At 33.7% G+C, this 144,179-nt stretch overlaps 10 protein-coding genes across 21 annotated transcripts in view; 7 read left to right on the top strand and 3 right to left on the bottom strand.

The window, feature by feature from the left end:
- Positions 1-21,699: 21,699 nt before the first annotated feature.
- On the bottom strand, positions 21,700-23,479 carry LOC120089210 (CEN-like protein 2). The gene is made up of 4 exons (XM_039046621.1): positions 23,083-23,479; positions 22,933-22,994; positions 22,259-22,299; positions 21,700-22,156 (listed from the first exon to the last, which is right to left on the bottom strand). Exons 1-4 carry the CDS (start codon positions 23,392-23,394, stop codon positions 21,930-21,932), a joined length of 642 nt encoding a protein of 213 aa, XP_038902549.1. The 5' UTR covers positions 23,395-23,479; the 3' UTR covers positions 21,700-21,929.
- Positions 23,480-51,336: 27,857 nt separating this feature from the next.
- LOC120088442 lies at positions 51,337-53,341 on the top strand. Its single transcript, XM_039045746.1, has 4 exons — positions 51,337-51,944; positions 52,049-52,260; positions 52,368-52,629; positions 52,723-53,341. The coding sequence occupies exons 1-4, from the start codon at positions 51,684-51,686 to the stop codon at positions 53,065-53,067; spliced, it is 1,080 nt and encodes a 359-aa protein (XP_038901674.1). The 5' UTR covers positions 51,337-51,683; the 3' UTR covers positions 53,068-53,341.
- Positions 53,342-69,995: 16,654 nt separating this feature from the next.
- On the top strand, positions 69,996-72,223 carry LOC120089257 (ABSCISIC ACID-INSENSITIVE 5-like protein 1). 2 transcript variants are annotated; one of them, XM_039046679.1, is made up of 6 exons: positions 69,996-70,221; positions 70,333-70,412; positions 70,546-71,491; positions 71,656-71,727; positions 71,811-71,840; positions 71,942-72,223. In XM_039046679.1, exons 3-6 carry the CDS (start codon positions 70,643-70,645, stop codon positions 72,026-72,028), a joined length of 1,038 nt encoding a protein of 345 aa, XP_038902607.1. In that variant the 5' UTR covers positions 69,996-70,221; positions 70,333-70,412; positions 70,546-70,642; the 3' UTR covers positions 72,029-72,223. The 2 variants fall into 2 exon arrangements, with proteins under 2 accessions (XP_038902607.1, XP_038902608.1); XM_039046680.1 differs by lacking the exon at positions 70,333-70,412 and having other exon boundaries at positions 69,996-70,280.
- Positions 72,224-73,576: 1,353 nt separating this feature from the next.
- On the bottom strand, positions 73,577-80,965 carry LOC120087824 (beta-1,6-galactosyltransferase GALT29A). Of its 3 annotated transcripts, none has more exons than XR_005484703.1 (3): positions 79,150-80,965; positions 74,224-74,334; positions 73,577-74,062 (listed from the first exon to the last, which is right to left on the bottom strand). XR_005484703.1 is itself a non-coding variant. In XM_039044743.1 (3 exons), exons 1-2 carry the CDS (start codon positions 80,287-80,289, stop codon positions 74,273-74,275), a joined length of 1,185 nt encoding a protein of 394 aa, XP_038900671.1. In that variant the 5' UTR covers positions 80,290-80,965; the 3' UTR covers positions 73,577-74,062; positions 74,224-74,272. The 3 variants fall into 3 exon arrangements, 2 of the variants coding, with proteins under 2 accessions (XP_038900671.1, XP_038900670.1); XM_039044743.1 differs by having other exon boundaries at positions 74,224-74,317; XM_039044742.1 differs by lacking the exons at positions 73,577-74,062; positions 74,224-74,334 and adding an exon at positions 76,832-77,086.
- On the top strand, positions 73,955-78,914 carry LOC120087823 (protein ADP-ribosyltransferase PARP3). Of its 3 annotated transcripts, XM_039044741.1 has the most exons (19): positions 73,955-74,095; positions 74,176-74,277; positions 74,483-74,778; positions 74,869-75,064; positions 75,160-75,273; positions 75,358-75,415; positions 75,507-75,576; positions 75,885-76,059; positions 76,138-76,271; positions 76,355-76,592; positions 76,698-76,825; positions 76,923-76,999; positions 77,073-77,233; positions 77,303-77,512; positions 77,600-77,702; positions 77,785-77,867; positions 77,937-78,080; positions 78,163-78,345; positions 78,521-78,914. In XM_039044741.1, the coding sequence occupies exons 2-19, from the start codon at positions 74,263-74,265 to the stop codon at positions 78,587-78,589; spliced, it is 2,454 nt and encodes an 817-aa protein (XP_038900669.1). In that variant the 5' UTR covers positions 73,955-74,095; positions 74,176-74,262; the 3' UTR covers positions 78,590-78,914. The 3 variants fall into 3 exon arrangements, with proteins under 3 accessions (XP_038900669.1, XP_038900667.1, XP_038900668.1); XM_039044739.1 differs by having other exon boundaries at positions 74,483-75,064; XM_039044740.1 differs by lacking the exon at positions 74,176-74,277 and having other exon boundaries at positions 73,958-74,095; positions 74,483-75,064.
- Positions 80,966-84,493: 3,528 nt separating the features above from the next.
- On the bottom strand, positions 84,494-85,678 carry LOC120087627 (zinc finger A20 and AN1 domain-containing stress-associated protein 3). Its single transcript, XM_039044466.1, has 2 exons — positions 85,309-85,678; positions 84,494-85,209 (listed from the first exon to the last, which is right to left on the bottom strand). The coding sequence occupies exon 2, from the start codon at positions 85,185-85,187 to the stop codon at positions 84,693-84,695; it is 495 nt and encodes a 164-aa protein (XP_038900394.1). The 5' UTR covers positions 85,188-85,209; positions 85,309-85,678; the 3' UTR covers positions 84,494-84,692.
- Positions 85,679-106,233: 20,555 nt separating this feature from the next.
- LOC120088190 lies at positions 106,234-107,940 on the top strand. The gene is made up of 4 exons (XM_039045306.1): positions 106,234-106,263; positions 106,798-106,899; positions 107,260-107,640; positions 107,824-107,940. The coding sequence occupies exons 1-4, from the start codon at positions 106,234-106,236 to the stop codon at positions 107,938-107,940; spliced, it is 630 nt and encodes a 209-aa protein (XP_038901234.1).
- A 5,901-nt stretch (positions 107,941-113,841) lies between these two features.
- On the top strand, positions 113,842-120,739 carry LOC120088631 (protein SUPPRESSOR OF K(+) TRANSPORT GROWTH DEFECT 1-like). Of its 2 annotated transcripts, none has more exons than XM_039046049.1 (9): positions 113,842-114,298; positions 115,912-116,414; positions 116,825-116,930; positions 118,070-118,268; positions 119,056-119,124; positions 119,209-119,283; positions 119,393-119,491; positions 119,604-119,759; positions 120,342-120,739. In XM_039046049.1, exons 2-9 carry the CDS (start codon positions 115,943-115,945, stop codon positions 120,465-120,467), a joined length of 1,302 nt encoding a protein of 433 aa, XP_038901977.1. In that variant the 5' UTR covers positions 113,842-114,298; positions 115,912-115,942; the 3' UTR covers positions 120,468-120,739. The 2 variants fall into 2 exon arrangements, with proteins under 2 accessions (XP_038901977.1, XP_038901976.1); XM_039046048.1 differs by having other exon boundaries at positions 113,843-114,298; positions 115,930-116,414.
- A 723-nt stretch (positions 120,740-121,462) lies between these two features.
- On the top strand, positions 121,463-137,507 carry LOC120087609 (protein SUPPRESSOR OF K(+) TRANSPORT GROWTH DEFECT 1-like). 6 transcript variants are annotated; one of them, XM_039044431.1, is made up of 9 exons: positions 121,550-121,907; positions 134,230-134,638; positions 134,913-135,018; positions 135,761-135,959; positions 136,149-136,217; positions 136,304-136,378; positions 136,489-136,587; positions 136,703-136,858; positions 137,077-137,507. In XM_039044431.1, the coding sequence occupies exons 1-9, from the start codon at positions 121,830-121,832 to the stop codon at positions 137,200-137,202; spliced, it is 1,317 nt and encodes a 438-aa protein (XP_038900359.1). In that variant the 5' UTR covers positions 121,550-121,829; the 3' UTR covers positions 137,203-137,507. The 6 variants fall into 6 exon arrangements, 4 of the variants coding, with proteins under 4 accessions (XP_038900363.1, XP_038900361.1, XP_038900359.1 ...); XM_039044432.1 differs by having other exon boundaries at positions 121,552-121,907; positions 134,210-134,638; XR_005484630.1 differs by lacking the exons at positions 136,149-136,217; positions 136,304-136,378; positions 136,489-136,587; positions 136,703-136,858; positions 137,077-137,507 and adding an exon at positions 135,125-135,174 and having other exon boundaries at positions 121,463-121,907; positions 134,891-135,018; positions 135,761-135,847.
- Positions 137,508-142,432: 4,925 nt separating this feature from the next.
- Positions 142,433-144,179, top strand: part of LOC120087781 (protein SUPPRESSOR OF K(+) TRANSPORT GROWTH DEFECT 1) — a 5,818-nt gene continuing 4,071 nt past the window's right edge. Inside the window, exons 1-3 of the mRNA XM_039044677.1 lie at positions 142,433-142,594; positions 142,699-143,391; positions 143,646-143,751. Coding sequence (XP_038900605.1) covers positions 142,920-143,391; positions 143,646-143,751 — 578 coding nt within the window. The 5' untranslated portion in view covers positions 142,433-142,594; positions 142,699-142,919. The remainder of the gene's footprint in view (positions 142,595-142,698; positions 143,392-143,645; positions 143,752-144,179) is intronic.

Below are 144,179 nucleotides of genomic sequence, written 5' to 3'. Positions count from 1 at the left end.
TTGATAAGTCTGTATAGAATTAGGACTATTTACGGTGAAGATCGAGACCATTTTTTTGTCAAAATGGATGAATAGATCATAGAATTGCCAGAATTTGCTTGTTGCATTTTCGTGAGGGTTAGGGTTTGCGAAGCACACACTACAAGAATTTTGGCCTTTAATGTCGGTTGAAAAAAGTGAAATCGGATGTATAATGTCGGTTTTATATTTTTTAAAAGTGGATCTTTAATGACGGTTTTAAACCGACATTGTAGGGGTATCTTTAATGTCAATTTTCAACCAACATTAAACCCGCTTAATTTTTTCCTCTTCACTCTCCCACTATCTTCTATTTTCCCCCAATTTTTTTCATTTTTCCCTCCTCACTCTCCCTCTATTTTCTTTTTCCTCTCATTTTCACACTTCCCTCTTCAGACCTTCTTCTTTCTCACTTCTCTCTTCCAAACCCTTACCAATGGGTAGCGTAACCCACGCCGGCGAGCAACCCATGCAGGTCTGTCGTGGTGTAGATCTGACTTCCATGCAGGTCTATTCGTCGAACCTGCACCACCGCACCAAGTCGTCCGAATCTAAAGTCCAGATCTGAAGTTGTCCGAATCCGTGTGCCGCCATTCGTCGTTCGATTTGAAGTTCGTCGTTCGTCGTTCATCCAGATCAATTTGCTCTTCTTCTCTTTCCTCTCTTAAACTCACATCAATTTTTGTTCTTATGTTATGCCTCTCAACTGTTTGTGTAAATGTCTCAATGTTATGCCTCTCAAATTTCCTCTCAGCGTTAGACGATCGTGTAGATATGCACGGGCGCTGGACAATCGTATAGGCAGGCGCTAGACGATCGTATTGCAGATGCACGGGCACTAGACAACCGTATAGAAGATGCGCGGGCGCTAGACGATCGTATAGCAGATGTGGGGACGCTGAACGATTGTGTAGACGGGCGCTGGATGATCGTATAGTAGATGCGCGGGCGCTAAGTGATAGACTACACGATGGCGCTACGCGATGGGCATGAGCGCTAGACGATAGTCATGTTGCACTAAACGATGAGCAGACGCGATATTCTGTGTGCCGCCATTCGTCGTTTGATTTGAAGTTCGTCGTTCGTCGTTCGTCCAGATCAATATGCTCTTCTTCTCTTTCCTCTCTTCAACTCAAAGCAATTTTTGTAAATGTCCCTCAACTATTTGTGTAAATGTCCCAATGAAAGCTAGCTGCGGTTTTACTTCAATATGTCTCTCTGCTCTTAGATTTGGGAAAACTTTTTATGTGTCTATGGCCTTTGAAATTCGATTTGATTAATGGTTTTGTTGTATATGATATATTTGTTGAAGTATTGGCAAGAGGCGTTACCAAGAGTGGCTCCTGCATTGGGTATGTGTGAGCAAGAGCAGTGAAAGTGAAATGTTGAGCGCAAGGCGCTGAGTAGACGATCGTGTAGCAAATGGGTAGCGCTACACGATGAGGTAAACGATCATGTAGGTGGATGCTGAACGATTGTGTAGTAATGTATGGAGCTAAACGATGAGGTAGACGATCGTATAGCAGATGCGCAGAGCTAAGCGATGCGCTAGACGATCTAGTAGATATGCGCGGGCATTGGACGATCGTGTAGGCGGGTGCTAAACGATCGTATAGCAGATGTGCAGGTGCTGGACGATTATGTAGGCAGGCACTGGACGATCGTATAGCAGATGTGCAGGCACCAAGCGATAGACTACACGATGGCGCTACACGATGGGCATGAGCGCTAGACGATAGCCGTGCTACGCTAGACAATGAGCGGATGCGCTACACGATAGGCGAAATGCTAAGCGATAGGCGATGATGTTAAGCGATAAGCGAATGCTTTAGACGATAAGGCGTCAGCGCTAAACGATGGACGCGGTAGCTAAACGATAGCCTATGCGCGAGATCGTTTACTCAACGATTGAGCTACACGATGGACCGCTGAAGCTAAGCGATAGATGTAGAAACTAAACAATTGATTTGCCTGAGAACATGTGCATTATGCTAATTAAATATACTAAAAGAATGTTTGACTCACAGTTTTAATATGTTTTAGTTTATGACTCACGATTTTAAAAAGAAGATTCTCTCATTTATTCAACTATTGAGTTTTCTTGTTTTGCAGGTGCAACAAAGGAGTAAAGATTTGGTATCGTAACCTCTTTATGTTTTTTCTTGCGGAACTCTAGTAAAGAATTTTGCCTTGAATGTACCATTTATACACATTCCCAATAAACACGGTTAGTTAAATATGAATTCTAATCACATTTTCACTTTCAATCCTTTATCTTAAACCTTTTTTTGTTTGTGATCGTTTGAACAATAGTGGTCAAACAAAGATGCCTATAACCAGATACTACTGAAGATGGGGGGTCTATTCAAGAAGAATTATAAAGGGATCCATACTTACCAATTGAAGAGGGACAGTAAACTCATAATGTTTGTAAAATCATAATGTTTGTATTACTTGTAATTTGTATTTTCAATGGCTGAATTATTGTACAGCCTTTTAAATTATAATTTTATAGCAAAATTTGTGGATTAAATGTAATAGATATTCAATCCATACATAAATAATATGTCATAGCCACAGCGTTCGATGATGATGTGTCATGTTATACTTTTTTACAAAAAAAAATGGATTCGGCAATGGAATTTTAATAAAAAAAAATCGGATAGATTCGGGCTTCAATGTCGGTTAAGAATTTTTAAAAAAAACACAGGCTTTAATGTCAGTTACAATCGTCATTAAAGACCTTTAATTTCGGTTGAAAATTTCACTGAAGACCTTTAATGTCGGTTGCAACCGACATTGAAGGCTGTGTTATTGAAGTCCTTTAATATCGGTTTAAAACCGACATTAAAGCAACCGACATTAAAGGCTTTAATAACACTATCTTTAATGTCGGTTGTCAACCGACATTAAAGCCCTTTAATGTTGGTTTAGTTCCGACTCGGCTGGGTTCAAGTTGGTTGGGTCGGTTCGTGCTGGCTTGGCCTTGTTTGGGTTGGTCTGGTCCGGTTCTAGAGTAGCAAAAGATGTTTAGGATAATTTTTGCAAAATTAATGTAGTTTATTGTTTTATTTTATCCTAGGACCAAATTACCTATTCATTTGCTATTTAAATGCTTTATGGATGTCATTTAGATAAATCCCACCACGGGTTAAGCATGTTTATGCATTTTAATATATTATAAAAGTTATAATGTATGGCACTAATGCATGATATAATTTCATGGGATATTTAATATATTTTATTATGTTAAATATATGAAATTGGAAAAGCATGATGCATGACATTACTTATGTAAATATAAAGAGTTATATTTATTAATGTCTTCTATATGCTTGTTTGATTTTCATGAATTAATTGATACAAGTGTTATATTAATAAAGTTGAAAATCAATTTGTATTGAGCATGACATATCCGTAGTATAATATAATTGTTATATTAAAGTCATGAAATGCATATAATATGATATTCTAATTAATTAGAATTTGATTGTTAATTAATCAAACCATAGAAAGCATGATAACAGGAATAATAATTAATTTTTTAATAGTTATAAAATTAATATTTAGTAACCAACAACCTATAATAAATAGTTACATGCAAACTTAGGATCTTAGGGAATTGGAACTAATTTTAAAATGTTTAAAATTAATTTAGACATTAGATCACATTAATTCTAATAATATTAGAATTAAGTCCTTTTTTAAAAAAAATAGATTTAAAATATGACTAAGTAGGACAAACAAGACTTTAGGCTATAAGGGAACTCTACCGATGAAAATCTATCTAGGCTTAGGGTATTTAAGATGACGGTTTACGAAACACCTTCTACCTATGAACTGACCCGAAACTTAAGTTGAGTTACCTTAGTCCTGCTAGTATGCAATATCACTAGGTTAATTAAATGTTTAATTAATCTAGAACATAAGAGTAAAGACCTTTTTATAAGAGTTATAATAGATATAGACATAGATAGAGTCATTAGCTGGAATTTTAACTAAATGTAATAAAATCCTAAACCGGTATAACACTTTAGTGGAAGAAAATGGTATAAGTGATATATCAATTTTTAACTCTCACGTCCCTAAGAGTTTACACTGTGGGATCTATGCTCAGCTTCGTGTTGCCCAAGGAGCAACCTCCTTTCGGAAAGTATTTGAATGGGTCAATACCAAAGTGAATACGGAAAGTGTTCATAGTAAGTGGGAGAAGAACATATGTCAACGTATCCTATGGTCTCCTTCATTAGGTTGCACCATATGATTCCTATGATTCGCCAGCGTGTCATGCTGAAGCGACTTCCCCTGCGGAGGTTCTGATCATAGGATTCGAAACAACGCAAACTCTAGTAATGGATAAGGTTTCTTAGGCTAAACTTCAATAGTTGTCTTTCCTTACGATAGCTTGTTGAAGCGTACCTCTGGGATCCAAAAATGATAGGGTCAAACTTATAAGATGAATTAAGTTAGTTAATGAATCCTTGATTAAAAATAACGGGAACTAAAAGCCATAGGAATAAGATTTATTCTAGTATTAATAATTAATTGAGATTATCTTCATTCAGGGGAGGGGTATTTCATCACCCTTCGGTGGGTTTTGTTCTAAACCTCTGAAGTATCATTGCAAAAACTAAATAAATAGTTTAATTAGGATTTTTTTATTGCTTGTTTTTGCTGAAATGTTTAGATGCTTATATGTTGTGTAATGGGTTAAGGCAAAGATAACTAATACAGTCAATTGTTTGTTATTCTTTTCAGCATGTCTTCCTCAATTATTGCTTTGCTAAAGAATGAAAAATTTGTAGGGACGAAAGCTCTATCGCAGCGGAAAGCATAGAACAAAAACTCATTATTAATTTGGGATTTCTGAAATACCCATACACTGGAAATTTCATGAATAATACAGAAACCAAAGAAAAACAAAGATTAGTCTACTATAAAATTAGAACCTATGTTAAACATACATAAAATTCATAGAAAAAGGATAGAAAATCTTTACCTTTGTAAAACCAAGTGAGAATCCAATTATCTAATTGGGATTTTAGAACACCACCAAAAAGCAACCTTCCTATCCTCAAAGAAACCTTTGGTAATTTTTGGTTTCTGGGAACCAATTGAATTGACAAAAAGAGAGAGAATGGGGAATTTTCTTTGAGAGAAGTAAGAAGGCAAAACTGTTCTGTGCAGCATTTTTCTCTTTCTTTTCTCTATGATCAAAACCAATCTTTTTTATCAATCCAGATAAAGAGGGAGAGAAACCTGGAACCATCCACCCTTTTAGATAAACTCTTCTACGTGAGAGTTATCTAATTAATTAAATTAATTATTAATTATTAATTAATTAATTAATCATTAATTAAATCTAATTTAATTAATGACATCATTTAAATCATATTAAATGAAACATCTCTCACATAATCTATAGTTTTAATTCAATTAATTAAATTTAATCAGATTAAATTAAATTAAATAATTATTTAATTCTTCAACTAAATTATCTTCAAATTAAATATCAAATATTTAATTTGGCTTACATTTGAATTATATTCTATTGTATTTCTCTTATAATATATAGTTTTAATGTGCATCAAATACACATTAGTTTTAACCTATAGTTTCAATATGAATCCAATTCATTAATATTTGAACTCATTCAAATATTTAGTTCTTTCATAAATTAATTTTAAATCATATCCAAAAAATAAATTTATATTATAAAGTTTAATTAAAATATAAACTTTATATATAATGTATCATTATATATTATATTAATGATCAGTCAAATGTTACATTTACTATCTTCGAGTTTTAGAGCATAAAACCCAACAAAATTGACCAGTGAAAACTACGCAATGTGGAAATTTAACTTGAATATAATTTTAGTTATTGATGATTTCCGGTTTGTCTTAACATAGAAGCGTTATCTAATCCCTACTCGAAATGCATCCCAAGCAACAAGGAATGCACATGACCGTTAGATAAAGGCCAATGACAAGGCCCGAGTCTATATCTAAGCAAGTCTATCAGATGTTCTTAACAAGAAACACGAAGCTATGATCACTGCACGTCAGATTATTGAGTTTTTCCAAGAAATGTTTGAACAATTACCCTCTCATATCAGCATGAGGCCCTTAAGTACATTTATAATGTGCGAATGGAGGAAGGCTAGTCAGTGAAAGAACATGTTCTTGACCTAATGATCCACTTCAATGTCACCAAAATGAATGGCGTGGTGATTGATGAGCAAAGTTAAGTGTCTTTTATTCTAGAATCTCTTCCGAAGAGTTTCCTTCAATTTCACAGTAATGCGATTATGAATAAAATAGAGTACACCATAACAACCCTCCTAAATGAGTTACAGGCTTATCAGTCTCTTATGAAAAATAAGGGACTGATAGAATGAGAGGCAAATGTTGCCCATTTCAAGAAGTTCCATAAGAGTTCATCCTCTAGAACTAAGTTTGTTCCCTCATCATCTGGTTTTAAGAAGATCTAGAAAAAGAAAGGAGGAAAGATGAAGGCTCCCGTTGCTAGGGAAAGTAAGGGAAAGGCCAAGGTGGCTGACAAGGACAAGTGCTTCCACTGCAATGTGGATGGTCACTGGAAACGAAATTGCCCCGAGTACCATGCTGAGAAGAAGAAAGAAAAAGAAGGTAAAATGTGACTTACTAGTTCTAGAAACTTGTTTAGTGGAAAATGACCATAATGTCTAGATACTTCATTCGGGAACCACTGATCATGTTCATTCTTCTTTACAGGAAATTAGTTCCTTTCAATAACTCAAGATAGATGAAATGACACTTAAGGTTTGATTAAGAGACGCCATTTTAGTTCATGCAGTGAGAGCTACAACGTTGTTTTTTTTGGAAATAGATGTTTGTTTTTAGACAACTTATATATAGTTCATAAAATTAAAAGGAACCTTGTATCTATTTCTTGCTTAATTGCAAATGTATTCAATTTCTATTTCTTTTAATGAAGCATTCAATATGAAAAATGGTGTAACTATTTGTTAAGCTAAATTAGAAAACAACTGGTATGTGTTAAGACCAACTAAAGCAAAGCACTTTTAAATCATGAGATGTTTAAAACTACTAATACTCAAACAAAAAGGCAAATAATTTCTCTACGTAACAATAATACATATCTTTGACATTTGAGATCGGTCACATAAATCTCGATGGGATCGAGAGGTTGGTAAAGAATGGACTCCTAGAAGAATTAGAAGATGATTCATTACCTCTATGTGAATCCTGTCTTGAAGGAAAAATGACTAAAATACCTTTTAGTGGAAAAGATTATAGAGCCAAAGAGCCCTTAGAGCTCATACATTTAGATCTATGTGGTCCAATTAATATAAAAGCTTGAGGAGGGTACGAATAATTCATCTCTTTCATAGATGATTGTTCGAGATATGGTTACTTATACCTAATGGAATATAAGTCTGAAACCCTTGAAAAGTTCAAGGAGTATAAGGTTGAAGTTGAAAACCTATTAGATAAAGTGATTAAAACACTTCAATGTGATCGGGGGTAGAGAGTACATGGATTTAACATTCCAAGAGTATATGATAGAACATGGAATCCAATCCCAACATTCAACACCTGGTGCACCTCAGTAGAACGGTGTATTAGAAAGGAGAAATAGAACCTTGTTATATATGGTTCTTCTATGATGAGCTATTCTCAATTGCATAGCTCGTTTTGAGGGTATGCAGTAGAAACTATAGCTCAAATCTTGAATAATGTTCCCTCGAAGAGTGTTTCTGAAATACCTTTCGAGTTATAGAAGGGGCGTAAACCTAGTTTACGCTACTTTAGAACCTTGTTTAAGGTTATGACAATTTGTTAGTTACTCTAATGAAATGTGGTCTTTTTTATGACCATCAAGAAAAAAAGGTGTTTGTATCGACAAACGCTACATTCTTGAAGGAAGACCACATGAAAGATCATAAATCACGGAGCAAATTAGTATTAAATGAAGCTATTGAAGAGTGAACAAGAGTTGTTGATGAACTTGGTCCTTCATCAAAAGTTAATGAAGAAGCTAGCACTTCAGGTCAGTCTCATCCTTCTGAATCATTGAAAGTGCCTCAACGCAGTGGGGGGATTGTATCACAACCTAATCGTTACTTAGGTTTAACAGAAACTCAAATTGTCATACCAAATGATCGTGTTGAGGATCAATTGTCCTATAAGTAGGCAATGAATGAAGTAGACAAAAAACAATGGGTCAAAGCCATGAGCCTTGAAATGGAGTCTATATACTTCAATTCAGTATGATTCAGTATGAGATCTAATAGATCTACCTGAAGGGGTTAAACCCATAGGGTGTAAATGGATTCATAGAAAGAGAAATATAACTGGAAAGGTACAGACCTTTAAAGCTAAACTTGTAGCAAAGGGTTATAACCAGAGGGAAGGAGTTAACTATGAGGATATTTTTTCCCCTGTTGCTATGCTTAAGTTTATCATAATTCTCTTGTCCATAGCCACATATTACGACTATGAGATATGACAAATGGATGTCAAAAATATTTTTCTCAATGGAAATCATGAAGAGAGTATATTTATGCCTCATCCTGAGGAGTTCATAACTTAAAGTCAGAAGCAAAAGGTTTGCAAGCTAAATTGATCCATTTATATGTTAAAGTAGGCATCCAGATATTAGAACATTATATTTGATACTGTGATCAAATCTTTTGGTTCAACATTGATGAACCTTGTGTCTACAAGAAACTCATCAACAATAAAGTAGCTTTTTTGGTACTTTATGTGGATGATGTTATACTCATTAGGAATGATGTAGGGTACCTTATGTTGAGGTTGATGCCCTAAATCTCGTAGGGTCTTATATTTTGTAAATGTATTGAACAAACTAATTGTCTATTTAATAAAATATATGATATTTTATTCCATATTTTTGTTGCATTAACCATAAACCAATAAACTAATATCCAAGGTTATCTTGTAACTTAAACATGTATGTAGAGACATATAGGTGAATCATGTTTAAGTGATAACCTAAATGGTTTGTAGTAGATGGATAAGGCTGAGTACTTTATCCTGGTGATACTACGAGTATGGCTCGCTTTGTAAGTGTTACAATTGTTGAAAGTGCTACAAATGATCTAATCCTGATCTTTCATGTATAGACATATGAGTGGGAATACTCCATACGAAGGAGTTTGTATAGGACCGGACTACGAAATGTTTAGTCTCATTATATAACACCGTTCATAATAGAGACTTATATTTCACCAGGATGACCATAGGTAATATGACCTTAATCCTGAGTGAGTTGTGAACTCCTGCCTATGAGGGTGGTCTGATTTGTATGGGTGAGAGTGGCTAGATTGCCGACTCAACAAGTTTATCTCTATGTGAATCCTAGTTGGTAAAGAATGGACTCCTAAGACAATTAAAAGGAGACCTATTTCTTAGAAGGAAAGATATAATATGAGTGGGAAGAAGTCTCATCACTTGAGACGAGTTCAAGCCTTGTAAAGAGGGAGTCTCGATATTAGGGGGAGCCTAAGATTTGCTTCATTGATAATGCTGATGGAACTCTTACCAAAGAGAACCTATGAGCGGAAGCAAGATCTTTCCACGCCCATTGTGAAAGAATTAAAGGGATTCACAAATATACAGAGTAGTTATGCATATCAGAACAAATTATAGCATGTTTTCATAATTAAATACAAAAGGAGTGAAAGACTTACCTTTGAAGAACGTTTCTTCTGAAGATCTATTGCTCTCGTGAAGAATGGGATAGCAACCTCTTGCAACCATCTATTGATCACGAACAGTCTTCTCCACGAACAAACACCCTTAGACACCACCACTCAGCAACCTTGGTATTCTCGGAGTAAGAATCCAAGAGATGTATGCTCTGTTGGATTTGGTAGAGGGATGGAGAAAGGCAACGATCGAACTATACGATCAAGCAAGTGGGAGAAGATTGTGTCTATTGCATAGACTGAGACGCTTGATCATTTAGTAAAACTCGGTAGGTACACGATCGTTTAGTAAAACACTCTTGATCACACGGTCGTTTAGTAAAAGGCGCTTAACACGCGATCGTCTAGTAAATCGCTTTGTGAGATCGTTTAGTAAATCGCTAGTACATAATTGCTTAGAAACTCGCTTGAAGGCTATTGCGTAGTCTCTCGTGAGCTAAACGATTAGTAATGCACACAGTGAAGTGATCTCTTGACATAATGAACTCTTTTCATTTTATCTTTCAGTTATGAAACTTGACCATAACATCCCACTTTTACGCACGGTTAGAAGAGAAACCACCCAATATTATCATATAATTGTTTTAATTATAAATAAATATAATAACTAACTTATCATATTATATTTATAACCTATAGTTTAATATCACATCACATGTTGAAGGAAATCAGACATGAGGATTTTCATGAGCAGCGGAATGATTGTTCCAAATTCCATTCGATATTGAACATACATAATTACAGTACAAGAAACAGAAACTAACAGGTCATGCACAATACGAAATTACAGCATGCTTACAAGATAATCAAGGGAAATATTATACATACCTGTGAAAACTCATTATTTAAACTCCCTCGATCACGAACACTTGAACACAATGATCGGTACAACAACATATTCCATAGCAAACACCAAACAAACAACATGAACCCAACAAACGGCCTCCAAAAGCTCGATATCAATCGAGTTGAGTGAGGACACCACCACAATGGTTATCTTGGTATTCTCGATTTGAGAAGCAAGGAGTTGTGGGCTCTGTATGATCTTGGTTAGAGGAAGAGACTGGAGGAACAACAATCGTGTAGACAATTGAGCAAGTCAGAGATGAGAAGTGTCTATCGTATAGACGAAATGCTCAATCATGTAGAAGATGGCAACCTATTGTATAGACAATGCCCTGCGATCGTTTAGCTACGACCAGCTGAGTGAACTATCGTATAGTGTATAAAAACCCGACCCCCTAGGACTTAAGTTAGACCGTTACTAAATACATGCATGCATGGAGCTCAAAACAACACTCGATTATGGCGAAATAAATGCTAATTAAATAAGGTAAGTTCAAAATACTTTCATTAAATTCAAATACTAAAATAATATAGAGTACCCATAAATCATAAAGGATAATAAATAAGTCTGAAAAATGATTCTTAAAAGTAACTCTTAAACATCAAAACTAAAAGTTAAGAGAAACATGAAAAGAAATCTAAATCTCATGATGCAGAAGTGTAAAAACTAGTCCCAGTGGCTCGATCATGAATTCCGCTTGTCCATCGTCGGTTCATCTCTGCATTACCTGAAACAACAACATAAGAAAGAATGAGTATAAAATACTCAGTAAGTAACCCCACTATTGGGGTCAAGTTGGGCATCTATGTCCTCTAGATACCCACCTCTGGTGAAACATATAAACTGCTCTAGTTCTCATGGGACACAAATGCACAGAAAACAAGAAGGAGACTGAGTCCAATCCTACTGTAGTTAAGTATGCCCACTACCTCTGGTGAATCCCGAAGGAGACACAAACTGGTGAATTTCGAAGGAGACACAAACTGGTGAATCCCGAAGGAGACACAAACTGGTGAATCCCGAAGGAGACACAAACTGGTGAATCCGGAAGGAAACACAAACTGGTGAATCCCGAAGGAAACACAAACTGGTGAATTCCAAAGGAAACACCACCTGATGAATCCCGAAGGAAACACAAAATCTAATGGCCATCTAACTAATCAGTAAGGATATTTGCACAGTTTCAACATCATAATCATCACTGTACGAATTTATGACATACATATAAACCTCAGGTTCATGGTTCTACAACATACATATATCCCTCAACATCATCAGATCAAATACAACCATACAGAAGCACATACCATCTCATACTAGCATTCAAGTGTCTATGTGCGTAAATAATTAATTCATATCTCATATTATACTATTAGTCTATCATGCTAACATTCAGCCATAACATATATTTATCATGCTAGCATACATCTAATGTCTGGCCCGTGGGTAGTTCCAGTAATAAGATTATTTACCTCAAAGTTAAATCCAAAATTAACCCAAGCCATTAATCTCCAACAAAGTAACTCTCGAATCAATTCCCCTAGCACAAAACAAAAACACTAGAATTCAATCTTTGGAGCCAAAATCAAAACATACCACATTTAATCCAATGAACCCCAATTTAACTTACCAAAGTTGTGGCTAGGTCCAAGATCAAATCCACAACCAAAAGTTTGATTGACCAACCCGAAACAACTTTTACAATGTCGCACGATCCGCTTTTGACCTTGAAACTCATCCAACACTCAAATCTATGGCCCAAACATGATGGTCATTCACAACTTTAGCCAAAATCAACCGGGTAATCTAAAATCCTCAAAGAAAATTCTAAAAACTTTTATCTTACCCAAATACTCTGAGATTCTGGCACAAGCAATAGTGGCGGCGATAGAAGAAATTCGACAGCTCGGCTAGACAGTTCCGGCGTGACGTAGCAGATCTGATGGTGAGGTGACGCGAACCTAGGCTAGACAGTTCGGGCTGGATGACTGGACAGGCGACTCGATGGTCAGCGACGAACAGCGAGCGGCGGAATGGCTAGCTAGGAGACCGGAATCAAATCTGGGCGGCATAAACGCAGACAGATGAACGGCGAGCGGCGGAACTTCTTTCGATTTAGTGCGGTGCAGCCACCGAAACCGAGGTGTGAGGCGGCTTGGGCGAACAGCTTCGTGGTTGACGGCGGTGGAGCAACGCAGTATAGGTGTGTGACTGGAAGTAAGGCTCGGTGAAGGAAGAAGAAATTGAAGGGACGGCTGCCGGCGATGCGTGAGAAGAAAGGGAAATGTGGGTTTTTTAAAATAATAATAATAATAATAAACTTAAAAAATGAAATAAGTATAATTATATTTAATTCCTTTTCTTATTCCTATTATACTATTAAATTCCTTCCGTTTCAAAAGAAAATTAATTCCTGCCATTAGTTTTCCAAATTGAATAATTTCATGCCAACAATTAAATTATCCCGCACTTACATTTGAAGTCCAAAATTCTAAAAATGCCCTCCAACTAATAACAATTACTGAAATTCCAAATATAATAAAGTTACTAAAATTACATTATTACTAAAAAATATGTGTGGGATAAACATAGTGGACACTTCACAATCGTTTAGTCTCTCTAATGATATCGCTTAGTGAAACACTTTCATTGATAGCCTTGTCCGTGAGTTTCTTTCCGAATCAAGTAACTTTTAATTTTAAGGAAAAAAATTCCTTTTATCTCACGATTACCATAAAACCACCAATAACCTCCCACTCAATTGGTTATTAGAGAAAAAGAGATAATTATCAAATAATTAATATTATTATAAATAAATATGAAAATCAACTTACCATATTATATTTTTAACCTATAGTTTTAATATTTCATCTCATGAAATATAGAAACCATAGTTCTTTTTCTTTCTTATGGTACTTAATGTAAATCATATTTATATTAATCCTCCACTTGATGTATCTCATACATCACACCAATTATATCATATATAATTGAATTTCCTCTTGTCAATTTGAACATTTCAAATCAAACCCAAGAAGTGATTCTCAATTTGAATCCATTGAGCTATCAGGGGAACCTTATGAATCTATAGCTTGAAGCTCTAACGGTATGTGAATAACTGACTAAACTCTTTAGTCATAGGATCCACCATCTGTTAACTGTCGGGCACTCCACTAAAGATCGACAGTTGCACTCTTCCCACTACATATATATTTTGTGTCCATATCAACCAACCAACAGTGCGATAGCTCTTCACAGATTGCTCGTAAGTACAGCTGGGCTAATTTACTGTTTTGCCCCTGTAGTTACATCTAACTCCTTAAGTACCACTGATCTCTCTAATGAACATAAGTCATAGTCTTACTATGACTGAGTCCTCTCTTCCAAAAAGAGGTTGTAGCCACTATGTTCAAGACCTAGAATCAGTCCTTAAGGGAGGAATCTATCTACTTACCCCTGCTTCGAGGAATGAGTGAATTCCATCTTGTGTAACTAAGTTCCCAACTCCCCAATCAGACAAATCCCCAAAAAGGTAGGCTTGTTGAGTTAACAATCTCACCACTCTCATCCATACTAATCAAAGAACCACCCTCAAAGGCAAGAGTTCCCAAAACACTCAGGATTAAAGTCATGTCACCTATGGTCGTTTAGGTGAGATGTAAGTCTCACGTATCAACGGTGTTATATAAAGAGATTAGTCATCTCGTGGTCTGGCCTTATACAAACTTTTTGTATATGACACCCCCGCTCGCATATCTCCACATGAATAGTCAGGATCAACCATCTGTAATAGTTCACAACACTTGTAAACCACTACAAAGTGGGTCGTATCCGTAGTGTCACAAGGATCAGGTATCCCTCCTTAATCTTTATACAACAGACCTTTTTAGGTTATCACTTAAGGCATGATTCACTTGTATAGCTCATATACATACTTAAGTTTACATACAATAACCATGGAGATTTGTTTATTGGATATGAGTAAATGAAAAATAAAATAACTCTTATTTTATTCATAACAATGTGTACAATTTATAAACTACGAGACTCTGGGAGAATTAGGACATCAATCCCAACATATGTAACATTTAAACCATAGTTCTTTTCTCCTTTATTTAATATAAATCACATTTATATCAAAATCCTTCAATTAATATATCTCATACATCATATCAATTATATCACATATAATTGAACCAATTTAATTATATCATATATAATCAAACTCTCTCTTGTTAATTTGAACACTTCAAACTAACCCAAAAAGTTATTCTCAACTTGAATCCATTGAGCTACCAAGGGGACCTTATGGACTTGTAGTTTGAAGCTCCAATGCTATGTGAATAACTGACTAAATTCTTTAATCACGAGATCCACCATCCATTAATTGTCGGACACAACACTAAAGACCGCAGCTGCACTCTTCTCACTACAGATATATTTCTGTGTCCATTAGATATAACCAATCAATAGTACAATAACTCTTCACAGATCGCTTGTAAGTACAGCTGGGCCAATTTACTGTTTTGCCCCTGTAGTTACATCTAACTTCTTAAGTACCACTAATTCCTCTAATGAACAATACATCATAGTCCTACTATGAGTGAACACCTCTCGGGCCATGAGAAAGTATTGGCGCCACATCGTTTATGCCCCGGAATCAGCCCTTAAGGGAGAAATCTATCTACTTACCCCTGTTCGGGGAAGGAGTGAATTTCATCTTATGTAGCTGAGTTCCTAGCTCCCCATTTCAGACGAATCTCCAAAAGTGGTAGGTTTGAGTCGGCAATCTGGCCACTCGCACTCATGCAAATCAAAGGACCGCCCCCATAGGAAGGAGTTCCCAACTCCTCAAAATTAAGATCATGTTACCTATGGTCATCCTAGTGAAATGAAAGTCTCTATCATGAACGATATTATATAACGAGACTAAACATTTCGTGGTCAGGTCTTATACAAACTCGTTTGTATAGGACACCCCCTCTCGCATGTCTCTACATGAATGATCAGGATCAAACCATCTGTAACACTTTACAACACTTGTAACATCTACAAAGCGGGCCGTATCTGTAGTGTCACTAGGATAAGGTTTCCCTCCTATATCCATATACTACAGACCATTTAGGTTATCACTTAAGACATGATCTACTTGTATGTTTCCACATACATGCTTAAGTTACAACAACAACTAGGGATCTTAGTTTATTGGTTTGTGGTAAATGCAACTAAAATATCTTATATTTCATAGATAACAGTAAAGAAAATATATCATATTATTATATCACAAGCATTTGTTTATACAGGTGTTTACAAACTACAGGAACCTACGAGATTTTGGGCATCAATCCCAACAAATGCAACTTAAGGGGGACTTAAAACATCGTGAGAAGGAGTCTCACACCGAGGAGGAACCTAAGTTATTAGTTGAATGACAAAGTTGTATGAGAGTCACTATAATCGTGCATCTATTACAGATAAATATTGTGTTGTAATTGTTTATCATTTATATTAGTGAAGTTATTTTTTATGGGCACGTTGCTCCCTAGATATAGGTTATTTACACCGATTTGGGTTACCAATCTCTTGTGTTATTTTATCTATTCTACATATTTGATAATTGTCTTGTGGAATGCTATAACATTGGTCATAACATCGTTAACTTACCATAGATACCTCCTTATCATTTTTTCATAATCGAGTTTTAAACTTTCCATTTTATGCTTAATGGATCAATCAACTTGAAAAACTTGAAAAATCTAGAAACTAAATTTGTGATAATTTTAAAAGTGGAACCATCGAATAGATACAAACTCTGAAAAGTATATTGGCTAATTTGTTAGATTTTGTATTTTATTAAATTTTTATTTTCAAATTATTGACCTAAAATTTATAGAAAATTGCACATGAATAGATTTGGTTAATAATGGAGAATCCCCTTTTGTTCATTAAATAAATTATTATGTTGTCAAAAAAGTAGGTAAGTCCACATGGGCTGATAAAACCCATGGGGCAATCACATTCTATACATATCTCTGCCCTAACTCAATTTCCTTTTACACTTTCAAATTATAATAATACCAACATATAAATATAGATTCTTCCATTTTTCTTTTAGAATAATATTAGCAGTTTTTGTTCTAGAGTGGACTATTATTTGGCATATTTAAATTCTATTCTAGTCTATAAAGTTTGTGGATGTTTATTTGAATCTCTAAATTTTAAAAGTAAATATTTTGGTTCTTAAAACTTCTAGATTATCAATTTTTAACTAATAACATTTACCTTTTCTAGCTTTGTTGTCATATAAGAGAAAAAAAATTGTGATTTTTTTCGAATATTAACCAATATACATTGCTCAATTAATTATGATGTTTATTTTAGATAAATTTATTAAATTTCTAGTGATACGAAAAAAACTATGAGTATTCAATCGACCTAACTATCCAGATTATCCAACTCAAACCATAAGAGTTGAGTTGGATTAGTTTTATTTTTTATTTGGGTTATGTTAATTTTTTTCTATTTTTGTTGGAATGGATTGAGTATCGGATTGAACAAAGTTTTAAATAATAATAATAATAATAATAATATTATTATTATTATTATTATTATTATTATATGTTTTAATTTGTAGTGTCCTGAATTATATATATATATATAAAAGAATAAGAAAATAAATAACTCAACAACCCAAGGGTTTTGTTGGAGACCGTGTTTGGATATTTGGGGTAACCAATCGATTTTCAAGTTGGTCCAAAAAAATTCCAATCCAACCGATGTACATCCTTAAAAGAAAGCAAAGTGAAAATTTTAGGCTTCGACAATTTGATAATCATTTCGTTTTTTATTTTTTGTTTTTGAAAATCAATCATATATTCTCTCATTTTCTTACCATGATTTATATCTTTCTTAAGTACAAAAGTTGAATTAGTAGCCAAAATCTAAAAACAAAAACAAGATTTTAAAAACTATTATTTTTAGTTTTCAAAATTCGGCTCGGTTTTTAAAAAGATGGATAGAAAGGAGTTAACAAAACCAAAAATCTATTGGTGGAAGAGGTGTTCATAGACTTAATTTTCAAAATCTAAAAATAAAAAATCATTTTAAAAAAAATCAAGATTAAATACTAATTCATACGTATAAAGAGAAAGGAATCTGTAGGGGTAGCTAGGTTTGAAAATTAGGGTTCGTGACATTATAAGCTTCTTGAATAGTAATGATGAAATGATTGAGCTTTTGCTAAAAGAATCTCTCCCTCGTTTGTTTGATTGCTATAATCATTCTTTCCCCTTTGTGGGGTTATGAGTTAGAGAATCTAATGCACTCTTTATTCTTTCTACATCTTAATTATGTATTTATGAGCATCGATCGAAGAATCATAGGCTTCAATAAATTAAATATCTATCATTTTATTTTAGGAAAAAAACCACACTTGTAGTTTATAAATTTTCAATCATTCACGGTTTGATCATTTTACTCCTAAAATTTTTAAGAATAAGTTATCAACGAGTAGCTTTTAATTACTGTTTAAAATATTGATGTGACATTTTAATTTTAAATATTAATCAATGACCTAAATCTATTCTAAAATATTTTGAACCTAAAATGGTACATTTTAAAATTTTAAGTATCTAGACAATATGGTAGTTATTTAACTGCAATATGTAGGGTGGAGATCGAGTAAACCTCAAATCTTGAAGTGAATTGTACAAATTTATGTCAGTTAAGCTATACTCATGTTGCCTACGTGATGATAGTTGTCCTCCTTAATTAATGTAAATTTATAAAAATATCAATAACTTTTGATGACTTTGATCCAATTAGCAGGTTGAAGTAAAGAGAAGAAAATGTAAGGTACTTGGATTAAAAGGAAAAAACCATGTGAAAAAATTTAGATTGTAAACCTACCTCTTCATATCTAGTTTATTCTTGTATATTATAAAAATCAAAATGCAAAATTTATTAACATATGAGACACAACCATGTGACTGTCGACTTAAATTTGACATCTGGAACCTAAGATTATTGAGTGTACACACAACATAGCCTCATATATAGTACTAAATCAGGTTCTTTTTTTTTCTTTTTTTCCTTTAAGTACTTTCTTGTTAAGATGCTTTAACCCTAATGCCAGTTTGTCACTGCTCCCTTTTTCCCCCAAGAGAAAAAAAAGGGTTAAAAAGAGACTCAAATGGTCATTTTAGAAAGAAAAACTCAAAGAAGAAGGCAATTTCCAAAATGCCCAATTCTGAAATTTGCAGAATGATTCAAAGGGGGGGGCAAATTTGAAACAACCATATTTGCTTAATTTACCAATCCCACATCTTCTTCAATAATAACCCTTATCTTATCCATCACTTTCCTTTTTTTTTTTTTTTTTTCTCTCCACTATTTTTTTCATGAATTTAATAATCATGGATTTTAATCATTCCCACTCGTGCGTTTAAATAATTATTTCAATGGGGGTTATAATGTTTGATTAATTAAAATTAAAATTAGATTAATTATTGTTATTAGCTCTCTCATAATTATAAAGAATCCACACTTTTTTCCTCTTTTCTTGGGCCAATAGTTGGTTCAAGCAACTCCCTCCCTTTGAACATGATTATTAGAAAAGAGAGAAAATTATCACTTTGGAGGGAATTTATGCCAATAGGGATGAATTATTGGTATATAGCCTTTTTCATCTAAGCATTGAAGTCCCTTGTTTTCCCCCTCTTCTTTAATTACTTGAGAGCTATCAAAATATACTTATATAGTTCTTACAATCATTTGATTTGTGATATATAATATATATACACTGAGTGCATATATATGCCTAATACATATACCTACAATATTGTAGAGTAAACTCACATTCTCTCTCCTTTTATTCTTAGCGAGTGAGATTTGGACCTCTTATTTTTTTTTTTTTTTTTTTTCGAAAACATGCTTTAATAACCAATAAAACTAGGTTAGTCATATATATACATACATACATACATATATACATAATGAACCTATGATTTGGATGCAAAAAGCTCTAAAGTTCATTAATATTGTTGAGCTCGTCAAGATTGTTGCTTTCTTGGAGGGAGTTGTTACAAGTGAGGAAGCAGAGATTTATCCTTTTTGAAATAGATTTGATAGTTATGTATAACTTACTTGAAGGTCGAGACTTTTTCAATAACGAAGTCCAAGCCTTTATTGATTGAACTTTTCATCGACAAAACGTTGTTTTAGGCTTCTCTTTTTGTTCATGAAACTGTAATTCCTATATTGCTCACATCCAAGCATATAATGCACGAAGAAGAAGAACCAACATCTCTGATGTCTGCCTTGAAAATCATTCATCCTATAGATCGATGATGTTGTATTTAGTGATTTAATATTTGTTTGGTTTTTTAATTATATTTTTATGATACCTTGATGTGATAGGAATGACAATATTTGAGTAAAAAGTAAGAGCAATGATTAGGTTGCACCATATACTCTTACTTCTTTATCACACAAAAAAAAATGAAAATTTTAATTTTTTTTAAAATAGAATTACCACGGGACAGTATTTTATTGGACCATAGTTAGGATGCATTTAAGAGAATGTCTAATTTTTTTTTAATAAGCAGCTAATGTAGGTGGACACAAAATCAAACCAATCCTCTTGAGACATGAAAAAAAAAAGCAGCCAAAGATATGATACAATCTACACCAAAATCAATTCCCAACATCTTTTTGGTTGGCGCAGACAGCTTGGTTTTTTTTCCCCCACAAATTTAATTTTTACAGGCGGCGATAATTTTTTTTTTTTTTTTTTTTGGAAAAAGGAAACTTTATTATTGTGTCTGTAATTTCAATGTCCCGTTAGTAAGTTCTGAAAGTGCACGTGCCCATTTTTGTTTGGATAATTTTTTCTTTTGTCTGATGCTGTGTGATTCAGACATGGACTCATGTTTTTACTCTACCTAGTCCCCGTAAAACATAGGTTTCAATCCAACGTAAGTTGGTAGTCTACAATTGCAGTTAAAAAGCTGCCATTTTTATCTGTTTTCCTTACCTGCTTTTTCCCTCAATATGCCTTGGGAGTGAATTTGATTTTTTTTTTCTTTTAAAAAAAATATCATTTGACAGTACCGTGTCATGTCGGTGTCTTATCGTGTCGTTAGCTTTATTTAGCTAGGGCTATAGCCTTAAGAAATGAAACACATAATCTTTCCTTCCAAATATAATTAATGATAATATCAACTTAGGATATATTGGTTATCCGTTGTTGTAATGTAGAAGACATGTTGTTCTCGAGATTTTCATCTCTCAATCTTCGTCGTCAAATGTTCTAGTATTGTTGTAAAAAAAGCTGCTAGTTAGAAATAATTTTTCTTTTCGAAATAAAAAAATACTTAAGTGTATCTCTACACCTATTCAAAATCTTTATTATAAAGTTTTTTAGGTTAAATCAAAATCAAAGCCATCGTATGTACTAATTAGTTTTTTTTCTATCTTTTGTTGGAATATGTATATCTAATGTCTTTGATGATGATCCTTTAATCCCATTTTTCTTTATTTGACTTCCATTATTTTTTTTTATTTATGATATCGAGTTAAAATATCATTTTGATTCACATGTACATTTACCATATTTATCCTATTTTCATTGTCTATTTTTAATAGATGATCAAGTTTAGTCCCATACATATTTTTATTGAATTGAAAAAAGAGTCCTACTGTTAGCTTTTTTTTTTAAGCTTATAAAAATTCTCAATGTCTAAATTTTTTTTAAGCTTATAAAAATTCTCAATGTCTAAATTTAGTTTCTCGATATGATATTGTCCATTTAATTTTAAACCAGTATAAAATTATACTCTAATATTAATTAAGATATCATTTTTTACTTCCACAAATGTTCCTATTCTAACTAATGTAACATATTGTTCTTATTCTCAACTACCGACCTACCCTAACTAGTTGCATAAAAAAGATTTTAAAAAAAAGCCAATTTAGTTCGAGTTTTTTTTTTTCACTTAATTGAGTATATATGATTTGTTCACCAAATTTCACAACCCATTCAAAAAAAAAAAAGAAAAGAAAAGAAAAGAGAAAAAAAGGGTTAGAGACATAAGTATAAAAATGAGAGTGGGATTTGGAAGCAAGGAGAAAGTACAAGAAGTTTAGAACATTAACAAAGCGAACATAAATAAGGACAGCCTCACTGTCTCTCTCTACACATGCAAATTCATTACCCACAATTTTATTCCAATATATCTCAAATGATATATATTTTTTTTCGATATAATATTTTATTTTGAGTTTTGGGTTTTTTTTTTTCTTAATAAAAATATATATAATTATTTATTATCTTCTTCTGGCGGCTGTAGCCCTTTGAGCATTGAAATAGACAGCAGCAACAGGAAGGGAAAGATCATTGTCTAATGCAAATTTTCTTGTATTAAAACCATCTCTTGAAGTTGAAGGATGAGGTGGCTTCACTGTTTGTCTTCGTTTTTGCTTGTACAAAAGGAACACGAATCTGTGAATCCCTATATTTGGACTTGGAACTTCATATTTCACTATTTCTTTTCCTATTTTTGACAATATTATTTTTTTTCATTAAAAATCCAATCAAATAAACCCAAAATTAGGAGACAACAAAAAAATAAAAATCAACAAAATTGAGGGTTTACCAAAAGTGGCATCTGTTGTCCCTGGGATGTCTGTAACCATCCTGAAATCAAAGTTATATCCAAATTTTATTGGTTATACATATATCATAATGACATTATATAATAATAATAATAATAATAATAATTGTTATGATACCGATAAATAAAGAAAGAAAAAGAAAAAAAGAAAAACTAAAGATCGAAACAAATATTCACTAATGGTGTTAGCTACATCCACGTCAAAGGGAGTGCATATCAAATAATATAAGTAGTAGATGTGCATCTAGAATTAGAAGGTTTATACATATCGCACCCTTCTAAATTCGAGACCTTATGTTTAGTCATTTGAAGTGTTCAAGGCATTCTAACAAAAAGATAATATGTTTTGACTAGTTCGATCAACAAAAGTGAGTGTGATGAAGATTCTAAAGACGTATCAAGCTAGTTAGTTGAGATATCTTTGTGCATCTATTGATCTCATCCTCTAGTATCTTGTTTTTTTAAAAAAAATAGTAATTAACATGTACTACTTCACTTAAAATGTTAGAGGTTCCAATCTCCTAAATCATTTTTTTTTACTAACTTTTAACGAATAATACAACATTAATTCATTCACAGTATTGTTTTTTCTTCAAAATTAAGATTCATTTTTACCCCTTCCAAGTGGGAGTTTGATGAAAGAAGATGATACATACCAGTGGAGGTGCTCTCTTAAGTAAGGATCACTTGGACCAGGAACATCTGGATCAGTCATGACCTGAAAAATTAGTTAGAAATTTATATAAGTGATTAATAATATATATAAAAGAAAATGAGAAGATAGGTGTAATTGAAAATGATCAGACCAGTGTGAAGAAGGATCTAAGGTCACCTCCGAGAACCTCAACCTTAGGTTTTAGGGTTACAAAATTTGGAAGCAACTCATGGCCATTGCACACCTTCTTGTTTGAATGGTAAGTGACCATCATCTTTACCGTCGGGGAGAAGGCATCGACGACATCTCCGATCACTCCTCCGACAACAAGAGGATCCGACGACATCTTCGCCACCGCCATAGTAGAAGAAGAAGAAGAAGAAGAAGGTAGAGATTTTAGAGGAGGGGTGGTTGGGGTTTGATAAGAGTTAGTTAATTTGTGTATGGTTCTTTGGTTAGCCATGTGAAGTGAGGGAGTATTTATAGTAATGTTGAGAAGAGGGATTATTGGCAAAAAGAAAAGTTGTATGTTGATATTTCTTAGAACAATTCATGCAATAATGACAATTGGCAAAAAATGATGTGACATGAAATCTTATTTGTTGAAGTGTCTTGCTCTCAAAACCCCATTTTGATTTAAACCCATTATTCAAATCCAAAGTGGTTATGCAAAGGGTTTCTGGAAGATAAAAAGGAGAGAGAGAGATTGGTGAAGTTGGGGTTAGGATATATATATATATATATATATATATATATATAAGTATCTTTTCTAATGAAGGGAATTTAAGGATTTTTAGGGAAAGAAAAGCTTCACCTTGAAGGTTAAAATCACAAATTAATCAATATATTAAGAAAACTAATAAGTGGTTAATGGAAATAATGGTGGATATGGAGGCTAAGATTATTCTTTTTCATTTCCAAAGTTGGTCATTTTGGAGAGTGGAATTTGCCATATTTGGTAGAATTAAGCACAGCCACATTCAGTGTCTAAATGTTCTCTCTCTCTTTCTTTTTTTTTTTTTTCCAATTAAGAAAACATTTTGGTTATTATAAACTTAATTTTGATTTCATAATTTTTACTTTCAAATATCTAAATTTTGCTATTGTACTTTCAATAAATTTTAAATTTAATGTATCGAAATTTATTCTTATTGAAATTGATTAAATAATAATGATAATGTTTATACTTGAAATGACATTAGACAAATATGTTTTGAAAATTGATAGAAAAAAAGCTTTAACAAATAATCTTTTTTCCAAAAAATAAAAATAAAAATACATCAACTAACAATATAGACTATTGTGAAGTTGAAAGTTTTAGTAATTATATAAATAAAGGTTTGTTTGATAAATAATTCAGATTCTATTTTATATTTTCAGATCCATCAAATATTTGTTAGACTGACAACTCGGATTCTATTTTTAAAACTAGCTTTGGATTTTGTGATCTAGATAGTGGAAATTCTGAAAACTACATTTTTATATTTTCGTTGATCCAGATAGAATTATATTAGATAAAGACAAAAGCATTTAGAGATATAATATGTCATGTTAGAAACTCAATTCATATCTTAAAAGATATCATATGTAATGTGAAGTGTATTATAAATATATAATATTACAAAATAATAATTATATACTTTTTAAAAATATAAATCATATTCATAAATAAATTAATATTTATTGTCAACTAAATATCGATGGATAAATACAACTAGTTTTATAATTTATAAATATATAATATCAAATATATTTTAAATAATTATTTAAATTAGAATCCAACTTCTCAATCTACTACCCATCACACATATGAAAATGTAAAATACATTTATATTTTTATTCAACAAATTCTCTGCCAAATTGGCAACTAACATTGAACAAATTTTTAAGTGCTAGACCAAGATGATATTTAATACAAGTGGATATTCCAATATGTAGGCGTACACGTATATTTAGGTTGATGAGATATATTTGTTTATTCTTGGAATCCCTTCAACATTTTCAATTTCTAAGCATCCTTTTCTTTCTTTTTCTATCTTGTTTTTTATTTCATTCCACACAACAGAGACGCCCACAAAGACACTTGTTTATTTATCTATATATTTTGCATATCATTCTTATCTCTCCAATGAGAGTTGTCGTGGACAAATTTCAAAGTCCAAAGACGAGTTATAGTTGATCCAATAAAGATTGGAATGCAGCATAGAGAAACATATATCCCAAAAGAGTCTACCGACCGAGTCGATTATATATATATATACATCAATCGAGAAATAACCGAACTGCGATCGGTCTGGAAAGACATTATAAATAGTCTCATTCTTCGAGCCCAAATGAAAAAATAAGTAATCTTTAAATAGGGATCTTAACATTAGTTTTGTGTTTAGCTGAACTATACACTCCTTGTAATAACTAGGTATCGGAATGTAGTAGGCTCGACACCGTATTGGTGTAAAGATCTTTCACGTAAGTCGACTTGAAAGGTGTGACTTGACTAAGAGAAGTAAGATGGAGGCCAAGCCCACAAGAGATCCACGACAAACACGTGGTAGATCCAAGCTCCAAACTAAAGGAGTTCTCTACCCCACACCCTGATCTCTAAGCTGTCACCCTATCAGAAAGAGAAAAATTAAACACAATAATCCAAATTTTTTACATAAAAAAGTAAAAAGTTACCTAAAATGACACCTATCAAAGAAAACTCAAAATTCAACACGTGCATCCTTTCAACGATATTAAGGGCATCGGACTCTACCGACACTGAACGACAGCCAAATTTGTCAGCGAGCTTCAACTTCTTCAACAGCGTCATACCTCAGCTTCCTCTGCCGAAAATTTCCCCCGGAGAGAAGATGCGTGAGCTATAATATAATTATTTGTTGCTTTGCAACTGATCCAGGCAAAATACGTAATTCGTTTGCAAAAAGAAAATGTTTAAAAGTTTTTCAAAATTTTCATTTGGGCCTTCGACATCCATCTCGGCTTGGCCCATTATAATGGATATAGACGGTAGACGAAACTCCATAAGGCCGGTTGGGGCCCAAAATTATAAAGATGCCAACCCAAGGCAAAAACAATTAAAATACACGTTTCGCTACTAAACTTTTGAAGATGTAACAATTTAGTTCTTTATAGCAATTTAGTTCTTTTACTTTTAAATTTGTAAAAATTTAGTCTTTGAACTTTAATAAGTATCAATTTAATCCCTATACTTTAAATTGTTTAATAATTTAGTTCCTATCATGAAAAATCTCATCAAAATTAAATGTGTAAAGTTTTATTACCTAACGTTTTAGTCTTTATCATTTATAAATAGATCTTATTTTCGATCATTTTATTGATCTACATGTGCAAAAATTTTCATTAAATCTTCATAATATATTTTATGATAGAGATTAAATAGTTACAAATTGAAATGTACATGAATAAATTGTTGCCATTTAAAGTTTATTGACTAAATTATCCTAAAAAAAGTTTATTGACTAAATTGTTACTTTCATAAAAGTTTGGTCAAGAAAATTATGTGATTAAAAATATATTATATCATAATTCATAGACAAACAATTTCCAATTTCTTGTACCATTTAAACTTTTATAAACTTGATTAATTTTTTAGTTGTAATTAAAGCAAAATTGATTCCTTTTATCTAAGTAGTTTATGCTTGATATTTGAATAATATTTTTTTAATACAATATGTGAGATGGGGGATCAAAGCTTCAACCTGAGGAAGGTTATGTGAATTACCATTAAACCAAATTTACTTTGACAACATTGAATAATATTACCACTTTGTTACTGGTCCAATTAATAATATATATATAGAAAGAAAAGATGGGTAATAACAATAATAAAAGAGTTTAACATGAATAAAGCATGTTTGTTATTATTATTTTATTAAAATAATTTGAATTAAACTAAATCACCTTAATTTCTTTCAAAAATAAATTTATATTATCGATTGAAATCGAATTTTACTTTTTTGAGTTAATGAGAAGTCCAATCTCATCTTGGAGGGAGGTTTGAATATCTTAAGGTAAAGCATACTTTTGATCGTTATGTGATAATTGTTTATTATTATTATTAAAAGCACAATGATGGTAGAAAAATACCAGTTCAATTTTTTTAGGAAAAAAATATGTTTGTCACGTGATAAATTTTAACTAGACAATTAAGTAGATGCATAAAGGTAGTTGTAGGATGCACCTAAATATTTTTCTTTCCAAAATATAATCAAAGAAAAAAAGTATACTTTTTGGTAACATAGCTTTCTTATCTTTAGGTTTTAGATTTAGTTTCCATTTAATTCTTAGGTTTCCAAATATTATACATTTAGTCCTTAAATTTAATTTCGATTTAGTCTATAAGTTTCAATTTTACTTTTGATATTTTAAGTTTGGTTTCAATTTCGTCCTTAGAATTTAAGATTTTACACTTTTTAAATTTATACTTCATTAAATACTCACTTTTAATTATTGACGTTAATGTCTATTAATGAATTTAAAATAATTATGAAGTGAAATTTTTAATTTTTTAAATGAAAAATAAGGAAATTTGATGTATTATAATTATTTTAAATTAATTAACAGACATTAACACAAAAATGAATAATGAATATTCAGTTAGAAAAATCGAAATTAAAAGTATGCCTTGAAATCTAAAAACCAAATTGAAACAAGACTAAAATCTCAAGAATAAAATTGTGATATTTGAAATATATAGACTAATTTGAAATCAAACTCAAAACTTAAATCTAGGAATACACTGAAATTAGATCCAAAAGGTAGAAACTAAAAAGGAAAAAAGTACTTTTTTTTTTTTTCCTTTTTTTCCTTTTTGATGCTAAAAATATAGCATAATCCAACCGTTCCCAAAAAAAAAAAAAAAAGATAATCCAACAGAGTATAGAATATTCTTAATAAGGCAAAGCCATAGAAGTAACCATGACGTCATGAAAACAATTATTCTTGCAAATAAAAACATCTCTGCTTTTCTTCTAAGGGTTTAAAAGGCTTTATATTTATTTATTATTATTTTTTAAAATGATGCGACTGTTTTATTTCAAGAAAGTTAAAACAAAATGATCACCTTGAAGTAAATAATTTAGTAAACACTCAAGGTAAGGCTATAGAAACTAAATATAGAAACCTTCAAACTCCACTCATAAAGATAAAATTATAAACTTAAAACTATAAAAACTAAATTAAAAATTAGTAAAGACAATTTAAAGAGTGAGAAAAGATCGACCATTCTATGCGATTACACCCACCAAGCCAAGTGTTTAGTTGAACATCCTTATTATGACCCAATCCAAAGCTTGGTTGTTAAGAGGCAAATTTATCAAGTCAGGCCGAGTCCAAATAGTGGAACGAGCCTAGAGTCAAGCCTCTCAAGAGAAGCAATGCCTAGTCTAGCATCCCAAGAGAAGGAGAGTCTCGCCTAGCTTAGAGATGGACCTACATACAAGCTATAGGGGAGAGCCCATAGGTCGAACTAAGAAAGGACATTGACCTGAAAAAGAAGGTCGAGTTGAGAAAGGAGCTCGCGGCAAGACAGAAAATCGAGATAAAAGAGGAGCTTGAGCTAAGAGTTATATGTAACCGAGCTATTAATTAAGCAGCAATTATAAGGAGTGATAATTAAATAATTGGTTTGGTGGCTCATTAATCAATTGTTAACTAGATGTCAGACGTCTACCCAAGAGTCGAGTATATTGAAGGCAGAAATATAACGAATCAAGCAATGATGGCTTGAATGAGTAACAATTAAAGTGAAATCTAGTAGTGACTTGGAAGTTGAAAGGTCGTGGAAGTTTCAATTACTAATGAGTCGACCTATATAATCTTCGAGTTGTGATAAAATAGAGGTATGTGAAAAATTCAAACTTATTTTCTATCATTTGAACTATTTTTCAAACCTGATTCTAACTTGAGCGTCATAGTGGATTTGGCTCAATACCGCACTGGTGTTTAAATTTGTTCATTTTTTTCAGGATATTGGGCTATTCTTCCTCAAGAAATACAAATTCATCGTTGGTACAATTTTTGGCATCAACAGTTTGCACTATCTGTGGGGAAAAAATAACAAAAATTTCTAGTCCCACCACTACATTTATATTTGAACCATGAACAACAACAAGAATAGAGAGAATCTCCCAACTGATTGGGATAATTTGGATCGTGAATGTCACTCGAGACCACAACTTACACGTGTTCCAAAAACTCAAGTAGATGAGACCCACTAGCTTGTGAATGAGCCAGTTGATGAGTCTGCAACTCTAGCCGCATAAGTTGATGATAGAATAAGCATACATGCAACGGAAGAAATTAGAATCAATAAACATTCTAATTACACTTAATTTAAGTTTAAAAAACATGTAAGAAAACATTTTCATAGAAGAGGGTTTCAGAATGTTATATCTTTGATGAATCTCTGCAATTCCAACTCCTCTCGACGAATTGGATCTCCAAATCACCAGTAGACCACCATAATGGTCTTCTCTACTACCCTCTAACTTGGATTGAGAATTGGAATCTCAGATTGAAGTCAATTAGGTGAAAGGAGTGAGGAGGGTTTGAGAGAGATTTCAGAATTTCAGTTTGCATAAACTTTTAAATTGTTGAAATTGAAGTATTTAAACAACTAATTCATGCAAGCACTTTGTTAATCAACTTAGTGATACTTCATAAACCACTAACAAAGTGGACTTAGCCGTTAATTCGTGGACAATTCCACTCAAAATCAATTTTTTTTTGGGAAAACGCACTTTAAAATTAAATCATTATTTTTCATTTTTAGATTTTTATTTAATCTAATTTTACATTAAAAACAAATTAAATAATACTGAAATTCAATTCTAAAATTGAACTAAAAAAATTATTTAATTAATTAATCGATTAAATATTATTTAATTATTTTCAAAATTAATATGATATCAAATATTAAATTAATAAAATACATAATTTAAACATGAATCTTATTCATGTTAATTAATATTTAGATCAATATTAAAAATAATTAATCAATTTAAAAATTAATTTAATATCAAATATTAAATTAATAAACACCTAATTCAAACATGAATCTTATTCATATTAATTAATATTTAAATCAATATTTAAATATTCTAATCTCTCTAATTGCGTTTAATTTCGAAAAATTTAAACTTTTTAATTATATCAAATATAATTAATCAAACCCTCAATTGAATTTGAACACTTCAAATTCAAAACCGTAATTTCGATATTGAACATTTCAAATCCGCTCAATTCACTAATCCAGTGAGTAATTTTACGAGCTAATAGAGGGACCTTATGGACTTACAGATCATAAGCTCTAACGATTTGAAATTAATTGCTAAACTCTTTAGACCAAATTAATCAATATTCATTAACTACCGAGACACACCACTATAGCTTGATAGTTGCACTCTCCTCACTGTAGATATATTTCTGTCTACTTCAACCATAATCAGTAAGTTGACCCTTCACAGGTTGTTCGTATTTATAGCTAGATCAAAATTACTGTTTTACCCCTATAAATACATCTTGCTCCTTAAGCTCCCACTTATCCTCTATTGAACAATTGATTTATAGTTCAATTAATAAACCATATCCCTCTCAACCATGAGAGGGCGAGGCCCCTTTGTTCAAGACTGGAGTCAGTACTTAAAGAAACAACCTATCTGCTAACCCTAAATTAGGTAAAAGTAAATTCCATCTTGCAAGACTACATCCCCAACTATATATCCAGTCTTATCCCCAAAATGGGAGGCTTATTGAGCAGTGCTATTGAACAACTCTCACCTATGCAGATCAAAGGATGATCTCGAATAAACAGGAGGTCATAGTTAGCTCAAGATTAAGATCGAGTTACCCTAGATCATCGAATTTGAAATAGTCAGTTTTAACAATAAATGATCGTTATAAAGAAAAGTGACTATTTCATGGTTCGGTCTTATGCAAACATCCTTTGTATAGGATGCATCCATTCACATGTCTCCACATGAATGATTCTCGAATCACATTATCTGTATCAGTAAACAAAGTGGGTCACATCCAATAGTGTCACCAGGACATGTCATCCATATACTTATAGACCATTTTGGCTATATACTAGAACTTGATCCACTTTTATGTCTTCACATAAAAAAATTAAAGTATTCATATTATAGCCATGGATTCGTTTATTGGATTTCTATAACAGAATGCAATATCAATAACATTTTATTGAATGAACAACTCAATAATACTTTTATTGATAAATAGAATATATTTCCAATATTTACGAACTGTGAGTTTTAGGACATTCCCAACTGATGGCTTAAATCAAAGCCTGAACCAGATCATAGATATGCTAAGAGGTCCAAACCCTATTATCGAGGCCATCAGGCAAAATGCGGTGGATCCACCTAAGGAAAATAAGCATGATGGAAATCCGAAGCACAACCTGTTGGAACAAAGTACCACCCAAATTATTCGAGACCCAGCCAAGGGTAAGGGTCTAGCAATTGAAGAGGTAGGGGAGTTTGAGGTTCTTGGACCAAAGGCATCGAAAAAACTGATATTGGGAGGGAAGGACAGGCGAACGAACAATCTATACCCAAGGAAGCATCTACTTGTCGATCACCAATCTTAAACTTCTATTGTTTGAAACTATGATCTAGCCAAGAGTCAGCCCAGAATAGCTTACACACATCAACGACATTCAGTAGTACGGAGGGGTGAATGGACAAAGGTTCAAAGGATGGAACAGATAGAGGCATAAATGATGGAACTCATAGAAAAATCTGACATGGGTACAGATTTACGGGATCTTATCAACCAAAGACTAAAGAAGTAGGCCGAGGATGACAAAGAAGTGGAGATTCCACTGTGGATAGTTGAGTTACAGTGAATCCAAAACCAGTTAGGGGATATCAAGAAGGCACAAGAACATAAGGGGTTAGACCTTAATAATTTGTTAGACCAGGTAGACCCACCCTTCATGGATAAAATCATGCAAGCCAGTACCCCCTAAATTCAAGTTACCAACTATGAAATCCTACGATGGATCGAAAGACCTAGTAGAACATTTGGATATGTTCTGATTGTGGATGGAACTCCATGGAGTTCGAGATGCTATCAAATGTCGAGCCTTTTCATTTACTTTTACAGATCAAGCCCGAAAGTGGTTTATAAAATTGAAAAGAAGGTCGATAACCTCATTCTAAGAGCTGGTAAGGGCATTTATTACCTTTCATAGGAGGTCGAGATCAAAGAAAACCTCTCACTCATCTACTCACCATAAAGTAAGAAATGAAACATTAAGGGATGTTGCAAGGTTCAACAGTGAAGCCTTGCAGATTGAAGGTTATACTGATGGTGTTGCTGTCATAGCCATCATAGTTAGGCTCAAGGATAAGAAGTTCCTCTGATCCTTAGGCAAGAAAGTAGCAATGACCTATGTCAAGCTCCTCTTCATGGCACAGAAGTACATAAGCATAGGTGAGCTCCTTCACTTGAGAGGTGTTCAAGAAGAGAAAGCCACCCGTCCAAACTATTATAGGTCAAGAGAACGAGAAGATGAACAGAAGAACGACCAGTGGCACGAGAGAAAATGACCTGCAAAGGTTTGCCACCTAGAAAATTTGAACATTACACACCCATGGTGGTCTCTATGGAGCAAGACTTGATGAAAATCTAGGATAAAGAAATGTTGAAGTAGCCAACTAAGCTAAAGGCTGGTTCACATTAAAGAACACAGAGACAAGTATTATCTTTTTCATAGGGACCACGGTCATACTACCGTGGAATGTTTTGACCTCAAGGAAGCTATAGAAACTTTAATTCAACGAGGTCAGCTGAAGAAGTACGTGGGAGAAAGTGACGACCAAAATGGTAGCCAAAATAGAACAATTCAAAGCAGGAAAGATTGCATGTCGACACCGCCTAAAGAGATTAAGACAATCTTTGATGGTCCGACTGGAGGCAACTCTAGAAGAAAGCGAAAAATCAAAGCACGTGAGGCAAAAATCTCTCTAAAGGTTTGAGAGGTATGCTCTGTTGATTTACAGAAACTGTTGGGTTTTATGTCTTAAAACTCGTGGTATGTAAACAATAGAACTTATTTTGAAAATTCAATAAGGTGTTATTGAATAGATGTTTTGCTTATTAGAAATCCAATAAACCTAAAAGTCCCTTGACTATTACATGAGTACTTGAACTTTATGTGAAGACATAAAAGTGGATCAGTTTCGAGTAAATAGTCAAAATGATCTATAGTATATGAATAAAGTTGGGTACCTTATTCTGGTAACACTATTGGATGCGGCATGCTCTGTAGTTGTTACAAATAGTTGTAAAGTGTTACAAATGAAGTGATCTTAATTCGTTCATGTGGAGACATGAGAAGTGGGGGTGTCCTTGTGCAAAAGGGTTTGTACAAGATCAGACCACAAAATTAGTCACTCTTACTTTATAACGTTGTTTACTGTTTAAGACTGACTATTTCAAAGCGATGACCTAGGTAACTTGACCTTAATCCTGAGCTAACTATGAACTCCTGTTTATTTGAGATTATCCTTAGATTTGCATAAGTGAGGGTTGACTCAACAGCGCCGGCACAATAACCTTCCATTTCAGGGGTAAGACCAGATAGATAGTTAGAGACATAGGTTGCAAGATGGAATTCACTCCTACCTACTATTAGGGATAGTAGAGAGGTTGTTTTCTTTAGTGCTGATTCTGGGTCTTGAACAAGGGGCCCCATCCTCTCACTTGCCCGAGAGAGACTCTGTTTTGTTTATTGGATTACAAAACAATTGTTCATTAGAAGATCAATGGGACTTAAGGAACAAGAGGTAATTTCGAGGGTAAACCAGAGATTCGACCCAGCCGTTGTTACAAACAACCTGTGAATGATTAACTTACCAATCATAGTTATATCGAGTGGACATAATATATCTACAGTGAAGGGAGTTCGACTATGGGCTTTAGTGGAGTGACCCATTAGTTAACGAATGGGGGTTAGTTCGGTCTAATGAGTTTAACCGATTAAACTTGGATCGTTGGAGCCCATGATCTGTAAGTCCACGAGGTCCCCTTACTAGCTCGAAAATGGATTAGCTCTAGAGTAGCGTGATAAGTTAATTTTGAAACATTCAAATTAGAATTAAACGGAATTAGAGAATTTATATTTAAATATGATTTAAATATATGAAGATGGATTTGTGTAAAATTAATTTAATATTGGATATTAAATTAATTAGAATTATTTAAATTGTTTAAATAATTATTTATTAATTTTATTAGAAAATTAATTTATGAAATTAATTTGTAAAATTAATAAATTTTGATTTTTGAATCAAATATGATTTTTAAATCAAGTTTAGTTTTTGGAAATAGAAAAATACACAAATGAAAAATTGAGATTTTCCATCTTCATCTTCAAGTAGCTCACACTAAACCCACCATCTTTAGCTTCAATTACTCCAAGCATGAGCTACATCTCATGCAGCCACTCTCATTGCATGATGGTCTGCAATACATTGAAGAGATTGAAGTGAATTTAAAAAAAATGCAATCATAAGAATTTTTCTGAAAAATTCAGTTGAAGAAGGAGTTCTTCATCGGGTTGTTTCTGTGAGTATTTCTCCAAGTTCCCTTGATTCCAGCTTATTTTGAGTCCCACAACTCAATCTAGAGCACCAAGAGAATAGTAGGGAAGATTTTGTGGTGATCTACACAAAGATTTGGAGAGTTTTTGCACTGGAAATCGAGATTTCAAGAGTTCTTCAAAGGTATGACATGAAACTCATTTATTTCTGCTATAGCATGCTTTATTTTCAGCCAAAATTATTGAGTTAGAGTGCTTATTGATCCTCGTCATTTTTGCTACATGATTATACAATCCAACAAAAACATGCAGCGGAAGAAAATATGATCATTAAGCATTCTAATTCTTCAATTTTGACATCAAAATAAGCATGTTCATAGGGTATTAAAGAAGGTTTCAACACATACATTTGAAGATCCTCAAACACGAATTTGAGTTGCAATCTTCTCCAATTGAAGTCATGGACCACCAAGAGATATTCTCTACTATTCTCAGCCTTGAATTTGAGAGGTAGAACTCACAATTGGGCTGAATGTGTGAAGGTTTTGATGTGGGTTTAAAGAGAGGGAAAAACGGTTTCTGCATGAACTAGTTTTCAACAGTCTCCTCTCCCTTTCAATCTCAAAATTGAAGAGTTTTATCATTCCCTTTCATATAGGCACTCAATAGACTAGCTAATGTCACTTCAAATGCACATAATTAATGGGCAATGTGTGTGAATTGGAAAAATCCACCTCCTACTAAGAGAAGTTCGGATGTTTCCACTAACAACTTAATTTCCAATTTTAATTTCTTATTTTAATTAATTCTAAAACTAACTAAAATCTAATTTAATTAATTAAACATATTTAATTAATTAGTTAATAATTTAATATCAAATATTAAATTAATCACACACCTGATTTTAAACATGAATCCTATTCATGTAATTAATATTTAAATCAACATTTAAATATTATAAAGTCTCCAATTTTGTGTAATTTCGATAAATTAAACGTTAATTAATTATATCGAATATAATTATACAAACCCTAATTTAAATTTGAACTATTCAAATTCAAACCGTAAATTCAATTTGAACATTTCAAATTGAAATTCAATTTAAATATTTCAAATTGATATCGTTCCAAATTCACTCAATTTACTAATTCAAGATGTTCTTGTTTTATGAACTAGTAGAGGGACCTTATGGACCTACAGATCAGTAGCTCCAACAATTTGAAATTAAACGGCTAAAACTCGATAATTGCACTCTCCTCACTATAGATATATTTGTATCCACTTGATTTAACAATAATCAGTAAGTCGACACTTCACAGGTTGTTCGTAATAACAACTGGGTCAAATGTTGTTTTACCCCCGAAATTATGTGTTGCTCCTTAAGTTCCACTGATCCTCTAATGAACAATTGGTTTGTGATCCAATCACTGAACCGGATTCCTCTCAGACCAATGAGAGGGTGGGGCCCCTTGTTCAAAACATGGATTCAGCACTTAAGAGAACAACCTTCCTCCTATCCCTAAATCGGATAGGCGTAAATTCCATCTTGCACCTTATGTCCCTAGCTATCTACCCGATCTTACCCCTGAAATGAGAGGCTTATTGAGTCGGCGTTGTGGAGCCAATCCTCACCTATGCAAATCTAAGGATAATCCCGAATAAATAAGAGTTCATAGCTAGCTCAGGATTAAGATCGAGTTACCTAGGTCATCTAAGCGAAATAGTCAATCTTAAACAGTAAACAGCACATAAAGTAAGAGTGACTTATTTCTTGGTTCGATCTTACGCAAACTCATTTCATAAGACATTCCCACTCCTCATATCAATACATGAACGAATTAGGATCACTCCATTTGTAGCACCCTACAACAAATTGTAACAACTACAGAGTGGGCCGCATCTGATAGTGTTACCAGAATAAAACCATCCCTTCATCAAATGAGAGTAGTTCTGTCTACTTATCATCAACGTTTGAAGTTCCCTACTTCAAGTCAGGTCGGTATTGTGAGAGGAGAGCAGTTGATGTCTTAAGAATGCTATCAGACTGCCATGAGAAATCTAAAAGGTAAAGTGGAGGTGGTGTAAGCCATTAATGATTATGCTAGAAATGAAGATGAGATGGTCCTTCGAGTCACAAGAGAGCTCGAGGTTAAGGCATATACCTCAACACCTATAGTGGGTGATACGTTAATTGAAGAAACCGACTTGGATGATCTTACCAATTCTAAACAAGCTGCTAAGCTCTGACCTCGGGCAAGCCAATCGAGCCATTAGAGTTTATCTCATTGTTATCTGACACCCAAAGAGTTAGCATTGGGACAAGGTTGGGAGTTAACGAGAGAGAAGCTATTATAGCTTTTCTGAGAAGTAACACAAACGTATTTTCCTGGTCTGTAAATGACAAACTGAGAGTGAACCCACAAATGATGATGCATCGACTTAGCATCGACCCAAGCTATTATATTTTCTTAATGAACACTTTGTATTTTTCAGCTTTGCTTCAAGTTTGTAAAAAGAATGTTGTGGTTTCTTTCCATTTAAGTAATGAGAATTATCTTTTTTAGTCTTCTATTTTACTCCAGCAAAAAGACTTTTCTTGTTATCAAAATCCATCTTGCCTGAGAGGGGCAGAGAATGTTATAACTTTGTTGAAGCAAAAGTTGAAATTACAAGCTTCATTAGATCAAGCTGCTAGTTCAAACCACGAACAAGTGTTACATGCTCTAATCATAAGTTTGTAAAAAAAAAAAAAAAAAAAAAATTAGAGTTGTACAAGCAAAATTTGAAATTACAAGCTTCATTAGATCAACCTGCAAGTTTAAACTGCCAACTTGAGCTGCAAAGCAAACTTTTTCGAAGTAAAAACATGAAATTGCAAGGATTTTATGTGTTTATTATATTGTTTTGTAAGTATCGAGCACTTAAGAGGTAGAATTGAGCACTTGGAGTCAAACGGGGTTAATTTGAAGCAATCTAGAGCAAAAATGAGAAATCGGACTTCAAATAAGGAAAAATGACCAAAAAGCCCCCTTGTGTAGCATAGCAACCCTTCACCAAATATTGATCTTGTAGCGTCACAACACTCCCACTATGTTGTATTGCTACGCTAAAAGACAAAATGTTGAGAAGCTGGGCAGCGTCGCAACGATGTAACTCCATGTGTGCGACACTACGATGAGAGCATTGCAACGCTGTGACGACTACTATAAAACATTGTTTCTGCTGCCTAGGTCAAGAGCAGGAGAGATTGGCCAATTTTTACACCATTAGGCTCGGTTTCCTCCATTCTTGGTCGAAACCCAGGAGTTTTCTTCATGTTTTGCTCTGTAATCTTTATTTTGGCGTTAGGATTCATGTATTGATGAAGACTAAAGGCCCAAACGTCTCTTTGAGGTTTGTTGGACAGTTTTTATGGTTTATTGATATTTTTCTTATAACGTTCTTGAGTTCTCTGTTATGTTTGTTTTCTATTCCACAATTAAATTTCTAGAATGAGCATGCCTGTAGATTTCATTGACAAGTAAATCGTAAATACTTGTATGTTCATTCGCCCCACGCTATGCATGTTATAAGTATCTGTATTTGTATCAATAGCATATTTAACTTTAGTAGCAATAGGTTTTAGTTATAGTTATGGTTTTGATTGCTAGCTTTTCTAGGATCACCTAGTAACAATAGATAACAAAACCTAAGGAATAGAATTAGGTTAGATTTGGTCAATTTGATCTAATGTTCTAATCAATCCAACTGCTCATTGTGATTAGCTAAGAGAATAGGCTTACATGACAACACTTAATTAATTTAGGAATAGACATTCGCGTTGGTTTTCTTTACAGAGTTTGTTTTGCATTTCCAGACATTTGATTAGGCTTTATAATTAGATAACTTATGAACCTTGCATAATAAATCAATGAATTAATCTATAGATAGTCCAACAACCTCTTAATCGGCTACGATAATCTTGTGTATCTCTCTCTCAACCTATTTTATTTTTTGCATTTTTAACTCATGCAATTTAGTTTTTCTGTCAACTCAATCTCAAAACTCACCTTTTTTTTTTTACTACTTTCCAATGATTTATTTAACTTAGAAAAGTTTCATCTTAGGCTCCTTGTGGTTCAACCCGATCTTGCCACTAAGACTACTTATTAGTTGAAGTGTTAGATTGTGAAAATAAATATTATTTGATTGGTAGAAAATCTCAACAACTTTCTTCTACACCATGCAAGTTTCAATAGGCCAAGCTACAAGCTCGAGCTGCAAATAAAAGTTGGATACAAATTTCAATGGACAAAAGTTGAAATTACGAGTTTCATTAGATCCAACTGCCAACCCGAGCTGCCAACCCGAGATGCCAGCTCGAGCTGCGAAAAAGTGTCACATACTATAATAATGAGCTTGCACAAAAAAAAATCAACAAGTAACAAAAATCACGAGTTGAGAAATTTAAATTATTCATCTATGTGTCCACTATCAACAAGTTCTATTAGGGTTCTTGAGTCAGGAAGGCTAGAGACGCCTTGGATGAATATGTCAGTGAAGTTTGAGGAGAGCCTAACTAGACTCACAGAAGGGTAAATTTATTGTTAAGTCTGGATAATGGGACCCACAGAGGTGAGCCCAACCAGAAGCTCATGGACTTAGGACCAAGGGGCTCAGAGAGGGACCCACATGGTGAAAGGTCAGCCTAAGACAACCTCCCAAGAGAATGAAGACCCACATAGTCAAGTTACAAGTTGGCGTTGGAGTTTCTTTCAAACACCCTTAGGTCAAAGATTCAAGCTTTAGTTGTGTATTAATTTTTTTAAATTATCTCTCTCTCTAATTTTGAACCGACGAGAGAATCAACTCGACCATTGGTAATTCAAACAAATAATCTCGACCATGACTCCATAAGTCAAGCTCGAGAATGGGGCCAACTGTTATGGGGCAAATTTATCAAGTCAGACCAAGTCCAAATAATGGAACGAGCCTAGAGCCAAGCCTCTCAAGAAGAGTAGAGCCTAGCCTAGCCTCCCAAGACAAGGAGAGTCTAGCCTAGAATAGCTCAGAGGTGGGTCTACATACGAGCTATAGAGAAGAGCTCATAGGTCGAGCTACAGAGAAAAGCTTAGAGGTCTAGCTAAGAGAGAAGCTTGAGCAAAGAAAGAAGGTCGAACTAAGAGAGAAGTTTGAGCTGAGAAAAGAAGTCGAGCTCAAAAATAAGTATGACCTAAGAAAGAAGGTTGAGCTCAGAAAGACACTCGTGCCAAGATAGAAGCTTGGGCTAAGAGAGGAGCTTGAGTTGAGGACTCGAGCTAAGAGTTATATATAACCGAGCTATTAATTAAGAAGCAATTATAAAGAGTCATAATTAAATAATTAGTTTACTGGCTTATTAATAATTGTTAACCGGATGTTGAAAGTCTACTCAAGAGTCGATTATATTGAATGCTAAAATATATAAAGACTAAAGTAATGATGATTAGATGGGTAACGATTAAAGTGAAGTCTAGTAGTGGCTTGGGAGTTGAAAGGTCATGCAATCTTCAGTTACTAATGGGCTGACCTATATAATCTTCGAGTTGCGATAAAAAAGAGGTATGCGAAAAACTCAAACTTATTTTCTATCATTTGAGCAATTTTTCAAACCTAATTTTAACTTGAGCGTCAGAGTGGATTTGGCTCAACACCTCAAAGATATCTAGATTTATTCATTTTGCAGGATATTGGGCTATTCTTCCTCGAGAAATACAAATTCATCATTGGTGCAATTTGTGGCATCAACATTAGTTATATTGATAGGTCTAGTCGAGCTACATGTTAGTCATGAGAGAAATCGTCATGAGATTTTCTTATAAATCGTGTAGGTACACGAAAATTTACCCTAGTTTAACTCAGTATCAACTCAGTCTAAGTGATACCTTCATTAACATAAATTGAGCACAACCTCACCCATGTGCAAGTTCTCAATACATGTTGTTACTATTGTGACACATTTACACCTCAAATTCCATGAAATCCTATATCAAAATCTTGTATCGATGAACCAAATTTATGATGAAATTTCTAGTACACATATTTCTTCCATATTCGCTACATAATTATTATTATATTTCACGGCAATACCTTTTTTTTCATATAAAATATCTCCATGTTTATAATGGAAATATTATACATATATTAAAAATAGATGCCTAATGCTTAATGTTCTAAAAAGAGGTTCTTATCTCCCCTACTCCATGTGTCCAACGATAAAGCATCCTTCGTGTCCAAATATTGTCACCTCCTAGATGCCAATTTGCCTATAAATAGTGACATTTGGTGTATGTTATGGAGACACACATTGATGAGAAAAGTAGAAAAATATTGGAGAATGAGAATTTTAGATTTCCATAATTTTTCTATTTCCCTTATTTTATTTATTTATTCTAAATTTTAGTTATTTAGTTATTTTATTTATTTGTTTATATATTTTATTATTATATTATATTTTCTCCACATCTGTGTTTCTATTGTACTCTTAAATTTTACAACATGTTATCAGTACGAGCTTCTATCATTCCCCCCGCTAGAGGAAGGCATTAAAGGTATGTCATTTCCCCCCTATTCATTATAATTTATAAATTAAATGTTTGTTTTGCATGTTTGGTATATATTAAATTTCTAATATAAATACAATGTTTTGTGATACTGTTACCATGATAAATTTTACTAAATTAGAGTTTGTAACATTTGATATTAATGGTAATAATTATTTTTCATGAGTGTTTGATGTTGAAATAAACCTGGATGTCATAAAAATATAATCACCATAAAACAATTGTTCTTCCTAAAGCTCATTATGAATGGATACAATTGAAGCTTCAAGATTATAAATCACTATGTTAGCGAAGATATTTTTCTACATTTTGTGTCTTGAATATACTCCTGCAGTAACGATATTAAGAGAAAAGTTTTAAAAAGTATTTTGTACCTATCTTATGTCTTCTTGTGATTGAACGAAATAACGAGTTATTGATTAAAAATAAATCATAAAACTTAGCCAACTAGAGCAACAACATTTCCTGAAGTGAATGTTGTGAATTTCAATAATCGTGAATGAAAAATCATGAATCTTGATCAATTGAAACAACACCATTCCTTGAAGTAAATGTTGTGAATTTTAATAATCGTGGTCGAGGCCATTATGGTCGTGGTAGAGGAAGAAAGCAGTATTCGTTTCGGAGTAATCAACCAAGTTTCAAGAGAATCACATAAAATGATGATTATAAAGGAAAAACTCCACAAGATAAAAGTTCAAAAAGTGTTGAACAAAAATGCTTTCGGTGCAGAATGACCAGGCATTGGGCTCGTATCTATCATATATCGAAACACTTAGTTGATCTCTATCACGCTTCTTTGAAGAAAAAATGGAAAATGTGGAAGTACGATTTGCCTAACAGGATAATGATATAATTGACCCATCCAATTGTTGGAGTTGATGCTCTAAAGTCTCGTGTCCTGTAGTTTGTAAACAATATGTACGAACACTTGTGTTGTATAATAAATGATATTTACTTCACATCTTGTTTTTGCTCAGTTGTATGTTTTATTTGCTTTACCATAAACCAATAAACATAAAATCCTTGGTTATATGTATGTAACTCAAGCATGTATGTGGAGATATACAAGTGGATCATGTCTTGAGTGATAACCAAAATGGTCTGTAGTATATGGATATAGGAGGGAAACCTTATCCTGGTAACGCTATGGATACAACACGTTTTGTAGAATGGTCACAAGTGTTGTGACTTGTCACAGATGGTCTGGTCCTGATCATTCGTATAGGAAACATGCAAGCGAGGGCGTCCTATACAAAAAGTTTGTATAAGACCTGACCACGAAGTGTTAACGTCTCGTTATATAACACCGTTCATGACAGAGACTTCACTTCACTAGGATGACCATAGGTAACATGACCTCAATCCTTAGTGAGTTGGGAACTCCTGCCATTGAGGGTGATCCTTTGATTTGTATGAGTGCGAGTGGCCAGGTCGCCGATTCAAACTTACCATTTTAGGGATTCGTCTGATTTGGGAGCTGGGAACTCAGCTACACAAGATGGAATTCACTCTTTCTCCGAGATAGGGGTAAGTAGATAAGATAGCTCCCTTAGGGGCTGATTCCAAGGCTTGAACGATGTGACGCCACATACCTTCTCTTGACCTGAGAGATGTTTACACATAGTTGGACTATGTTGTATTGTTCATTAGAGAAATCAGTGGTACTTAAGGAGTGAGATGTAACTACAGGGAGAAAATGATAAATTGACCTAGTTGTACTTACGAGCATTTATGAATGGTCATCATACTCATGATTGGTTATATCCGATGGACACAGAAATATATCTGTGGTAAGAAGAATTCAGCTATTGGTCTTTAGTGGAATGTCTGGCAGTTAACGGATGGTAGATCTCATGGCTAAAGAGTTTAGTCAGCTATTCACGTACCATTGGAGCTTTGAGTCACAAGTTCATTAGGTCCCCTGGGTAGCTTGGATAAAGTCAAGAATCAATGTTTGGTTCAGTTTGAAATGTTCAAATTGACAAGAGGGAGTTTGATTATATATGATATAATTGAACTGGTTAATTGTATATAATATAATTGGCTAAATGTATGAGATACATTATTTTGGAGAAAATTAGATATAAATATGATTTATATCAAGTGGAGGAGAAATTACTATAGTAGATATGTGATATCAAACTATAGAGTAAGAATATAATATGATTATATTCATTAATTATTAAATTGGTTAATTATATGATAATTGACCGAAAACTTCTCCTCGGTCGTGCGTTAGTGGGAGAATCCGAAGTCGATAACTGTAACCAATGAATAAAATGGAAATTGTTTTCATTTGGCAAAAAGTTCAAAAATTGCAGTTGGTGTGAAAACGTAAACGATCACCTAACTTGAAAGTCTATATGATAGTAGCTCATTGTCTAAACGATCGCACGCTTATCCCTAAACGATCGCTTAGCTTTCCTAAACAATCGCATATCGTGCCGCGTTTTCTAAATGATCGTCTACCTTTTATTAAACGATCGCTTAGTAAAATCTACACGATCGTGTAGCTTCATCTAAACGATAAGCACCCTTACTATACGATAGCTCTTTCTCTCCCACTTTCTTATCATTTACACGATCGATCTTTTCTCCGACCTCTACCAAATTCACCAAAGACCACACTTTGGATTCTCACTTCGAGAATACCAAGGGTTCCAACTAGTGGTGTCGTCCCTACTGCTTTCTTGTTCGTGACTGTTCGTGTTGCTGCCATTCGTGTAGACGATCGTGCTGCCGCAGCCGACTGATTTGTTGGGCGATAGAGCGTATAGAGGTTCTTCCGCTGCTTTTGAGTTCGACGTTTGAAGAGAGTCTTCAACTGGTATGAGAACTCTTTCCCTTGTATTTTATTGTTCGAAGCATGCCGTTAATTAGTGTTATTTGCATAACTATCTGTTGGAATGTATGTGTTGTATTTCGGTCATAATAAAATCGAAAAGATCCAAACGCGCTCATGATGCTCTTCGTTAAGAGTTCCTTCACCAATATGATAAAAATTGATATGGCAAACTTTTTCAAATTTCCTAAAGAAAATTGGCACAATTGATGGCATAAAAAGTGTTTCTTTCGATTTTGAGAATATCCGAGATTAATATTTTTTTTCTAGAATCTATCTTTCATGTTATTTTTAGCTAACATTAAAATTTTAAATTCTAAGTTTTGTTTCTCTTATTATAATTATTTTGTTTAATGAAGAAGCACTGACATTTTTCATATGTTGAGTGACTTAAAAATGAGTAATGAAGATATATGTTTGACAGACGTGTAACTTGCACACAATACTTACAAGTAGAAAATACTTTTCCAAATTGATAATACTGGAAGCAAAAGTCAATACAATACTAGGTTTTGCAAACTCAACTGAAGGATTTGGTAAAGCAAATATTATTTTTCCTAGAAGAACAAAATTTACAATTGACAATGCATTGTTCTCTATTCAATCAAAGAGAAATCTACTAAGTTCTAAAGATATACGTTGCAATGGTCATCATATTAAGACTGATAGAAAGAATAAGATAGAGTATTTTTATATCATATATACCGTCTCACATGGAAAACGTATATTAGAAAAGTTGCTATCTTCTGGATGATATTATACTCATTTATGAGTAATTGAAATATATGCAACAATGAACCAGAAGTTCATGAATCCAACATATTTACAATTTGGCATGATCAATTGAGTCATCCAGGATCTATAATGATGAGAAAAATTATTGAGAATTCACATGGACGTCCATGAAAGAATCAAAAAATTCTTCAATCTAATGAATTATCATGTGATGCTTGCTCTCAAGGAAAATTAATAATTAGGCCATCAACATCTAAAATTGAGACTGAATCACTTATATTTTTAGAAATAATTCATGGTTATATATGTAGACCCGTTAACCCATCAAGTGGACCATTTAAATATTTTATGGTATTAATGAACGCATCAATATATGATCACATGTATGCCTATTATCAAGTCGAAACCTTGCATTTGCAAGATTACTTGTCCAAATAATTAAGTTAAAAGCACAATTTTCTGATTATATAATTAAGACCATTCGTCTTGATAATAATAACGAATTTACATTCCAAGCTTTTGATAATTATTGTATGACAATTGGGACGTGTAGGAACATCCTATAACTCATTTTCACACACAAAATGGTTGAATCATTTATAAAACATCTGCAGTTAATTGTTAGACCATTGCTTATGAGAGCTAATTAGCTTCCTACATCTGTATTGGGTCATGCTATTTTGCATGTTGCGTCACTTGTATGCATTAGGCTAGTAGTATATCATAAGTGTTAGGGTTGATGCCCTAAAGTCTCATGTCCTGTAGTTTGTAAATAGTTTATACGAACGCTTGTGTTTTTAATATATGATATTTACTTCACATCTTGTATTTTTGCTCGGTTGCTTGTTTTATTTCTTTACCGCAAACCAATAAACATAAATCTCTCGTTATCTGTATGTGACTTCACATACAAGTGGATCATGTCTTGAGTGATAACCAAAATGGTCTGTAGTATATGGATATAGGAGGGAAACCTTATCCTGGTAACGCTACAGATGCAGTCCGCTTTGTGGAATGGTCACAAGTGTTGTGACTTGTCACAGATGGTCTAATCCTGATCATTCGTGTTGGGGACATGCGAGCGGGTGTGTCCTATACAAAGAGTTTATATAATACCTGACCACGAAGTGTTAACGTCTCGTTATATAATACCGTTCATGACAGAGACTTTACTTCACTAAGATGACCATAGGAAACATGACCTCAATCCTGAGTAAGTTGGGAACTCCTGCCATTGAGGGCGGTCCTTTGATTTGTATGGGTGCGAGTGGCCAGTTCACCGATTCAAACCTACCATTTTGGGGATTCATCTAATTTGGGAGCTGGGAACTCAGCTACACAAGATGGAATTCACTCCTTCTCCGAGGCAGGGGTAAGTAGATAGATAGCTCCCTTAAGGCTGATTCCGAGGCTTGAATGATGTGATACCACACGCCTTCTCTTGGCCCGAGAGGTGTTCACACATAGTTGGACTATGTTATATTGTTCATTAGAGGAATCAGTGGTACTTAAGGAGTGAGATGTAACTACAAGGGCGGAACGGTAATTTGGCTCAGCTATACTTACGAGCATCTGTAAAGGGTCATCGTACTCATGATTGGTTATATCCAATGGACACAGAAATATATCTGTGGTAAGAAGAGTTCAGCTGTTGGTCTTTAGTGGAATGCCTGACAGTTAACGGATGATGGATCTTGTGGTTAAAGAGTTTAGTCAGCTATTCACAGACCATTAGAGCTTTGAGCCATAGGTCATTAGGTCCCCTGGGTAGCTTGGATAAAGTCGAGAATCAGTATTTGGGTTTAATTTTGAAATGTTCAAATTGAAGGAAGTTCGATTATATATGATATAATTGGACTGGTTAATTGTATATGATATAAATGGCTAAATCTATGAGATAAATTATTTTGGAGGAAATTAGATATAAATATGATTTATATCAAGTAGAGGAGAAAATACTATAGTAGATATGTGATATCAAACTATAGGATACAAATATGATATGTTTATATTTATTAATTAATTAGTTGGTTAATTATATGATAATTCATCCAAAATTCACGTTCGGACGTGGGTTAGTGGGGCAGCGTCGTTTATTATAACCGATGAATTAAAATGAAAAATGTTTTCATTTTTGAATCGTTCAATCGATCGTCCGAAGAGAAAAAGAGAGAGCACGCGTTGGTGAACATTTAAACGATCGCTTACATAAAACGAGAGTCTATACAATAGTCCTCTTCGCCTAAACGATCATCTACCTCGTGCCTAAATGATCGCACACTGTCGCCTACACGATTGGATAGCTTCTCTAAACGATCGTATAGTGTGCTGATTTTGCTAAACGATCATATATCATTTCTTAAACGATCATTCAGTAAATCCTACATGACCGTGTAGCTCCTCCTAAACGATAAGCAGTCTGCTATGCGATAGCGTCTTTTTCCCTCCCACTTGCTTATCGCCTACACGATTCATGTTTCCTCTTTCCCCTACCAAATTCACCAAAGACCACCATTTGGGTTTTCACTCCGAGAATACCAGGGGCTCTTTAGTGGTGGTGTCGTCCCTACGGTGTTCATGTTCACGGTTGTTCGTGTTGTTGCAGTCGACGCTTCCGCTGGGCGTTGGTAGATCACATGGAGGTTTTCCACTGCTTTGAGTGTTGAAGTTTAAAGAAAGTCTTCAACTGGTATGACACTCTTTCCCTTGTTACTTTGTTGTTCATAGCATGCCGATAATTAGTGTTAGTTTGCATAACTGTATGTTTTGAATGTATAATGTGTATTTTGGTCACGGTGAGATCAGAGCGATCTGAACGTGCTCATGGAACTCTTAGATATGAGATTCTTCAGTAAGTACTCGTTATTACAATTAGCTTATGGTCGTAGGCCAAATAGTTTTCATTTAAGATTTTTTTTTTTTTATATATGCAATATACGTTTCAATTGTTCCACCATAACGTACTAAGATGGGTCCTCAAAGAATGTTAGGAATATATGTTGGATATGTTCCCCATCAATTATTAAATATCTTGAACCCTTGACGGATGATGTATTTACTACACGATTTGTTGATTGTCATTTTAATGAGACAAATTTTTCAACATTAGAGGGAGGAATTAAGAAATTGGAAACGGAAATTACATGGAACGCATCATTAGTGTCTCATTTAGATCCTCGTACAGATCAATATGAACTTGAAATTTAGAAAATAATTCATTGGCAAAATAAAGCAAATCAATTACCTGATGCATTTAAAGATGCTAAGAAAGTAAATAAATTACATATACTAGTTGCAAATGTTCTATCGAAAATTGATATCCCAATACAACAAGATGTTGCTAATGAGTCTGGGCATGCCATAAGTGTGGTAGATCAATGGATTCCAAAGATAAAAAATCTCGAAAAAGAAAAATAAACAATAATAAAAAAGACTCGGTTGAGGATTAAAGACTCGTGAAAAAATCCTTGACATGACTAGTGAAGAAGGTGAAGTACCTAAACGTAATAATGAAATTTCAATCAAATATGTCATGACAGAAAAAAAAAATGATAGAACCGAACTAATGTAGTTATTGACAACATTTTTGCATATAATATTGCTTTGGGTACTATATCTGAAAATAAGGATCCTGGACAAAAATCTGTTGAAGAATGTTGACATAGAAAAGATTGTCTTCGGTGGAAAAAAGCAATCGAGGCAGAATTAAACTCCCTTTCAAAATGTCAAGTTTTTGGACCAGTAGCCCAAACACCAGAAGGCATCAAAATTGTGGGATACAAATGGGTATTTGTGAGAAAAATAAATGAAGATAATGAGGTTGTCAAATATAAAGCAAGATTAGTTGCAAAAGATTTTTCACAAAGATCTGATGTTGATTATGATGAGACATATTCTCCAGTGGTGGATACAATTACACAAAGATTTTTAATTGGTCAGACTATGTATGAAAATCTAGACATGCATCTTATGGATGTAGGCACAGAATATTTATATGGTTATCTTGATAATGGTATTTATATGAGAACCCTAGAAGGATTTAAGATATCTGAAACATATAAATCAAGTTCCCGGGAATCATATTCAATAAAGTTACAGGATCACTTTATGGATTGAAAAAATAAGACGAATATAGTATAATCACCTAAGTGGATATTTGTTGAAATAATGATATCAATATTTGTTATTAAAACGATATACGTTGATGACTTAAATATAATTGAAACTCATGAAGAACTTTTAAAGGTAATAGAATATATTAAGAAAGAATTTGAAATGAAAGATCACAAAAAATTAAAATTGTCTTGACTTGAAATGTGAGCATTTAGTTGATGAGATATTTGTTCATCAATCAACTTATACAAAAAATATCTTAAAAAGATTCTATATGGACCATGCACATCCATTGAACATTCCAATGGAAGTTTGTTCACTAGATTTTAAGAAAGATATATTTCAACCTCAAGATGATAATGAAGAACTCCTTGGTCCTGAATTACCATATCTTAGTGCATTCGATGAAATTATGTATCTTGCTAATAATACAAAATCAAATATTGTTTTTTCAGTAAATAGCTGGATATAGTTATTCTCCAACAAAAAGACATTGAAATATAATTAAACATATACTATGTTATCTCCGAGGAACGATCGGTATGGATTTGTTTTATTCAAATAAATTGAATTTTGATCTAGTTGGTTATGCATATTCTAGATATTTATCTGATCCATACAAAGCTAATCTCAAATAGGTTATTTGTTCATATGTAGAGAAACTGTTATATCATGGCGATTAGCGAAACAGACCATAACAACTACTTCCTCAAATCATGCTGAAAATTTTACAATTCACGAGGCTAGTGAAGAATGTGTGTGGATAAGATCAATGACTCTACACATTCGTGGAACATGTGGCTTGTCTTTTACTAAAAATATTCTTCCAACGATATTATACGAAGACAATACAACATGTATAACCCAAATCAAAGGATGATATATTAAAAGAGATAGAACATAGCATATAACACTAAAACTTTTCTACACCTATAATTAGGGTTGGCAATAGGGCTGAGGCAGGGCGGGGGGGCGTTCCCCATCCCCGACCCCGTAGGGGAAATTCTCCCACATCCCTGCCCCTACCCCCGCCATTTGGAGGCGGGGACGGGGGTGAGGATTCCCCGTTGGGGAAACGGGGTCCCCGTGGGGCCCCATTCCCCGTTTTCCGCGGGGATTCCCCTACTAGTTCCCCACGTGGAATCACCTACTAATTCCCCGTGGGGATTCCCCATTTTTTTAATTAAAATTTGATTTAAAATATGATTTTATTTAAGTTTTTAAAGTTTGGGCTTGGCTTCTTGGGCTTAGAGTTAGAATAGGGATATTTAATATTGGGCTACAATCCAACACTATACATTATAAACATATATATAAATAAATTATTTTATATATTATAAATATATATTTATAAAATATAAATATATCAAATCGAGGGTTGGGGATTAATCGGGGTCGGGATCAGGGTCAGGGTTGAGGCGGTGATATCGTCCCCTTCTCGCCGCCCGTCCTCGGATGGGGCCTCGAAATTTTTTTTCGATTTGACCCCATCCCCAGTCAAACCAAGGATCAGGGCGGGTACCTACGGGAAATTTTGCCAACCCTACTCATAATCTTGAAGAAAATGTCGACATCATTGTACAACAAATTTGTTCAAATGATAATTTAGCAGACTTATTTACAAAATCATTATCTATCCCAATCTTTGAAAAATTGGTGCACAACATTAGAATGCGACAACTCATAGATCTTAAGTGATGTTTTCATGAGGGAGAACAAATATATCGTATTCTTTTAGGAGTATAAATTATATGAAATATGTACTTTTTTTCCTTCACTAGGAATTTTTTCCTAATAAGGTTTTAACGAGATATACTTGGTATATAATGGTCATCTAAGGGAGAGTATAAATGTCCAATGCTTAGTGTACTAAAAAGAGGTTTCTTATCCCCCTGCTCCATGTGTCCAATGTTAAAGCATCCATAGTGTCCAAATATTGACACCTCCTAGTTGCCAATTTACCTACAAATAGTGACATTTGTCGTATGTTGTGGAAACACACATTGGTGAGAAAAGTAAAGAAAGGATTGGGGAATGAGAATTTTAGATTTCCATAAATTCCATAATTTTTCTATTTTCTATAATTTATTTTATTTTATTTATTTATTCTAAAATTTAGTTATTTTATTTTACTTGTTTATATATTTTATTTTCTCACATGGGTGTTTACTCCAAAATTTTAGGACTTGAAAGAAAATTTTGAATTATTTACGTCACTCTTTTCTAGTTAGATATCTTACCTTACGTTTTGATTATAATTTCATTGAAATGGCATCATCCTCTGTCTTCTTCCAACGTCATCTAATTTGAAGAACAATCAAAAAGATTGAAAGGAGAAAAAATAAAAGAAAAAACACCATTTTTTTAGCTTGGATTCGAAGCTTTTACGGCAACAAATAACCTACAAGACTCCAACAAAACTTCCTAAATTACATCTTCTTCAACAATCATCCACGACCATAAAGCTTTAGATTGAATAATTGATTGCTTGATTGTCCCTTTTCAGCATTTCAAAGAACAATCCAAAAATGGGTTTCTTATACAAACCCCTTATGAATTCCAAATAATGGCCCATTAACCTTTACCAACACATCTCTACCATATTTAAATAGGAAAATTTTTTTTTTTAAAAAGAGCCAAAATCCGAGCTGTCTCTGCCCAGCTTGCCCTCTGTGGTCAAAGCCAAGTAAAACCCTCAAAAATCTTAACATCGCCTTCAATCTTTCTTGCCATTTTATCGATCTTAGCTTCATTTTTTCAATCAGTTGATTCCAAATCTTCCATTTTTCTTTAATTTCTGAAGTGGGGTTTTCGGATTGTGGGGTTTTTATTGGTCAGATCTCTGGTTTTTCCATGTTTTTTTGTTTGCTTGCTTTGTCCCAGGGATGGTTTCAAGAATTGCTGTTGTGTTGCTGATTGGTTTTTTGGGGATGTTTTATCAGACCAAACAACTTCCTCCTTCACAAATTGATGGATCTTCTTCATCTTCTCAGAATCTTCCTGTTTCTTCTCAGAGAATCAAACTCAGTGATGGAAGATATCTTGCTTATATAGAGAAGGGTGTTTCTAAAGACAAAGCTAACTTCAAAATCATTGTCTCCCATGGCTTTGGAAGCTCCAAAGACATGACTATTTTAGCTTCTCAAGTACACTTTTTACCTCTTCCATAGTTTTGAATCTCAAGTTCTTGATGTTTTCTTAACTGGGTCTGCTTTAAAATTAGTATTTGATGAAGTTTTAATGATTTTAGGAGGCGATTTTTGAGTTGGGGATTTACTTTTTACTCTACGATCGCCCTGGATATGGTGAAAGTGATCCAAATCCCAATAGCTCAGTTGAGAATGAAGCATATGACATTCAAGAATTGGCTGATCAATTGCAAATTGGATCTAAGTTTTATCTTATCGGTGTCTCGATGGGATCGTATTCGGCTTGGAGTTGCCTCAAATACATACCAGAAAGGCAAGATTTTTTATCCACATTTTATGTCTTTGAGCTGTTTTTCCTTTCTTTGATTTATTTGCTTTTGTTATTTATTGCTTTATTTCACCAAAAATAACTTAATGTAGGTTAGCAGGCACAGCTCTTATAGTCCCTTTAGTGAATTATCAGTGGCCTTCACTTCCATTTAGCCTCATAAAAGAGGATTACAGGAGAAAGCTTTTGAAATTAGGATTATGGCTTTCAACCTATACCCCTGGGCTTTTACATTGGTGGGTGAGTCAGAATTGGATTCCTTCAACTTCTGTGCTCGAAAAGAATCCGATATTCTTCAACGAACGAGATATCGACATCTTAAAGGCGATTCCCGGCTTCCCAATGCTATCCAAGGTATATAGATTTTCTCTTTTCCATTCGCTGCGCGCATTGGTCTGTGTGTGAGTTGATTGAAACAAAAGGGGGTTGTGATTTTTCTGCTTGCAGAGGATGTTAAAGGAGCAACGCATTTTCAACACGCTTCGAAATGATTTCATGCTTGCGTTTGGCGAATGGGAATTCGATCCACTTAAACTTAGTAACCCATATGCTCGAAACGAAAGTTCGGTTCATATTTGGCAAGGTTGTGAAGACAAAGTTGTGCCAGTGGAACTCCAAAGATATGTTTCAGGGCAGCTTCCATGGATTGAGTACCATGAAGTTACTGATGGAGGGCATTTGATTATTCATTATAAAGGTTTATTTGACACCATTTTAAGGGCACTTTTACTTGGAGAAGAAGCAGTTTCTTATAGACCAAGACCTCTTACAACAAAATCTGTGTCTAGCTGATTCTTTGACAGAGACAGAAATTTATAACATTGGATTTGTGAAGTTTGAATGGATGAAAGATCTTTGATTCTGCAGGAAACAGAGGATTCTTCTAGAATTTAGTTTTCACAGGAAGGGAAAAAAGGGTGTTGAAATGAAATGAATTTGGTTTGCAGAGTTTTAGTTTGTGGGAGAAAACAAAACTTTCTTGTCTAATCATTGTTCTTAGGATTGTTTGTTTCAATATGCCTTGACATTGTTTTTGTGAATACAAGAATACTATTGTTTTCACTAACTTTCTTGTTTTGTACTCATTGATAATGTTGAATTTACTCTCTAGTGATATCTATTAAGGTAATATAATTGTTGGAGAAATTTGAACTTCTGACCTCTGGTTGAAGGCATGTGTCTTAATCAATTGAGTCATGTTGAAGTCGACAATAAAAAAAAAACTATCGTAAGAAAAAAAATTATTAGAGTTAATTGTAGTTACTCTAGTTAGTCAGTTTATTTTCTGTTCTTTCCGCCATATGATTATTGAGTTGTTTAAATAATTTGTTTTCAATAAGATTGACACACAAGTTTTATTTAATCTCACTCTAGTGTTAATATGATATCAAATGAGTGATATTTTTCTCTGAGAGTTTTTACCAATTCATCTTCAATCATGGCTGATACTGAGATTCCAAACTCTATAACTGTTTCAACTTAGTCTTCTACAGTAAATCATCTGATTGGCCAATCTGTGGTTGATGAATACTTGAATCCTGACCTTCTTCATCATTCCTAATAATAATACATTCGTATGGAGAGAAACTAGCTTAAAAAGAGCTTGTGCAATATAGAGAGATTAGTGAGAAATAAGAGTATGTGTAAAGAACAGATGGGCTAGAAAGGTTGGTCAAAGACTAACCTTTACAAATTTACATATATATGTAATTATCATAACCAAACTAATCCTAATCATCAAACATTATTGATATTGTTTATATTCGTAGTTGTTATATTTCAAATATTTTTATGGAAAGATTATACTTCTCGTTTTTTAAAGTTTGGGTTAAGTTTCATTTAAGTCTATAAGTTTTCAAACTTAACCGTTTTACATTTGTTTGTATTTAAACTTTTTCAAATATTTCTAATCACTATTTAATTTATTTACTTTATTTTTGTTTTTCTATCTCTCATTTCTCTCTCTTCCGTCATCTTTCTCCTCTCCTCCCAATTTATTCATTCACTATTAATAGGCACTTCGAAATAATAGCGATCATTTTTTTTTTGGTTAAATCATAAGTTAGTCCCTTCCAAATTTATCTATTTGGTTCTTGAACATTAACATTAGTCGCACAAGATTTTTAGAGAAACATGTTCTATGGAGTTGAACTTGTCTTGATGTAGATTTTATGTCCTTGTGGTTCGATCTCTAATACTTAATCTCTCAGTTGAATGTGTAAGCTTGATAAACTGGAGCGCGTGATGTTCTTGAAATTGAAGTCTGGGAGGAATATTTGTATTTTCAAGACTTAAGTTTCAAGGAATGGTTTGATCTTTAGGAGTTATGGAGTCTTCTGTAGAGAATTCTCTAGCTTGGACCAGGGTTGGCAAAATTCCCCGCAGGAACCCACCCGATCGAGGCGGGGAATCCCCGGTTTAACCTGGGATGGGGTCTGGGAAAAATTTTCGGGGCCCCGTCTGGGGACGGGGCGGGGATGGGGACAATATCCCTGCTCCGACCCCGACCCCAACCCTGACCCCTGTCTCTTATACACATCTAGATGTGTATAAGAGACAGATTCCCGACCTCCATAAATATATATTTATAATATATAAAATAATTTATTTATATATATATTTATAATGTATAGTGTTGGATTGGAGCCCAATATTAAATATCCAAATTCTAACTCTAAGTCCAAGAAACCAAGTCCAAACTTAAAAAACTTAAATAAAATCAAATTTTAATTTTTTAAAAAATGAGGAATCCCCACGAGGAATCCCTGTGGGGAACTAGTAGAGGATTCCCCGTAGGGAACTAATAGGGGAATCCCCACGGGGAAACGGTGAATGGGGCCTCGCGGGGACCTGTTTCCCCGACGGGGAATCCCTACCCCTGTCCCCGCCTTCAAATGATGGGGACGGGGGCGGGGATGAGGAAGAATTTCTCCCACAGGGTCGGGGACGGGGATGCCCCTCGCCCTGTCCCGGCCCCATTGCCAACCCTAGCTTGAGCTTGATTGGTCCATCGACCTGGCTCTTGTGCCAAACTAATTGGATTTGGGCCTTATTTGACATTTGAGTCCAATTAAACCTATTTTGGGTTCATTTGGACTTTTAACCTAAATAAAAATATCAAATTAAATCAAATTATTTTATTCAATCCAAGAATCATGATGAAAACACGTGGTGTCATAAAAATTTGCCAATTTATGTCTTCAACTTCAATTAGACATGTCAACTATTAATTGGATCCAAAGTTAATGATTTGGTAATTTCACCATTATTTTGAGGAATTGTGTGACAATTTGTGATTGGTCAAAAAATTCTTATTCAACAAATGCCTCTTTTTGAGATTTATGCACATGTATGTGTAGGTGAATCTCAAAAAAGATAAAGTTAGAATCTAAATACAAGTTATTTGCTCTAGACTTTAATCTTGTTTGATGTGTCAATTTAATCAAACTATGAAGTTGGTACATAAGTTTGACTAAAATTTGGGGAGATTTTTGGAATATAAACAAACTTTAATTTGATATAAATTTGAGTTCATAACGACAATTTAATTTGTCTCTAGGATAAAAGCCTCAATTTTGATACTTGAATTTAGGATAAAATTTGATATGACTAAATTTTTTTAGTTTGAGATAGATTTTAGGTTTGATCACAATGTATTTTGACTTAGATAAAATCTAAGCTCGAATAATTTGAACTTTGGATAAAATTTGGAATATGTCAAGTTTCTATTTTAGATAAATTTGAGATCTTATCCCTAATTTAATTTAGATTTAAAGATAGGAACTAAATTTTTGGTGAATTTAGAATAAAATTTGGAACAAATTTAGATGTTCAGTTCATTTAGGATTAAATTTGGAACCCAAATCTAATTTATTTGTTTATTTGGCAAATTTGAGGTCCAAATCAATTTAATTTCAGGAATTAATTGAATTTTGGATACCAAACTTGAATTTAATTTGTATGAAGATAAAGACGATTTGATCAAATTAAATTAGATTTTCTCCCTTTTGAAATTTTAATTTAAGAATTTGAATTAAGATTTGGATTTATAAAGAATTCACTATCTATAAATATAGCTCCTCCAGCTTCGATTTTGGCCAGTTGTTTTCTCTCTTCCTTTTGCTGTAACCATTTTCTGCTATTTTTTTTCCCCCCTCTTTCTTCACCTTTTCTTACTTTAATACTGCAGATGGATGGGTACCCACCGGAGTTGCTACGTGCAACTGAAGTCGCCGGAGGTGGGTCTTTGCCGGTGGCGATAACGGCGATAGCGTGTGGTGGCACGATTTGTAGACTAGCGCCCGTCGACAGATCACAAGAACACGTGGTGGCGTGGGGGACGTCGCTAGAGAAGAAGCTGCGAAGAATCAGGGAAGACACCATGTAGGGGGAGAGGGCTAACGTCGCTAGAGAAGAAGCCGCCATTCAAGTCGTTCATGGGTGCTTGGACGGTGCTTTGAGGAGCGATGCACAGAGGGGTTTGAGAAGGAAAAGAATGGAGAGATGATGGGTGGGTGGCGGCTATGTGTAAAGAAAAAGAAAAGACTTACACTTTCATGTATTCTTTTAACTTATTTTTTTCTTCCTTTTCTTTCTTTCATGATTTCTTCCCCTTTTCTCTAACATTTCTTTTCTTTTCCTTTTCCTTTTCTCACGTTTTTTTCCTTTTCTTTTTCTTCCTTTTCTTCTTTTTTTTCTTTGGAAAATTATTTCAAATGGTAAAACTTTTTATAAAATACAGTAAAATTTTAAAACTATCAATAATAAACGTTGATGGACACGAATAGACTTCTATCATTATTTATCAATATCTATCATTAATAATTCTAAAATTTGGTATATTTTGTAAATATTTTGATTCATTTTTCTATATTTAAAAACGACTCTTTTTCTTTCCCTTTTTCAATCTAATTTTTTAATCTCCATTCTTTTTTTTTTTTCTCTATTTATTTTCTTCTTTTTTTCCTTTTTTTAATTCCCTCTTTTTTGTCATTTGAAATTTTATTTTTTTACTAACTTACCCCAACTATTTTTCTTTTTTACAGGAGTACTTCGAGGGAGTAATTTTTTTTATCTTGTCAGTTTTTGCATATTTTACAAAAGGGTGGGCCCATTTATTTTATTGCTTTTGCAGGTATAAATGAAATGGGACGTGGTTCAGGTTCGACTTTAGCATCCCTTCGGCACCAACCTTAGAATTCTGCCAGCTTGATCTTAGTGCTCTATCAGTTTTGATCTATTTGCTTTGATCTTAGTATTCTGCAGGCTTGATCTTAGTGTTCCATTAGTCTCGATCTTTGTGCTCTATAGGCTTCGACTTCAATGTTCAGCAATACTTCGTTGGTTTCGATCTCAGTATTCTACTGGCTTTGATCTCAATATTCTATTGGCTCGATCTTTGTTCTCAACTTGGGTACTTTGTTTGCTTCATGCTCAGTCCTTGACTTGAGTGTTCCCTCGACTTTAATCCCAATATCCTATTGGCTTGATCTCAGTTTGTGACTTAAGGATTCTGTCGGTTTTGGCTTAAGTCCTTGATTTGAGCATTCTGTCGACTTCAAGCTGACTTCGATCTCAATGTTCTACTAGTTTTGATCTTAGTGAATCGTCCGCTTCAATCTTAGCATTCTGTTGGTTTGATATTGGTCCACGATCTAAGGGTTTCATCGACTTCGCCCTCAGTTCTTGATTTGAGCGTTCTGTTAGCTTCAATCTCAGTGTTCTACCAACTTTGATTTTAGGGTTCCGTTGGTTTGATCTTAGTGTGCGACTTGAGGATTTCGTTGGTTTTGGTCCCACTTCTTGACTTAAGCATTCCATTGGATTTGATCTCAGTGCTCTACTGACTTTGTTCTCAGTGTTTCGTTGGCTTCAATCTTAGTGGCAACCCAATGATTCCGTTGGCTTTGGCCTCAGTCCTTGACTTGAGCATTCCATTGAATTCGAGCTCAGTGTTCTATCAGCTTTGATCTTACTGTTCCGTCCACTTCAATCTTGGTGTTCTGTTGGCTTGATTTTAGTCTGCAACCTGAGGATTCCATCGGTTTTGGCTTAAGTTCTTAGCTTAATTGTTTCGACGAATTCGATCTCAATGCTCTATCGGCTTTGATCTTAGGGTTCCATTGGTTTGATCTGAATGAACTCTTATCAAAGAGGACCTATGAGCGGAAGCAAGATCATTCCAAATTCATTGTGACAGAAATATCGCATTCACAAACAAACATACAGGTTATGCTTCTACTCACAATTTATAGCATGCTTTTCAAACTTAAACAACAAAAGAACGAGAGACATACCTTTTGAAGAACTCTTCTTCTCTTTAAATCTCGCTCTCGTCAAGGAACGGTAACTCTCGCTGTCGCTATGATCGCCAAGTCTATCGTCCACCAAATCTCGCTGTCACTCACCTAATGGTCTTCTACACGAATAGACAGCAAGGAGGACATTACCACTCAGTAACCTCGGTATTCTCACAGAGTGAGAATCCAGGAGATATGGGCTCTGTTGGATTTGGTAAAGGTGAGGAGGAAACTACGATCGTTTACAACGACCAAGCAAGTGAGAGAGATTTTGTATTTATCGTATAGACGGGTGCTTGATCATTTAGCAAAGGGTGTATGATCGTTTAGTAAATTGGGGTTGATCGTTTAGATAAATCGCTCGCGTGCGCGATCATTTAGAAAAAGGCTATACGATCGTTTAGGAAAACTTGAGCTATCATGTATGCTTTCATTAGCTAGACGATGGGCAGTGTACTAATCATGAAGCATCCGATCTCTTTGCAAAATGAAAACTATCCTTCAGTTACGAAAACTGAATGCAATCTCCCACTATCTCGTACGATTATGAAGAAAAACCAACAACAATTATCTCATAATTGTTTAATTAAAAATAAATATAATCATATTATATTTATAATCTATAGTTTAATATCACATCATATGCAACATATAAACCATAGTCTTTTTCTCCTCCACTAGATATAAATCATATTTATATTCTTTTCCTCCGATTAATGTAACTCATATAACATGTCAACTATATCATATATAATTGACCAGTTTAATCATATCATATATAATCAAACTTTTTCTTGTCAATTTGAACACTTCAAACTGATTCTCAACTTGAATCCATTGAACTACTAAGGGGACCTTATGGACCTGTGGCTTAAAGCTTCAACAGTACGTGAATAGTTGACTAAACTCTTTAGCCACGAGATCCACCATCCATTAACTGTCAGACATTCCACTAAAGACCGATAGTTGCACTCTTCTCACCACAGATATATTTTTGTGTTCATCGGATATAACCAATCAACAATACGATAACCCTTCACAAATGCTCCTAATTACAGCTAGGCCAAATTATCATTTTGCCTCTGTAGTTACATCTAACTTCTTAAGTACCACTGATCCCTCTAATGAACAATATAACATAGTCCTACTATGTGTGGACACCTCTCGAGCCATGAGAAGGTGTGTGGCGCCACATCATTCAAGCCTCAGAATCAGTCCTTAAGGGAGCAATCTATCTACTTACCCTTACTTCGGAGAATAAGTGAATTCCATCTTGTGTAGCTGAGTTCTTAGCTCCCAAATCAGACGAATCCTCAAAGTGGTAGGTTTGAGTCGGCAATCTGGCCACTCGAACTCATGCAAATCAAAGAACCGTCCTCAAAGGCAGGAATTCTCAACTCACTCAGGATTGAGGTCATGTTACTTATGGTCATCCTAGTGAAGTGAAGTCTCTATCATGAACGACATTATATAACGACACTATAACACTTCGTGGTCCGATCTTATACAAACTCCTTTGTATAGGACGCCCCCACTCGCATGTCTCCACATGAATGATCAGGATCAAACCATCTGTAGCAAGTCACAACACTTGTAACTATTCTATAAAGGGGCCGCATCCGTAGCCTTACCAGGATAAGGTTTCCCTCCTATATCCATATACTATAGAACATTTTGGTTATCACTTAAGACATGATCCACCTGTATGTCTCCACATACATGCTTAAGTTATAATGACAACCAGGGATCTTAGTTTATTGGTTTGTGGTAAAGCAAATAAAACATCTCATGTTTCATAGACAACAGTGAAGAAAATATCATATATTATTACATCACAAGCGTTTGTTTAATACTGTGTTTACAAATTACAGGATCCAATGAGATTTTAGGGCATCAACCACAACATGATCTTAGTGCACGATCTGAGGATTTCGTCGATTTTGGTCTGAATCCTTGACCTGAGCATTCCATCAGATTCGATCTTAGTGCTCTACCAGCTTTGGTCTCAGTGTTTCGTTAGTTTCGATCTTAATTCCTGACCTGATGATTCCATTGGCTTTGGCCTCAGTCCTTGACTTGAGCATTCTATCAGATACGAGCTCAGTGTTACCGGCTTTGATCTTAATGTTCTGTTAACTTTGATTTTGGTGTTTTATTGGCTTGGTCTTAGTCTGCGACCTGAGGATTCCATCGGTTAAGGCTTAAGTTTTTTACTTAGGTGTTCCGTCGGCTTCAAGCTCGGTGTTTTACCGGCTTTGATCTCAGTGTTCTGTTGGTTTCGACTCAGTTTGCGACCTGAGGATTGCGTCAGTTTTGACTTGAGCATTTTTTCGACTCAAGCTTGGTGTTCTATTAGCTTGATATTAATCCACGACTTGAGAATTTTGTTGGATTTGGTCTCAGTTCTTAACTTGAGCATCCAGTCAGCTTCGAGCTAAGTGTATTGGGGTTGATATCCTAAAACTTGTGGTTTCGTAGTTTGTAAATTATTTGTACAATGAATTATTTATTTAATTAAATAAAGTGTTATTTTATTTGACATTTAGTCTACATTAACCTAAAACTAATAAACTAAGATCCAAGGTTATTTAATGTAGCTTAAACATGCATGTGGTGGCATACAAGTGGATCATGTTTAAGTAATAACCTGAATGGTCTGTAGTAGATGGATAAGGTTGGGTACCTTATCCTGGTGACACTAGAGATACGACCCACTTTGTAATTGTTACTATTGTTATAAAGTATTACAAATGATCTTACCCTAATCATTCATGTGGAGACGTGTGAGTGGAGGTATCCTATACAAAGAGTTTTTATAAGACTAGACCATAAAATGATTAGTCTCTCTTTATAATATCGTTACTAGAAGAGACTTACAAGTTACATTTCACTAGGATGACCATAGGTGACTTGACTTTAATCCTGAAGAAGTTGTGAACTCCTACCTATGAGAGCAGTCCTTTGATCTGTATGAGTGCTAGTGACCAGATTCACCAACTCAATATATGTCTACCATTTTGAGGATTCATCTAAGTGGAGAGTTGGGAACATAGCTACACAAGATGAAATTCACGTTTTCCCGTTATTTGGGTAAATAGATGAACTACTCCCTTAAGGACTGATTCCAAGTCTTGAACAATGAGACACCTCACTGACTTACTAGCCAGAGAGAATTCTAGTTATAGTTCGACTATGACTAATCGTTCATTATAAGGATAAGTGGTAATTAAAAAATTAGATGTAACTACAGGGGTAAAATGGTAATTTTGACCCAGCTATAGTTATGAGCAATTTGTGAAGGGTTAACTTACTGTTGATTGGCTATATCCAATTGTTGGGTTTTATACCCTAAGACTCGTAAATTGTAAATGTTATTTATTGACTGTCATCAATAAAGAGTTACATATGTTAAATCAATAAATATTATTGTTTGTATTATTGTTTATTTTGTCTTAATAACCTTAAATCCAATAAACTAACATCCAAGCCTATCTTATATGTCTTGAACTGTATGTGGAAATATACAAGGATCAATGTTCAAGATATAGCCTAAAGGGTCTATAGCATAGAGATAAGGCTGGGTACCTTATCCTGTAATATTATGAATACGACCCACTTTGTATTTGATATAAATGTAATGATTCAACGCGTTTGTGTAGGTGATACGTGAATGGAAGTATCCTATGCAATGAGTTTTCATAAGACTGAACCGCGAAATAGTGACCACTAGATGTAACACCGTTAACTAATTAGATTCCTATTTCAATTGGATGACATAGGCAACTTAATCTTAATCCTGAGTATATTATGAACTTTATTTACGAGGGATTGTCCTTTGACTTGTATGGATGGGGGTGGCCAGATCGTCGACCCAATATGCCTACCATCTTGGGAACAAAACCGAGTGGGGAGCTGGGAACATAATGATACAAGATGAAATTCACTCTTTCCCGCCTTAAGGGTAATTAGATGAGTGTTCCCTTATGTCGTGTCTCCGAGACTTGAACAAAAGGCCTTACCCTCTCATTGGTCTGATAGGGGTTTCTGTTTATTGGTTGGACCATAAACAGGTTGTTTATTAGAGGAGCACTGGTACTTAAAGGCTGAGAACCCAAAGGTAAAATGGTAATTTGACCCAATTGGTATTACGAACACTCGTGAATGACTAATTTGCTGGTATTAGTCTATATCCATGGACACAGAAATATATCTGTAGTGAGAATAGTGTAGTTGTGGGTCCCATAGTTAACGAATATTTATTAATTTGGTTAATGAGTTTAGCCAATTAATCTCATATCGTTGGAGCTTCTGATCTACAGGTCCACTAGGTCCCCTCGTTAGCTCACTAGAGAATACTTAAGAGGGATAATTTGATTTGTAAAAATTAATTTGAGAAAAATATATATTAATGTGATTAATATATAATTAATTAAGAATATGATCTATAATCAAATTGGAAAGTAATATTTGAATACGATTCAATAATTAATTCAAGTGAATTAGTTCACAAAGAATTAATTAATAGAGAGGTTTTGCACATATACATGGGATGTATATGATAAATGTATACATTAAATTGGGTTTAATGTATAAGTAGTTATTTAATTATTGTGTAAATTAAAATTAAATAAATGTTATTTAATTGTGAAAACTAAATAAGTGTTATTTAATTGGGCTAATTAATTGAATAAATGCTATTTAACTAAATGGGTTAATTAATTAAATAAATGTTATTTAATTGTGAAAACTAAATAAGTGTTATTTAATTGGGCTAATTAATTGAATAAATGCTATTTAACTAAATGGGTTAATTAATTAAATAAATGTTATTTAATTAATTATAGAAAAGAAAAATATATTGGGAAAGATCCTTGGTCCTCTATATAAAGACCTCCCCATGGCTCTTTAGCCTTTTGAAGGCTGAAGGTGGAGGTAGATTCTAAACATTAATCTTCTTCTTTTTTCTTAGTCATACCCAATCTTTGGAAGATTGAAGATCGAGTCATTGAAATTTTATATGATCGAAGATAGGAGTTTTTTTTGCTCAACTTCTTTTGATTCTTCAGAGGTTATGTGATTGTTGTTGGAAACTTTTAAGCATTCTGTAAATGGTGACTCACCCTGATTACATCTTGACAAAGGAACATAACGCAAGATTGTAGGACTTGGAGCTTTCTCATCTTTTAAAACTTTAGTCTTTGTAATGCTAATGGGTGCCTTACTCTTTTGAGAGTTAGAAGCACTTGCCTCTTCAAATGACTCTCTTTTTTGTGACTTTAGCTTTGGATTATCCTCACTTTTTATCAAAGGGATTTCTGCAGGCATAGCTTCTCCGACATTATCACTCTTCAAGTAAAACTTAGCATTTGAAAAGTGAGACTCATCTCTTGAGAATGGGTTAGAGTCTGCTTCAACCTTCTTAATGTCATCTTGATAAAACTTGAAGTATTGATACAGTGTTGAAGTTACCACTCAATTTCTGTGAATTCAAGGACGACCTAGTAATAACTTGTAAGTAGTCCTCGAGTCTATGACATGGAATAATACGATGGTATTCAGGTCACCGACAATAAGTTCTAAGCGTATCATGTCGATTGCTCGTTGGCTGCCTTGGTTGAAGTCTTGAATTACTAGTTTGCTATTTGATAATTCTTCCATCAAGATACCTAATGATTCATTGTTGACTTGAGCATTATATCGATAGTTGATCCATTATCAATGAGAATTTGACCAACCCTCTATTCTCGAACGTATCCGGAGACGAATAAAGGTCTATTATGAACATTTGCCCCCAACAATAAATCTTCATCTGAAAAGCCTATGGTCGTGTAGCAAGAAGTGCATGTGCGCGCTGCAGGGTTAGGGCATTTGAACTTGTTGCTCCTGAATATTACAACGCGTCAATAAGGGCATTCTTGGTTGCTTAAGAGAGGGAGAACAAGTCATTTATATCAAATAACGATAAGCCTTTTGATTGTACCTCATTCTCTAATGAACTTGAAGGAGCGTCTTCATCCTCTTTTGCACTGATGGCATGACATGCAACAACTTCTCATTTTTCATTTGAACAATCATCGCAGAAGTTTCCTAAGAGGAATTCTACCAAAGTTATTGGATGTGGAGGTCGAAGAACATCTCATCTTTCTCCTGCACGAGCTTGGGCTTCCAGACCTTTTTTTTTTTCCTTTCTTTCTCTCAGTTTTGATCCCTCTTCTATAATTTTGATGGAAGCGCAACTCTTTTTTGGTTGAACTTGACTCTCTTCTTTTTCGATGAGTTACAACTATCCATCCTTCATCCTTTTCCACTATCCAGTTCTTCCTTCTCTTGGGGGGTCTTTCATCACAATCCTTTGCTGGAACCAAACAACTATGGGCTCGAAGGTCCCAAATTGGATCAAGCTTTTCCTTTGATCTTAAAATAATATTGATGGTGAAATATTTGAAGTCACTGCCACTTCGACATGATTTGAATGAGCTACTTCAGTAAGATCCAGTTCAATCTTCCTTTCATGAGCCAACTTTAAAATAAGTTCCTTCAACACGAAACACTTTTCCACTGAGTGGCGGACGACCCAGTGATACTTGTAGTAGTTAGGATCATCAAATTTTTCTACTTGTTTCGATCATTTGCATTCAGGTAGCTGAATAAGTTGCTTTTCTAGCAATTGCTCTGACAATGGAGTCAGGAAATTGATAAACTTTTTCCTATCTTTCTTTTAAAGTTGGGTGACGCTTCTCGCCTTCATCGTGCTTTCTTTCAAATTTTGTTTCTTTTTCTTTGGAGAAAAATTTTAGTGCGGTCACATGAACGACCATAAATTCTTTTGTCGCACTATTCATGATCTTTTCAGTGCCATTGGTTTCATTCTTGTCTCTCCTCACCTCAGTAACCAAGAAGTCCTTAGTTTCTCTATTGGTGATGTTCAGCTCCATGTCATGGGCGCGATTCGCCAACTCTTCGAAATGTACGAGGCTTTATTCCCTACAAGATGTAGAGAAATTCCCAGGTCATGTATTAGGTGTACATCTCCACTGCAGATAGTTCAATGAGTCGGTCTTTGGAGTCAAGACTGAGAGCCCTCCATCAATTGATGTAGTCCATGATTGGATCTCCTTTCCACTGCTTGGCATTTGTCAGCTCCATTACACTATTGGTGTGCTTTGTGCTGTAAAAGTAGTTCAGGAACTTACTTTCTAGCTGCTCCCAGTTGTCAATCACGTCTGACTCTAGATTAGTATACCAATCGAAAGCATTCCTTTAAATGGTCGAACAAACTGTTTGACTATCATGTATCCTCTAGTCCTTGCATTTTCGCAAGTTTCAATAAAGTGAGCAATATGTTGTTATTTTATTGCCCTTTCCATCGAACTGCTAGAACTTTGGAGGTTGGTACCCAGTTGGCATTCTCATGTTGTCGATTCTCTTGGTGTACAGCTTGGAGTACATAAAAGAAGTTTGTTACGGTTCTCCATACTGATCCTTTATGGAGTTCATGATCATATCTTGCAGCTGTTGAACTGACAAAGAGGCAACAGAGGTGGATTGTTGCAGTTGGTTTTCCTACAAGACGGTTTTTCCTTTGTCATTGGCTTTGGCGGCTGTAGCTTTACTGTCTCAGCAGTTTCTTGAGCCTGCATTTGATCTCTTAAGACAATGATTTCATGATCTCATTCCTTAACAGCTTTCATTAGGAGATCTATTTTTCTTTTCACCTTTTCCATGGTCACTTCAGCTATTACATCAACCATCATGACAAACATCACCTAAAGGTGTGATTCTTTCCTTCTTTCCTTGATCGATTAGAAGCAGACTTATCAAATAAGATATTTTCTTTGATGACAGATTTGCCTTTAGGAGATTCCATCGATTGTTCTAAGACTTTCCTCGCAATGACAGTACCTTGTTCTTGTTCCTGCAATCTCTCCTTTGAACGACTGCGGGTGGTAGGTCCTATGTAGGCGTCACTTACAGTAGTTACTTTGGATGTAGTTTTCTTTGGCGCCATTGATTGATTTGAATGTTGAAAGAGAGATGAAAGGTAGAAATGTCCCACTAGGCATGCCAATTTGGTCGCACGAGTTTTCTGGAGAAACATGTTTCATGGAGTTGAACTTGTGTTGATGTAAATTTGATGCGATTCGAACTCTAGAATTTGATCCTTTGATTTTTCCTCAGTTGAATGCGTACACTTGATTTGAAGAAGCGGAGCACATGGAAATTAAAGTCATGGATGAGTATTTGTATCTTCAGAACTTGAGGTTCAAAGAGTGGTTCAGTCTTCAAGAGTTAGGGAGTCTTCTGATTGTAGAGATTTCTCTCTAGGCTCTCTGGAGTCTAAAATTTTTGTCCATTCAAATGAAGAGAACTCCTCTATTTATAGAGTTCTCTGGTGGGCTTTGTGGGCTTGAACTTAGTTGGTTCGTGTACCTAGTCCTTGGGCCCAACTAATTGAATTGGGCTTTATTTGACATTTGGGTTAAATTAAGCCTAATTTTTTGCTCAATTGGATTTTTAACCCAAACAATAATATCAAATTGGACCAAATTATTTTATTCAATTCAATGGTCATGATGAAAACACGTGACATTATCAGGATTTGCCAATTTATGTCTTCAACTTCAATTTGGGACACATGTCAACCTTTAATCAGATCCAAATTTGATGATTTGGTAATTTCGCCATTAATTTGATAAATAACATGAAAAATTGTGATTGGTCCAAAATTTCTTATTTAACAAACATTGTTTAATCGGTCCATAAATTTTTTTATTTCTTCTACTTGATCTATGACATTAGAGATTTGTAAAAATTAAATGAGATATAAAGTGTAGAACTGAGTTTTATGGACCTTAACCTTGCAATTTCATGTTTAGCTAGTCCGTGAATTTTTTAAGATATTTGATAGATAAGTTACTTATTAGACACAAAATTATAAAATCTATGGGTTTATTGAATACAAATTTACACATTTAGAACCTTATTAGATTTTTTAAAAAATATTTAAAGATCTATCGAACATTTTCAAAGTATTATAAATTAAATAGACATCAAGTTAAAAGTTAGGGACAACACTGACAAATATTTTTTTAGGTTAAAAATCACCTTTAATCCCTAAACTTTCATAAAAGTAACAATTTAATCTCTAAATTTTGATTTGTAATGATTTAGGCCATGTATTTTCAATTTATAACAATTTATCCCTATTATAGAAATTAGTGCAAAAATTTAGTAAGATTTCTTGTATAAATGAACTGATAAATTGATTAGAGATTCAATATTTTTACAAAATACAAAGCCTACATCATAAAATAATAAAAAGTGACATCTAATTTTTATGAATTTTTTAATGTTAAGGATTAAATTGTCACAAATTTGAAAGTACGACGACTAAGTTGTTACATACTAAAGTTTAGAGACTAAATTATTACAAAACTAAATATATAATTATCAAATCGTTTCAAACCAAAATTTAGTATCTAAATGATTACTTCCTTGAAAACATAGGACCGGAAATGTTTAAAAAAAATGTATTGTAAAAAGAATATGTAATGTCAAAGTGATTTTAACGTAAAAACTTTTCTCCTTAATTCCTCGAGAGAAAAAAAAATCACCTGAAAGTACATTACATTTGTTGTCAAAAGAATCCATGTGAGTAGTCAACTATCTGATGTTAAAGAATGTGTAATTGGTCAGATTGATCAGGTACGTGTGGGTTCGGTCGCAGCAGATTCGAACTTGTACCTCGGCTACCAATCATGTGCGTGTGCAAGGCATGAGGTTCATAAATAGGCGTCGAATCCAACGGCTGAAATTGAAGGATGGTAACTGCCTTTGTCCTTCTTTTCCTCGTATTTCGCAAACACTACATCATCTCATGAGACAAAGTTGCATGATGGATTATACGTGTCCAACAAAATCCCTTTTTTTATTAATTCACTGTGAGAGAAAATTTCTTTATATTTTTTAAATAATTAAGAGAAGTTTGGAGTGTTGAATTTGTTATTGTAGATTTCTTTTGGAATTATCGTAATTTTTAAAATAATTGCTAATAATTGTTTTTTTCGAAAAATCAAGTGTGAAAAAAAAAAATAGTGTTTGGTAAATTTAAGTTTAAAATTGAAAAAGTAGATTAAGGTATTCAATAAACAATTACAAAAATATCTTATTTTATATATAATAACTAAAATAGACTTACAATCAATTTTTTTAAAAAAATATTGTATTAAATTTTAAATAAATGTATAGTATGATAAATTTTGTTTATTATAGATTAATTTTTAAATATTAAGGAAAATAGTTTTATTTTAAAAAAAATGAATATGGTATGCTTTTAAAAAAAAATTATGTAGAAAAATAGAAAATAGATTTGATTGGGTGAGAAATAGATAAATATATAAAATAAATCTTCTTTTTAAAGTATGGAATTGAAAATTGAATATTAATTAAAAATTATACCTGATTTTAGGAGAATCTAAAAGCTAGAAGGATATTGTTTTTAAGGTCTACGTGAAATTAACGTGTTTTTAAAAGTGATTTTAACATATATAATTTAAATATGTTTTAACAAACATAAAAAATGGGTAAGATTTTTTCCAGCGGTTTTTTGACACCGTTGACGCAATGACAAACGTAGTCGTAGTTTGTGGTTATTATAATTTATGGGTTATAATAGTTTTTGTTTAAGATCCTCATTAATTTAGTTGGATTTATAATAGCTTGTGTTTGGATATAAACTATTTTAATCTGTATACGAGATAGTAAACATAGAAACAAAGAGATATTTGAAAGAGTAATATTGTAGGTTATAATAATTGGAAACTTCAATAAACATGGAACTGGGTTATAATAGACCACTCCATCAAATTCAAGTTCTTATAATTTTATGTATCACAATTTTGCTTCTACCATTTATTTTATTTTCGATTTGTTTTCTATATACTTTTAATTATTTTTTTCAATAGTTTAATGAAATCTCATCATTTGTGTCTGTTGTTATCACATTTTACACTTTTTTCAACATCGGTTTGTAAATTTTTTTATTTGGTTTAAATGTATTAGTTGGACCAGATTAAGAAAGGATTGAACCCAAAAAAAATGAAATAAAAATATTACATTGGTTTATGTAAGTTTAATTTAGTGGCAATTGACATGACATGTTCCTATGATAGAAAATTCAATTCCTCAACAATATTAGAATAAACTAAATGAAAAAAAAAAAAAAGTTCAAAATTATAATAACCTAAAACTAAGTCCTTGTATAAATTAAATTAAAATTTTCATAGGAACTTAAACCTCGACTATATTCAAATCATTAATCAATTTATATAAAAAAAAACAAAGCATATAAATATATAATTGAATTTAAAGGTTTATTATTACTTATGAAGTGAGAAAAATGGCAGTTAGTTTCAAGTCTGTGAGCCTTCTTTCTCGCCTCGAAACTACTTTTTGAAGGAAAAAAAGTTGTTCCTCCATTAAAATCAAATACCAAATTCCTCTCCCCTATACATATATAAACTCACATCCATGCATCTCCCTTTGTTTACTCCGCTTCCATCTTCTTCTTCTTCTTCTTCTTCTTCTTCTTCTTCTTTTTCTTCCTTTGTTTCACCATTTTTTCTGATTTTGGTTTCTCTTCTCACAGGTAACTTCACTTCCTAAATGGGTTTATGTTTTCCATCAATTTTCTATCATCGTTTTTGGGTAAATCTCATTTCTTTCTTTCAACTTCTTTCAAACGGTTGCTTGCATGCAGGGATTTCGAATTTGGTCTCTGTTTTCACTGTGAATTGAATCTCTTCATTGAACTTTTGAACAGAGACTGACATTTTTTGGGTATTATTTCCACTGAATTGGATGTGACTGAGTGGGAAAATCCATCATCTCAATTGGGATTTTGGTTTTTTTTTTTTCAAATTTTTTCTAAACTATGGTTTCTCTGTTTTTTCTGTCTCTGGTTCTTCTACAGTGTATTTGCCAATTTGGAGCTGTTTAGGCATAATTTTTCTGGGTCATTTTTTAAGCAATTCAAATCAAAACACAACATTCTGCTTAATGTTGGAGAAATGGAGAATTCCCAATTGGAAGATATGGCAATTGTCCAAATGACATCAGAGGCAGAAGCAGCAACAGCAACACAAGCAAACAAACATGAGTCCATTTTATCACTGACACTTGATGAAATCCAGTGCAAAAGTGGGAAAAATTTTGGGGGTATGAGTATGGATGAGTTTCTTGCTAATATATGGAATGTTGAAGATCTTCAAACCCAATTTCACTCACAATCACAAGAAAATGAACCTCAAAATCACTCTTTTTTGGTTGCCAATAATTCAAGGCCAAACCTTTGTAGCCAGGGCTCTTTTTCCATCCCAATTCCACTTTGTGGAAAAACTGTGGATGAAATTTGGTCTGAGATTCATAAAGATCAACAACACCCACATCACCAAAAGTTCATTAATGTTCAACAAAATCCTTGCCAAAGTCAGCAAGCTTTAGGGGAAATGACTTTGGAAGATTTCTTGGTGAAAGCTGGAGTGGTTCAAGAAGCATCTTCTTCTGCTTCAATGAAGCAACAGTTATGTTCTGCGAATAACAGATCAATGGTGGATTTGGGGTTTGGGGTTGGGGAAAAATTAGGGCTGTCTTTGTCTTATCGACAGAATAGTGATGCTGCAAGAATCAGAAATATGTCGGGGAATTGCTTTTCAAATTATCAAATGCTCATCCAATCAGTTGGGGAGCCATCTGATAACAGCTCAATTCAGAAATGTCAAAGCTTGATGACTGATTGGGTTGAGCCTAGTAACAAGAGAAGGATAATTGATGGTCCTGCCGAAGTTGTAGTGCAGCGGAGACAGCGCAGGATGATCAAGAATCGCGAGTCCGCTGCTCGATCTCGGGCTAGAAAACAGGTTTAATACAGCATATATGAAGTTCATTTGAGCTAAACCATGATTCATATGATTGTCTAATGTAAATTTGAATTAAATCGTTGATGCATTGACACATTTGTAAACTACAATGAACTCAAGTTGTTGTCGTCGTTCGATCATCGAGCTACCGGTTTCGATTGCAGGCATACACAGTGGAGTTGGAAGTGGAACTGAATCAGCTTAAAGAAGAGAATATAAAACTAAAGCAAATAGTGGTGAAGTTTTTCTGTATTGCAACTCTCTATATGCTAATACTCATTATATCATCTCTACTAATTTCATTTCTTGAATTGTGCAGGCTGAATCTGAAAGGAATAGAAAGCAAGAGGTAAGCACCTCGAGCCGAGTTTTTGAGGTTTTTCTTGTTGGATTGTCTGTTTGGATATGCTTTATGAGATTATTGTGTTTGTCTTACATTTTTCATTGTAGATTATGCAGAGAAAACAACCTGAAAAGAGACAGAAACCAACAGAAAAGTTGAGGGCAATGAGGAGGATAGCAAGCATGGCTTGGTAGAGGGGAAAAGGGTTTGCGTTTTGTTGTCACTTTGAGGAAAGTTTTATATGTAAAAGTTTTACACCAAGTAATGGTTGTATCAAAAACTATATATTATAAGTCTCTTACATTACACATGTTTTCTTTTTAGTCACATATAGTTGTATAATGGTAATGAGCTTTCTTTATAGTGTGGGATTTTGCTTCTTTTCTCTTAGGATCTGATTCATTTTGAAAGCTTCTTTCTGGTTTGGGAAATTTGTCAATTCCATTTGATTACCAAATCAATTATAACAATCGACATTTGTTGGTAATATTCTCGTCCTTCATTTTTATTATTGTTGTTTTTGTTCAAGGTAGAAATGCATTAAATGTTTAGATTTTATTTTTCGTTTTTCTTGGTTGTTCTTTGATTTCAAAATTTAGTATTACAATCACCTATCACAGGATGGAATTTCAAACTTACAAGCTTGGTTTTTATCTTTGTTTCTTAATATTTGGACAATTATAATTAAGAGAATGGGTTTTCTTCTAAACAGTTCTTAAAAATTATTCTAAACACCCTCGGTTAGAAAGATTCTTAGAAAATGAGTAAAACAAACCTACCTTCTAAAAGTGTGATTTGAAAAAAAGAAAATCAAAGATAAAAGATTTCAGGGTTCCATTCCATAGTTATTAATTTCATATTCTGAGTCAAAAATAGCACTCTCATCTATAGAAGTAAAAGTAAATCAAATAAAAAATATTAAAAGATTTTAGGGTTCCATTCCCTAGTTATTAATTTCATATTCTGAGTCAAAAATAACACTCTCATCTTTAGAAGTAAAAGTAAATCAAATAAAAAAATATTAAAAGATTTTAGGGTTCCATTCCATAGTTATTAATTTCATTCCATAATTATTAATTTCATATTCTGAGTCAAAAATAGCACTCTCATCTTTAGAATTAAAAGTAAATCAAATAAAAAATATAACAAAATTTCACAACTATTTATATTTATCTAAATTATGATAGACACAATAACCTATCATGATCTATTGCGATCAATTATAGATAGATCGAAATATTTTACTATTATTTATAAATATTTTTTCATCCAAAAAAATCTCTAAATTTTGGAGTTTTTTTTTTTTTTTTTTATTAAAAAGGTAATACACCCGTTTGACTCAACATTTTCAAAACAAGAGTGATGAGAGTAACAATATTTCTTCTTTTCTTTTTTTTTCTTTCTTTCTTTTTTTTTTTTTTTTGGAGACAAATAGTATTTTAATTTTATAATTTTTCTATTAATAAATTAATGACTCAGAAAATCTAGTCCAGAATCTTGGACTTAGCACAGATAATGAGGCTCTTTCAACTATGATAAAGATATTATCAAGGAAAAAGGCTATTTAAATATATCACCAAAAAAATGAGAGCCCATAATTTTTATTATAAAGGAAGAAGGCTATTTAAATATATCACCAAAAAAATGAGTAAGCCCATAATTTTCTTTTTCACTTTAAGTCCTAACTGACATCAGAAGCACAAAATGAAGAAAATACAGAGATTGAAAGGTCAATCTAAGCATCTGTGAGGCAACCCATGGCTTCCTTTCTTTCCCATTTATTCCCTATCTTAAAACATGCTTTCAGTTTACATTTGAATTGGAATGAAATGAAATATTTTGCATATTTCCTTCTTGGCTCTCATTCTCTCTAGGGCTCAATCAACAAATTAATGAGCAGGAATTACAGAAGGGACAAAGGAAACCAAACCCATGAGGAGTTTTAACGTTCACCACCTGTCAATGGCGGAGGCTTTCAAAAGGCAACCAATTGGACACGTGGCAGCCACCCAGGTGCCACTTAACACATGGAATTCTACTAATATGACAGAGAAGTCAAGAACAAGCATGGACGTGTCTATCTTGGAAGAGTTGTCTCTGTCATTAAGTGTTTGCAATCTTAAGGGGAATCCATGGAATGGTCTCTCAGTCTCAGCTAGTTGAAAAACTTGGATTTGATTGTTTTGCTTTTCACTGGCTTCTTTGTTGGGGAGCTCATCTGTGTTCACCTACAACAGAGACAGAAAAACTGAAAGATGAAGGTTCGATCCTCTTGGTTTCTCTCATATGTTCTTTCTCAGTTGTTTTACAGCTTAATCATCTACTTGTTGCATTTACTTAGGTAAAAACTTGTAGAAGTTTAAACCAAAATAAAAACCAACTTTTGTACCTGCAAATATGATTGGGATGTTGGTTTGCTGTCCATCTGATGCAAAAGGTCATGGTAGTACTGCAAAGCTCTTTCTTGCTTTAGTCACCAGTTGCTGAGAATATATGAAATCTTGAAAAAAAAATGACACTTCAAGAAAATTGAGGAAATACAATTGAAAGGTTATTGAAGAAATGTAAAGAAAAAATTGAGCTAAGGGTGATGGGTTTTGAGCCAGAAACGGAAACGCTAGTGCTAAGTTTGTGTAAAACTTTTGAAGGTTCATGATACGAGATCTCATTCTCACGCTCATGGTGCTGGTGAAGAAGAAAAGATAATGACAAGGAAGCAAAAGGCAGAGAGCAAGACGCATGAAAATGAACAATCGCCTAAGAAAGTTAAGTCTGAAGATGAGAATGGCCGGCCCAATGGGAAATCTGAAGCCGACCTTGCAGATGAATTTGAAGAGTTCTGTAAAGTTACTAGAGATGGTCTTTCTATTGATCAAATGAAGGAGATTTTGCAAATGAATGACCAAGATTCTACAGGCCCTGACTATGAAATTGCTTCTAAATGGTATAACATCGATACAGTTTTACCCTTATCACATTTGAATCATTCTTTTTCATTCTTGTATCTTTCTGAGATTGTTCTCACATTTGACAGTCAAGACTTACTGTTCTATGGTGCGCTAGAAAAATGCCCAGTTTGTAGTGGGAAATTGGTATTTGATGGGAAACGCTATTCTTGCAATGGATTTCTAAGTGAATGGTCTACTTGTACCTTCAAAACAAAGGATCCATCTAGGAAAAATGAAGCCAACAAGTTACCAGAATCAGTCTTGAATTCTCCTGTTTCAGATGTAACCCTCCATTTCCTCACTTGTTTCTTTCTTTTCTACATAGCTTAACATCATCATCTGTTTCTTCATTGAACTCTCCTTTCTTTGTGGTGTAGTTGATAAAGAAGTATCAGAATCCGGGTCAACGTCCTAAGAGAAATCTTGGACAGTCGGATAAACCATTCTCCGGAATGACAATTTCACTCTCTGGTCGTCTTTCAAGAACTCATGTAAGTGCGTGGATTGAGGGTGAGCTTTCATGGCACGAGTTTTTATCATTATGTTTAACAAGTTTCCAATGATTATTACCTCAGCATTACTGGAGAAAAGAAATTGAGAAGCATGGAGGGACTGTCAACAATTCTGTTATTGGTACATGTCCTTTGTTCCTTTTTTCTCGTCAAGTCCTTAATTGTTGCCTACACTGTTATTACTGGCAGTGTTTATGAACAAATCTTTGCAGGTGTCAGTTGTTTGGTTGTCTCTCCTGCGGAGAGAGAGCGCGGTGGATCTTCCAAAGTTGCAGAAGCAGTGTGGGTTTCTTCCCTACTACCAAAGATAAACGTAGTTTATAGGAATGTTTGGTTTTTGAATTCTCATACTAAGGAATGTACAGTGGATGAGGGTCTTTCCAAACAGGTCCTAAAACCAGAGACCAAAACCAAGATGCACAGTCATAAGAAAAGGGGCATTGAGAAATGTGGTCTTAAGACTGAGCAAAGTGCTTAATTAGAGAAAATATTTAGTTCTCTCCCTTGCAAATCAGAATTTAGCTAACTGTACAATGAATGTTTTTCAAACGTCCTGCTCTCTCAGTAAGCACCAATGTTATCTTTTTCAGTGAAAGAGGGATACGGATCATACGAGAAGCTTGGCTGCTTGACAGCATTGAGAAACAAGAAGCTCAGCCATTGGAAGCTTATGATGTTGCAACGGATCTCGCTGTGGAAGGCAAAGGGATCCCTTGGGACAAACAAGATCCATCTGAAGAGGCATTTGAATCCCTCACAGCAGAAGTATGCATATAATTTTGAACAAACTGTAGGTGTATATATGAAGTTCTTACCGGTTTTATGTCTACATATATTGTGCAGCTCAAGTTATATGGAAAAAGAGGGGTTCACAAGGATACTAAATTACAAGAACAAGGTGGAGAGATATTTGAGAAGGATGGGGTCTTGTATAATTGTGCCTTTTCACTTTGTGATCAAGGCCGAGGACTCAATGAGTAGCATACCGAACTTCTCTCAAGAAACTTCCTTATTCGTTAATTTTCTCCAGTTCATTTTTATCCACGAGCTTTTATTGTAGGTATTGTATTACTCAACTGATCAAAGTACCTGATAAAAACTTGCGTCTGTTCTATAAGAAAGGAAAAGTTGGTGATGATCCCAATGCGGAGGAAAGGTTAGAGGAATGGGAAAATGAGGGAAATGCTGTGAAGGAAATTGTGAGGCTATTTGAGGAAATAACCGGAAATGAATTCGAGCCATGGGAAAGGGAGAAGAAGTTTGAGAAGAAACGCTCTTTTTTCCATCCCATTGATATGGTATAATCCTAGTTTTTCAGTCACATTTGATCATGAGTTGGTCGTCACGTGATGTTTGATATACATGTTTTCTTTTTAATTTGTGGTGATGGTTATACTTTATAGGATGATGGCGTAGATGTGAGACATGGAGGGCTTGGTCTTAGGCAGCTAGGAATTGCAACTGTTCACAGTAAGCTTGAGCCAGTGGTTGCAAACTTTATGAAGGTTTTGTGCAGCCAAGAGATTTACAAGTAAGGCCTTTCCACTTATATAACGGATAGAAGTGCAATCTCCTTCCCCCTTCCTGTTCCCTGTGACTGATCTCACACCTTTGTCCTTCGGCTCCAGGTACGCTCTCATGGAGATGGGGCACGACCCTCCGGAGTTCCCGATGGGGATGCTGTCTAAATTTCACCTGGAGAGATGTAAGCTCCTCTTGGCCTTTTCTTTATTCCAGTTTTCGTTCTCCTTGGTGCTGAAGAGGAAACACCTTTGCAGGTGAAGAGGTCCTTCTGGAATTCATAGAGAAAGTGAAATCAATGAAAGAAACAGGATTCAAGTCTGAAGCTGTTTGGACAGATTATAGTAATAGATGGTTCACTCTAATGCACTCTACCAGACCTTTGATCTTCAAGGACTATCAAGAAATTGCAGAACATGTAAGCTAAGCCCCCATCTAGACCTTTTTCTTTTTGGTTCATCGTCATCTTAGCCGCCTAATTATCCAGGCTGCGGCGGTGTTGGAGGGTGTTCGAGATGTAACAGTGGCTTCACATCTCGTTGGGGACATGAGCAGATCTACCATCGAAGATCCACTCTCAGATCGATATGAGAAACTGGGTGGTTCTGTTTCACTTCTAGAGAAGGATTCTGATGACTATAAAATGATTGCAAACTATCTTGAGAAAACCTATGAGCCAGTGAAAGTTGGAGACATTGTAAGAACTGGCATTCAATTAAGCACTTGATAACATATTTTAAAACATGTCAATTCTTAGAGTTTGTTTTTTGAATGTGTTTACCAGGAATATGGGGTGAGCATTGACAACATTTTTTCGGTAGAATCTGCAGTTCTCCCCAACTACGAAGAGATGAAGAAACTACCAAATAAAGTCCTCTTGTGGTGTGGTGGGTTGGCTTAATCCCATTACTTACATTCATTTCAACGACGATCATGTTGTTCCATCTAAATTTCCTTCTTTCTTTGCAGGTACTCGAAGTTCAAATCTCTTGAGGCACTTGCATAAAGGCTTCTTGCCAGCAATATGCTCACTTCCAGTTCCCGGTTACATGGTACTTGCAAGAAAAATTATCTTTTAAACATCAAAACGTACAACAATGAGGATTTGCTTTGCTTTGTAGTTTGGCCGAGCGATCGTGTGCTCTGATGCTGCAGCAGAGGCAGCTCGTTACGGCTTCACCGCCGTAGACAGGCCAGAAGGGTTTTTGGTGCTAGCCATTGTTTCTCTTGGGGAAGAGACAACAGAGATAACAAGCTTACCTGAGGTAGTGTGTTATGAACTTGATTTTACAACGTCCTTCCTATGTACAGTAGGAGGTTGAATTAACTTGCAAGTGGCTGGGACAGGACACGAAATCACTGGAGGAGAAGAAGGTGGGAGTAAAAGCCTTGGGTAGAAAGAAGACAGACGAATCAGAACACTTTGTTTGGAAGGATGATATTGGAGTTCCCTGTGGCTCTTTGATTGCTTCAGAGCACAAAGATAGCCCTCTTGAATACAATGAGTATGCCGTCTATGACCCAAAGCAGGTAAGACATTGAAGGAAACTTCATATAATACAACAGAGGAAAAGAACGAACGTTGTTCAAGCATATCGTTTATTTCCTCGTGAAATAAATTGATAAGAAGTCTTAAATGAGAGGAGAACCACCAAAACGGGTGGAGTCGGCTAAATTCTTTCTTAAATGGCATTTTTTCTTGCAGACGAGTATAAGGTTCTTGGTGGGGTTGAAGTACGAGGAGAAAGATGCGGTGATGGACACACAAGAATGAAAGGAAACTGGAGCGGTGTTTGTTAAAGCATGGGCTACATTATCTCTCTAACCCTTTTGCACTTCTTTTGTGTTGTGAGTGTTTGATTCACTTCATAATGCACAGATATAGTGATCTCTAATCTGGTTTCTGTGGTGCTTTTTTCCAGTCTTTGTTAGGTCAGCTTAGTTTGAAATAGGAAATCTGAATAGCAATATAATGTGTTATAAAACTACGGTCGCCAACTTTTGGTGTGACAGAGCGACAGTGTTGACATTAGAATCAATCTCTCTCATTCATTCATCCCCTTGCATTTGAATGGGTATTAAGTTTTCGTTGTTGATAACTGTTCATGGTTGATTTAATCTATCATGTGCTTGGTTATAAAGCATTGTACAAAGGATAGCCCAAGAAGTACCGGAAGCACTAAAGAACAAGTTTTTCTTTGCGACCAGTTAATGGACAGCCTAGCGAACAACTATATACCAAAAAAGAATGAAGCGAGTAATCTTATCAATCATCAGAATCATTGATTTGTCCAATTTACATCAAAATCATTGATATAAAACCGTAGGAGGTACCTTGAACTTGTCCGACAAGAAAGGTATTCTCTGTGGCCTAGCAATCAAATCATAATAGAAAGCATACTCTGCCTCGTAATCGTGCAAACCCAGTTCAGCTTTCTGGTTTGTATGATAATGATGCTTTGCTGAAACCGATTTACCAAATCCAAATATACTTACTTTATCACAAATTCCTACGGCCAACATAACGGCTTGCATGCCAGAAGAATAGTGGAACAAAGGACCTTCGTGGGCTGAGCTCCATTCTTCCAACGACTTCCCTGTTACCTCCACAAAGCGTTTGACAGAGTAATACTTAACAATCCTAGAGCACAGAGCATCAAAACTTGGATCTGTTATCAGCAGTGGAGATTTGTGGGAACCGTTGCAGATAGTGTAGTCCATGAAATGTACAGGTTGACAAATGTACATGACTGTTGGCACATTTGGCCCATAAGGATGGCAAAAACACCCTTCTCTTCTGGCACAAAGATGCAAGATGTTGCTATTGATGAAAGAAACGCTGGTTTTAGATCCCACTTTGCTCTCATAGTTGTCTGTTTTCGCGTTGTTCAATCGAATAACAATCTCGTGGCTGTCAATTAGCTTCCCATAATCACTGTTCAATAAGATTCCACTGTTCCCCACGACGGCACATGATGAATATCTTTGATCTGAACCCACAGACCCATTGTATCTGTCCAATGGATCTTTGACGAGTCTTACCAGTTCTGGCATTATATCCGTCGTAAACCCTTTTTTTCTCACCCAGCTACTCAACGCTCGCCTGAAATCCAGCCAATGTCGGTAGAAAGCTGGTGACCGGAATGTCACTGGAAAGCTATTTGGGGGCCTTTCTTTCTTGTTATATTGATTGAACCTTCGCCAAGTAGCATAAGTCTTGTACGTCCTGGGACCACCAAAGTTGGCCTCCAATAATTGCTCTATCTCTCGCTTCGACTGCGCCTCTCCGAGATCAACCGAAGCGAAGTTCAGCAGTGTGGAATTGAACACAAATGCTGGAGGTCTCGGAGCGATTACATTAGTTTCCAACTCAATGGAACTGAGGCCACGACGGAAGATAAGGCGGCAAATGAGAGTGACGGTAAAGGTAATGAACAGCAGCACGCTGAACACCGGACGGACCGTGCGCTTCATTGCGACGGACCAATTGGGGGTAATGCTAAATGAAACCGGGCATGGATTGAACAGATCTTGAACCGATATGTCTCAGATCGATTCCCAGGAAGTTCGGCATCCAATTTGAACTCAGAGAAAATCCGAAAAGCGAAATTTCTGTGATTGCTTAGAGATTTCGAAAAAGCAACAAACACTGAATGAGAATGCAATCTCGTCGGTGACGATGTTAGAAAAGAGTAGGTAAGAAACAAAAACCGCACATCCAAAGAGTCCAAATAAAAGCGAAATCAGAGTAAGAACGTACAAAACATGCCTCCCTGAAAGAGAACGGCCTCAAAGAACAACACCACCAGAAAAGATCTACGAGAAACAGCAGAGGCAAGCGGTTTCCTAATTAACTACTACAAGTAACTGAACTACAAATTTTGCTGTTAGAACTTAGAATTAGACCTCAATGTCGGTTCCACCATTAAAGCGTAAACAAAGCATTGAGAGAAGATCGGGGAGTTTAAGTAACAGTGACGGGCAGACACAGAATCCGAAAAACCATTAACAAAACCAAAAGATTCAAACCAGAATCACGAACCCTAACATGAATCCGCCGCTTCCATTGAGGAACTATGAGATGCAAAGAAAGTTCAGAATCATAAGCATTGTTTTTCGGACGGGATTTTGCCCGTCGATCTTCCGGCCATTATTATACCCTTTATATACACCCAGATATTATAATGTGCGGCGCTGTACACGTCAGTAACCATGTGGATGGTTCCACGTGGCTTTTTCTTGTTCCCTCTTTTTATGGTGTTTACATCAGACGGTTCAGATCACGCCTCTGGTCATGATGCACCACGTTTTCAAAGGTGGAAATCACATCTTATCTATTCCCAAAGTTATTCATCTAATTATCTAAAGACTGCAATCCAATAAATTTTCTGGAGCTTTTTTAATGCCTTAAATAGAATTTAATTTATTTTGTAAAATACGAAATTTATATTCCATGTGTTCCAACGGTGTTCAAAAAATTCGAAAATTTTGATCAACTCAACTCAATCTATATGGTTTGAATTGAGTTATCAACTCACTTGAATTGGATATAGTTCCAATAAAAAGGAATTATAAATTGGGTTAGTTCATAGCTCCACTTAAAATAACTATAATCAATCCGAACCAACTCAAAATTATTATTAATTTTTTTAAAAAAAAATTCTTTCTTTTACTTATGATATAGTTATGTATACAATATTTATTTTAATTTTATAATTTTTAGATCATTTATTTCCCAACCACTTTAAAAAAAATTAATACTTTTGAAATAAAACTTTCATTATATAAATTGAAATTAAATTATTAATCTTAATTCAATATATGAAAATAACTCAAATACAATTTTTACTCGTTAATATTTCACTTACTTTTATCCAAGTAATTCAAGTCAATCTAATTTAAATGTTGGTTGGATTTATTTATTTAATAAGAATTATTCATGTTAAAAATATTTACTATTCCAACAATTTGATTGAATTTGAAAAGAACCCAATCGAATTAACGAACAGCTGTTATGTAATTGAGGTGGCACCTTATAATTGAGTGGGCATAATGTTTGTGGCAGGTTTTCTTATGGGGGTTTGGTCGGAAATCACGAGAAAGAGTACGATTAAAGCTTGTAATATAGAATTAATTAATGAATTACGCATTTAATTATTGGTGGTGATCCGTTTAAATAATGAAATATTTAGTATTCCCTGGATATAGAATTTTGCGACAAGAACAATAATTGTGTATTTTCATTTTTTTTCTTGTTTTGGCATAACAAGACGATTGCTTAGGAATCGGCCTCCCCACTTTTAGCTATAGTTTTTTGTGAAATCGAGGGGAATATTGTTTTTTTCAGAAAAAATTAAAAAAATATATTTTATACCAATGGAACTAAACTCGCTTTGTTGAGATAATTTGATTTTGGTTAAAATTGATGTCAAAGCTAAATTTGAAAACAAAAAATTGACGAATATATTTTTGTATTGAATGTCAAATATCACACCTTACATTTTGAAGAGAGAGATAAAATGACATATATATGCGACCTAGTAAAATAAGTTTTAGAAAGAACTCTCAAACCTTATACACACCTAAAATTAATTAATATCTACACATATAATACGCTTTAAAAAACTTTATGTTAGATTTATTAAAATGTATTGCAAAAATATTTTTCCATTTATTATGACGTTAATTTTATGTGGGGAAGAGATTGAGACCAATATTTAGTCCCCTATTGGGGCAGTCATCATTTAGAGTAGAGAAATGTTGGGGAAGATGTATTTCGTACTAAAGCTATATGATTTAATAATCAATCAAATTGTAAGATCTATTATACTTATATTAAAATATAGCAAATGTATTATCGTGATTATATCATGGATCATGCTTTTGATTTAGTGGCCAGATTACACCGTCATCATTCAATTGTGGAGGTTATTTTTTTCTAATATATTCTAGATACTTTGAAAAAAAACCAATAAAGCTAAAAAAATAGTTTTTACTTTTTCAAGTAGTTTCAATAGTGTGTGTGATTTTAATTATTTAAAGAGTAAGTGAGCATTTAATCACATAATATAATAGCATAACATATCAAATGTACTATCGTGATTATACCATGCATCATGCTTGGTTTAATGGCCAAAACACACCATCCTTATCATCTAATTGGAGTTTCTTTTTAATACATTCTAGATATTTAAAAAGATGGTGGATCACGACAATCTTTTTGTTTCTTTTCCATGGTTAGTGAAAATATTGTCTAGCTAAATTGAATTAAACATCTAAACATACTTTGTAGTGATTTTAGTTAACATTATGACTTTAATTCCAATTTGCAAACTAGAAGGGTATTTGATATTATCTGACAAAGGGAAGCACAAATGTACAACAATGGGAAAAAAGAAAGTTGAAATTTCAATAGATTTGCTAGCGCTTGAATATTTTTAATTAGGATATATAGGACACTTTTTTTCTACGAATATTAAAATCTTCGATATTTTATAAAATGAATTAGAATTATTTATATTCCAATGTCGAGTGAGTGGGGTAGGTTATAATAGTCTCATCCAATCACATACTACTATAACTCAAATTATAATAACTACTATGACCCAAGCTTGTATGAATATTTAATGTGGAATATATCCTATATATGCTAAGTTGGTCCCAAATTAAGGGTTTCCCTTTCCGAGCTTTAATTTCATCTTATCTCAAGTTACCACTTGCTAAATTGAAATCTTGTGGCAAGCTCTTTATTTCAACCCTAATTTATGTACCATTACATTGGCTCTCCTAGCTTGGGTCGACGTCGACCATGTAGAGCACTTCTGTCGGTGATTTTTTCAATTATGTATCTAACTAATTATTAAGTTTTATGTTCTTTAATATTTATATTTTGTAATTAAAAAAAATATACGAGGAATTGTTAAAAACAACGTCTAATTATTTTCATCTTTCACAACAATCGACAACAATCGATGACTTCTTTTTATCTATTGATTATTGTGAGTTTGGCGGTGAGATCTCGACTAGACTAAGATTACATGTGAAATCTCAACCAGACTAATATCGTATGTATTCAAATTGCTTAATATTTTGTAGAATTTGATTCATTGCAAATAATAAAATATCTTATTCTTCTATTAAAATCTATAATGAATGAAGATTTGATCCACCCTAAAATTCCTTTAAATTTAGAGATGATTAGATATTGTATTAAGATTTGGAAAAAAAAAATTACATATAATCCTTCTGTATAAAAATCCAGGGATGAGAAAAACTATTCAGTTAGGAAAGATGAAAACTTTTAAAAGTTATTTTTAACTGCTTCTCAATTTAATATACATTTAATGATTATTATTATTTTTATTATCTTACTAGATTAATAATTAATTAGGAGCCTTTGATAATTTAAATGATTCAAGTACCGTCTATGTGCATCCATTTTTCTTATATGTCAATTAGGGATGCACCAAGATGGGTACCCAACAACTAAATTTTTTTCTCCTTTTTCATTTTAAAAATTTGTTTTTTTTTTTAAATTAAAAAAAACAAAGACTCAATCATCTTTCGAAATAAAGTGATAACAAAACTTTGAATACAAATTAAATTATATTTTTCTCTCTCTCTTCAAAAATAAATATTCTGTCTCCAATGGTTACTTTCATGTGGAAGAGTCTCGATCAAACAATAAAACCATGTCTGGCAATGGAAATTAAAATATAGATCATATTATTGAATATTTATACAACCACCAATATTTTCCAAACGGCCCATCCCCTCGGTTACCCACCACGCGCCGGCACACGCGAGAGCGACATATACCAAAGAAGAATAAAGAAAAGAGAAGAAGAAGACCACTTTACCCCTCTCTCTCTCTCCTCTCAGATCTTCTGTAGTTTCTCCCCTTTCACCACCGGATTCGCCTTCGCGATCTGATCCTTCCCCATCCGTTTGAAGTCAAATTCACATCCGTGTTGTTCCGGGTACCGGTGAGTCCCACAGTACACCATCCCACACCTGCACTTGAACCCCGTCAACCCCACGCGCCGCCTGCACGTCGTACATCGGCTCGGTTGCTGCTGTGTTGCCGCCGGCGTCGGAACCACTTCGGTCCTCGTCTCCGTCACCTCCGCCAGAGGCTGAATCGCTTCCGATGAAGCCAGTTTCGGATTTAACAACGCGGCATCCGCGAACGAAGATGACGCGGCGGATGTTAGGGTTTGGTTTAAGGCGAGTTTAGCGGAGGAGGATTGCTGTTCCTTCACCTCCAGATCTCGGTAACATTTTGAACAGAGATCTCGAGTCGCCGGACTCCCGAAGAATCCACAGTTGTTTACGCAAAGCTTCGGCGCTTGACATCTATGTTCTTCCGCCATCCTTTTGCGATCTCAATTAAATCTATAACAACAACAACAACAACAACAAAAAATCAGATCGAATTCCAAATCAGAAAACGAAGAACATGGAAAAAAAATCCAAAATCAGTCAGAGAATTACCTGTTTGCGATGATTGAATCGGCAGAAAGTGAATAAAAAAAGAAGATCAAATGGAAGGAAATAGGGAGAATAATAGGGGATTGAAGCGTTGGGTTTGAAGGAAAACAAAGGAATCTCCAAAATGATTATAAAGGAAGAAAATGAAAAGAGCCGACAAGAAGGGAGAGGGCGGTTTGTTGAGCTCTAAGGAGATTCCTTTTGGGTCTGGAAGGAAAGTTCCAGACAATTTCCCTTTGCCTTTGCTCTTCTTTCGTTCTTTCTTTATTTTCTTTCGTATTAATTATCTCTCGTGTTTGTTTTGTTAATTTAATTGAATTTTTTATTATTATAATTTATTTTTACTGGTTCTTTCTTTTCTTTTCTTTTCTTTTCTTTTTTTTTTTCCCAAACTTTTCTTTGGCACCAAACAAACGCCGATTCCATGTGTTTAAATACGCGTTTCGTTGGTTCAATGCCGTAATAAAAACTACGCGTGAAAACCAAAACACGGCTGTTAGTTGGCTGGCGATCCAAATCATCTAGAAATCGCCCTCGCCTTATTTCATTTTAATTTTGTTTTCAAGTCCATGTAAAGATAAATACTTTGTTGTTTTTAAAAAAATATTTTAGTCCTAAACTAACAATTTAGTCCATAAATATACTAATTAATAATTTAGTTTCTTTATTTTAAAATTTATAATAATTTTCTATGAACTTTAATAAATAACAATTTAGTTTATATGATTTACAATTTGTAACAATTTAAGTCTCTATCGTGATAAATATTAGTATGATTTAATGAATTTTCTTAGATTTTTAGATTGATAAACTGATTGAAAATCAAATTTATTGATAACTATGAAAACTAAGTCCTTATATAATAAAAAATGTCGCTTCGAATTTGATGAATTTTCCGTTATAAATTGTAAAGTATAAGGATTATATCGTTATTTAGTAAAGTACATAGATGGATTTGTTACAAATTTGTAAGAATAGGGATTAAATTGTTACCAAGTACAGTTTAGTTTTTATGAAAGTTCAAATACCAAAAACTTTTTTTTTAAAAAAAAAAAATCAATACTTTTCAAATAATATAGGCAAACGTGTTTTTTAAAGATTATGTATTTTTTCCTTCTTTATTAGAATGTAATGTTTCTCTCGTTTAGTAATGTTGAGGGTTGTCCTAGACAAGTTTAAAGTCCATAAACAATTCTAAGTCCAAGAAAAACAAGGGGTTCCATAGGGGATCGTGCATCCCAAAAATGAAAAAGGCAAGCCTTTGAATTCCAGAGCGATCACCGAGCTCAAAATGTTATATAGAAGAAAAATAACTAAGACTACCAAACGAATGGGTTGGAGGAATGCAAGAAGCCCACATGCAATTTCCCGCATCAACAAGTAGAATTTACATGTAAAGATAAAAATATCGATGTCAATATCAATAACGAGATTTCAATTTTACTAATATATTAATGAAATATTGATATCGACAAATATTTCTATAAGCCACAAAATTTATAAATTTTTTTTTATATTAATAATTAAGCTGATTTTATTAGCAAACTAAATCTTGTAATTAGTATTATTATTCCTATTGGACTGAGTATATGACATTTTTTTAAATATTTTACGAATATTTATAAAATATGTTGAAAATAATATTAATATCAATGTTAAATACTTCGATGATATGTTGATAGATATTTTCATCTAAAGAATGAAACGAATGTTAGATATTTTGACTAATAAATTGAATGTGTAAATATATTTATGTGCATTTATGAAATGTGATGTAGTACATGTGATTGAGGAGAATTGTTAGATTATAAGTCTAATTAGTTTATATTTAGTTTAATTGTTAGTTTTAGATTGATGGGTGTTTAATAAGCATTTATTTTAATTAGTCACCCTAAATGTTATAACATTTTGATCATTAACTTTTAGTTATTTTGAATGTTCTCTCACATTATTAGAGGATGAGTTTTTTTTTTTATTCAACCATAGATTTGACTTAATACCTTTACTTGTCCCATCATGAATTCATGATAGTACATGGTAGAATTGTCGTGCGTACCTTGCCATTCTCTTTCTTGTATCCAAGTCTATCATATTTTTTTCTCTTTTTTCACGTTATTTAAAAGGTTTAGATGATCTTTTCATGGAAATTTTAAGTATGATTACTTTGAATACTTTATCTTTAAAAGATAATATTACACTATAATAATAATAAAGATAAACTCCATTTAATGCATAAAGTTTACTTTTTATTTAGTTTTATATAGTTAAATTATAATTTTAATACTATATAGTTTTTTCATAATAGTACTTTTTTATTTTACAAATATAGTGTTGAGAATAGTAATATTATTTAGTTTTGAATTCTTAAGAATATTAGAAACATATGAATAAGTATTACTAATTTTTAGCTCTGCAAATAAACTGTTTAGAAATTAGAATAATGATATTTATTTAAGTTTTAAGTTTTAAGAATATTTAAAAACATTTAAATAAGCCTTACTAAACATGTGACAAAATAATTCAGTTTTACTATATTTATTTATTTTTTTTTTGTTGGTATCAAGTATAATAAAAAGTTAGGGAATTTGAATTATAGACCTATTAATTGTTAATACATATCACTAAATTATCATCACTTGAACATATATTTTAGTATTTTGGTTTGAATTTATTTAGAGTGTGTTTTCTTTTTTATACTTTAGAGCTTATTATTTTTGGCATCTTTTAAGTTATATATATATATATATATAATATGTGAAGTGGAGTGGGATAATTAAATTTTTAACGTTAAGATTATATAACAAATACTATATCAATTAAATTGTACTCATTTTTGCAGCGTAGAAGATATAACTTAATAAGGTATTTGAAGTATTTTGTGGACTTACTTTTGTGAATGTGTTGACTTTTGCCTTTATTTGAATTTATCATTTAATACAATAAAATAAAATTTGATTCATTCAAGGTCATAATTTTTCGCTGAAAATAACTCAAATGAAAAGGAATATTAGAAATTTATGTTGACCTAGTATTGTTTGTGCCTAGACTGTACGTGCAATTAATTATTAAAAACCTCTTAAAGGTATTTTGCTCACCAACATAAATTAAGGTAAGTTAATATAATATACCAATTCAATGTTTGATCTATCAATTTGGTTGGTGGAGTTAAGTTGGTATATTTTACCAACTCACCCAAACTCACCTAAACTCTCCCTTATTCCAATATTTTTAATGGCCAATATTAAGGACTATCGTTGCCATACTCGAGAAACCAACTTCAGGCTCCGACAACCACCTCTGATGACAACTCCAATAACCACCTTTGTGTGACCAACTTTGACAATCAACTTCGGGCTTCGGCAACCATCTCTGATGACAATTCTGAGGAAAATTATCAAAAATAGCATGCTTAAGTTTTCACTTTACAAAACTAGCATCCTTTTCGAAAACTCAAAAGAATAGTCTCCTTCAACGATAATCTCCTTCAATGGCCGCCTTCGAGCGAGCAACTTCGATGACCAACTTTGGGCTTCGACAACCACCTCCGACGACAAACTCTGGCATCCAACTCCAATATCACCTTCATGTGAGCAACTTCAGACTTCAACAACCACCTTCAACTACAAATTCCAGCAAAAATCATCTACGATGATAACTTTGACGACTACCTTTACACGACCAACTTCGGGCTTCAAAAACCACTTTTGACGACAAACTCTGATGTCCAACTCCAATACCATTTTCATGCGACCAATTTTAGGCTCCAACAACCGCCTTTGACTCAAACTCTAACAAAAATCATCATCGATAATCAACCGACAATCACTTCCGACTATTACAAGACTGATGACTGTTAAAATATATTGTAGGTGTTGGGGTTGATGCTCTAAATCTTGTAGGGTCTTATAGTTTGTAAACAATAGTGAACAAACTCATTGTCTATTTAATAAAATATATGATATTTTATTCATTGGGTATAAAATATATGATATTTTAGTTGTATTGACCACAAACCAATAAACTAACATCCAATGTTATCTTTTGTAACTTAAACATGTATGTACAGACATACGGGTGGATCACGTTTAAGTGATAACCTAAATGGTCTGTAGTAGATGGATAAGGCTGGGTACCTTATCCTAGTGACACTATGAGTGTGACCCGCTTTGTAGGTGTTACAATTGTTGTAAAGTGCTATAAATAATCTGATTCTGATCATTCATGTATAGACATGTGAGCGAGGATATTCTATACAAAGGAATTTGTATAAGACCGGACCACAAAATGTTTAGTCTCATTATATAACATCGTTCATAATATAGACTTACGTTTCACCAGGATGACTATAGGTAACATGACCTGAATCCTGAGTGAGTTGTGAACTTTTACCTATGAGGGCGGTCCTTTGATTTGTATGGGTGAGAATGGCCAGATCGCCGACTCATCAAGCCTACCATTTCGAGAATTTGTCTGATTGGGGAGTTGAGAACACAGCTACACAAGATGGAATTCACTCTTTCCCTGAGACAGGGGTAAGTAGATAAATTGCTCCCTTAAGAGCTGATTTTGAGTCTTGAACAATGTGACGCCACATCCTCTCCTAGCCTTAGAGGGGTTTAGCCATAGTTGAACTATGATCTATTGTTCATTAGAGGGATCAGTGATACTTAAAAGAATTAGATGTAACTACAAGAGCAAAATAGTAATTTGGCTAGCTGTACTTACGAGCAATTTGTGAGGGTCATAGTACTGTTGATTGGTTATATCCAATGAACAAATAAATTTATCTGTAGTGCGAAGAGTGTAGTTTTCGGTCTTTAGTGGAGTGTTCGACAGTTACAGATGGTGAATGATTTAATTAAAAGAGTTTAATTAATCATTCATGTACCATTGGAGCTTCAAGTCACAGGTCCATGAGGTCCCCTTGGTAGCTCAATAGGATTAATTGAGAATCAATTTTTTGATTAATTTGAATTATTCAAATCAATAGATGGATTTAACTATATATGATATAATTAAGTTGATTCAATTATATGTGATATAATTGTTATAATGTATTTGATACATTATAGCTTAATGGGAGGAAATAAATATTTGAATGATATTCAAACATAGTTTTTATGAATTGGATTCATAGTTGTTAAATTTAATATAAATACGATTTATATTAAATGCCATATAAGAGAGAAGATAAACTGCAACTTATATTGTATGTGATACAGTATTAAAACTATAGGTTTTATGTTATATTTAATATAACATATAATTTAATATAATATATATATATATATATAATATGATAAGTTAGTTATCATATTTATATTTATATTAATTATTATTTTAATAATAAGTGAGGGAGTTACAACTCCCTTCCCCTTCTTTTCTCTCCACCCGCGTAGGTTAATTTTGGCATGTTGAAAAAGAAAAGGTTTCTTCTTCTTGCTATAGATTGTCAACTTTGACAATGAGAAAACAATAGAAGAGTTTGGTGTGTTTTTGAGTTTTTTAGAACATTTTCATTCCTTCCTCCTTACCATTAAGTTTTTCCTCAAATCCAAAATAGTCGGAGCCCAACACTTCTGGGTTCTCACCCTGAGAATATCTAGAAAACCTTCGTGGTAGTGTTCGAACTTGTTCGAGTTATTTCTTAGAGAAAGTCTTCAAGTGGTTTACTGTAAAATCTATATTCATTGAAAAATTGTTTTTGGTCGATCCGTTTCCGCTCAAGATTCTCTTCTCACAGACTTCCTTCAATAGGGTTGTTGATTATGTCAATAATAGTATTTTGTTTACATTAAATAGAATATTTATACATAGAAATTTGTAAAATATATTTTTGTTTAATTGAATTCACATATCAAATGAGTGTTAAGAATATTTGGAAAAGTATGCATGCAGTTGAAAAGTATGTAACTTATAATTAAAAAAAAACCATAAAATGGAGATTTTTTTTCCTAAAACATTTATAGCAAGAATTAATGAAAATTTGAAATTTTTTCTCTGATGATCATCCAAATTTGGAGAAATTGAAAGTGAAATTGTTAAAGAGATGTGGTGGTATTCAAATGGCTGCTAAGATGATGGGGGAGATTCAATGTTTAAAAAATTCAATGATAGAGTAAAAATACAAAACAACAACAGAACAAAAAAAAAAAAAAAAAAAAGAAGAAGAAGAAGAAAAAGAAGAAGAAAATGAAGATGAAATTCATGGAGAAAAATTAGGAATCAAAAGTTTTGATTTCTTATTTTATTTAACCATATTTATGTAAGAAATATAGTGGGTTAATCGTTGTTTATTATCCAAAAAAAATGAATGAAAGAAAGAAAAGCTTTAAAAGTTAAAAAAAAAAATTGCAATATGTATTTTATTTAAACAAATATGGGTTGAATTATTGAATAAAAAAATTCTAAGACAAAAGTAGTAACTCTAAAAAACTGTATACCCAAACATATGAATTTAACTGTTGTACCTCAAATACAGACATACGAAGTCAGACCAAATAACTCTGCACCTCAAATATAGATATATGAACTACAAAGATATATGAACTTCACAGATATATAAACTCCAGACATCCTATCTCAATTCAGTGCCCCAAACAACCCCTAAGTGTATTATTTCACCATGTCCCGAGTTAACCTTGTTTGGTCAAATATTACAAAGTGTAAAAAAGGTTAACAAGTTTTAAAACTAATTATTGGTATGGAGTAAATTAAATAAAGAAAAATTATTTTAAATGATAAAATTGTTGAAAATATTTACAAATAATAATAAAATATCACAATCTATCTATCATGACACAGATAGTAGTCTATAGCGGTCTATTGTATATAGACAAAAATTTTATTTTATTTATAAATATTTTGATTTATTTTTTTATATCTCAAAACAACCCTTAAATAAATGAATTAAAAAATGTAAATTAAATCAATGACTATAAAAAGTAAAATAAATTTATACAAAATATGTTTACTCGGCCAATAGATTGGAAGTTTGATCTTGTTGTTAAACCAAAAAAGAATAAATAAAATATAAAACTCTAAATTAATTTGACCCACCAACTTCTTAAATAAATATTAAACAATTTAAATTCGGTAATAAATATTAATAAAGTTTGCATATTTATTGAGAAACTTTATTTTTCATTATTTCTCTATTTTGTATATTTATTGAAGAATTCTATCTTATAACTCTAAAATTCAAACACAAACTTTTTAACTTCACTCGATGGGCCAAATGTGCTTGTGTATTTAAATAGTATTTTTTAATTACCGGTAAAAATATCAAATATCTGAAATTCATACATCTAATCTTTACAGAAAAACAAGCATATATCTAGTTTTTTTGTTGTTGAATTATTTACATAAATAGTATAACATAAACGTGTATTTGAAGATCCATAAATGTAAGGTTTAGAGAGAAGGGAAAAAAAAAAAAAAACAGCATGTTAAAACCCAACTTAGTTTAAAATATACAATAAAATACAATAAGAAAAGTCGATATCAATGTCATATTTTGAAGAAATGATTAGAAATAACATCTTTTAAGTTCTCACCTTACAAAATTAGCACATTTTTTAAAACTCGTTCAAATAATTTTTTTCAGTCCATCTTAGACGAGATCGACCACTGAGATTTAGTTAAAAAAAATTAGATTTTTCTAATTGATCAATTGTTTTGGCCCTTTTGACCTTTCTCGATACATCTCGAAGAGATCTAGTAAATTTTCCAAAATATTATGCGATATTTCTAAATCTTATACCAAATCTTGGTTTGACCGGGGGATGGGGTCAAACTAGAAAATTTATTCGGGTCCCCATCCAGAGACGGAGCGGGGATGGGGACGGTATCCCTACCCCGACCCCGATTAAACTCCAACCTTGATTAATTATTTTTATTTATTTTTTAAAATATATATATATATATATATATAAAAGTCAAAGCCCAAACTAAAGTCCAGCTCCCAACTCAACTAATACTTCTATCAAAAGACCAAAGTCCAAGCTAAAACCTAAAAAGTAAAAACACCGACATTTTTTTCCCCAACAAAGCAACAACTAATACCCAATCCGCCATTCACGTTCAGTGTTCACGAGTCACGACTGCCTAGCGTCGATCTGTCGTTCTTCTTTTTTAGCGCCGATCTGTCGTCCACCAACCAATGAGCACCCGATCTTGTCATCCGTTGGCTGCCAAGAATAAGCACAACACAGTTGTCTTGCCGTCTGTTCACGTCAAGCACGAGCACAGTAGGGTCTCCGTTCACGTCGAGCAGGAGTTGTTCTTCCCGTTTGCTGATCATCGCTCCTTCACAGTTCAAGTCTTCGTTCAAGTTATCATTCACTTCATAGTCTCCTTCTTCACGGTCATTGTAAGTTCGAATTATTTTTGGTTAATATATTTAAAATTTATTTAAATGTTGAACTTATTTGTTATTAATAAATTTGGAATTTATTAGGTTTGTTACATTGGTAATTTGGTGATGGTTGTTAAAAATTCAACCATTGTAAGTTTGTTAATTCTATAAAATTGAATACTAGAATTAGGTTTGAACATAGATAGACTAAATTAGGTTCGAACATTGATAGACTTTAAAATTGGGTCCAAAAAACTAATACTAAAATTAAGTATCATTTACAAACTTATATTTTTAAAAACCATAATTATGTCTTAAAATATAGATAGACCTTAAAATTAGGTCCGAACATAGATGATACTAAAATTTGGTATTATTCACAAGCTTATCTTTGCTTTATTTTGTATAACTTGTTAGGTTCTAAAAAACAATGTCTTCATCACCTTCTACAAATAAAGATTCTCCAAGTTTTATTTCAAGTTCAACCCCAAATTCAATCCTAAATTTAATTCTATGCTCCTCAAATGACGATAATTTGAATGTTTATGATTGTGTTATTCTTGATGAGGAGGACACTGAAAAAGGATATTTTTCCCAAACATTTGTAAACTAAAATTGATTATTTCTGAGCGGACAGATTATAGCTTTCAAAAGATAAGAGACATGACTTCAAATATGATTTCAAAGTTTGATGAGTATTGGAAGAAAATTCTAAAGGAATCGTGAGGTCCATTGTGGAAGTGGGATTGTTCTCAATTTCGAAATTTCACAGAATTAAAGATACAGAGAAACTAATTATGCATTTTACAAAATTTATAGCATGTTAAAGAATTAACAAAAAGAAAAGGATTTGGATCACTTACCCTTGAAGAACCAAAGTCTTCACGTATTCTCTTCCAAATGGTTACAATCTCTTCGTTTTGGAACTTGATCTAAAAAAATTGCAACAATCCAATTTGGCCACCACCATAAGTGAATCTCCTATATTCTCTTTAGGGGTTTGAGAATTAGTAGGAGTATGTTGACTCCGCTATGATTTTGGGAGAGGGAGGAGAGGATTTGGGAAAGGATAATTCTTTTCTGTGTGGTCATTGGGAAAAAATCATAGCATTTTTCTAGGTAAAAGACAAGAGAGAAGAAGAATTATAACCACCCCTTACTCCACACATCTTTTATTAGAGAGAAGCTAGGGGAGGGAGTTATAACTACCTCTTAAATCAAATTCAAATATTAATTTAATAAATTATTATTATTATTATTATTATGTAACTACCTTATCATATATTATATATAAAACTATATGTTATATCAAATATAATACATAACCTATAGCTTTTATATTGTGTCAAATACAATATAACTTACAGTTTTTGTCTCTCAATAATGCATGGTATTTAATATAAATCACATTTATACTAAATTTAATCATATGAATCTAATTCATACAATTAATATTTGAATCATATCCAAATATTTAATTCTTCTCAAAATAAACTTTATATTGTGATGTATCAAATACATTATATTAATTATATCATATATAATTCATTCCCTCAGTTAATTTGAACAATTCAAATTAATCAAAAATTAATTTTTAGGAATCCCAATTGAGCTACAAATAGGACTTTATGGACTTGTAGATTGAAACTCCAGTGTGAAGGAACTCGTTTGAAGAAAACCTTGAACAGAAGTAGATCGTCCAAATTCCATTAATTATAGAATACTTAATTTACAGCAAACATACAAATAGATATGCATTTACATTTAAACTACAACATGCTTTAACAAGGAAAAAGGGCTCAAGATACATTACCTTTGAAGAACCTTTCTTTGTGAAACCCCCTCAAACAATCACGTTCCTCTTTGAAGACCTTCTTCAACGAAAATTTTAAAACAACCACAAAGAGTCCTTGGTATTCTTGGGGTGAAAACCCAGAAGTGGTGGGCTCTGACTATTTTGGTTATGAGGGATAAGATTTTGTGGAGGAAAAAGATTTGAGAAATCTTTCAAGAATAAGAACACAAAACTTTTATGTATCTCAATCGTTCAATATGCAATAGCCAATCGTTGAGGAAAAAGAGAAAACCACTTTTCTTTTAGTCCTTCAGCCATAAAATTAATAACCATCCACTAAAGTGGTTGGATAGAAAAAATGGAGAATTTATTATTCAAATAATAATTAAAAAAATATATAAATAATTATGGTAACTAACTTATCATATTATATTTATATTAAATTATATGTTATAAAATATAACATATAACCTATAGTTTTAATATCGTATTACATACAATATAAACTATAGTTTCTTTTCTCTATTTTATGGCATTTAATATAAATCATATTTATATTAAATTTAACAACTATGAATCACATTCATAAAAAATATATTTGAATTTCATTCAAATATTTATTTCCTCCCATTAAACTATAATGTATCAAATACATTATGATAATTATATCATATATGATTGAAACAATTTAGTTATATCATATATAATTAAATCTCTCTATTAATTTGAACAATTCAAATTAATCCAAAAATTGTCTCTCAACTAAATCCTTTTGAGCTACCAAGAGGACCCTATGGACTTGTAGCATGAAGTTCCAACGATACATGAATAATTAATTAAACTCTTTAATTATATTATTCACCATTCGTTAAATGTCAGGCACTCCACTAAAGACCGACAGCTGCACTCTTCCCACTACAAATATATTATGTGTCCATTGGATATAACCAATCAACAGTACGATGATCTTTACAAATTGCTTGTAAGTACAACTGGGCCAAATTACCATTTTGCCCATGTAGTTACATCTAACTCCTTAAGTACCACTGATTCCTCTTATAACAATAGATCATATCCTACTATGACTAAACCTCTCTCGGGCCAAGAGAGGGTATGACGCCACATTGTTCAAGACCTGGAATCAGCCGTTAAAGGAGCAATTTATCTATTTACTTTCTACTTTGAGGAATGAACGAATTTCATTTTGTGTAGCTGTGTTCTCAGCTTCCCAATAGAACTAATCCCCAAAATGGTAGGATTGTTGAGTCGACGATCTGGCCACTCTCACCCATACAAATCAAATGACCGCCCTCATAGACAGGAGTTCACAACTCACTCAGGATTCAAGTCATGTTACCTATGGTCATCCTAGTGAAATGTTTGTCTCTATTATGGATGGTGTTATATAATAAGACTAAATATTCCGTGGTCCGATCTTATACAAACTCCTTTGTATAGAATATCTCCGCTCACATGTCTAATACATGAATGACCAGGATCAGATCATTTGTAGCACTTTACAACGATTGTACCACCTACAAAGCGGGTCATACTCATAGTGTCACCAGGAAAAGGTACCCAGCCTTATCCATTTACTACAAACCATTTAGGTTATCACTTAAACATGATCCACTTGTATGTCTCCACATACATGTTTAAGTTACAAAGATAACCTTGGATGTTAGTTTATTGGTTTGTGGTTAATATAACTAAAATATCACATATTTTTATAGACAAAGTGAATAAAACATCATATATTTTATTAATCACATAAGAGTTTGATCATACAATGTTTAAAAACTATAGGACCCTATGAGATTTAGGACATTAACCTTAACACATTAGTACTCGAATAATTAATTAAACTCCTTTAATGAAATTATCCAACATCCATTAATTGTCGGTCACTCCATTAAAGAACGACAGTTACACTCTTCTCACTACAGATATATTTATGTGTCTATTGGATATAACCAGTCAACAGTGCGATGACTCGTCACAAATTGCTCGTAAGTATAGGTGGGCCAAAATTACCATTTTACCCCTGTATTTGCATTTAACTCCTTAAGTACCACCGATCCATTTAATGAACAATAAGTCATAATCCAATTATGAAAAATCTCTCTCGGGCCAACAGAGGGTGTGGCACCACATTGTTCAAGCCCCGAATCAGTCCTTAAGGGAGAATTTATCTACTTACCCCAACAATAGTGAAAGTGTGAATTTTGTCTTATATAATTGTGTTCCCAACTCCCCAATCAGACGAGTCTCCAAAATGGTAGGATTATTAAGTCAACGATCTGGTTACTCTCACCCATACAAATTAAATGATCGCCCTCATAGACAAAAGTTCATAACTCACTCAGGATTTAAGTCATGTCATCTATGGTCATCCTGGTGAAATGTAAGTCTCTATTCATTTCGTGGTCTGGTCTTATACAAACCCCTTTGTATGAACATCCCTGCTCATATATCTCTACATGAATGATCAGGATCAAATCATTTGTAACACTTTACAACAATTGTAACATCTACAAAGCGGGTCATATTTGTAGTTTCACCATACCAATTGTAACATCTACAAAGATACCCAATCTTATCCATCTACTATAGACCATTTAAGTTATCACTTAAACATGATTCACATGTATGTCTTTATATACATGTTTAACCTACAGGAGATAACCTCAGATGTTAGTTTATTGGTTTCGTGGGTTAATGCTACTAAATGTCAAATAAAATACATCATATTTTATTAAATAAATAGATCGTTTGTACATTATGATTACAAACTATAGGACCCACGAGATTTAGTTCATCGACCCCAACAAATTCATGGGAAAATGGCCATAACTACAGTAGAATTTCATTACAAATAGAAGTTGATTGAGTTTTACTTCCCTAGAATTTATGGTGATACTTTTCTTCACAAGGTGGAAAGGCTTTTTTTTTTTTTTTTTTTTTTTTTTTTTTGCATATTTGGAAAAAGAATATCACCTAAAGCATGAAAGTAAAGGTGATGATTCTCGCTCTACAAATTTTAATGGAACATCAAATAATACAAAATTTGATGATTTTAATAATTATGACTCGTTTGTTTCAAATACCAATAAGATGAATAAGAAGCAATAGTTTGATGCATATTTGGATGAATCTGTCTTAACCCGATCATCTGATTTTGACATTATAAGTTGGTAGAAATTGAATGGGGTCAAGTATCTCATTTTACAAGAAATTGTTGGAGACATATTATCCATTCCTTTTATCTAGTGTTACATCAAAGTCTGCTTTTAATACTTGTGGTAGGATTGTAAGCCCATATCGTAACAAACTTCACCCGAAGGCAATAGAGGTTTTGATGTGCACTTAAAATTGGATTGCAACTGAAGATTTGACATTTAATATATTAATAAATATTTTTTTTGTATTATAAATATGTGACAACATAAGATATTAGCACGGGAAAAGAAATGGTTAAACATTTAACAACTGTTTTAAAAGATGCAAATGACTCTAATGAAGCTGGAGTGGTGACTGAGGTATGCTCAAGGATTAATATTATTTTTATGGCACTTTTTAAAGCTTGTTGTCTAGTTATTTTTTTGTGACATTATTTGTTAATTGTATTTTAAATATAGAAACAATACTCACACCTAAGGATGATATGATGTCGAGAAATGTGAAAAAATTGAACGTAAAGTTATCGATAAAGAGAAAATAACGAACAATTTATGATTTTGATTGTTGTATTTGTAATTGTGTAAGACATTTGACTTCAATTGATTTCCAACTTTTATTCAAACTTTATTTATTCTAAGTTGTAAACTTATTTAATGGATTTGTGAACTTCTAAATTGTGTTTATTTTATGGATTATTCCATTAAATTTTGTTTATTTTTTGTGGACTAGTGCAATTTTAAATAAAGTGACTTGAATTTTAAAAAAAAAATGTCAATAGGGGAATACTCGCAGGGCAACGGGGAATAGGTACTTGCGGGGACCTTGTTTCCCCGATGGGGAATTCCCACCCTCGTCCTCGCCTTTGAATGATGGGGATGAGAGTGAATTCCCTCCATGGGGTCGGAGATAGGAGATCCCCTCCCTCCCGCCTCACCCCGACCCCATTGCTAACTCTAATTATATATAAAAAGTTTGTATAAGACTAGACCACGAAATGAATAGTCTCTCTATGTGACACTGTTGCTAGAAGAGACTTACATTTCACCATAATGACCATAAGTGATTTGACATGAATCCAGAGTGTGTTGTGAACTCCTGTCTATGAAGGCGATCATTTAATCTCTCGAAGCCCATAAACTGAAGGAGATCATTCGAGCAGTACATTAGAGAGTAAACAAGAATAAGTCATTCTTCAAGGATAAGTCATTCTCAATCCTTCTTCCTCTCCAAATTTCTATGAATGTATTCTTAATTAGAGTAAACGTATATTAATTTTCGTCCCCTAATAATTCTAGTTCCATAAAATAAAAAATTGAGGCACGATCTTTGTGCTACGGGTATTCACATACTTCCTTCACTTAGTCCCTTGAGAGGCATGTGGATGGTGGGTTGAGTTGAGTTGGATGAGCAAAAAAGCTCACCCGACATTTGATTCCGTTGATAATTATTACGCAACATTTCATTTATCCCCCTTAACTCCCAATTTTCACGCGTTTTCATTTTCATTCCTCTCCAACTCCCTCATTTGCTCTATCGTTTTTATCTCTCTTCATGTCTCTTCCGATCTCTTTTGTCTTCTCTCTCATTCTCTAATTTGTCTCTTCATTTGTTCTCTTTCATCTTTTCTCTTCATCTCTTTTGATTTCTTCCTCCGATCCGCTTCTTTGTCTTTTCTTCTATGGATGTTTGTTGGTTTTTTTAAGATCTATTAGGTATTTATTAGTTTTTTTTTAAATTTTATTTTTCTGTTTCCATCTCTGATTTGCATGTTAGATATGGGTTTTTTCCCCTTTGATTTTGGGGTTTCGTCTTCTAATTTGCATGTTAGGGTTTGTTATGTTTTAAGAAGGGGAAAATTAAGCATTTTTAAGTGTATTGTAATCTAAAAAAAAATGTAAGTATAATTGGAAATTAAAAAAAGGGTAGGCACAAAAAAAAAATTGCAATACATAAACAATTTTGTTTAAAAAATATGCACCAGATACTCCAAATCAACTCAAAATAACTTTAGATATCAAACACATACAATAATTTCCAACTAAATTCAACTCTGCACCCAACACATGCTCCCTTAATTTTCAAAATGTACCCCTTAAGTCCCCAAGTTCTTATGGATAGATTTAAAAGATCATCTAAGTATTGTTTTTTAAATTTTATATAATTTTATGACATTTGAATTACAAAAATAAGTTTAAAAAATAATTTTAGAAAACTGGTAGTTTTTAAACAATTATTCTTCTAATTTAAACAAAAACAATAAATTATTGTAGATACCTTTTAAGTCTATTTAAAAAAATCTAAGGTCTAAAGGTACATTTTAAATCATGGGTCAAATGCACATATTCTAAAAATCTCAAAAACTAAAAAGATACGTTTTAAAAATTCTTGAATTAATCGCACATATTTTTCAAAACTCTAAAAGGTAATTTCCCTCTACTTTTACCATTTTCAATTATACCTTCAATGGGTGGTTGATAAATTATTTGTTTGTTAAGGTTGTTTGATTTCATTTCTAAAATTATTTAGATGCGTTAAATAAAAATATCATTTCTTTCTTCAATTAAAAATACTAGGGGTGAAAGATGAAATCAGCATTCACAAGAAATATCGTACCAATATTTGTTATACAAGTTTTTCATTAGCCAATTTAAAGAACGTGAGAAACTACGGTGGCTAATTTTAAATAGCTATACAAGTTTTTCATTAACCAATTTAAACATTTGTTGACCATAAATGTTTAATTAACACAATATTAAGACTACACTGAAAATTTTAAGTCAATATTGGCTTAAATTGAAATCTAATAAAAATAGTGAAACTTAATTAATTATAATTCTTTTAATAATTTTTAATATATTAATATAAATTAACTCTAAAGATGGAAAGTGAGTTTTTGATGAAAAATCGAATTAAAGGTGTAATCTTGAAATATAGGAATCAAATTGAAGTAAAATTTAAATGTCGAAGGTAAAATTGTAACATTTTGAAAACTTGAGAGTTTGGTAACCATTTTTTTTTAAAAAAAAAATTAAGTCTATGGACACTATTTCTATCTCCAAATGTCTTCTTTTGTTATCTACTTTCGACTAATGGTTTAAAAAACAAACAAAATTTTGAGAACTAAAAAAAAGCTTTTAAAAAACTAAACCATTGTAAGAAATGTGGATGAAATATATTTAATTTTCGAAAAGCAAAAACCAAAAACCAAATAGTTATCAAACGAGACCTAAATATGTAACATTTTAAATTTATAGACTAAATAGAGACTATGGGTGTACACGGGTTGGGTTGGGTTGGGTTGGGTTAGGTTGGTCGGGTTGGCTACCTGAATGACCTGAACATGGTCTACAACCCAAATCAACCCAACTATTAAAATTTGGGTTGGGTTGGGTTGTCGGGTTATAAAAAATGGAGATTTATTTATTTATTTTTAATATGAAAGAAAAGAAAGACCATGAGAAAGACAATGAAATCTACCAACATTATGGTGTTTGGACTCAAATGGAACTCAACGTCGGAGAGCCAAAGATTGAGAAAGAAGGGGGAGGCAGACTAGATGACTAAGATCGAGGGAGAAAAGGGAGAGAAAGGAGACGAGTCAAGACGGTGAGTAGAGGGAAAAGCCGAGAAAGCAAACAAAAGACAAAGGAGAGTTGAAGATGAAATTTCTTTATGCACAAACATTGTAAAGAAATTGAGAGCGAAAGATGAAGAGAGAGAGGTGAGAGGAAGAAGACGAAGAGGGACAAAGGTGAGAGGAACGGTGAATTAAACATGAAAAGTGAAGGACGCGCCTGAATTTTGTGGGGTTCATTAAAGGCTAAGCGGCACAAGAAAATAAAACCCTATATATATATATATAGTTTAAATAATATTAGTAATTCGGGTTGGGTTGTGTAACACCCCGATTTATTTTGTAGTTAAGTTTTAATTTATTTTGTAATTAAGCTTTAATTTTTGTTGGACTTCTTGGATAAATCAGAATCTGGGATTAATGTATTTGGCTAAGTTAAAATACAATTTAATTATTCGAAATTAAGTTTTAATTTGGCTTGCATTTGGAGATTTGATTATCTATGGAGATAATTAAGTTTGTTTGTTGGAAGTTATATATATATATGTGTGTGTGTATGTTTTTGGAAGAGGAATGGGGAATTTGGAATTTAAAAAGGAAAAGGAAAGAGGTTTTAAGTATATTTATACATGTGGGAAAGGAAAAAAGATTTTTTTTCTTCGTATTCCCCCCGCCCGACTCGCCCACTTCCCTCTTCTCGTCCACAGATACTACTAGAACTTTCAGAATACATAGTAAATTAACCCAAGCAGGAAGTTAGGCACGTGCGGATTGATACGCCTTTCCCTCCCCCGCCCCCCCCCCACCCTTTTTCCTTTTCAAGGACCACAGCCTAGCTTCAGACGCTCGGTTTGGAGTCGCGTCATCCCCCGCCAACAGTCGTCGTTCACTTTTTAGGCCATAGTTGCTAAAATAAACTGTGGTTAATGTCATAGGGCTGATTCGAGTTTTATCCAAGGGTTTTAAGGAATTATTTGCACTAACTTTTATGACCAAGTTGAGGTAAATGGTACTATTACTGGTGCCTTCGTGACAGGTTGCCTAGATTAGATTTATAAAGTTAATTAATGGACTCTAGAAGCATGATTTTGTCGTTGTAATATACTTGTTGCATGACAATTATGAATATTATGAGCATGTTTGAGATTCTAAACAGTACTGAAATAATGTATGTGATGCATAATTAGACCAATCGGGCAGTTTACCGTCTCGCCTTGATGCATGTTTTATTTCAAGAGGACCGAAGGGTCTAGTTCAGTTTGACACCCTGTCCCTGTCTCTTATACACATCTAGATGTGTATAAGAGACAGGGTTCACGTTCATGTTATTTTTCCATGTTTGACGGTGTGCCTACGGGCCACAAGACATCGACAGGTTCACGTTCATGTTATTTTTTTCATGTTTGACGGTGTGCCTACATGCTGCTAGACATGTGTGAATCGACATGTTCACGTTCATGTTATTTTTTCATGTTTGACGGTGTGCCATCAGGCCACTAGACATTCAAGTCAATGCAAGACAATACGTCATTTGGTTTCTTTTCATCAAGCATTTGAACCTTTATGTTTTCTCATGTTTTTATTTTATTTTATATATGATTTTTCTTTTATTATTTACTTCATGTTAAGGGGTACCCGGGTCAAACGATTTAAAATCTTAAGATAATGACAAAATAGTTTCTTATATACTTAAGCAATCCAAAATCATGTTATTTTATTTTATTTTATTTTATTCCTCAATGTGAATATTTATGCATGCATACAGTAACGATTCCCTTTTTAGTTGTCCTAAGAAGTGGGGTTGTTACAATTGGTATCAGAGCCCATGTTTTGGGTTTTGTAGACTGACTTACTATGTAAGTCCAGGTTGTCCATTTTGGCTTATAACAAATTCTTCGTCGTCGCCAAGTATGTCCCTTATGAAAAGTATCTAGGATAATATGCACCCGAGTATGTAGTATTTATGATTGCATTTGATGTGTTTTATTGGTAAGGAAAGTAGTTAAGTGGTGGTTGCGAACAATTGTGAGGAAATGGTATGTGTTAGGGGAAGAGGCAGTCATAGGGTTACCAGAAGGGGGCGCGTTCCCCTAGATCAGAATCCGACAGTTCAAGATCAAGATCCTCATGATGAGGACCCACAAATTCAAGATTCACAAGTTCAGGACCCTACGGTACCAGAGGATTCCTTGCTGCCTAGGGACCCCTCAGGGTCAGGGTGGCAGCGAACCCAGACATGAGTAGAGCCCAACACACGGCCACACCACCACAGACGTAGGCCACCCCAATTGTTCCATCAGAGTTTACCGATTAGGCAACCGCTATTGGGGAAGCAATCACATCAACTGTGTTGAGTAAAATGAAGGACATGCTGGATGAACGGTCGGCCCAGTTTGCCCAATTCTAGCAGTTACCACCACCACAGGATCAGATGCCGCAAGTTCAGACTCAGAACATGACCCAAAACTAGAGCATGTCGGGCCTTTCGGTGGAGGCCAAGCATTTGCAGGAAGTACAACCCCATCACCTTCAATGGGTCACTAAAGGACCCTACCAATGCAGATTTATGGATATCCATGATTGAAATGATTTTCCGTTATATGAAATGCCCAGAAGATCAGAAAGTGCAATGTGTCGTTTTCATGCTCGCTAACAAAGCACAAATTTTGTGGCAGTCAGTAGAAAGGATGTTGGGCATGGGAAGGGAACCAGTGACATGGAAGCAGTTCAAGGAACGCTTTTACGTGAAGTACTTCTCTGCCAACTTGAGATACAATAAGCAAATGTTGGAGCTGAGGTAGGGACACAGGTCGGTGGAGGAGTAAGACTAGGAGTTTGACACCCTGTCCCGTTTTTCCCTGGAGTTGGTTGCTACGAAAGCTATGAGGGCAGAGAGGTTTGTTCATGGCCTAAAGGACAATATACGAGGTATTGTGCGAGCCTTCAAAACAACCACCCATGTTGAGGCACTTTGTTTAGTAGCTAAGGTGGACCCACAGTGGGGAGACGAGCATTCACGGGCATTTGGAGCGGGACCTTCCTCGGGTTAGAAAAGGAAGGTAGATCAGAAGGCTTTCGAGCCTCACCCCCATCAGAAGATTTAAAGCTCAGACTTATTACTTCGACACTTTAAGCAGCAGGCTGCCGAGGCAAGTATGGTAGAAATAAATCGGTCGGTGTGTAGCTCGTGTGGAAGACGTCACTAGAGTCGATGTTTGGCAGGCACCGGGGTCTGTTTTCATTGCAAGCAGAAGGGGCACTCGATAGATGGATGCTCTAATAGAAACACGTCCGGTTACGGAACTAGTTTGTAAGCCATGAACAGAGGAGTTCAAATAGGCCTCAGCAACAATAAGGTTGTGTTTACTCAACCACCCAGTAGGACGTCGAGAAAGCAGACACTGTTATGATAGGTACTCTCCCAATCTTGGGACACTTTGTGCTGGTATTGTTTGATTCCGATTCTTCCCATTCGTTTATACCATCGATATTTGTTAAGCATTCCATGTTAGAATTAGAGCCCTTGCACTATGTGTTATCGGTATCCCCTCCGTCTGGAGAAATTATATTAGCAAAAGAGAAGATAAAAGCATGTCAGATTGAAGTCGCGAGTCGTACACTGGATGTGACTTTGATAGTCTTAGACATGCGGTATTTTGATGTGATTTTGGGCATGGATTGGCTAGCTTCTAATCATGCCTGTATAGAATGATCTCACAAGGAGGTGTTTTTTAACCCTCCCACAATAGCCAGCTCTAAATTTAAAGGGGCGGGGACCGTGGTCCTACACAAAGTAATTTTTGACATGAAAGCCCAGAGGTTGCTTAACTGAGGTACCTGGAGTATCTTGGCTAGTGTTGTTGACACTAGAGAGCCTAGGTCTCCTTGACTTTGGAGCCAATAGTATGAGATTACCCAGATGTCTTTCCAAAAGATCTTCTAGGTCTGCCGCTGCATCGGAAGATAGACTTTGCTATCGAGTTGGAGCCAAGCATAACTCTTATCTCGAAAGCTCCATATAGAATGGCTCCAGTAGAACTGAAGGAGCTTAAGGTTTAGTTGCAAGAGTTGTTGGACAAGGGTTTCATCCGCCCTAGTATGTCCCCGTGGGGTGTGCCGGTACTTTTTGTGAAAAAGAAAGATGGGTCATTATGTCTTTGCATTGACTACAGGGGATTAAATAAGGTGACTATAAAAAACAAGTATCCACTTCCCAGTATTGACGACTTGTTTGACCAGTTGTAAGAAGCTACAGTGTTTTCTAAGATCGATCTTCGGTCGGGATATCATCAGTTGAGGATAAAGGACAGTGATATTCCTAAGACAACTTTTCGTTCGAGGTATGGCCATTATGAGTTCATCGTGATGTCATTTGGGTTGACGAATGCTCCTGCAGTGTTCATGAACCTGATGAATAGGTTGTTTAAGAAATTTTTTGACATTTTTGTGATAGTCTTCATAGATGACATTTTGGTTTATTCCAAGACAGAGGCGGAATAGAAGGAGCATTTACAAAAGATTTTAGAGACCTCGAGGGTGCAAAAGTTATATGTTAAGTTTTCCAAGTGCAAGTTTTGGTTAAAACAGGTGTCCTTTCTAGGGCATGTGGTGTCCAAGGAAGGTGTATCTATTGACCCCGCAAAGATTGAGGCAGTCACGAGTTGGCCTCGTCCAACCACAATCGGAGAGGTACGTAGTTTCTTGGGGTTAGCGGGCTATTATCGTCGTTTTGTGAAGGACTTTTCCCGTATAGCCACCTCTCTGACCCGGTTGACCCGAAAAAAAGCTTTCTTTATTTGGAGTAAGGCTTGTGAGGATAGTTTCTAGGATCTCAAGTAAAGGTTGGTTACTACCCCAGTTCTCACCGTACCGGATGGAACAGGTGGTTTTGTTATTTACAGTGACGCCTCCAAAAGAGGTTTGGGGTGCGTATTGATGCAGCAAGGTAAGGTAGTTGCTTATGCCTCTTGTCAGTTAAAGAACCATGAACAGAACTATCCCATACATGATTTGGAATTGGCAGTCGTGGTTTTTGCTTTAAAAATCTAGAGGCACTACTTGTATGGCGAGAAGATACGAATTTTCACCGACCACAAGAGTTTAAAATACTTCTTCACTCAGAAGGAGTTAAATATGAGGCAGCGTAGGTGGTTGGAGCTAGTGAAGGACTATGATTGTGAGATTTTGTACCACCCAGGGAAGGCAAATATGGTGGCGGATGCTCTAAGTAGGAAGGTAGCCCATTCAGAAGCCCTTATCACCAGACAAGCCCAGTCATGTAAGGACTTGGAGCTGGCCGAGATAGCAGTGGTGGTAGGGGAGGTCTCTGCACAGTTAGCACAGTTATCGGTACAACCGAGTTTGAGGCAGAGAATCATTGATGCTCAATGGAGTGATCCTTACCTGGTTGAGGTAGCACAACAAGTGAAGGTAGGGTAGGGTGGTGAATTCTTCATGTCCGCAGATAATGGTCTTACTTTTCGAAGACGCTTATATGTACCAGCAGATGATGACCTTAAGAATGGTCTATTTTGGGAGGCTCATAACTCCCCATTTTCGATACATCATGGCAGTACTAAAATGTACTAGAACCTAAAAGATTGTTACTTGCAGAATACCATGAAAGTGGAGATAGCAGAGTTTGTCAGTAAGTGTTTGGTGTGTCAGCAAGTGAAGGTCCTAAGACAAAAGCCAACAGACTTGTTGCAACCTTTGAGCGTACCAGAATGAAAGTAGGAGAATGTCTCGATGGACTTCATTGTGGGGTTTCCGCGAACCGCGAAGGGTTTTACAATAATTTGGGTTATAGTGGATAGTCTAACCAAGCTAGCACATTTCATTCCTGGGAAGCCTACATATTTAGTGAATAAGTGGGCACAGTTGTATATGAAAGAGGTGGTAAGGTTACACGGGGTGCCAGTGTCTATTATTTCTGACAGGGACCCTCGATTTACCTCCAGCTTTTGGAAGAGCCTTCAGGCAGCATTAGGTACTCGTTTGAATTTCAGTATGACTTTTCACCCACAAACTAACGGTCAGATAGAGCGTTTAACCAAGACACTGGAGGATATGTTACGTGTTTGTGCGTTAGAGTTTCCAGGGAGTTGGTGTTGGGATTGGTGTCTTAATTCTCCCGGAGTCTCGTTGTTTGTAAAGATACACATTATTTGATGAATAAAATAAGTGTTATTTAATTCTGGCATTTACTCATAAGCTCCTTGGTTATCTTATGTGAACTTAAGCATGTATATGTGATATACAAGTGGATCATGTCTTAAGTGATAACCTAAATAGGTCTGTAGTATAAGGATTAAGGTGGGATACCTGATTCTGGTAACACTACGGATACGGCCTGCTTTGTAGATGTTACAAGTGTTGTAAAGTGCTATAAATCTGTCTCTTATACACATCTAGATGTGTATAAGAGACAGAAATAGGTCTGTAGTATAAGGATTAAGGTGGGATACCTGATTCTGGTAACACTACGGATACGGCCTGTTTTGTAGAGGTTTGCAAGTGTTGTAAACTACTATAGATGGTAGATCCAAACCATTCATGTGGAGACGTGTGAGCGGGGGTGTCCTATACAAAGAGTTTGTATAAGACCTGGACCACGAGATGACTAGACTCTGTATATAACGCTGTTGATACTAGAGACTTGCATCTCACCTAAACGACCATAGGTGACACGACCTCAATCCTGAGTGTTTTGGGAACTCCTACCTTTGAGGGCGGTTATTTAATTAGTATGGGTGAGAGTGGCTAGATTCCCAACTCAACATACTTACTTTTTTGGGGACTTGTCTGATCTAGGAGTTGGGAACTCAATCCACAAGATGGAATTCACTCTTTTCCCAAAGCAGGGATAAGTAGAGAGATTGCTCCCTTAAGGGCTGATTCCGAGGCTTGAACATAGTGGCCACAACTTCTCTTTGGAAGAGAAGACTCTGTCATAGTAGGACTATGACTTATATTCATTAGAGAAATCAGTGGTACTTAAGAAGACAGATGTAACTACATAGACATAACGGTTATTGGCCCAGTTGATTTACGAGCGATCTGTGAAGGGTTCTCGCACTTCTGATTGGTTAAGATGGACACATAGTATATCTGTGGTAAGAAGAGTTCAGCTGTCGATCTTTAGTGGAGTGCCTGACAGTTAACGGATGGTGGATCACGTGACTAAAGAGTTTAGTAAGTTATTCACGTACCGTTGGAGCTTCGAGCTACAGGTCCATAAGGTCCCCTTGGTAGCTTGATGCGTTATTTTATATGATGAAATAATGGAATGAAATGTAGTGATGGAAATACGTTGAGCAACAAGTTTTCTCAACGGAATACAAGTATAAACCCCATTGAGTTTCCTGGTAAGTCCAGGGTCGAACTCAGGGACTAGGAAAACAGTATGCGGTGATAATTTCTAAGAAGACTTTGCGGTAACCAAATAATCAAATAGTTGTTTTGGATTTTTGTTTGCAGTATAAAATAAATGTATGTGGCGGATTTGAGAAAAGATCGATTATGTTGTAGATACACTAAGTATGCAGAGGAACGGGTTGAGAAGTTCTTTAGCTAACATTTCCCAGGAATGCATCAAACTATGCGATCATGCTACACTCATGCGACAACAAATCATTTTCCAATGCAAGTGCGGTGCTCCTAGTTCTAGGACGCATGTGTTGAATGCAATAATGTCCATAGAGCTTATTCCTAAGTCTCTAATTTTTTCCTATGTGATGATGCAAGATGCACACAAAGACAAGGTGACCGCACACAATCATATCTTATCTATATGATGCATGCGATGCATTAATAGCAAATAGTGCTTATTCCTAAGCTTCTATCTCTTAATTATGCATTCTAATTTGACTCTCCCGAGCCTAGATTCTAACCTGACTTTTTCAAGCCTAGATTCTGCCCTTAGACTACCTTCCTGAGTATCTCTAATGGACGAATGATGCATACATAATACAAGATAATCGCATAGAATGAAGATCCCCAGTTATACTAGCTAAGTGTTTCTCAACCCATTCGACAGATTTAGCTACTCATGCGTAATAAACAGAGAGTGAACAGATATAAAGAAGTAAATTCCATTTCTATAGATAAGTTTAAGTACAAAATGACAATGGAAGATAAGGATAGAGAGCATGGTAGCAATCCCTTACTTCTCAAGCTTTTACACTGTCAACTCTATTCTATTCAAAAGATATTCCTGCTTCCGCAAGAGCTGGCCCTCTCTGATCTCACGCTTTCGGCACTCTTCTAAGTTCACCGGAACGATCTCTCGGTACAATCTCGCTTCTCTCGCTTCCGCCTTAAATAAAAGAAAAACTAAAAACAAGGTTATTCTATCTAAGGGAAAATTCTCTAACTATCTGAACTCCTTCACTGAAGGTTGCCTTCGATATTTATAGAGCTTCGGGGTGAAAGGATGCTTTTCTTTTATGATTGCACTGATAGGATGGCATTAATTCTCTCTCTGATGCGCCGAATATTTGTCACCGAAAAGTTGAGTGTACTCGCTACAGTAGTTCGTTAGCAGCTTGTCAACTTAATTCGAAATCGACCGTCATCAGCTTTCTGTCTCATCATGATTTATTATGCTTTTCACTCAAATGCGCCCTCCAAGTTGCGGCGGCTCTATGCGGCAATCCTTCTGAGCAGATATTTACAAGCACAAATTACCGCAAAGCCTTGCGGTAACGCTACGCTCGACCGTTGCTTTCTTGTGATCGCATTTTACGCTTTGCATCAATGCATATTCTGCACAAAAATATAAAAGTTAACTATTTTTATGCGATGAACGCATGCGACCGCAATGTTACAAACTTAATACTTTTTGGACGCAATCTTATTTATTTTATCAATCAAACCTGCATTGTTTAATAACTTAGCACTGTGAAAACGTGCATTTCTACCTGTTATCATAGCTCAATGGATTCAGTTGAGGATCAGTTCTTGGTGTTGATTTAAAATGTTCAAATTGACAAGAGGTATTTTTGATTATAATATGATATCGGTATGATGTATGAGATACATCTAGTGGAGGATTGATGTAAAGGAGATTTACATTAAGTACCGTGGAATAGAAAAAGAACTATGGTTTATATGTTTCATGAGATGAAATATTAAAACTATAGGTTATAAATATAGTATGATAAGTTGGTTATCATTTATATTTATAATAATATTAATTATTGGATAATTAATTCTTTTTCTTTAATAACCAATTGAGTGGGTGGTCATTGATGATTCATGGTAACTATGAGATAAAAGAAAAATGATTTTCCTAATTTTAGTAAGTTTTTGTCAAAAAATTTGTTTTGAGATTTTCTCTCGCAAAAGAAAACTCACGGTAGTTGTCAAGTAAATACAAATTTACTAAATGACAGCTTGGGCGAGCTAAACGATCATGCAATATTTACTAAATGACAGCTTGCCCAAAGTAAAAGATTGTGTAGTGTTTGTAGGCGACATACACTGAGCTATGCAATGAGCTAAACGATCGTTTAGATTTTGCTAGACGATCACTTAGCTTTAGCTAAACGATTGGGCATCGAACTATACGATAGGTCTCTGCCATCTCCCATTTGCCCAATCGTGTACACGATCAATGTTTCCTCCTTCGCCAGCCTCAGACGCTTGGAACTCTGCCTGTTGCCGTCGAAGCCAACGTCGCCAGCATCTTCGTCGAACGCCGTCAGTCGTCGCGTCTGGGTCTTCGTCGAATGCCGTTGCCATTCCGCCACCGTGAGCTTCGACGATTCCAGCCGCCTTCGAGTCGTCGTGCACCGGAGTCGCTAGCCACATCGTCTGTCCGTCGCGTGGTTTGGAGTCACGCCGTCCCCCACCAACAGTTGCCGTTCAGCCACCCACGTATAGATCCATACCTACCGCCGTGCCCAGGCACGAGTCGATGCGCCGTTAGCCGCAACTGCCTAGATTCTTGCTGGAATCTTGAAAAATCTTAGGTAAGATTTATTTTCCTTGGATTTTTTAGGAGTGTAATTCACCCATTTGATTTTGGGTTAAATTAGTAACCTCTTTTTGGTTTGAAACTTAGATTCAAGATTTGGGAATTTTTGAGGTACCGTTCAACGAAGTAGAGACCATTCTTTTCAATGGAAAATTTTTGGAGTTAAGTAAGTTTTGTGTAAGTTTTGGTTGGTTATCCTTTGAACTTAGACCCTGATGATTTATTTAATCTTGGACTCACTTTTTAGGCCATAGTTGCTAAACTAAACTTGTAGTTAATGTCATAGGACTGATTCAAGTTTTATCCAAGGGTTTTAAGGAATATTTGCATGGACTTTTGTGACCAAGTTGAGGTAAGTGGTACTATTACTGGTGCCTTCGTGCTAGGCTGCCTAGATTAGATTTATAAAGTTAATTAATGGACTCTAGAAGCATGATTTGTTCGTTGTGATATGCTTGTTGCATGACATTTATGAATATTATGTGCATGTTTGAGATTCTAAACAATACTGAAATTATGTATGTGATGCATGATTAGACCAATACAACAGTTTACCGTCTCGCCTTGATGCATGTTTTATTTAAGAGGATTGACGAGTCTAATTTCATGTTTGACGGTGTGCCTTCGGGCCACTAGACATGCGTGAATCGACAGGTTCACGTTCATGTTATTTTTCCATGTTTGACGGCTGCTAGACATGCGTGAATCGATAGGTTCACGTTCATGTTATTTTTTCATGTTTGACGGTGTGCCTACGAGTCGCTAGACATTCATGAATCGACAGCTTCACGTTCATGTTATTTTTCCATGTTTGACAGCCTGCCATCAGGCCACTAGACATGCAAGTTAAGACAAGACAGTACGTCCTTTGGTTTTTTTTTCATCATCTAAGACAGATGTAGTTGTTTGAGCCACAGGCCCATCATTCTCTGCTTGTGGATGCATAGCCTGATCCCGGTAATGGGATCACTTACTGGGATTTTATACTCAACCTTTAACTTTATTTTTTTTTTTCAGGTAAAGGTAAGAATACTCGGGCGACTGACCAGAGGAATCCGTGACAGTGCCAAAGGAACTAGAAACGCTTCCGCATTTGAACCTTTATGTTTTCTCATGTTTTTATTTTATTTTATTNAGTGCCAAAGGAACTAGAAACGCTTCCGCATTTGAACCTTTATGTTTTCTCATGTTTTTATTTTATTTTATTTATGATTTTTCTTTTATTATTTACTTCATGTTAAGGGGTACCCGGGTCAAACGATTTAAAATCTTGAGATAATGGCAAAATAGTTTCTTAGAAGTCCAAAATCATGTTATTTTATTTTATTTTTTCCTCAATGTGAATATTTATGCATGCATGTAGTAACAATTCCCTTTTTAGTTGTCCTAAGAAGTGGGATTGTTACAGGTTGGATCAACCCGTAATTTTAAAAATGTAACCTGAGACCCAACCTAACCCAACCCGAAAAAATATTTTAAAAAATAAATAACCCAAACCTAACCCAAAATTAATACTAATCCAACTTAACTCTTATAATTGGGGTTGGGTAGTCCGGATTATTCCAGTTATCGGGTCATTACACTGGACCAAAAGATATTTTTCAAAGAACTTTATTTTAAGGATTTAGTTAGAATTTCGGGAACTATTCAAGAAGCAAAAAATAAAAAAAGGAAGAAAGAGAAAGAAACCAACGAGCAGAACAACGGCAACGACCCCACGCACGAATCACTAATCAGGTTCGACTCGCGCGAGCGGCAAAATTTCTTCCTCTCTTCGACTCGTCGTTTCTCTTTCGCCGAACGACGAACCACCACGCGATCGATGACGATGTATGCGTTAATCGGCGGATTCTGAACATCCACGTGAACACCCACTTCGCCAACGCGTTTCTTCTCCGTTCGAGACTCCGGCGTGAACATCAAGTTGTTCAGCACGTTTTCAACGGACCGTGACAGTATTCCAGCGGCGTTTTTGACTTTAAAGTGAGCTTTCGGCTGTTACTCACTCTTCGTTTGGCCTCAAATCGGATTATCCATAGGTTGTGTAAGGCTCACTCTTCAAGTTCGGACGTTTCTAACATCAACCAGCAAGGGTCAGAGCTCTTCTTGGTAAGATTCAGTGATATAGTTGTTCTAACTTTCTTTCGAATTGGTTTTAAATGTTCAAATGTTGTTCTGAACCCTTGGAACTTTCTGTTGCTGTGTTTGGATAAATATTGAAGTATTCGATTAAGGTTCAATAAGTATTAGCGCGATTAGAACTATGTCGAACTCGATTAAAGTATGTTTGATGATTGATCAGTTTCTAAACCGAGGGGAACTTTTTGTCTGTAGTTTTGGACTAATCCGGAGTGATGGGTTAAGGTTTATGGTGGATTATGATTAAGGCTTTCAAATTAAGTTCTAATCACTAAATTTTGTCTTAGTTGGTTAGACTTTGAGGAAGTTGACATTTGTTCAAGAAAGTGGATTGGTTGAGAAGTGTAGGATTGTTGATTGAGTAAATAGTTTTCACATCTCTTCAAAAATATAAATTTTGATAAAATTATGTTTCGACTAATATGATTTGAACAATGTTTGAAAGTATGTTCCGTATGGATTGAAGTTGATCTGAACTGTTTTATATGCTTTAAAGTATTTTGCTATTTGAAGGTATTTTTTGCCATTTTGGATAATTTGGAATAAAAGTGTTTGATTGATTTCAAATTGAAAGCAAATTCTTTTGGTTTTGTCATATATGAAATTTATTGGAAATTTTGAATGGTTTGGTTGGATGAATTCTTGCTATTTAAAATTACATGTTTTGTTTCAAATACTTATGTAAGAATTTTTTATTGATTCAAAATGGCTGTCTAGCTATGCCAAATTTTTGTTTTGGGATTGTATGCTTATTTTGTAGTATCCAAATGTGGAATTGATGGTAAAGGATTTACATGAAACTTATTTGTGAGAAGGCACTTAATAGTTGTTTGCTATTCTTTTGAAATGAAGATTCATGTGTGTGTTATACTCATATGACCTCATACTTAAGTAATTGTATTGAATGTTCAGATCAATTTTTAATCGACATATATGAATGAATGAATATTGGTGTTACCTGTGGGTAATTGCATATGTCTAGGTCACTTCAATTATGCATCTTTCCCATTATGTTAAATGAAACTATTGATTGATCGAAAGTTATGTCTGATTGGAAGTGTTGAAAGCTTTGTATTTGGAAGTATCGAAAGTTTATTTGAAAGCTTTGTTTTATTGAAAGTCTATTTGAAAGTTTAGATTGAAACATTTGCTTTTGGAAGCTTATTTGATTGAAAGATTTTAGATTTGAAAGCTTATCCAACCGAAAGATTTTGGCTTTGGAAGCACCATTTGTACAAAGTTTTTAATTGGAAGTTCTGCAGAGATTTGTATTTTTGTTAGTGAAAGTTTTGAAAGAAAATGAATTTCAAAGCTTGATACGAGAATTGCTAATTGAGTGTTTTTGTATTCATTTTTGTTTTTCCAAAATAATTTTAGATGATGGATTAGGTGGCATTTCTAAAAGAAGTGAAGTTTGTTGTTCTGCCACAAAAAATTGAAGGATGTTTTTGTTTTAGGATTTGATAGTTTATTTAAGTAATAAGTAGCTTTTGTAGAAATTGTTTGTAATATGAAGCTTTTGTTGAATTGCGTAAGTTGTAGTAGTTTTCTGATTGTTTTCTTCCGTATTATTGTTTTAATAGTTGTATTGGAAAATACAGGCTGCCACAAGAGATGTACAACAATTTTAAGGAAAAAGCCATCGAGTACGTGAAGCAGGCAGTGCAGGAAGATAATGCTGGCAATTATGTGAAAGCCTTCCCCCTGTATATGAATGCCTTGGGGTACTTTGAAACTCATTTGAAGTATGAGAAGAATCCTAAGATTAAGGAAGCTATTACCCTGAAATTCACCGAGTATTTGCGCCGTGCCGAGGAGATACGGTCTATGCTCGATGGTGGCAGTCCTGAGCCGACTTCCAATGGGGATGCAGCAATTGCGACTAAGCCCAAAACGAAATCTAAAGATGGAGGAGAAGGAGATGGAGAGAATCCAGAACATGCTAAGTTGCAGGCTGGTCTTAGTTCTGCAATTGTAAGGGAGAAGCCGAACGTCAAGTGGAATGATGTCGCCGGTTTGGATAGCGCCAAGCAAGCACTAAAAGAGGCGGTAATATTACCTGTGAAGTTCCCACAGTTCTTTACTGGTTAGTACCATGTTACTTCTTTGATCTCTACTGTACATGGATTTGTTTTATTTGATTGCGATGGTCTTGACCATGTCAGTAAAGTGGCTTTTTAAGCTCAAATTTTAGTTCTCTCTTTCAAATCTGATTTGACGTGTAAAGATTGCAATTAATGTCAGATTACTCCAATGATGGGGAAGGCTTGGTTGTTCTGTTTGTGTGGCTCCATTGTCTTGGAATTGAGAGGAAATTCCTAAGGACAAAATTCGATTTAAGAATGATGCCAATTGTATACTAACCAAGTTCTTATATGCTACCTCTGTAATTACACAACATTTTATGGAATTCTCTCATTTGCATTCATAAATTCTATTGTCAAGGATTTTTTACTCAAATAAAATATTGATAGACAATCATCCGACTTTATTTAGGCAAGAGGCGACCATGGAGAGCTTTCCTGTTATATGGGCCTCCTGGAACTGGAAAATCATACTTGGCAAAGGCCGTTGCTACAGAAGCTGACTCAACATTTTTCAGGTAACAGGAAGTTTTATGAACCTATGAACAGGTAGTTTACTTGTTTTGTCGTGAAATGCCCTCACTTAGACTGTGTGAACAATGAACCACTCTCTAATTCTCATGCCGCATTTCTTATACCATTAATAAATGTTATGAACCGTGTGCTTCTTTTTTAATCTTGTGAAAAATGTGTTGCATTGCAGTTGATATAATCTATATCATTTTGAAGTGGTATTTCTTTTTAGATATTTTTCATGCTTTAGGATAGTGATCATAAGCAGCCAGTAAGTGGTGGAAATTTCATTTTTCTAAATGTTTTGTGCAAGCGCATCTCAGGATTTTATGACTAAAAATTTGGGAACCTATTCCTGAAATGCTTTTTGGAGGTTTTCTAGTTCTTCATTTGTTCATCATACACTGATTTGTTTAACTGGAAAGAAACAAGGAAAAATATGAATGTGAGGTGAATGTAATTTACTATTGTGGTGTATTTTGAGCATTAGTCGCTTTTCATTCACTTAATGAAAAGTTTTGTATTCTTTAAAAAGAAAAAAGGTGAAAGTGCAACTAATTAATAATAACTATGAGGAAGTTTTATTCTACAAGGTTGTTTGGAGGACAAGTATCATTTTAATGCACCATCTTATGGAATTTAGGATGATACCTCTGTCAAACTTTAAGGGTAGAGCTTACCTTTTTGTGCTCTTGACAACCAAAAGGAAAATATGCACCTGAATTTTTTCTTATATATGATTTTTTACTTTGGTGAACTTCAGAATAAAATTAGTTTTTTTCTTTTAAATAAAAGAAGTTTAAATGTCTTTTTAAGAGGATTTCGTGGCTATTTAACTGTGTAAACCCATTTAACAGCTTCCGTTTATAGGAATTTTCATATGATGTTTGATAGTGATCACTCACTCATTTTTTGGGCCTAGTACATAGTTTTTTCTCACGATCTCTATTTACTGTAGTCATAACCATACATCTTCTTTGTTTTCATTCTCACCCTATTTCTTTGTAGTGCATGCACCCCTCACGTTCTATTTGGATATATCTGGTTGTAACTTGAAAAATGTTGTTATGACTCACTAATCTTGGCTACTTTTTGGTTCCTTACATCTTTCTTTAAGTTGAAGTATTTATTTTTGTGTTGGTAGTATTTCTTCTTCGGATCTTGTCTCAAAATGGATGGGTGAAAGTGAAAAGCTAGTTTCAAATCTGTTCCAAATGGCTCGTGATAGTGCTCCATCCATCATCTTTATCGATGAAATAGATTCGTTGTGTGGTCAACGAGGTGAAGGTAATGAAAGTGAAGCTTCTAGACGCATCAAGACAGAACTTCTTGTGCAGATGCAGGTATTGTTTGTAGAGTAATAGTATTATACGTGAAGGAGGGGGATTGATTACCATCTTATCTTATGCTTCCTTTCCCTTTCCATTGATATTGGTAATTTGCAGAAGATGTCTTTTTACTTGCAGCTGACCTACTTTTAAGTGTTTTAGCACGTTGAAAATGGATTTTTATTATATCTAGAGGGTTATGTAATAGTTGAAGTTGGCTAAATCATAAAAAATAGCTGTGAACTTTGTTTAAAAAATATTCCTATTCTTTCAAAAGTTGTAATATTAATCTTGGCATATCTCAAACGTTCCAAAACTATCATTGGAGTAGAAAAATCTATAGAATGTTGAACAAAAAGTCAATGTGTCTAAATGTTGTTCTTTCATGCTTAATCCAAACAAGTATCCTAATCACTGCGGCACTATTTCAGGTCACCATTATGTTGATTTCTTTTTCAACATTCTAATAAATTTCTACTTCAGGGATAGATTTGAAATGTTTATGAAAGATTAAGGGTAATTGCACTTTTTGGTAGAAATGAGGGTAGCTTTGAAATAATTGACAAAGTTCAGGAGTATCTTTTATTTATAATTTTGCCATTAAAGAGGTGCTTGGGGCGCTGAGTTGAGTTATTAAGTCCAAAGTTGTTTAGTCTAAATTAAGAAGTTTGTGTTTGGGCTGCAAAATTGCTTAGTGTGAGTTTAGTTTAGGTTGCATGGTGGTAGTGGGTTTTTTTTTTTTTCAATTTAAAAAAAAATTCCCCCCCTCCTCTTTTCTCCTCCTCCTTTTGTATTATTGTAGGGTGTAGGCCACAACGACCACAAAGTTCTTGTTCTTGCTGCAACAAATACTCCCTATGCCTTGGATCAGGTAAGAGGAAATTTGTCTGCTTCCATATTATGTTAAGGATTATGGAAATGTAGAGCATGTTTGACTGATCAGTAGCATTTTTAGGCCATTCGTCGACGATTTGACAAGCGGATATACATCCCTCTTCCTGATTTGAAAGCCAGGCAACATATGTTCAAAGTATTAGGACTTTCTTTTATCTTCTTCTATAAATATGTATACATTTCCCCCCTTTTCTGGGTTTTGGAGGAGCTGAACTCTACTAATGTGCTTGGATATAATTAAATAGGTGCATTTGGGAGATACTCCAAATAATTTGACGGAAAGAGATTTTGAAAGCTTGGCACGTAGAACAGAGGGTTTCTCAGGTTCAGATATTTCAGTTTGTGTAAGTGTACAATATTAATTGTATGAATTGAATTCTTATTATTGGCATCGTCATTCCTTGAACTCTTATTCAGAGGTTAGTTAGGTAATTCATAGACCCCTTGAATTGGCAGGTGAAGGATGTGCTCTTTGAACCTGTTCGTAAGACTCAGGATGCGATGTTCTTTATTAAAACTTCAGATGGTATGTGGGTACCCTGTGGACCTAAGCAACCTGGCGCTGTCCAAATTACCATGGAAGAATTAGCAGCAAAGGAACTTGCCTCAAAGGTATTCTAGATCTTACTACCATGGATGAATGTTAGAATTTATAATTTGATAGTTTATGCGCAGCTCTTGGGGCTGCTTACTGCCAGTTACTTGTAAAATTTCATGTAGTGTCAAGCTCACGTGTATGATAGTTCATACCAATATATTGAAACTCAACTTATTATGCATACCTTGTTAAATATGTTTTTTTTCCCCTTCTCTCAGAGGATAATTTATAGTATTCTGATTAACTGATCACATCCCTGGTGCAACAAACGTGTTTTTAACGACTCTTTTTCTGTTTGTGATCATTTTATGGATTTGGTTCTATCTACTGCTTTATATTGGTGCAAATCTAGGTACCCTTTTAAGCATTTTAATCTTTCTTATTTAGTTTCTAATTATAATTTCTTTTATAATCACTTAGAGGTGCTTTGGGTCTCCTCATCGTTTCATTTATTCAATTAAATGTTTCTTATAAAAAAAAGATCACATCCCTGGTTGGTAGTTAAAGAACGTTTTCTAGTCCTGTGTTTCTTGGAACATAGATACTGTTTTCCTGCTGCAGTTTATTTTGCTAAATGGTTACTTGTTTCGATACAGATCCTTCCACCCCCAATTTCAAGAAGAGATTTTGACAAGGTTCTGGCTAGACAAAGGCCTACAGTGAGTACATCTGATCTTGGGGTTCATGAAAAGTTTACAAAAGAGTTTGGGGAAGAAGGTTGACGATGAGTTTGTTGTAATTACATCGAGTCAATTATTTCTATCGAGTAAATAGCACACCTGAGTTGTATTATATTCGTGATTCCCATATCTGAGAAATCTGTATATATTTCATTTTTTTTTTTCGTTAGAGTGAAAAGCAGACATGACATTTTGCATTGAGCTTGAAATGTTGAAGTCTGGCCTTTCACAAAGTTCATTTCACCAATTTGTGTACAGTTACATCAGCTTGAAATGATTAAAGTTTGTCCAATCTAGAGTTGTGAAGAATTTTTCATGTTGAGATCACTATGCTACTTAATTAATTGGTAATCTTCATTTTATACGTATATAATTTACCAGGCTCGATTTTCCTATTTCACATATTGTAAAAAAAAATGAAGTATAATAATTGGTATTCTTTTTTTTAAAAAAAAAATAAAAGCCTCTGTCTCACAATAATTTAATGTTAATTCAAATATATATACATATATTTAGATTTTGAACTATTGACTTTATGATGGAGACCGATTTCGACAATTTTTCAGTTAATTTTGTATTGTATCTGACTTGGAGAAATTATATGTTGAGTTTAAATTATTTAAGATAAGCAACAAATACTTGACTGAGGGCATTACAAAATAACAAAAGTTAGGAAATTATTAACTTTGATCAAGTCAGTCGAATAAGAAAATTAGTTTCAAATGCAAATCCTATCATTATATTGGTAGTATTTGTATATGACAGATAAAGTCATATATAGTATTTAAAAACAATTAAGAACGATGACATACATTTAGGAGCATAATAATCGCCGTCATCTATTAGGAAATAATTAATCAAGAGGGAGGGAATTAAACCAGAATTCGGAAGCAAATTATTATATGTTAATGGAGACGTGGAAGCAAAGGGAGAATTATGGGGTGGGGTGTGGTGCCAACAAAAGTTCAATTGGCATAATGTTCATACTATCAACCTCGTGGTTTGAGGTTTGATTCTCCCACCCCACACTTTAATTACAATACCTATTAAAAAAAATTATGGAGGTGCAAAGATCATGGTTGTATGATGAGGTATTAAAATGTTAGTAAAGAAGGAAAATAATCCATAATTTTGATAGGGATGTATAGCAATTTCAAGGAACAAGGTTTAGAGTATGCGAAGGAAGCAGCAGAGGCAGATATTTGTGGGAATTACCCAAAGGCATTTTCTTTGTATATGAACGCTTTGGAATATTTGAAAACTCATTTGAAGTATGAGAAAGATCCAATTGTGGAGGAATTCGTCGGCCACAAATTCTCACCCTTTATTTGCGCCGTGCCGAGGAGATAAGAGCTCTGCTCGACCTCCATCTTCCCGGACCTCCTCCTAGTTCCGCCGCGCCGGATGGATCCGGGACCGCCAAGCCGCCGGCGTTGCCGGAGGCCGCAATATTACCCCATAACTTCCCCCATCTCTCCCCTGGTTAGTTCCTTGTTCCTTCCTTCCCCTTTTATTATGTGAAAAATATCAATTAGATAACAAAATTTTAATTTAAAAGTTTCGTTATGATTACCTTCTACTTCATGCATTTACTCTGACGTTTATAGACTGATTTTATGATTCTTCGAGAAAATTTTAATTGAGATTATAAATTGATTCGCTCAGGAATAGAAGAGTTTAATTGATATATGGAAATTTAGTTGATAAGTTTTTTAATTTTTTTTTTAATTAAATTCCTGGGCCAAATATCAATTGATATGTCTAAATGTAAGACTCTAAACTAATAATACTATCAAGTTAATCATAAAAAACTATTTTCATTTGATTTTGTCTACAATTAGCTCAAAATCACTTAAAAAAATTATTCTCTGAATTATAATTTCTAAATTAAAGAAAAATAGAGAAAGCCATGAAGACAAAAAAAAAAAAAAAACTATCTAGTTGATCATCACATTTTTCTCTAATTTACATTAATATGTGCACTAAAGAAATCTTATACACGTGTAAATGTTAGGTACTAATCGTTTTAAAATGAAATTTTAATGGAAGGTTTAAATTAATTCACCTATGGAAGTTTAAGGTTCAAATTGATAAACTTATTAGTGGCATGAACCCCCTAAATGATTGATGACCTGCTCTAAAAAAACAAATGAAGACTAACTTTCTACTTACGTCAAAGCGTACTGCTGTGTTTTATATAGTATGTTAGGGACGTCTCTTTTATCATAGTCCTAACCTGGTGACCATGTCTATAGCAATCTTTATTTTTCTCACACTTTGTTGTGCTTTTGTCATGGAATATTGCGGTAGAGTGGAAAAAAATGAAGATCGTGATGTATCGTATTAGGGATGTCTCTTCTATCATAAATTTAACTCGATGGACATTTCTATTGTGATCTTCATTTTTCCATACTTTATTGTGTTGGGGGAAAATGGTATATATAGAACTAAATAGACTAGCAAACTTATTACACCTCAATTACTAGAAACAATATACTCAATGTATAATATTCAAACTCAAGCGAAAGTCAGATAGTGTAACAAGGTTTAGATATGAAAAAACCAAAGACTTGAAAGAACTTCAAAACCTTTGGAGACTCAAAACATAGTTGAAACACGCTTCTGATAAACATTATCCTGAAGACAATTATTCACTCTACACGGGCTACAAGCATACTACGGTGATCGTCTCAGTAGGATACAACGACTACTCGGATTTGGCAAAACTCTTGGATACTTGCTCTCAACTCAACTCAAGAACAAAAGAAAGAAAGAAAGAAAGAAAGGAGAGGACTCTTCAATTTTGAAATGTGATGCTATAAATGAATAACCAAGTTGTTATTATAGGCTAGCAACTTGATATCTTTCCAAATTACAAAATAAAATCAAATAACTATAAAAAAATTAAACATTTGTCAAAGTTAACTCAATTGAATTATTATTTGACAAAAATCAAATATAACTCATTCAAATTGAAAAACTACAAATTTAACTTCCATACATATTAAATTTGTACATGAAACATCATTTTAATTTGAAGTTTCAATTCAATTTGAAAGTTTCCAAACAATGAATTTAATCTACACAATTAAATTCATTTTATGTTTCAAATATTCAACAATTTTTCAATTTATTTCACTATATATATCCAAAAATCCCTCACATGAAAGAAAGTGAGAAAAATCAAACAAAACTGTTGAGAGCAAACAGACAAGCTATGCTTCAGAAGAGGTGTCTTTTGGACTTAAACCTTCCTTAGTGAATATCCATTGAATTTACTGAAGAAATAGTGAGACTAAGCTCTAGAACTATCCTTTTAATTTATGAATTCAAACAACAGATATCACACACAATTCGTCTTGTATCTTTGAGTTCTATACGTTTGTGTCCATTTTGGTCCTGGACAAAATTCTGAATTCATGAGAGTTTTAAAGAACATAATCCATTTGAAAAGTTCTCATAGAAGCGACCGCGATTCTACTCTCATATAGGTAATATTGATTAAGAGCATCATGTCACTACTTCTTTTGTAAAACAAAATATCAATATAACTCAACATCAACAGACCACACACTCTAGAATATCATAGAAATGAGAAGAAACTATAAGTTTAATAGTGTGTCAACTATGAATTATCCAACTAGTTTGTCCATTGAACCTAGATCTTGGGATCTCCAGTCAACTAGGTTAGGTTACCACCCGATAACTCATTTCATAGGCCTTAGCCCCATTTTCCTCGATGTATATGTGACTTGCTCTCTTGACAATTTTTTTGTCAAAGAACGTGCAATATTCTCTTTGGACTTCACATAATCAATGGAAATTATTCCATTAGAGAGATTGCCTTATTGAATTATACATGTAGTAAAGCACAATTTCTTCTAAGGATCGTTAGAACAAATCTCTAACCTTGTCTCAAGCATAATATATTGACAAAATATTTGTCAAATATTCTATGTAAAATTCCAAGAAAGGTTTACTACCTTTTAGGCATGGAATTATGCTATCTAAGGAACAGTGTCCTAAGACACCTTAAGAAGTTAAGGAAATAAGACAGATTCCTTATGCAATTGTGGTATATAGCCTCATATATGTCATGTTGTATACTAGGCTTGACATCTGCAGATGGAGTGGTCAATAGATATCAATCCAATATAGGATTTGTCACTGGACAACGGTTAAAACCATTCTCAAGTATCTAGGAGAACGAAAGTGTATGGTGCTAAGGATATGATCCTTACAGGATACACTGGTTCTGATTTTCAGACTGATAAGGATTCTAGGAAATCCACATTAGGGTCAGTATGCACTTTGAATGAAGGGGCTATAGTATGACACAACATTAAGTAATGATGTATTGTAGATTCCACGATGGAGGCAAAATATGTAGCTGCAAAAAAAGCTATCTGGCTAAAAAATTCTAATAGATTTAGAAGTTGTTCCAAACATGACCTTGCCTATCACCTTTTATGGTGATAATAGTGGTGCAGTGGCAAACTTCAAGGAGCCTCGAAGTCACAAACGAGGAAAACACATTGAGCGCAAGTATCATCTCATTAGGGAGATTGTGCAACGAAGAGATATGATCGTCATACAGATCGCCTCGGAGCACAATATTTCGATCTATTTACAAAGGCTCTTGCGGCTAAAGTTTTTAGACCACTTGGAAAACGTTGATTTACGAGATATGAGTCATCTAATCTAGGATAAGTGGGAAATGTTGTTGGGTATATTGTATGCCCTGGTTTATTATATTGTATTTGATACTATACATCCCACTCGCTTTAGAACAAGTGGGAGATTGTTAGATTTAGTGTCTTAAATCTCATATATCTTGTAGTTTGTAAATACAAATCATATATTTAATAAAATTATAGGTGTTTTATCAATATTTAGACTACATTAATTCAATACAATAAACTAAGATCCAAGGTTAATTTATGAAACTTAAAACATGTATGTGGTTGACATATAAGTGGATCATGTTTAAGTAATAACCTAAATGGTTTGTAGTAGATGGATAAGGTTGGGTACCTTATCCTGGTGACACTACGAATACGGTCGCTTTTGTAGTTGTTACAATTGTTGTAAAGTGCTACAAATGATCTGTTCCTGATTGTTCATGTGGAGACGTGTAAGCAAAGGTATTCTATACAAAGAGTTTGTATAAGACCAGACCACAAAATAAATAGTCTCTCTATATAACATCGTTGCTAAAAGAGACTTACATTTCACTAAGGTGACCATAGGTGACTTGACCTTAATCCTGAGTAAGTTGTGAACTTTTATTTATGAGGGAAATCCTTTGATTTGTATGGGTGAGAGTGACTACGTTACCTGACTCAACAAGCCTACCATTTTGGGGATTTTTCCAAGTAGGGAGTTGGAAACACAACTACACAGGATGAAATTCGCTCCTTCCTAATCTTAAGGAAAGTAGATAAATTGCTCTCTTGATAGTTGATTATGGGTCTTGAACAATGAGGCCTCTGAAGGAACTCTTATCAAAGAGAACCCATGAGCAGAAGCATGATCAATCCAAATTCATTATGACTGAATTACAAGCATTCACAAACATACAAACTAGTTATGCATTTCAGAACAAATTATGACATGCTTTCATAAATAAATACAAAGGGAACAAGAGACTTACCTTTGAAGAACTTTTCTTCTGACTTTCTATCGCTCTCGTGGAGTCTGGAACAGCAACCTCTCGCTGTCTCTACGATCATCTACCCAATCATCTAGTCAAGCACGAACAACCTTCTCCACGAACAAGTAGCCTCTCGGACACCACCACTCAGTAACCTTAGTATTCTCGGAGTGAGAATCCAAGAGGTGTGGGCTCTATTGGATTTGATAGAGGTTTAGAGGAAACAATGATCGAACTCAATGACCAAGCAAGTGGGAAAGTATAGTGTCTATCGCATAGATTTCGTGCTTGATCGTTTAATAAAATTTGAACAGATACATGATCGTTTAGGAAAGCAGGTGTGCTCGTTTACAGATCGTTTAGTAAAGCTCGCTATCCATGCGATCGTTTAGTAAAGCTCGCTGGCCACACGATCGTTTAGAGAATGACGCGTGTACACGATCGTTTAGACAAACACTTGTTGGCTGTCGTGTAGTCTCTCGTAAGCTAAACGATAGGTTGTGTACTTAATGAAACGATTCTTTTCAAAATGAAAACATTTTTCATTTTATCCTTCAGTTATGAAAACTGAATACAACCTCCCACTTTCACGCACGGTTAAGGAGAAACTACCCACAATTATCTCATAATTGTTTTAATTATAAATAAATATAATAACTAACTTATCATATTATATTTATAACCTATAGTTTTAATATCACATCATATGTAACATTTAAACCATAGTCTTTTTCTCCTTTACTTGATATAAATCATATTTATTTCATATTCCTCCAAATAATGTATCTCATACATCATGTCGACTATATCATATATGATTGAACTAGTTTAATCATATCATATATAATCAAACTCCCTCTTGTCAGTCTGAATACTTCAAACTGACCCAAAAACTGATTCTCAACTTGAATCCATTGAGCTACCAAGAGGACCTTATGGACCTGTCGCTTGAAGCTCCAACAGTACGTGAATAGCTAGCTAAACTCTTTAGCCACGAGATCCACCATCCATTAACTACCGGGCACTCCACTAAAGACCAAAAGTTGCACTCTTTTTACTACAGATATATTTCTATGTCCATCGGATATAACCAGTCAATAGTATGATAACCCTTCACAGATGCTCGTAAGTACAACTAGGCCAATTTACCATTTTACCCCTGTAATTACATCTAACTCTTTAAGTACCACTGATCCCTCTAATGAACAATACATCATAGTCCTACTATGAGTGGACACCTCTCAGGCCTTGAGAAGGTGTGTGGCGCCACATCATTCAAGCCCCAGAATCAGCCGTTAAGGGAGCAATCTATCTTCTTACCCTTGCTTCGGGGAAGGAGTGAATTTCATCTTGTGTAGCTGAGTTCTCAGCTCCCAAATCAAACGAATCCTTAAAGTGATAGGTTTGAGTCGGCAATCTGGCCACTCGCACCCATACAAATCGAAAGACCGCCCTCAAAGGCAGGAGTTTCCAACTCACTCAGGATTAAGGTCATGTTACCTATGGTCATCCTAGTGAAATGAAGTCTCTGTCATGATGACGTTATATAACGAGATTAAACATTTCGTGGTCCGATCTTATACAAACTCCTTTGTATAGGACACCCTTGTTCGTATGTCTCCACATGAATGGTCAGGATCAAACCATCTGTAGCACGTCACAACACTTGTAACTATCTACAAAGTGGGTCATATCCATAGTGTCATCAGGATAAGGCTTCCCTCCTATATCCACATACTATTTACCATTTAGGTTATCACTTAATGCATGATCCACTTGTATGTCTCCACATACATGCTTAAGTTACAATGACAACCAATGATCTTAGTTTATTGGTTTGTGGTAAATGCAAATAAAACATCTCATGTTTCATAGATAACAGTGAAGAAAATATCTCATATTATTACATCACAAGTGTTTATTCATACAGGTGTTTACAAACTACAGAACCCCACGAGAGTTTAGGGCATCAAACCCAACAACTTTATCCTCTCACTGACTAGAGAGGTATCAGTTTGTTGTTAGACTATAAACTGTTTGTTCATTAGAGGAATCGGTGGTACTTAAGGAAGTTAGATGTAACTACAGGGGTAAAACGGTAATTTGATCCAGTTGTAGTCATGAGCGATTTGTGAAGGATCAACTCACTATTGATTGGTTATATCCATAGACACAGAAATATATTTGCAGTGTGAAGAGTGCAGCTATCGGTCTTCAGTGGAGTGACCGGTAGTTAATAAACATTGATTAATTTAATTAAAGAGTTTAATTAATTAGTCTCATATCATTGGAGCTTCTAATATGTAGGTTCATAAGGTCCTCTTGTTAGCTCACTAAAGAATAGTAATGGGGAATGATTTAAATTGTTCAAATCACTTGAAGGAATTTTATATTAATATGATTAATATATAAAATGGTTAATTATGTATGTGATTTATAATTCAAATTATGAAAGAGAGAAATATTTGAATGAGATTCAAATATTAAATTCATGTGAATTAGATTCATGAAGAATTAATTAACGTTAATGTTAAAGGGGTATATGCATATAAATATGTGATGTTTATATGTTAATTAATTAAATATATATTAAATTGGATTTAATATGTGGTTATTTAATGTGTATGCCAATTAATTAAATAAGAATTATTTAATTAATTAGCTTAAAAGGTTGGAAAAGGAAAAACATGAAGAAGGGGTTAACCCTTCTCTATATAAATATATCCTTATAGCCCATTTAGGGCAGAAGATTAATTTGTGAGAAAAGAACCCTAGCCTTCACCAAATTCCTCTGTTAACAAATTCTCTCTACTCTTCCTCCAACAAGAGTTAGAGACCACACATCTAACCCTAGGAATCCTAGAGAATAACAAAGTTATTCTTGAGACAAACAAGAGGTACTTAGAGAAGATCGGGATTCGACAAAGGTAATGTGCTTTTATCCCTTTACATTTTCTTCCATGGCATGCTTATTTTGATTTTTATCCTCTGTTTTTAGTTTCTATAAAATCGAAAATCAAAATGCAAGGTGACCTCATGCTTTCACAGGAATTCGATTCCCTTCAACATACCCCATTTTGTCAAAATAAATTTATCTAACTCAAATATAAGCTTAAAACCATTTTTGTTAAGTAGGGTTCCTAAAACTAGATTCTTTTGAATCTCTGGCACATATCATGTCATTAAGGTTAAGTATCTTTTCATAAATCCATTTTAGTACGACCTTTCCCTTGTCTTCCACTGAGGCAACTGAAACATTTCCCATGTATAGCTTATCGCTGCCATCTAGCTTCTCATATATAATGAACAATGACTTGTGCTTACAAATGTGCCTGGTAGTACCAGTATCAATCCACCAACCTTTGGTGTCTTAAGTCATATTTACCTCAGAAATGACAGCAACCAAATCGTCATTTTCTACGGCATTGGCTTGATTGTTGGAACTTTGTCACTTCTTGTGCTTGCATATTGTAGCAGTATGGCCATTCTTACTATAAACCTTGAGCTTGCACATTGTAGCAGTATGATCATTCTTACTACAAACCTAGCAATTGACTCGAATGCACTTGCTAGCATCAGTCCTTGACCCATGATTCACATTTTTCTACTTGAAATTGTGCTTCTTGGGTTTATGTTTTGAAACTTCAGCAATGTGAGCCTTGGCTTCAACTTCTAGTGGAGCTTTATCTCCTTTTCTGTTATCCTCTTCTATATTGAGTTTTACCATGAGGATCTCTATGGATAACTCCTTTCGCTCGTGTTTGCGATAGTATTTAAAGTTCTTCTAGGAAGGAGACAATTTCTCAATCACAGCAGCAACTTGGAATTGCTCATTGATGTCTAATCCTTCACTTTTCAAATCACTGATGATAATTTTCAATTCTTTCATCTGATTGACTACCAACTTGGTATCGATCATTTTATAATTTAAGAATTTTCCCACAAGGAATTTTTTAGTATCAACATCTTCTAGTTTGTACTTCTTATCTTATACATCCGACAACAATTTTGATGTATTGTGGACATTGCAATAGACATTATACAAAGTGTCCTCAAAACCACTAAGTATATAATTACGACACATGAAGTTTGAATGCATCCATGCTTGCATTCCAGCTTTTATTTCAAGAGTTACGGCTTCTGATTGAGTAATCTTCCTTCAAAATATGAGCAAGATTCAATGTGGTGAGATAGAAGATCATCTTCTGTTGCAATCTCTTGAAATTATCTCCTTGAACTTCTCTGGTTTTTTAGCATAAGGAGGCGATCCCATCATGGTAGAAGTAACAACATTGGTGGAGGAGTTTGCAGCCATCAGTGAAATATAATAATTGTCTTCAGATTGTTGGGGGGAAATGATATATATAGAACCGAATACACTAGAAAACTGAATTTTTAAAAAAAAACATTTCCAAATATGGTAAAAGATTTAAATTTGGAAAGAGCAGGTGAACATATACAAATATAAAATAAAGCCAATTTATGTAGTTTCTGTACGAAGTTAATATATATATATATATATAGAAATGATAGTATGAAATAAATTTAGATATAGAGTTACTTCCTACTTCTACTTCTTATACAGGTGAACATCTACTTCTTACTTCACTTATTCTCGACAAAAATGTTAAAGTTAAAATTCTCATAATATAAATGCTAATATTATTATTATTATAACTATAACGCCAATATGAAAAATATTCTTTTAGGGATATCAAAAAGTTTATAATTAGTTTTGAAAATAGGTAAATTGTGTCATAGATATTGGAACCGAATACACTAGAAAACTGATTACACCTTAATTACTAAAAACAATACACTCAATGTATAATATTTAAACTCAAATGAAAGTCAGATGATGTAACAAGGTTTAGATATGAAAATAACCAAAGACTTGAAAGAACTTCAAAACCTTTGGAGACTCAAAACGTAGTCGAGACACGCTACTGGCAAGCGTTGTTTTGAAAATAATTATTTACTCAACACGAGCTACAAGTAGTCTACAACGATCGTCTCAACAGGATACAACGACTAACTCCAATAGAATTGTAGCCTCGAATTATTCAGATCTGGCAGAACTCTTTGATACTTGCTCTCAACTCAACTCGAGAACAAAAGAAAGAAAGAAAGAAATGAGAGAACCCTTCACTTTTGAAATGGGATGTTACAAATGGAGAACCAAGTTGTTGTTTATAGGCTAGTAACTTGGTAACTCTCCAAATTACAAAATAAAATCAAATAAATATAAAAATTGAAGCATTTGTCAAATTTAATTTAATTAAGTTGTTACTTGACAAAAATTAAATATAAGTCATTCAAATTGAAAAAAACTACAAATTTAACTTTCATATATATTAAATTTGTACATAAAACATCATTTTAATTTGAAGTTCCAATTTAATTTGAAAGTTTCAAAACAATTAATTTAATTTACACAACTAAATTCATTTTATGTTTCAAGTCTTCACCAAACTTTCACTTTCTTTCACTATATATGTCCAACATGTTGTGCTTTTGTCATTGAATATTGTGGTAGAGTGAAGAAAAATAAAGATCACGATAGATATGACTATTAGGCTAGGGTTATGACAGAAGAGACATCTCTAATGCGATACTATATAAAATGAGATTAGTGCACTTTGATGCAAGGAGAAGGTTAGATTTCATTTGTTGTTAGGGTGAGTCATCGATTGTTTAGGAGACCGAAAATGGATCATCCGTACAAAAATCTCTAAATTTCGAGGGTGTTTGTATAATTTATAGATCTATCTAGGGAAAATTTTTACATATAGAAAAAATGTCAAACTATTGACATAAATAGCAAAAAAAAAACTGATAGATACTGACAGACTTCTATCAGCGTCTATCATATAGTATCAATGATAGACTTCTTCAATTTCTATCATTGATAGACACTGATAGACTTCTATCAGCCTCTATAAAAAAAGATTAAATTTTGTTATTTTGTGTAAATAGTTTTCTTATTTTTCTATTTTTGAAAACTCCCTAAATCTAACTTCACTAAAAAAAATTAATTAAAAATTACCCATAAATTCTTATCTTTTACTTGCCTTAAACTTATTTCAAAATTACCATTTCATCATTTTTTTAAAAAAAAAAAATTAAAAAAATAAAATAAAGACCGGAAAAATATGAAGATAACTTATAAAATAGATTTTGATATGTTTTATTTAAAAGATTATTTAAGGTGTATTTTATGCAATTTAAACTAAACTAGGGTGGGTGTTTTGTATTGATTTATTCAAAACAAAACTTTTTAACCTTTTTGTCAGTGTCATCAAGCCTTCTTTCCATTTTTTCCCTTTCTTGTTCTTGCTCTCTGCATTTAGTTTGTTTTGACATCTACAAAGACTACGAACGTGGTCGCCTGCTTTTATACATTGTCGGAAGAAGAAGAAACAACTTTGCCTGAGGCAAAATATAGAAAGGCCGCGTTGCTATCAGACAAAGACAAAAATACAAAGAAATGACCTAGTGGAAGGAAACAAGAGGAATGAGACAAGGAAGGAAGTCGAGGAAAATATAACCATAGTTGAGAGAGAGAGAATGAAATATAAAAATGATTATAAAAAATTATAAAACCTTACTTAAACTTAAAATAACATTTTCATCCATATATTTTGAAGTTTGTTCAATTTTAATCATTATAAGTTTAATTGTTCAATTTTAATCGTCGTACTTGTAATAAATCTTAAATTTAGTCTTTCAAAAGTTTTTTTTTTTTAACAAAAATTGATAAGATAATAATACTTTTCCGGCAAGGAAATACAACATGTGAATATCTTTTCAAATTTTATATTAAAATTGCTAACAAGATAACAAAAAAAAAATCTTTTTAAAAACCATCAATAAACTAGCAGTTGGACTGAATTTAAGGTATATTGAAAATACAATAATTAAAATTAGACAATAAAAAATATATGAACTAAAATTGAATAATTTTCAAAGTTTCGGTCGAAAATGATATTTAATCTTATTTAAAAAAAAATTATGCTAAATTATAGAAAATGTCCCTAAACTTTACATTTTGTGTCAAAAATGTCCCTGAAGTTTCAAAATTTTCAAAAATACCCCTAAACTTCCAAGATGAGTTCAAAAATATCTTTGACGTTAGTTTTGGGTGGAAATCGTTAAATTTTTGTTTAAAAAATAACCCTAAACTTTCAGAAGTTTCAAAAGAATCCTTAAACTTAAAAAGAAGTTAAAAAAAATACCCTTTCTATTATATGAACATAAACCATTAATATCGTCATACCTATTACCTCCCTATTTTCTATTTTTTTCCCTCCCTTCTTCAATACACTCTTACTCTCATTTTTTGTTAAGTATTTGACACTTATTTATCTTAAATAAATAAATAAATAAAATTGCACACTTTGGTTAAGACATATGAACTATAATAAAAAGAAAGATAATAAATAAAACACTAATTGATTTTAAGACTTACATATTTTAACAAAATTTTACTATAGTAGTTGTATGTGTTAATAGCCAAATTCTTTTTTTTCATTTGACTATTTATTGTTTTGATATACTTTAAGAGGAGATTTTGATTTTAGAATTTTGTAAAATTTTGTGGGATTTTATATTTTAACTTAAAATTTTAGTTTTTATTTTGGTTGTTGAGAAAATTGGTGTAGCTAAGAATTGAAAAATTAAGAGAAATATGAGAGTATCTATATGAAAAAAAAAAACGATGATATCTATATAATTTATTTTAAAATTAGTTCTTTTCTAACTTAAGAAAACTTTAAATAAATTGATCACCATATTAATGGTAGAAGATACCTTTTGTTTTAATTTTTAAAGTCGTTTTTTCATGAGAAATTAACGGTTTTTGTTCAAATACTAATAGTGGAGGTATTTTTAAAATTTCATTAAGTTAAAAGTATTTTTGAAACTTTTGAAAGTTCGTGGATATTTTTTAAATAGAACTTCAAAGATTTTCATCCAAAACTAACTACAAGGATAGTGTTGGAACTATTTTATAATATCTAAGGATATTTTTTAAGCTTTTAAAATTTCAAAATAATTTTTTTATGCAAAGTTCAAGACATTTTCTATAATTTAGAGGAAAAAAAACATATTTACTCGAATTATGATGAAGCAGATATGTATAACTATTTCAAGGATCAAGCAATAAAGAAGGTGAAAGAGGCAGTAGAGGAAGATAATGGTGGCAATTATGCAAAGGCATTTCCTTCATATGTCTACGCCTTGGAGTACTTCAATACTTATTTGAAGTATGCGAAGAATCCCAAGATCAAAGAAGCCATTACCCTAAAATTCAACGAGTATTTGCACCGTGCCCAGCAGATTAGTGCTCTGCTCGATGATGGCGGTCTTCCTGGACCGATTTCTAGTGGATATGGAGAGAATCCAGAGCAGGCTAAGCTGCTCGCCGGCGTCGGTCTTAATTCCGCTATCATAAGGGAGAAGCCGGACGTTAAGTGGAACGATGTTGCTGGATTGGAGAGCGCCAAGCAGGCATTGCAAGAGGCTGTAATATTACCTGTGAAGTTCCCGCGGTTCTTTACTGGTAAGTTCTGTCTTACTTCTTTTGATGTACATTGATGATCGATCCCTTATTGCTATGGTCTTGATCAATTTGATTGAAGATTGCAATTAATGTTGGATTACTCCAGAGTCTTTGTTAGTGAAATTGAGAGGAGATTCCTGAGGACTGAATTCTATTTAAGAATAATATACCAAAATTTCATGCAATTTTCTCATTCTGAGTCATAATATTATTGTCAAGGATTTTTACTCTTTAAATAAAATATTATGATAGATGATCATCTGAGTTTATTTAGGCAAGATAGTGCCATGGAGAGCTTTCCTGTTATATGGGCCTCCTGAAACTGGAAAGTCATATTTGGCGAAGGCCGTTGCTACAGAGGCCGACTCAACATTCTTCAGGTAATGGTTTTTTTGCCGACTCTACATTCTTCAGGTAATGGTTTTTTTTTTTCCTTTGATAATATGTGAGATGAAATAACCGAACCTTTGACTTTGAGGTTGACAGTACAGACAGAAACACTATAACTGTTGAACCATGCTCATTTTGGCTTTCAGGTAATGGTTCAACGAACCTATTATCGGGCATTCTTTAGTAGTGCTCACTGTCATTTTTTGGGCTAGGTTTTGATGACAAGCAATTTGTTTGGGAAGTAATTCATTTAGAAAAAAATGTTTCTTTTACGATTAGCATACGAGTATCTTAAAATCGTCTGAACAATGGAGCATTTTAGCACAACGCTTGCCAGCATCGCAACACTAGCCAACAACGTCGCGATGTTGGCCCAAAACTTTTATAAATACTAGGGTTTGCCATATGATAAGGATATTGTCTGTACAATATTCTCCAGTGTTGTTCCTCAGCTACTTGATTCCTTGATGAAATCAATCATTATGTCCTACATAGCCGGCTTCTTTTCAGTATCTGCAGAAATAACTGAGGAATATAGTGTATAGTTTTTTCTCATGATCTACATTGACTCTGCCTATAACCATATATTTTCTTTACAGTGCATGCACACCCAACTTTATATTTGGATATCTCTGGTTATTATTTGAAAATGTTTTTATTAACTACTAATCTTGGTTACTTTTGGTTCCTTACCTCTTGCTTTAAGTTGAAGTATTTATTTTGTGTTGGTAGTATTTCTTCTTCGGACCTTGTCTCAAAATGGATGGGAGAAAGTGAAAAGCTAGTTTCAAATCTGTTCCAAATGGCTCGTGATAGTGCTCCATCCATCATCTTTATTGATGAAATAGATTCCTTGTGTGGCCAACGAGGTGAAGGTAATGAAAATGAAGCTTCTAGATGCATCAAGACAGAACTTCTTGTGCAGATGCAGGTATTGTTTGTATAGTAATAGTTTTTTATGCAGTAAATGAGGGGGATTGATTGCCATCTTATCTTATGTTTCCTGTGCCTTTTTCCATTGTCTTGGCAATGCTTATTTTCAGAAAATGTCTTTTTACTTGCAGTTGACCTACTTTTAAGTGTTTTTAACCTGTTGAAAATTGATTTTACTTCTTTCTAGGATGCTGGACGCAATGATAAAAAAGTTCTTGTTCTTGCTGCAACAAATACACCCTATGCTTTGGATCAGGTCAGATGATATTTGTCTACTTCCATATTATGTTAAGGGTTATGGAAACACTGTGTGCATGTTCGACTGATCAGTAGTATTTTCAGGCTATTCGCCGACGATTTGACAAGCGGATATACATCCCTCTTCCTGATTTGAAAGCCAGGCAACAGATGTTCAAAGTATTAGGAATTTCTTTTATCTTCTTCTATAGATATGTATACATTTTCCCCCCATTTCTGGGCTTTGGAGGAGCTGAACTCTGCTAATGTGCTTGGATGTAATTAAATAGGTGCATCTGGGAGATACTCCAAATAATTTGACGGAAAGAGATTTTGAAAGCTTGGCACGTAGAACAGAGGGTTTCTCAGGTTCAGATATTTCAATTTGTGTAAGTGTACAGTATTAATTGTATGAATTGAATTTTTATTATTGGTGTCATCATTTCTTGAACTCTTATTCAGAGGTTAGTCGAAAGGTAATTCATAGACCCCTTGAATTGGCAGGTGAAGAATGTGCTCTTTGAACCTGTTCGTAAGACTCAGGATGCGATGTTCTTCATTAATACTTCAGATGGTATGTGGGTACCCTGTGGACCGAAGCAACCTGGTGCTGTCCAAATTACCATGCAAGAGCTAGCAGCAAAAGGATTTGCGTCAAAGGTACTTTAGATCTTACCTAAACAGAGATGAATGTTAGTACAGACCAATATACTATGCATTGTCCAACAATGAAATATTTGTGTATATGATTATATGCAAGTGTAGTCTCTCTTCCTTTCATGCCAATTTCTTCAACATGATATGTTTGGATCATAGAAATTTGAACTGTTTTTTCTGCTGCAGCTTGTTTTGCTAAGTGTTTGCTTGTCTCGTTACAGATCGTTCCTAACCCAATTTCAAGGACAGACTTTGACAAGGTTCTGGCTAGACACAAGCCTACAGTTAGTAAATCTGATTTTGAGGTTCACAAAAGGTTTACAAAAGAGTTTGGGGAGGAAGGTTGACAAGTTGGTTGTAATTTCCACACCAACTGACAAATGTATGTATCTTTCATTCTTCCATTAAAGGGATTTTTGTATTAAGCGGCAAATGTTGGTTTGGATTCTGGCCTTTCTCAAATTTCATGTCACCAAATAATCAATGATGTTTTCCAATGGTAGTCTCTGAATGTAAATTAGTTATGGAGAATTTGGCACATTGAATATCATTTTTCTGTAAATCTCCTCAAACTATTAATCATTGTAAATGTCTCAATGATTATATGAATGACTTACCCCGACAGCGACATATATTCGTGTTGAGGTTTCCACCTTGTCATTTATAAAATAGATGCGCTACTTCTCTCCTTGTTATTTAGTTTTGAGATGGAACTCCATGTTATTTAATAATTTAAGAGATAACTGCAGTTTAAGATTTGAGTTTCTTCCAGATGATTAGGAAATGTTGAATTACACAGAAAGCTTAATGCAGGGAGAGGAGAAGGAAGAAAAGCCAAAGGGGTCAATGCATAAATAATTAAAAATAATAATAATAAAAATAAGAAGGAGAACTATATTTGGCAAGGATCGTGGTCGGTGGAAAGCCAACTCATGAAATCAGGTTTTTCGAATGCTTATATGTTTTGATATCCAAATGAGGTTTTGTTTTTGTCAATCTATGAAACTTGGTTGAAGAAGTTTAATGCAGATAGAGGAAGATAGATGGTGGCAATTACAGGAAGGAAGGCCTTCCCTTTGTATATATGAAAGCCTTGGAATACTTCAGAACTTATTTGAGGTATGAGAAGTATCCCAATACCAATGAAGCCATTACCTGAAATCCCTGGTTAGTTGGATTTTGCTTTGTTAGTTTTATCTTTTTGTTTTCAAAGTAATGATTAATCCTTGGTTAAATCTCCCAAAACTTTGGTATGTGTTCAATAAATATTCAACTTTAGATGCTCTTTTTAAATGTTGTCTTTAAGATACTTTCTTGTTTGTTTTGATTTTTTTTTGGTACGATAAAGATAGAAGATTTGTATGTTCATCAACACATACTTATCTAAGTTCATTTTGACTCAAGTATCTTCTTGTCGAGGATTTCACGTTGGAAAAATTAAGAAATACATGGATTACTCCTCCCTCACGTTATCTAATACTTCAAAATTGAGGCTTATTACTGAGCGCCTAATTAAATTTGTGCATTTTTTAAAACGTTGAATATTCTAAGAATTTATTGGATGCAAAATTGAAAGTTCATCAATTCATTCGACACAAAATTGAAAGTTTGGAGACTTCTTAGACACTTTAAAGTTAAAGTCCTATTACTAATCTATGCATAACTCAATTACTCCTGGTATATATGAATAACCTTAAAGGTCATAGATTCAAATCTCCCTACCTATGCTTATTTGACTCTAAAGAAGTTATACTTATTTGACTCAAACTTGAAAGTTTTGTGTCTAGACTTGTAATTAAACCTATAATTTTCAAATATCTTTATAAAGTACAAAAACTATTTAGGACTCATCATTGTGATTTTGTTTTAAAATTGCATTAATACATAATTTTCTACACTTGTATGAAACTTCTTCACTTGTAAAGATTTATGTAATACAAATGATAAATGTTACTATTAAATTGAATGGTAGTGACATTTTATTAATATGAGTAGTTTGTCATATTCTTATATTTTTCTTTTTCCTTCGAGTTATTTAAGAAGAATCATGTGATAATTTATGTCGGGTAAGATTTTGGAAGAACAATGATTTTTAAAAAATAAAATCGAGAGGAAATTCTTAAGCGTCATAAGCCAGGTAAAATTAAGTTTAAGTTTGGCAATTTAAAGATCTTACAAAAATTGAAAATTAGGAACTTATTAAACACAAAACTAAAATCAAGTTAACTAATTTGTAATTTAATCCTAGATAAGCATGCGTACGTTTCCACACGCGAAGATTCCACTGGCAACGTTCTTTTCATTTTTAATTTCTTTCCGTGTTCGTCAGGCTGCTCCCACTAAATTGATTAAAAATCGAATTATTATTTTTTTTTTTAAAAAAAAAAAGGATATGCATGACAAGAACGAGAAAGAATAATATATTACTCTTTTATCCCTATGAGGTTTATATCCTATTTTGAACTTTTTGTTTTGTTTTATATTGGCCCTTGAACTTTTAAAAATATCTGTTTTAGTCTCCAAACTTTTAAAAAATATTTATTTTGGTCTATATTATTAAAATTATATTAACTCTTTAAAGATGAAATTTGTTTAAGAAGTGAAGTAAAATATCAATGGCCAAAATCTTTAACGCAAAAATGATTTTTGAGATTTCTTATAGAAAATCGCTTTACCGCCTAATTCATAATTAAAACTCTAAATTTTTTAGCATGACTAACTTTTTTTGGTAGCCTAATCATAAAATAAATAAATAAATAAGTTTTTGAAAATATTTAAGTGTTATTTCATTTCATAGTCAAGTCATTTCATCATCATGTTAATGAGTTAATAGAATTTTAGTAGTATGGACCAAAGTAAGCACTTTTTGAAAGTTCAAAAACATTTTTTTTTTTAAGTTTATAAACCAAAATAAAATAAGACTTAAAATTCATGGACCAAAAAAGGATTTAGACTAAGATTATATTACATTTTCATGTATATATATATATATATATATACATTATGTGGGAGTGGGGAATTGAACTTCTAACATCAAGGTTGATTATACAAGTACTGGGCTAATTGAGTTATGCTATTTTGACAATTTTTCATTAAAAAAAATATTAATAGCATATAGTGAAAGTATAGCATTTAATAAAAATGAATTGTGTTTTTAAGGAAAAATATTTTAAATGACAAAACTACTGAAAATATTTACAAATATTAGTAAAATATCACGGTCTATTTGTGATAGATCGTGATAGACTACTATTTGTGTCTATCATGACACAGATAAACATAGATGGTAGACTATCGAGGTCTATCACAAATAGACAGTTAAATTTTGTTATATTTATGAATATTTTGATTCATTTTCTTATGATTTAAAACTTTTTATTTCTCACACTAAACAAATTAACATGAGTAAATTAAATTTGGAAAACATCGTCGTTATTGTCGCAACAAAAATTTAAAAGAGAGGATTTGTTTGACACCTAAAATTTGAAGGAAATATTTTTATATTACTCAATTGTAATAGATGAAAATGAAATTACAAATTTTAATTTTGTTTGGAATTCAATAAATTTTAGTGACATTCAAATTAGTAAAAACAATAAGATTTATTGTTCGGTTGTTTAGAAAATCAAAACATTTTTTTTAATATACGCACGTTTGAATCACATATTTTGTTTCATGGATATGCATATTAAATATAAATGTTTGATATAATTAATGTGTGGAAGTTAAATATATATATTTATTTTATCATTTTTATAGAAATTATTTTAAATGGTAAAATTATTGAAAATATTTTCAATATAGGAAAACTAGAATATTTTCAGATATAGGAAAATGTCACTCTATAGTGATAGATACTGATAGACATCGATAGACATAATATACTGATAGTGACATTTTGCTATATCTGTGTGTTTGAGAGTGATAATTGGAGTAGTGATATTAGGGGGAAAAAAAGATTTAGGTACAATTAATTTTGTGAAATTGATTTTCAAATAATCAAATTTATGTTGGTACAAAGCTCTTAATAAGTGATTTTCATATATTTAGATTTTATTTTGGATTATTACGTATGATTCCAAAAGTGAATCTAGAGTTACCCAATTACTCAAATTTGTATTTTCTATTTGAGAACTTATTATTTAACTAAATAAGTATCTATTTCTTTTTATTTTATTGTTAAATTCTTATATGAATTGTAAATATTTTGAGTAAGATGAATTTTTATAATAGATATAGCAAGAAAATTCAAAACATGTATAATTCTTTGTTTTATTAACCATTCAAATGTCTATCATCTTTTGTTCTAATATTTAAAACAAAAAATGATCTAAAAAATATATAACAAACAATATTTTAGCAAAAAGTGAATTAGATGGCCATTTTGGGACTGATTCTCGCTCATTCACTTAACAAAAACCACATATTAATTAATTACTCCAAAATCAATTTGTAATGGTTTTAATTTTTCTAAGATCAATCTTAGCCCATACTAAATATCATGATTTCAAGGAAAAGTGATTCGGGCAAGAAAAAAAAGTGATTTTGACCGTTTCATAATCACTCCACCTCATTTCCTATATTAGAAAACAACCAAATTTTATATAAGAAAACTATAATTACATAATTACTTAATTAAATGCAAGAAAATAATTGATGTAGTATAGAATTAAATTTGGTATTATTTAATATATTGCTTTATTTGAAATAAAAAGAAATATCTTTTATGTTAAAACATTAATTTGGATTATTCAAAATATTTAATTTGACTATTAAAATAATTCAATTTATATTAATTAATTAGAATAATAATAATAAACAGATAAATAAAAATCTAATATCAAATAGTCAAGATAATGTATTAGTTGAATTTTATAACATAATTGATTGATTAGATTATATTTTTATGGTTAATTTGATTATTAAAGATACGTGGATAGTAACTAAAGAAACAATAACCTTCATCTTATCTTCCCCATATTTTATTATAGATTTCCATCTTATTTTGGTTATTTTAATCTCTAAATTGTTAAAATTCTCATTTTAGTCTCTAAATTTTAAATATTATTTTTATTTTAGTTTTGAAAATTTTAAAATCTACGTTTCAGTTTATGAACTTTTAAAAAATGATGATTTTGATCTTCATATATACTAAAACTTTGTTAACTCTTTGACAAAATGACGAGATGACTTATATGTTTGGATGATTAAGCTACTAAATAAAGTTACCCAAAAAATCCAGAATTTCAATGTTAAATAAGGTGATAAAGTGAGCGAATTTAAAAAATATTTTTAATTCAAAATTTTGGTCGTTCAATATTGTAACAGGTTGATTGTTAGCATTTTACTTTACATTCCTAAAAAATACAAGCTTATCTATATGTAGGTTAAAGAGTCAATATAATTTTAATAATAAAGATTAAAATAAATACATTTTAAAAATTTAAAGACAAAAACTAGTGTTATTTAGAGTTTAAGAATCACAATAGAATTTGGTCGAAAGTTCTAAGTATAAAATAAGATTTAATCTTTTATTATATTATTAATTATTAATATTAAAGAAGAGAGAAAGAAAAAGAAAAATAACCCTGGGCCCGTGGCCGTGGCTTTCTTCTTTCTCCACCTCTTTCAATTATTCTCTATTTCTCCCGTCTCTCCCATCGACGTCCAGCTCCACATCGCCAACCACCCAGGTTTCTTTCTCCTCCCTGCGGCAGCCACGCACCGCCACGCCAAGGGGTAACGTCAGAAATTTTCTTTTGATCGAAGCAATATTTCTGATAATTTTGATTTTGAAATCCTTTTTTTTTTTTTTTTTTTATATTCATTCCAAACTTCAAAAGTGATTTCAAATCAAGGGATTTGAAATCCATCAAAATCCAGTGTTTCCAAACAAGGGCTAACGTTGTATGCTTCACGAGAAATCCATCACTTGAAGAAATCTAAGATTTCAATTGTTTTGCATGCTTTGAGATAGTCAAAGATCGATGTTCTAGGGTTTTTGTTTTTGGATCGCGTCGTGGTTTTAGTCTATCTATGAAATTTGGTTGGAGTTATTCAAGAGATGTATAGCAATTTCAAGGAGCAAGCTATTGAGTTCGTGAAGCAGGCGGTACAAGAAGATAATGCTGGCAATTACGCGAAAGCCTTTCCCCTGTATATGAACGCTTTGGAGTACTTCAAAACTCATTTGAAGTATGAAAAGAATCCCAAGATCAAGGAAGCTATTACCCAGAAATTCACCGAGTATTTGCGCCGTGCCGAGGAGATACGGGCGGTTCTCGATGACGGCGGTCCTGGTCCAGCTTCCAATGGGGATGCAGCCGTTGCAACTAAGCCCAAGACGAAACCTAAGGATGGAGAAGGAGGGGATGGAGAGGATCCAGAACAGGCCAAGTTACGGGCTGGTCTTAATTCGGCAATCATAAGGGAGAAGCCGGATGTCAAGTGGAACGATGTTGCTGGATTGGAGAGCGCCAAGCAGGCATTGCAAGAGGCGGTAATATTGCCTGTTAAGTTCCCACAATTCTTTACTGGTTAGTTCCATTTTTATCTACTAGCATATTGTTCTTCTAGCTGCGATTTTCTTTTTGAGTTTGATTTGACGTGATTACAATTATGCTGGATTGAAATCTTCTAGTTTAATTATAATGGTGAATCTCATCCTAATTAATTGCTTGGATTAATGACTCAATTGGACATATGATAAACTTGTCGGATATTGTATTCTCATTTCCAACTTGCTTTTTAATTAAAGTCATGTCAAAGATAATCAGTTGCCTTTATTTAGGCAAGAGGCGACCGTGGCGAGCTTTCTTGTTATATGGGCCTCCTGGAACTGGAAAATCATATTTGGCAAAGGCTGTTGCAACGGAGGCTGACTCAACATTTTTCAGGTAATGGTCCCGAGGTTTGAGCATATGAACTTGTCTTCTGTGATTTGTGTAGTCGCTATATATTTCTTCACTGTCCTAGCTGTTAATACGACTGTGTGAGCCACTTACAACCCTAGAATTCTAATGTAGCTATTTTTATGCCATCAACAAAATATATGAACTTTGTGCTGCTTTATGTTCGCTTTTGAAAACGTGCAGCTAGTATGAACAATATCATTTTAAAGTGACGTCTCTTATTAAATATCTTTCATGCATTACAGTTGAGGATCTTAGGGATTAGTGACAGATTTAGCTGTGGGGAATTTCATTTTCTAAATGTTCTGTTCAACAATATCTCAAGAATTTATCCTTAAAATAGGATGTGCTGCTAGAATGCATTATGGTAGGTTTCCTAGATCCTCTTATCAAAAAAAAAAAAAAAAAAAGGT

Source organism: Benincasa hispida, chromosome 10 (genome assembly GCF_009727055.1).
Source record: "Benincasa hispida cultivar B227 chromosome 10, ASM972705v1, whole genome shotgun sequence".
NCBI classification, from domain to species: domain Eukaryota; kingdom Viridiplantae; phylum Streptophyta; class Magnoliopsida; order Cucurbitales; family Cucurbitaceae; genus Benincasa; species Benincasa hispida.
This window is presented reverse-complemented; position numbering and strand designations above follow the sequence as displayed.

What these genes read in the sequence shown, in the direction of transcription:
- LOC120089210 (XM_039046621.1), bottom strand. Translation starts at nt 23,394, where the DNA reads ATGGCTAACCAAAGAACCATACACAAATTAACTAACTCTTATCAAACC. An exon ending in TTAAGAGAGCACCTCCACTG is followed by an intron (nt 22,300 to 22,932) that starts GTATGTATCATC and finishes CTTTGATTTCAG; the next exon opens with GATGGTTACAGACATCCCAG. An exon ending in GACAACAGATGCCACTTTTG is followed by an intron (nt 22,157 to 22,258) that starts GTAAACCCTCAA and finishes TGTCAAAAATAG; the next exon opens with GAAAAGAAATAGTGAAATAT.
- LOC120089257 (XM_039046679.1), top strand. Translation starts at nt 70,643, where the DNA reads ATGGAGAATTCCCAATTGGAAGATATGGCAATTGTCCAAATGACATCA. An exon ending in TAAAACTAAAGCAAATAGTG is followed by an intron (nt 71,728 to 71,810) that starts GTGAAGTTTTTC and finishes TGAATTGTGCAG; the next exon opens with GCTGAATCTGAAAGGAATAG. An exon ending in AAAGGAATAGAAAGCAAGAG is followed by an intron (nt 71,841 to 71,941) that starts GTAAGCACCTCG and finishes TTTTCATTGTAG; the next exon opens with ATTATGCAGAGAAAACAACC.
- LOC120087627 (XM_039044466.1), bottom strand. Translation starts at nt 85,187, where the DNA reads ATGGCGGAAGAACATAGATGTCAAGCGCCGAAGCTTTGCGTAAACAAC.
- LOC120087609 (XM_039044431.1), top strand. Translation starts at nt 121,830, where the DNA reads ATGGATCCGGGACCGCCAAGCCGCCGGCGTTGCCGGAGGCCGCAATAT. An exon ending in GTTCCCGCGGTTCTTTACTG is followed by an intron (nt 134,639 to 134,912) that starts GTAAGTTCTGTC and finishes GAGTTTATTTAG; the next exon opens with GCAAGATAGTGCCATGGAGA. An exon ending in CCAGGCAACAGATGTTCAAA is followed by an intron (nt 136,379 to 136,488) that starts GTATTAGGAATT and finishes GTAATTAAATAG; the next exon opens with GTGCATCTGGGAGATACTCC.
- LOC120088631 (XM_039046049.1), top strand. Translation starts at nt 115,943, where the DNA reads ATGTACAACAATTTTAAGGAAAAAGCCATCGAGTACGTGAAGCAGGCA. An exon ending in GCTGACTCAACATTTTTCAG is followed by an intron (nt 116,931 to 118,069) that starts GTAACAGGAAGT and finishes TTGTGTTGGTAG; the next exon opens with TATTTCTTCTTCGGATCTTG. An exon ending in AACTTCTTGTGCAGATGCAG is followed by an intron (nt 118,269 to 119,055) that starts GTATTGTTTGTA and finishes GTATTATTGTAG; the next exon opens with GGTGTAGGCCACAACGACCA.
- LOC120087823 (XM_039044739.1), top strand. An exon ending in TGCAGCCAAGAGATTTACAA is followed by an intron (nt 76,826 to 76,922) that starts GTAAGGCCTTTC and finishes CTTCGGCTCCAG; the next exon opens with GTACGCTCTCATGGAGATGG. An exon ending in TTCCAGTTCCCGGTTACATG is followed by an intron (nt 77,868 to 77,936) that starts GTACTTGCAAGA and finishes TTTGCTTTGTAG; the next exon opens with TTTGGCCGAGCGATCGTGTG.
- LOC120088190 (XM_039045306.1), top strand. Translation starts at nt 106,234, where the DNA reads ATGGCTCCAGTAGAACTGAAGGAGCTTAAG. An exon ending in TAGAACTGAAGGAGCTTAAG is followed by an intron (nt 106,264 to 106,797) that starts GTTTAGTTGCAA and finishes TGGTTAAAACAG; the next exon opens with GTGTCCTTTCTAGGGCATGT. An exon ending in AGGTAGCACAACAAGTGAAG is followed by an intron (nt 107,641 to 107,823) that starts GTAGGGTAGGGT and finishes TGTTACTTGCAG; the next exon opens with AATACCATGAAAGTGGAGAT.
- LOC120087824 (XM_039044742.1), bottom strand. Translation starts at nt 80,289, where the DNA reads ATGAAGCGCACGGTCCGTCCGGTGTTCAGCGTGCTGCTGTTCATTACC. An exon ending in TCTTGTCGGACAAGTTCAAG is followed by an intron (nt 77,087 to 79,149) that starts GTACCTCCTACG and finishes TATGAATTCCAG; the next exon opens with AAGGACCTCTTCACCTGCAA.
- LOC120088442 (XM_039045746.1), top strand. Translation starts at nt 51,684, where the DNA reads ATGGTTTCAAGAATTGCTGTTGTGTTGCTGATTGGTTTTTTGGGGATG. An exon ending in CTCAAATACATACCAGAAAG is followed by an intron (nt 52,261 to 52,367) that starts GCAAGATTTTTT and finishes AACTTAATGTAG; the next exon opens with GTTAGCAGGCACAGCTCTTA. An exon ending in GCTTCCCAATGCTATCCAAG is followed by an intron (nt 52,630 to 52,722) that starts GTATATAGATTT and finishes TTCTGCTTGCAG; the next exon opens with AGGATGTTAAAGGAGCAACG.